The sequence below is a fragment of the Scophthalmus maximus genome, chromosome 2, assembly GCF_022379125.1.
Source record: "Scophthalmus maximus strain ysfricsl-2021 chromosome 2, ASM2237912v1, whole genome shotgun sequence".
In the NCBI taxonomy this organism is placed as follows: Eukaryota; Metazoa; Chordata; class Actinopteri; order Pleuronectiformes; family Scophthalmidae; genus Scophthalmus; species Scophthalmus maximus.
In genome coordinates, this window is record NC_061516.1 from 22,318,898 (window position 1) to 22,434,762 (window position 115,865).

The 115,865-nt window shown below is 43.2% G+C and overlaps 10 protein-coding genes and 3 non-coding genes across 21 annotated transcripts; 4 read left to right on the forward strand and 9 right to left on the reverse strand.

Annotated features, from left to right (window-relative positions):
• Window positions 1-4,528: 4,528 nt before the first annotated feature.
• abhd11 (abhydrolase domain containing 11) lies at window positions 4,529-12,188 on the forward strand. The gene is made up of 6 exons (XM_035624182.2): window positions 4,529-6,264; window positions 8,102-8,237; window positions 8,571-8,744; window positions 8,914-9,084; window positions 9,708-9,889; window positions 10,155-12,188. Exons 1-6 carry the CDS (start codon window positions 6,137-6,139, stop codon window positions 10,288-10,290), a joined length of 927 nt encoding a protein of 308 aa, XP_035480075.1. The 5' UTR covers window positions 4,529-6,136; the 3' UTR covers window positions 10,291-12,188.
• On the reverse strand, window positions 12,182-16,987 carry bicdl2l (bicaudal-D-related protein 2-like). The gene is made up of 7 exons (XM_035624181.1): window positions 16,867-16,987; window positions 16,183-16,722; window positions 15,477-15,596; window positions 15,226-15,384; window positions 14,491-14,570; window positions 14,201-14,321; window positions 12,182-13,230 (listed from the first exon to the last, which is right to left on the reverse strand). The coding sequence occupies exons 1-7, from the start codon at window positions 16,903-16,905 to the stop codon at window positions 12,853-12,855; spliced, it is 1,437 nt and encodes a 478-aa protein (XP_035480074.1). The 5' UTR covers window positions 16,906-16,987; the 3' UTR covers window positions 12,182-12,852.
• Window positions 16,988-19,094: 2,107 nt separating this feature from the next.
• sumf2 (sulfatase modifying factor 2) lies at window positions 19,095-22,098 on the reverse strand. Of its 2 annotated transcripts, none has more exons than XM_035624185.2 (9): window positions 21,881-22,098; window positions 21,620-21,767; window positions 21,416-21,530; window positions 21,164-21,208; window positions 20,925-21,075; window positions 20,567-20,622; window positions 20,118-20,202; window positions 19,901-20,042; window positions 19,095-19,804 (listed from the first exon to the last, which is right to left on the reverse strand). In XM_035624185.2, the coding sequence occupies exons 1-9, from the start codon at window positions 21,933-21,935 to the stop codon at window positions 19,708-19,710; spliced, it is 894 nt and encodes a 297-aa protein (XP_035480078.1). In that variant the 5' UTR covers window positions 21,936-22,098; the 3' UTR covers window positions 19,095-19,707. The 2 variants fall into 2 exon arrangements, with proteins under 2 accessions (XP_035480078.1, XP_035480077.1); XM_035624184.2 differs by having other exon boundaries at window positions 21,620-21,770.
• An 820-nt stretch (window positions 22,099-22,918) lies between these two features.
• cct6a (chaperonin containing TCP1, subunit 6A (zeta 1)) lies at window positions 22,919-28,943 on the reverse strand. The gene is made up of 13 exons (XM_035624179.2): window positions 28,700-28,943; window positions 28,003-28,066; window positions 27,600-27,734; window positions 27,272-27,445; window positions 26,222-26,325; window positions 25,840-26,110; window positions 25,375-25,457; window positions 24,678-24,774; window positions 24,450-24,597; window positions 23,919-24,052; window positions 23,666-23,768; window positions 23,407-23,479; window positions 22,919-23,297 (listed from the first exon to the last, which is right to left on the reverse strand). The coding sequence occupies exons 1-13, from the start codon at window positions 28,834-28,836 to the stop codon at window positions 23,225-23,227; spliced, it is 1,596 nt and encodes a 531-aa protein (XP_035480072.1). The 5' UTR covers window positions 28,837-28,943; the 3' UTR covers window positions 22,919-23,224.
• On the reverse strand, window positions 24,158-24,292 carry LOC118301662. Its single transcript, XR_004790352.1, has one exon. It is a non-coding gene; the product is annotated as a small nucleolar RNA SNORA22 (small nucleolar RNA).
• On the reverse strand, window positions 25,566-25,702 carry LOC118301659. The gene has a single exon (XR_004790349.2). It is a non-coding gene; the product is annotated as a small nucleolar RNA SNORA22 (small nucleolar RNA).
• LOC118301661 lies at window positions 26,652-26,787 on the reverse strand. Its single transcript, XR_004790351.1, has one exon. It is a non-coding gene; the product is annotated as a small nucleolar RNA SNORA22 (small nucleolar RNA).
• Window positions 28,944-30,010: 1,067 nt separating the features above from the next.
• On the reverse strand, window positions 30,011-36,822 carry LOC118300101 (protein NipSnap homolog 2). Its single transcript, XM_035624180.2, has 10 exons — window positions 36,646-36,822; window positions 35,047-35,174; window positions 34,837-34,882; window positions 34,629-34,723; window positions 33,430-33,500; window positions 32,621-32,761; window positions 32,472-32,503; window positions 31,829-31,923; window positions 31,430-31,513; window positions 30,011-31,165 (listed from the first exon to the last, which is right to left on the reverse strand). The coding sequence occupies exons 1-10, from the start codon at window positions 36,735-36,737 to the stop codon at window positions 31,101-31,103; spliced, it is 849 nt and encodes a 282-aa protein (XP_035480073.1). The 5' UTR covers window positions 36,738-36,822; the 3' UTR covers window positions 30,011-31,100.
• Window positions 36,823-37,473: 651 nt separating this feature from the next.
• Window positions 37,474-61,915, reverse strand: mrps17 (mitochondrial ribosomal protein S17). Of its 5 annotated transcripts, none has more exons than XM_047327953.1 (6): window positions 61,768-61,915; window positions 61,226-61,484; window positions 58,698-58,785; window positions 51,810-51,893; window positions 38,813-38,956; window positions 37,474-37,984 (listed from the first exon to the last, which is right to left on the reverse strand). In XM_047327953.1, the coding sequence occupies exons 5-6, from the start codon at window positions 38,933-38,935 to the stop codon at window positions 37,658-37,660; spliced, it is 450 nt and encodes a 149-aa protein (XP_047183909.1). In that variant the 5' UTR covers window positions 38,936-38,956; window positions 51,810-51,893; window positions 58,698-58,785; window positions 61,226-61,484; window positions 61,768-61,915; the 3' UTR covers window positions 37,474-37,657. The 5 variants fall into 5 exon arrangements, with proteins under 5 accessions (XP_047183909.1, XP_047183910.1, XP_047183913.1 ...); XM_047327954.1 differs by having other exon boundaries at window positions 61,226-61,456; window positions 61,768-61,913; XM_047327957.1 differs by lacking the exons at window positions 51,810-51,893; window positions 58,698-58,785; window positions 61,226-61,484; window positions 61,768-61,915 and adding an exon at window positions 41,259-41,336.
• Window positions 58,422-79,956, forward strand: elnb (elastin b). Its single transcript, XM_047337468.1, has 49 exons — window positions 58,422-58,746; window positions 61,214-61,405; window positions 61,794-62,444; window positions 62,557-62,577; window positions 62,687-62,894; window positions 63,559-63,587; window positions 64,170-64,289; window positions 64,397-64,489; window positions 64,569-65,246; window positions 65,376-65,450; window positions 65,534-65,581; window positions 65,712-65,774; window positions 65,871-65,918; window positions 66,016-66,078; window positions 66,189-66,233; window positions 66,367-66,519; window positions 66,682-66,717; window positions 66,818-67,213; window positions 67,336-67,368; window positions 67,475-68,059; window positions 68,168-68,197; window positions 68,348-68,566; window positions 68,725-68,757; window positions 69,100-69,324; window positions 69,415-69,447; window positions 69,550-69,600; window positions 70,005-70,235; window positions 70,335-70,382; window positions 70,702-70,755; window positions 71,011-71,103; window positions 71,287-71,310; window positions 71,855-71,914; window positions 72,081-72,329; window positions 72,446-72,724; window positions 72,828-72,866; window positions 72,959-73,009; window positions 73,111-73,392; window positions 73,524-73,580; window positions 73,669-73,971; window positions 74,055-74,087; window positions 74,290-74,748; window positions 74,886-74,912; window positions 75,398-75,679; window positions 76,678-76,737; window positions 77,042-77,119; window positions 77,257-77,304; window positions 77,616-77,639; window positions 77,836-77,901; window positions 78,323-79,956. Exons 1-49 carry the CDS (start codon window positions 58,671-58,673, stop codon window positions 78,364-78,366), a joined length of 7,095 nt encoding a protein of 2,364 aa, XP_047193424.1. The 5' UTR covers window positions 58,422-58,670; the 3' UTR covers window positions 78,367-79,956.
• A 1,060-nt stretch (window positions 79,957-81,016) lies between these two features.
• LOC118300558 (LIM domain kinase 1) lies at window positions 81,017-89,415 on the forward strand. The gene is made up of 15 exons (XM_035625058.2): window positions 81,017-81,306; window positions 83,766-83,904; window positions 84,679-84,788; window positions 84,927-85,100; window positions 85,234-85,339; window positions 85,460-85,731; window positions 85,812-86,001; window positions 86,091-86,177; window positions 86,475-86,606; window positions 86,687-86,746; window positions 86,842-86,907; window positions 87,067-87,253; window positions 87,524-87,579; window positions 87,804-87,961; window positions 88,245-89,415. Exons 1-15 carry the CDS (start codon window positions 81,263-81,265, stop codon window positions 88,867-88,869), a joined length of 2,406 nt encoding a protein of 801 aa, XP_035480951.2. The 5' UTR covers window positions 81,017-81,262; the 3' UTR covers window positions 88,870-89,415.
• Window positions 89,416-91,142: 1,727 nt separating this feature from the next.
• LOC118300807 (septin-5-like) lies at window positions 91,143-99,117 on the forward strand. Of its 3 annotated transcripts, none has more exons than XM_035625580.2 (12): window positions 91,143-91,257; window positions 92,682-93,101; window positions 93,659-93,755; window positions 94,053-94,139; window positions 94,279-94,402; window positions 94,584-94,718; window positions 94,842-94,959; window positions 95,769-95,870; window positions 95,965-96,061; window positions 96,148-96,310; window positions 96,974-97,076; window positions 97,157-99,117. In XM_035625580.2, the coding sequence occupies exons 1-12, from the start codon at window positions 91,147-91,149 to the stop codon at window positions 97,226-97,228; spliced, it is 1,629 nt and encodes a 542-aa protein (XP_035481473.2). In that variant the 5' UTR covers window positions 91,143-91,146; the 3' UTR covers window positions 97,229-99,117. The 3 variants fall into 3 exon arrangements, with proteins under 3 accessions (XP_035481473.2, XP_035481474.2, XP_047185196.1); XM_035625581.2 differs by having other exon boundaries at window positions 92,682-93,074; XM_047329240.1 differs by lacking the exon at window positions 91,143-91,257 and adding an exon at window positions 91,616-91,626.
• A 1,222-nt stretch (window positions 99,118-100,339) lies between these two features.
• mntb (MAX network transcriptional repressor b) lies at window positions 100,340-113,641 on the reverse strand. Of its 2 annotated transcripts, none has more exons than XM_035625578.2 (6): window positions 113,229-113,641; window positions 109,364-109,997; window positions 109,172-109,213; window positions 108,564-108,684; window positions 102,289-102,481; window positions 100,340-102,059 (listed from the first exon to the last, which is right to left on the reverse strand). In XM_035625578.2, exons 1-6 carry the CDS (start codon window positions 113,299-113,301, stop codon window positions 101,257-101,259), a joined length of 1,866 nt encoding a protein of 621 aa, XP_035481471.2. In that variant the 5' UTR covers window positions 113,302-113,641; the 3' UTR covers window positions 100,340-101,256. The 2 variants fall into 2 exon arrangements, with proteins under 2 accessions (XP_035481471.2, XP_035481472.2); XM_035625579.2 differs by having other exon boundaries at window positions 108,564-108,675; window positions 113,229-113,639.
• Between the last annotated feature and the right edge of the window lie 2,224 nt (window positions 113,642-115,865).

A 115,865-nucleotide genomic window follows, 5' to 3' on the forward strand; every position in this document is an offset into this window, starting at 1 on the left:
GGTGACATGTACGAAGAAAAACAGATGAGCCTGAGCTGACGAATCAATATTGCCCCCTCGTTGATGCAGGGTAAGGAAATGTCAGATGTCAGAACACATGAACCAATAATTCACCACCTTTTACAGCCTTATCTGTAGAAAACCGCAGCAAAGGTACTTTATCAGCCTTGAAACGCTGAGCTCTCTCTATTCACAAACACACACACACACACACACACACACACACACACACACACACACTCACGTACACACACGTACACACACGTATACCCCTGTAATCTCGAAGGACCATGATCGAGGTGGTTGTGTGAGTGGAATTTGACCAATTCGACCACTTCAATGGAAACAATTTCTGTCAAAAAATATATGATGAAGAGTGACAATGAATATTTTACACAGGACAATGTTATGCATAACTAAAACATTTTAAAACATACAACATGCCAATTTCACATGTGGAAAGCAGCCAGTATTTCACTGCAAATCACATTTTGGGTTATCTGACAGTTGAGTGACTTATCTTCACTGTGAATAATTCATCTAATTGCAGTTTAATTATGGAGTTAATCACCAAAGTTTCATCTGAGCATTGGTTGTATTTCCCGTTGCCGGTGTGATATAGAAAAAGACACCACATCTCAGCAAATTGTCATCTTTTCATCAGAAAACACTGTTTTGTGCTTCTTGTAGTAAAAGAAAACTTCACGTCAAAATATGAGCATTAATCTTTAAAAACAATTGCTGGCCACACACCTTGTGTCCTTCAATAATAACTGGTGAGTATCAGGTATTATTGGCATAACTTCCATCATGTTTTCCACAGCTTATTTGTTGATTTGTTCACCAGCTGTTAATATCAAAGAACAAACTCTTAATATTAGCATTTATTATTTTTTGCAGGTTTCTGAAAACTGTTGCGTTGAATTTGGAAGGAATCTTGACTTATTGAGAGCCTTTTTTACAACAATTTTGAATTGTTAAAGATGCCCTATGGAGTTTTTTTGTAAATGAAAAAAAAGTTTAAAGAGTTTAAAAATGTTCCAAAAAAAGATCAAGATGTGTATTATAGATTCTCAAATGTACTACCTCGTAAGATATAAAGACAACTTTGATTGTGCCTTGTTTAATTTCGCAAAATATACGGCGCCTGTGAACAATTTACTGATATGTTCAGTATCGTAATCGTAGCAAACGTAAATTAAGAACGCATCTTCATTACATTAATAGAAAACGCAATCACGGCCCAATATGATGTTTTCCAGTTTACCAGTACAGCTGATGTTGACAGTAAGTAGCAGAGCAACGTGACGGCAAATGAAAAGAAAAGGTCAAATAAATGTTGCGTCAAGGCAGTACAAAGAATCGGGGCCACTGTTCTTTCAGAGTTCACGAACGTCACCGAGCGCACATTCGAATGTCAGCTGCTTTTTCCAGCAGGAACACGTGAAGTTGACAGGTAGCAGATTTCTCTCAAAACCAGATGATGACCAAACAGCAAAGTCCAATGGGTTCCTGATAGAGACACCAGGAAGTATAATCCCGTGTTATCGCTGATTTTTTTAACCTCCTTGACAGATGGACTGTAAAGTTGTGTAAAGCTGATATAGTATCTGTTGCACACACTTGAGCAGGCATGTGTCATAAATGTGTTTTAGACATACTTTCATTATTATTATTATTATTATTATTATTATTATTCATTGAAAACCTCAACGTGGCTTTATGAGAGTTTTTTACTATTGCTACATAGACTAATTTAGGTTTTTTTTAAAACATTTTCCTTCATAATTCACTAGAAATACACTTCTAACTTCAGAAATAGTTTTCTACCTCATAATCTAATAATAATAATCTAATAAGTGACTTTTGTTTAGTTTTTTTTACAATCAAACACTTTTAAATCCACTAAACCGACAGACTGACAGTGAAAGGAACTTTGCTTTCGCCGGCATATTTCTGTCTGCATATGTTGGAACACATATAAAAAGCATTACTTAACAGTATTTGTTAGAACAAGAACAAGCATTCATTTGAATATATTCTGAACATATTGCATTAAATGTAACAGAAAAGTGGGTCATCAGGGGCTTAAATTGTTACAATTGCCCCCGATCTGGGAGCAATGATAAAATCTTGTGCAATATCTATGTTAGCATTTGTGTTAATTTTTAACCTATAGCCCTGGAGATTGATGTATAGATTTCAAAGTCATCTAACAGTAGACAAAGAATACTGCAGCGTTTCCAAACGTCTCTGGTTTTTTTGTGCCCGAAAGCGCTGGAGAAGCTCGGACGGCAGGTTTTAAATCGAAAACATAGTAATTGGGATGTGGCCCAAGTGTAATAACTCGAGCGAGTTTCTGGTTGGAAAAAGTAGCGCTGCTCATATGGCGTTTTAAAACCTCCGGAACGCAATGATGACTGAAGATCAAGCCGCTCCAAGCCGCTCCAGGCAAGAAAAACACAAACTTACATGCACAAACTTACATATGGCACCTTTAAAGGACTCAGAGGAGGCGTGATTAGAGGGCGGCACTACCACACAAAGTGCAAGATAGGAGACGAATAAATGCACAAGATGAGCAGAAAGACAAATCTAGGTTATGGTGTGTTTTTCTCTTTCCCCCTCATTTAATTATCAGGAGGTCACGATGAAAATATTGTCTGGAGTTTGAAGTGACAGGTCCTAATTCAAGAAGTTGACTGTTTCTGGTCGTGATGAGTTGGTTCAGACTGAAATTAAAAAAAAAAAAACAACAGCCAAATACACAGCAGGATTCATCATTTTACATTTTATCCTTGTGAATGCGGTTGTATAAATAAACTCAGAATTTCTTTCTTTTTTTTAACATGCAGATACAGGCCTCCCTAATAGTTTGGAAGGAGCACGTTGGCTCATGCTTAGTGAAGAGTTCCCCACACAAAACCAGATTCATCCAAACACCGTGAGCCACACACATGGACATGACCCAAAGCCTCCACAGATAACCCACATTAAAATATAACTTCTGAGGGTTATATAACGCTCACTCCTGCTGTGAGTGTTTTCATGGCGGTGCAGATGAACGAGACGTCGGCCCTGTGACCCTACAGATGTCGAGGACTGTAGTGTGAGCACAGTTTGAGGAGGTGGTTCTCCTGCGCTGACTTCTCTTGACTGATTTTCAACTCCGTTTTCTCTGAAAATGGAAAGCTTGACGTTCCTCTCGGACAATATTCTGATAATTCTGCAGCTCTTATCGAGAAGCTCTGCGCTGAGGTTTATGACTTAATGAGTCATCAGACTATTTACATCTGTAAATACAGATAAACTGGAGCTGTTGTGAAACGCATAAACCGCGAATAATTAGAGTGAAATATTTTCGAAATCACTATTTATGACATGTGAGGATAAACAATGAATATCGTCTGACTCATAGCAAATCTGAGAAAGAGGTTTCCAGGAAACTGTCTGATATACTTTTTTTTGTTTTGTTATAACTTTCTAAAGTCAAAATACAGAGAATGTGATAAACACAGTCACATTAAAAAAGAAAAAAGAAAAATTGTCTTTGACTTATAAATGTGAAAGTTTTCAATTTGTTGAAACAGGATATTAATATATTTAATATTTTGTACATGTGCAACATAAACTACAGTGGAGTCTGGGTTTTTATTGTTCGTGTCTAAATATTTATCTCCATGAATAAACATTGAGGCCTTGTCGAAACCTCTGAATCCCTCTGAATGACAAAGGTGCAGCAGTGAAGCAGAAGTTAAGGTCTCTTGTATTGTAAATCAGCGTGGGTAAACTCTGACTCATTAATTTTACAGTTATATTGACAATATACCATGTAGGAAGAGCCACAAGCAGCAAGTTGCCACCTATTTGAACCCGTCATTTTATGTTTGGCTGTAAAACAGGGCTGTCCATTTCCCAGTGAATGGAAGAATAAGCTTAATTGACCTTGACCTATAACCTCCACTAATTATCTTCTGTTTAGTGTTGTTTGTTTATTGGTATAATAAAATAGTATTTCCTATAAACTGGTTGGTCTCCTTCCTCACTTTAGTTTAGTTAACGTGGATATAATGGTGCTTTAAATAGATATATTGTATGACCTATACCATGTTATTTTTTTAATGTGAGTTATACATCTGTTGTTGTGCAACTTGGTGTCTATACAATATATTAAATAACTTAAAATGATTTGAAATGAAAAATAAAGGCACTATTTACAATAATTTCCCCACTTAAGACAGCGACAATTCAAGAATATTGTCGTCAAAGTAAAAGTAGCATCAGAAACACTGTGCTGGCAGTTCTTTAAGTTTGGTCTGAAGGGAAACTGGAGTCTTCTAAAGAATAGAAAACGCACACTCATCTGCCAGTTCCCTCTTATTCTTTCAGTCGGGCCTGTAGCCACGTGGCCCCCTGGGCCCCTGTCTCATGCCGTCACCATGGGGACAGCTCACGGCGCGCTTTATCCCAGCAGACTCGTCTCCCATAGCAATGAGTGTTTGGCGTCGCCACAAGGTAAGGCCGGGTTGTTCGAGTCATTAAACTGAGGGTTTGTTTTTATGTTCCAGTAAATGACAAGAGCAACAGACAAATACTAAAATGCAAACCAAACTGATGTTGAGAGAGCAACAGGACAACGAAGAGAGAGAGGGTGCCTCCAATTCATTCAGTTGTTACTAATATTGAGCCATTCAGTACTGTGCAAACGTTTTAGGCAAAGAACTTGAAACATGGACTATGTTTTTTGTCCCTCATCGTATTTATCTGTTTGTCCTTACTCTTGTTTTCTTAAAGTTACCTATTCCCTGAGTTCATTTAGTTTCTCCCTGTGTTACAAAAAAATCTGAATATGTAGTGGGAGCGACGTATTATACGCCTTATACATTAATTAACTTGTTGCACGGCAGACGTATCCACGTATCAGAACAATCACAGGTTCAAGAGTACTACAGACACTTGCGTCTTTTATAAGTGTCCCCACAAATTAATGAAAAACTACTTCATTCACAGAAAGTTGTTCTCACAGGCAAACGCTGTTTGCAGAGCAGTGAGGAAATAATGTCGCTGGTGGTGAGCAGGTCTAGCCAGCCCATATTGTAACGCTGTGGCACCACCAAGTGGCTCAGACTACAAATTATCTTCATCAGTATATTAATCCATCCATCCATCCATCATCTACACATATTACCTAGATTCAGTCCACATAAATAAACACACGAGAGTGGACTTTTAACCTCCAACATTTTAAGGGTTTTAACAAATAAATTCAACTCACTGTCCTGTCAACTGGAACGTACTATGAGCTGCATGCACCAAAAGAAAGGGAAATCAATTAACGAGGATCGAGGATCATATTCATACTCAATAACCAGTTGTGGAAATGACTCTACATTTACCCAAAGACTGTACTGTAGAATATATGCTACTTCAAGCTTTGACTCCACTGCAATTCAGAGAGAAAGAAACTTTTTTCCAGCCACTATATTTAATTAATGACTTAATTTATCTATTGTATCCAATGGATTGGATAGGATAGGCAAAAATGATTTTTGTTTGGTTGTTGATTGTGTGAGTTATATTGTGTGAAATGGACTGATGTATACAGTTTTTTTTTGTCGAAATCAACAATTAATTCATTCATTCATTTATCAACTAATCTGCAGATTCAGATAGTCACTATTATAGTTTAAGATCATATTTAACTTTTTCTACAAACTACCCAAAAGTGTATGAAGTCACGGGAATCAAATTTATACACATTCAAATTGCATTTGTACTTTTATGAAATCAATCTAGTTTTTATCTATAGATAAATAGATCCATTCCTGTTTTTCACGGCAGAGATAACGTTTTATTTTGTAAATCCTTTCATACGAGCTGGCGCCGCCGTGCGTGCTGCGTCATGACGCACCGCCGTGCGTGCTGCGTCATGACGCACCGCCGTCACCATCAGCTGTTGGAGCAGCGCGGAGCGGCTCTTCTCTCTCGACCTCCGGGACGCTGTGTGCACACGTTCGCCCGCCGGCTCCCCGCTGCCGCTGCTGCTGCTGGGTTGTTTTTTAATTTTAATTTCTAATAAACGGCACATGTTGTTTGTCCACCGGCCCGTCACCGGAGCATCTGCTGACCTGCTGCCATGATGAGCGCGTTGTGTCGCCTGACGCACGGAGGGCTGCTGCGCGGCCGGCCGTCGTGTCGCTCGCTGCTCGGACGGCAGCGCTTCTGCGGGGAGGCTTCCACCGTCCGGACCGCCAGCTCGTCCAGGTACTGACCCCCCCCCCCCCCCCCCCCCCCCCCTGCTGCTAGCTGCCCGGCTAACTGATGCCCTCTGTCCGCCGCCGGGGCTGCAGCGCGGGGGCGACATCCTCGGGTCCTCTGTCAATTGCGCCGGTTTGTTCGTCAGCCGTCGTGCAGGAATGTGTCCGCGCGCCTCCAACGGAGCCGTTATCTTCACGCGAGTCTTCTCACGATGACATTCAGCCGGCTGGTTCAGCACCGCGGTCAAAACCTGCTGCTGCTGCTACAAAGAGGATTTAAATAACGTCACTGGACCTCGTGTCTTGTTTTTAAACTGCACTGATGATGATGATGATGATGATGATGATGATGATGCTTCATCATCAGGCGATGAGTGTTGGTGTGGATGGATGGATGGATGGTTTAAGAATGTATGCTATGCTACATGTAATGCTAAGTTCCCAGTGTGACAGGGCCGGATTGAACTCTTCAGGGGCCCCGGGCCAAATACAATGTTGTTGGGCCCCTTCACATCCCCACCTCACGTGACCGTTCCTCTTTTCCTTCAAGCACACAGAAACAGTTGAGTATTAGAGAAAACAATTGCGAGACCTATTAGAAATGAATAATAATACTAAGCCTGGAGACTTTATTACTTGACACACGGGGAAAATAAAAACAATAATGACAAATTTAAATATTCCTCAAGCATTGTGAGATTTCTTTCTTTTTCATTGTTGTTTAACAACATCTCATTGACTATAAATGATCAAATGCGTCATGGGTTGAATCAACAAAAAATGGCGAGTAGATGCAGCTGTCAAATTAAGTCAGAGCCCTCTACAGCAGAGCTGCAACAGTAAATCGCTTAATCGATTATCAATCGATTAGTAAATTAATCGCCGACTATTTTGATAATCGATTAATTGATTGCAGTAGTTAAATGAAAAAAAAGTCAAGATTCTCCGTTTTCAGCTTCTTAAATGTGAATATATTTTCTGGTTTCTTTGCTCCTCTGTGACAGTAAACCTGAATATCTTTGGTGATTGGACAAAGTAAAACATCATGTTTGAGTTTTGGGAAACACGATCAACATTTTTTACCATTTTATGACGTTTTATGGACCAAACAACTAATCGATTAATCAAGAAAATAATCAACAGATTAATCAAGAAAATAATCGACAGATTAATCGATTACGGAAATAATCGTCAGTTGCAGCCCTACTTTACAGTTTAGAGGTGAAGCAATTAGCTCATCACTAAATTAGTTGATTGATAGAAGAAATAAGTCACTTATCAATCAAATACGCCAAATTTCTTCTATCAAACCTGGTCTGTCTTTGTAAATTGATCGTCTTTGAAATGGAATAATTGATTGAGTTGATGCTGATTCAGGAAGACCGAGACCGTGGATGTCTTGAAGCAGAAGTATTTAGATCCACAGGTTCACAGTGTACCGCGTCCCAACACAATCTGCCTGTCTCCGGTCTCTGGTGTATTTAGCTTTGTCGGAGTAATGTCTCCATCTCACCGCGACTATGACACCTCCCGAGACGGACTTCTGCTTCCCACCGACTGCTTCAGCCTGCCATAGGCTCCATAACTCAATAAAAACAATGTATATTCTGTTCATTTCAAAATTAGGAAAGCACTGTGAGCTGAACCAATTGAATCATCATTTTCACTCCTGAATTGTTTCCATTTGAACAGTTTATTTTTTTTTCACACACTAACACTTGGATGTGTCACTCTTCCAGTCTGAAGATGTCATATAATTCTCACCACAGACGCGGCCGGGCAGATTTGAATTAATCAACATGGATTTTTTTTTCTCTTCTTTTTTTTTTTTTTTTTACCCACAGCCCAGTCAACTTGACCTACGACGTCTTCGACGGGAAAGGAGAGAGCACTCCCCTGGTGTTTCTTCACGGCCTCTTTGGCAGCAAATCTAACTTCCACTCGATAGCGAAGTCCTTGGTTCAGCGTACGGGCCGAAAGGTAACGCAGAGATGAAGACACGACGCCTCTCTGTTCCTGCTGCGAAAAAACAAATCATCTCCTATGTGTTTGAGTTGGTTCTGAGCAGCCGGACACTATCCCTCTTACTAAAGAAGCAGGCATGATGGGAACAAGTTTGAGCTGCCAGTCATTTGATACAACTCCCCGCAGTTGTTGTAATAAATACCCGTAGATAATCTGCTCCTTGACACGCTCGAAGAAACTCGCCACCTCATGTGCACAATACCGCCTTTTGTTCTTTGCTTTTAGGTTCCCATTCTGTTGCCTCTTTCCCCCCTTTCCAAGTGTCCTAACTGTCCTTTGACCAGTTAGGTGCTGACCGTAGACGCCCGTAACCATGGCAACAGCCCCCACAGCCCGGCGCTGACCTATGACGCGATGGCCGGCGATCTGAAACACCTCCTCGCCCAGCTGCACATCGAGAAGTGCGTCCTCATCGGCCACAGCATGGGAGGGAAAACGGCCATGACGACCGCTCTCACGCAGGTGAGCCGTCCGGAAATGTCACCATGAATTTGTCATGACGCAGTGAGCCTTTCCCATCCTCTCTGAACTCAACAGTCCTCCCCAGTGCTTCATGCTGCACCTCACTCTCCTGACAGGTTTTCCCTTTTCCCTTTCCTATCCGTCTCCACTTATCCTCCTCTGTTTGCAGCCTGGTTTAGTGGAGAGGCTGGTGGTAGTGGACATCAGTCCGGCCCAGTCCACAGCGCGCACCAACTTCCGCTTCTACATCCAGGCCTTGCAGAAGGTGAAGATCTCCAGTGACATCCCGCGGTCCACCGCCAGGCGGATGGCTGAGGATCAGCTCCGCAGCTTGGTCAAGGTGAGCGCTGCTTTTTCATGCTGTTTGAAGCAGCTCCATCGCAGCAGTTTTTAAATAAATGAGGCCTGGGTCGTAACTTTCTTTTCCTCACAACATCACGTTGTTGTTTTTTCTGTAAGGAATGACAATGACAAGTCGTTTGCTTTGTCTGATAGTAAACCTGCAGTAGCTGATTAAATGGCCACCCGGGGGCAGCAAGGATAAGTTGTCGAGTTCACAGCCCTGACAAATTATCACAAAGTAAAAATCTGATGTGGCAAACATTCTCCAAATCCTGAGAGTCGTGTTCCCGTCTGCCTGGAGAATGTAAGTCCAATATGTGGCGTCTACCAACTCCTGAGGGAAATTTCTGCCTCTTTAGCTTCCAAATGCTGTGCAGGCCAAGTCTTTAGAGCTTATACGCTGAAGACAGCGGCCGGTTGCGGCAGAGGCTGGTGAGAATGAGCCAGAGCATTGAGTTTGCTGACCACAAAACTAAAACCAGTGACACCCAGTGCAATTCTCTTTGGGTTCATCACACCAGGCCAACTTATTCACGTACAACTAGTCATTTGAACCCTTTGAAATATAAAAACATTGATTGTAACTGTTTTTAAAAGTCAAACTCTGACTCCGTCTGTCAGGAGCGCTCAGTGCGTCAGTTCCTGCTGACTAACCTCGTGGAGCTGAACGGACACTATGCCTGGAGGGTCAACTTGGAAGCCATCTCGGAGCACCTGGACAACATCATGAGTTTCCCCCACTTTGACACAGTCTACGAGGGACCTACGCTGTTTCTGGGTGGAGCCAGTTCTGCTTACATCAGGTATGAAATGATATCTGTCTAAACAACTCATAGTTATTACAGTGAGTGGGCTAATAAATGCCTCATGGCAGTCCGGAGGACCCAAACCCTTGAGTCTTTAGTTAACCTGAAGTGTAATTAAAGTCTGGATTGATTTCTCCAGGATCTCAGCAAAAAGCAGAATCCACACACTGTTCTTTGCTCCCACCATCTTCTTTTGCCTGTACACCGCTCACGATTTACCTGATGTTCTCCTTCCTCCTCATCGTCTTCACTCCCGATCCAGCTCCGAGGATTACCCCGAAATCCAGAGGCTGTTCCCCAATGCCGACATCCAGTACATCCCCGACGCGAGCCACTGGATCCACGCGGACAAACCCTTAGATTTCATCAGCTCCATCAGCTCCTTCCTTCAGTCCTAGCCGCCTCCCGTCTACACCCCCAGAACTCTTTTATGCCGAGCGTCCAGCTCACCGAACGTGAAGGGTGAGGAGTCAGCAGCTTCAGCGAGAGTGAGTGGAGTCACTGATGATGCTGTCACGCGCAAAACACTGGACCAACCTCGCTCTCTTTTGACAGCAGTCAGTTCTTACCTTTTGACAGGGTCATATATTTTGTGTAGTGTAGTGTAGGCAACGTTTTCCCTTTTGTTAAGTCTAGCTCTGTCAGACGGGCCGCGTCACTAGTTTGGCTGGTTTCTAGATCTTTAGAATCCGTAGCTAGATGATAGTGATGAAGATGTGTCAGATTTAAACACAATGGGGCTGTTTTGGAGTTGATATACTAATCCAAAGAAACTCTCATTTGCACAGTGCTTTCTTTTATGTTGTTATATTAATGCCAGTGTAAAAGCAAAGGGGGATTAAGGCCAAGTACAATCTGGGACCACTGAAGTGCACCAGCAGTAAGATGGATTGATACGAAGGTTTAGACAACATATATATGAAATGCAGAGGGAGTTTGGCGTCGTGAGGATTGAGTTTTGCGAAGGGGATGTAAAATAGACTTGATGGATTGTTGTAGAAATATGAATAACTATGGTGATATATTCAGTATTTTGATCTGGAACTTGGTGTATCTGCTGTACGTGAGAGATGAGAACGAGCTGGTGAGTTACTCTGTCGCGAGTCGGGCTTAATTGAGAGCCCTGGCTTTTTTTTGTTTTTGTTTTACGCCAACGTAAACATCTATGGAAACCAAGCTGAAATGCTCAGAAACAGTACTGTCACAATCTGTTTCCTGAATATCTCAGGTTACAACTGGATGTGCTAGTTATTATTATACTCGTATGCTATTCTCCTCTGTCTGTCGGGCAATGAGCCGTGGTGATGTCGCTGTGTCTTTGTGTTTGTTCAGTCCTACTGTATCGGTGTTTTTATGTTATTATCCGTCTCTCACTTTGTCTTTACAACTGAGGCACAAGAGCCATATGGATATCTCACAAATATATGCTGCAACAATGTGCGTTGTTGATATAAACGTTAAAGTGATAAAGTCATTTTTGTTTCCATGGGGTTTGAACAGAACGGTCCAGTAGCGAAACTGCCATCGGTGTGAATACGCAGGGTGTTGTACATTTGTATGTGCCTCTTTTGTCAAGAGCTTGTTTTCCATTTCAGTAAAACTTGCTAAAAAAAACACAAAAAAAACATTTTATTATACAAATATTAACAAACTGACTAGATTGGCAGCTGAGTTGCCGCTTCTGTGTGAGTTTTCATCCGAGAAAGCTCAACACACGAGGGAGTATCCCTTCATGGCGCTAGATGTTTACTACGATCAGTGTTTTATGTTTGTTTTATGCGAACATGAAAGTCTAAAAGACTTTAAAATGGATCAGAATTAAGTTGAGTGAAATTCTCCTCGTTTTTGTTTTTATAGATCTCCAGTTAGAGGAGAAGCGCCGCTTCCTCCTCCTCAGCCGCAGCAGTCGGGGGTCGTGGGGTAGTTCTGACATGTGAATGCTCGTCCTGCTTCAGCTCCTGTAGCGTTACAGTGGGACAGGAATATGTAAAAAACAAAAGGGGGGGGGGGGGCGGTGGTACTGTGCGTCAGCAAAATAGAAAAACTAATGTATTCCGTAAACCTGAGAAGCAGACTGTAATCATATGTTCAGGACTGTATATTGTTTCACTGCAGCATGCCTTTTCTCTTATCATCAGGTGTGTTCAGTTTGTTCCCCATAATAGTGACTGTCATTCTAAATGATGGCATATATGAATTTTAAATGTGTGCAAGATGAATATAGGAGTGGATTATACATATTATTGAAAATGTACAAACTGATATTATACAATAAAATGGCAAAAAAAATAATCTACAAAAGTTTCATTTATTTTTTTCTTCTGAAACTTGAAAATGCAAGAAGCAAAAGTGCAGGAAATGAAGGATTAAATATTATGTGGTCGACAGTGTCTCACCGTGTAAGAGATTTGACGTATTCAAGTGTGTACAGTATTAAACAAATACACGGCGCATTCATAATCAGTTATTTTACACATAAATTACATTAGCCAAAGATCTAAAGATCATATGTTCACAGGAATATATCAGAGCTCCTCCAGACATGTAATTGTCTTATATTGCTTCTCCTCAGAAAGTTAAATGACTTGGTCAGAAGTTCTTAAAATGAAAAAATGAAAAATCCACAATCCATGAACTTGCAAACAGTGTTTGTTTCAAAGTAACTCATGCACACGAGTGCACTCTGTGTTTGTGTGTTTTGCATTGGAGCTTTAAAGTTTTCACATCTCACGCTGCCGCCAAACAACTTATCGCAAAATCTTGCTCAAACTCAGATTTAAAGTGAGCACTGACAAAAACTTTCCCCCTTCAGCAGATGAACGTGAAAACAGTCTCCTAGTAATAAACAGAAATCGTCAGTGAAGTGAAGCCAAACCAAGCACAACCCCGATAAGCAAAACACATTTTTGACTGGAGGAAAACTTCCTTGTTGAGCATCCGAACGATGAGTCATCACTGCTTCAATCAAGTGACACGACCTGGAACCCGTCCATCACGCCCCGCTCCGAATTCTGCCCCGCTGCGTCCTCGCCTTCTTGAGTGTTCTTGACCCTCCTCAACTTGTCCATCCAGTTGCGTCGAGTGCCGGTAGGAGACGGCGTACTGCTGATGCTCGCCGTTGGAGAAGAAGAGGACGAAGAAACCTTGGCCGTGGTGAGGAAGATCTGTTTGGAGTTGGTTTTGGGAGGGGTGGGTGTAGACACGGGGAACGTGGCCGGCCGCTGGATGGGTTGGCGGGTGGTCCTCCTCAGGATGCCCAGGCGGGAGGGCTTCTTCTGGGCCTGCTCCGCCTGCTGCTGACTCTGCAGGTGCTGTTGGAGGATCACCTGAACATCCTCCTGAAAAAACAAACCAACAGGATGTCAGATCACAAGAAATATGACTTTAAAGATAATCATGCAAAAGGTGAGGATGACAGGAAATATGGTATTAAAAAAAAACCTCAAGTGAGTGTGGCCTATTTACATGGCTGCTTACAGAACAATGTACGCTGAGAATAAGGGATGGTACAAATAATCAGTAAAAAAAAATCCCTTCACTTCTCTTTATAGTAGTTTAGGTGAAATCAGTTTGGATTTCGAGTTTACATCCGAAGTGGGCTCTGCTGTACTTTACGGTAAAATGACACGGTGCAACGCAGTTCGAGTTTTAGCGCCGCAGGGAGCCGGGCGCTCCCACGTCCGTGAGGGGCCTCAGGCGTGAATTTTAATTGCAGTTTGTGTTGAGTCTTTTACAGCTCAACACATTCCAATTTCTGACAGTAACGTGTATTTAACACTAGTTGGCATGTGTGTGCGTGTGTGTGTGCGTGTTTTTCGTGTGAGTGTCCTACTTTTTCTAGACATCACTGGCTGAATCCCAATATGATCAAAATTTCATCTCGAGTTTGCTTAGTAGGAAAACATTTTTTTTTTTACATAGACTTCGCTTCCGCATTTGTCTCGAGGGCACAGCTCTCTCCTTTCAGTTTGTTTCAGGAGGCCTTGTTTTGACTCCACCCTGGCAACAGCCGTGGCCGGAGGCATAACTTCGCATGAAGGCGATATCCTGGCAACAGGGAATTTTATTCAAATGTGGCACAAAAACTCACATGGACTCAAGGATGAATTGATTAGAATATGGTGGACAAAGGTCAAGGTCACTGTGACCTCACAAAACACGTTTCTTTGGCCACAACTCAAGAATTCCTAACGCTGAAAGACATGGATGTTAACTGCAACGTGACTGGTTGGTGGAGGCATACAACCCCAAGGTTGTGATTCCAGTTCATTATCTGATTTGAAGATTGAACTCAGATCTCGGATTTACCTTCCAGGCCTCGAGCTCCAGCGACAGCTCCAGACGCTTCTGTACGGCCTCCAGCAGCTGGTTGTTCAGCAACATCATCTCCGTCTTACTGCGCAGCAGCTCCGCCTCCATCCCCTTCTTCCTGCGTAGCGGAACAGAGAGAATGACACATTTACTCAAAATAGTTTGTGCGTGCCAACTTCCTCCTTATTAAAAAACGCTTGAATCCTGATTCATCTGTTCTTTAGAGAGGGTGGGTGTGACTGTGTATGTCAGTGTGTGTGTGTGTGTGTGTGTGCGTGCGTACTCACCTCTCGATGGCTTCATCTCTGTCCCGCAGCGCCTGCTGCAGAATAGCACTGTCCTCTTCTCCCTTTCCAGATTTGGACTCCTGAATGGACGAGCAAGCATCGGAGGTCAGGTGATGTGTTGTCACAACGTGTGTAATTCTGGGCCTTTAACCTCTCTCGTCTCAAATCCAGTCGCACCATTGTTCTCACACCTCGTCAACTTTTCTAAACTCCTCCTGACTAATGTACAGTAAATAGCAGAGACACTCATCAGATCACTGATACTGTCACTTGACGACTGGTCCGACCACATAACTCAGCGTTGACGTCTGGGTGGAGACATCAGTGGTCTCATCAAGGGAACAATGGGAGCTTCATCAGGAGGACACACGTCTCTGACGTGAGCATTCATAACTACATACAGTTTCCAGTGTTTAATAACCTTTCTGACCATAAACATTTCTTGCTGTCTTGACAAAAGTATGTGAATGAGTCATGAAAGTATCTTGAAATAATAACAGCTACTTGTTCCAAGTTATAAAGTCAGATTTTGGAGAGAAGCCGATAATCAAAACTTCTTGAACTTGAAAAGTTCTACATCTAAACAATTCGCAGCCTTTGTCACGTGCCCCCGTGTGCTGCTCCACGAGTTATGTTGCAAAGCAAACATTCCTCCGAGTGGCAGTCCCACCAAAATAAACTCAAACTGAGATTACGGGGGAAATGGTGAGGAGCTTGCGTGGGCGTCGCCTTCACCTGCTTGGTGTGGCCGATAGCCAGTTTCCGGGCCACACTCTGCAGCTGGGCCAGGGCGGCGTCCAGCCGGTTTTCCCCGCGTGAGGGTTCAGGCAGGCCGGACTCGGGCGCCGTCAGCGGGTGCAGCAGCCGCAGGACAGACAGGACCTCGTCTGTGACCTGGGAAAGAAAATGAACGGAAGGATGTTTTAATTAATCCTGAAGGGTTTTTACACCGCAGTGTACGGTCTCTGTGCGTTTGTGACCTTTACCGTCTCTCTGTGTTGGCTCCAGCCTTTCCCGGCCCTGTCGTCCTGCAGTTTGTCCACCTGGGCCTTGAGCCTGATGCTTCTTTTCCGAGACAGCTCCACTTCCCTGCGCACTTCGTTGAGCTGCACACAGCAAGGCACGCCGTCAGATAATTACAGGCATCCACACTCAGAAAGCACTGCACCTCGTGGCAATCTACACCGCGTAAACAGAAACTGCTAAACTAGATTCCCTGGGCGAAACTGACGGGACAAGAAAAACAGCAATATCGGCTTACGGCGCTTGCAAACACAGCGAATGTGCAGAAATGACTGTATTCATAGAAACACATTCAGTGACTGGCAAATGAGAGCTATCGACCAAAGGCACGAGGCACAAAACTGTTTCCACCAGCACGATTTCCATCTTTACACTCACGGTCACAAATCAAGTCCGGTCATCACCAGGCGATACAGTGTCCTCGTGTAAGATCATAAAAAGATGTTGGTTTGCTGCACTTGTCAGGCGATAAAATTCATTTTCACCTTTTACGTTGAACCTTGCGCTTTTTGTAAAAGTTGAGAGTATTTCTCATCGACTCTGGAGACTTTCTCACATATCACATGCTTCATCGTCTTTGGACGAGCCTCTTTGAGGCAGAAAAGAATTCACGCACCCTCTCCTTCTAATTCCAAACGCACACAAACAATAGACAGACTGTGACCATACCGTGGCTGAGACATGTCCCAGTGTCCTGCGCCTGCTGAGCGGCCTTCCACTGTTGATCAGGTCTGGTAAAGTCCCATCAACGTAGCTCGTCACCTGTGAGGAGCTCCCACCTTCACCGGCCAAGGCTGCCGACCCCGGCGAATCCCTTGTCCCGTCCGCGGGCAGTTCGCATGGACTGTCTTTCTCCTCGGACTGCGTGGAGCTGCTGTCCCCGTCCACCTCTTTCAAATTCAACTCGGCGAAGACACACGTGTTGTTCACGAGCTGCTGCAGATCATCACAATCTCCTTCGTCCGGGCCGTCGGAGACCAAATCCTCCCGCGCTGCGTCGGCCTCGGGTTCCTGTGGCTCCGTCACGGTCACAGAGACTCTCGGTTCCGCTGGCAGAACTGTCGGCCGGTGGGAGGACCGGCTCCTCTGCGAGCCCGGCTGTCTGCCGTCCAGTCGGTTCAGGGAGGAGTAGAGCTGTTCGCTGGTGGTGTATCGGGGATTCAGTCTCTCGTTGAGCTCTGAGAAGGGCCGAGAGAAGTCCATGATCCGCTTGGAGGAAGTCACAGGCAGAAATGGAATCAATCAAACCATCTGCAGTGAGTGCCAAGGTGTGTATATATATATATATATATATAAAAATAAACAAGGAAGAAACAAGGAGGAGGGAGGATGAGAAACTGAATGTCCCCAAACCTGTTTGTCCTGCTCAGCATGCGTCTTCAGAGCCGACATGACATGAGGTGATGTCAGCGGAGGCCGTGGCTTCGTGTGGTCTGTCTGGGTTGTACTTCCTCCTTTTTGAGTCACTGCACAAACACACTTGACGTGCAAACATACCAGAGGTGCAAGGCGACAAAAGGGAGGAGGGCTTTAGATCTTCTCACCCAATCAGTTTATTCAGGTTTGACGCACGATGCCTGATTTAGACTGCACATATCAAGCAGCTTAAACACACAAACAACATGATACACGTTCAGTGTCACAGGCAAATATAGAACAAATAGAACAAAGGCAAGTTGACTGTTATTAAGTCGCAGATAGTCATCAGTTTATTTTTACCTCCCGTCAAGGAGATTGTGGTTTTCGCCCCTGTCCCCTTGTTTGTCAGTTCCTTTGTTGGTCGTGAGCAGGATTACACAAAAAACTACCGAATGGGTTTTCACGAAACTTGGTGGAAGGATGGGACATGGGCCAAGAAAGAACACTCTCAGTTTGGACACGGATCCAGACAAAGGGGCAGATGCAGGAATTCTTTTTATCACTTTCTTAAACATTGTGAGATGTGCTTTGTTTTTTGTTTCGTTTTCGTTGACATTTTCAACTATTTCCCACGGAACAATTCACGGATCTCGATGAAAAATAAATCTGGCATATTTAGGGAACTGATATCTATGAGTGTGTGCAATATGAGGGGAATGTTGGGCCTTATCCATTTTTGGTGACAAACCACCTACAGTACATACATGACCAGAGATGATTTCTATTTTTTATACTGCAGCTAAACACTTGCTGATGTCTGGTTTAAAAAAAAGAGTTTTCAAATGATTTGCAGGCGCATGGGAGTTGATTTTAAAAGCTGCTGCCAAAGCAACCGAGCCACACCGCAATTATCAGTTTCTTTTTTTATTTATTTAACACGTTGTTTATTTCCTTGGTTCCAGAGGGCCACGTGATGTCCAGTAAGTGGTCAGGTCACGTTTCAAATGACTCGTGTCACGTTCTATTTTCAAAGGGCTGTGCACATGCTGTTAATCAAATGTAACTAACTTTAACTATAGACCGTGCTTTTTTTGTTTTGATGCAGCAGGTAGTGGTTTGGGTGTGTCGATATGTCGTGTAAAGTGTTTTACCTCTCATGTCAGTCTAAGAGTGTTATGTGTTTGCTCGGAATATTTCACATCGTCTCTTTTGACAGGAACTAGGTCACTGCTTAATTACCGTTCAGGCAGTTGGACTCAAGTCTTCACAGAAAACACTGCTGATTGTTCCTCTGCACCCCTTTCTTTCCTTTTCTCAGGTCAAACATAATTACAGTAAGTTCAGTAAGGCAATTATAGATCAATAATAATTACAATATAAGTTATGAACTAGATTAAAATAGACTGAAAAATATTTAAAAAATAATAAAACCTGTTGATTTATATGGAAAACAATGAGTTCTCCTGGTTGTCTCCTTCTATTGAACTTGTTTTTATCAATTAAATGCTATCTATGCCTTTTTATATATTTATTTATACTGTTTTATCCTATGTTAAGTCCTTCTGATTGCCTTGTTGTTGAGAAACTCACCTCAACTTGCTTGTTCTATGCAAACAAATGAAAATGGTGCCTTGTTAGGATAATTCATGTTTTGATTTGGTGCTGTACCAATAAAATTAGATTGAATTGAAATGTACAACAAGCTAGTTTCTGTCCCATGGCAACAAAATCCACCTGCAAGCACTTTAAGGCTCACGCGTCTCCTTTGTAAAAATGCAGACGTTTTACAGGATATCACATTATGGATTATTTTCTGGCTGCAAGCGGTGACTTCCAGGAGTCTCCAGTGGTCCTGAACCTGAATGAGAGGAAAAGCACCTCAGCCAAGCCTGATAGCAGATGTGTGTTAGTGTTTTTCCTTCTTCCCTCAACTCCAAAACCTAAAAGCAAATAACTTATGACGTATGATACAATAAATTCACATTGACACCCTGATGCAAAAGGCTATATTCCCAGAGAAACTGCACAGGCTCAGAGAAAACATCAGGACGTGCAGATGCAGTGGAAAAGGAGAGAGAGCGGTGTTCTATTATCTGCATGATTTGCAAAACTCCTATTCAATTGCATCTATTTTAAATTACAACGCTCTCCTACCATTTAGTTTAGTTGTGAAACAGCCAGTGCTGATGTCGCCATGTATAAATATTTCACAATCAAAAGAATTGTCAGTGTCATAGTTAATTTTTTTATTATTATTAACGGCTTTACAGTAACTCGATACTTGCACAAACTTTCGATAAAATGTCTTTTCTGTGGTGTTTAAACAGACTCGGTCCAAACGAGCGGTGAGTGGGCAACTTGCGATAAGAAGGTAAACAAAAAGACAAAGACGGGATTAGAGGCCGTCACTAAAGCGACGGACCGTTTTACTCTCCAGTCACATAAACATCCCAACAAACAGACGGACCCCGGGACGTGGAAGGAAGACCACCAGTGTTGACAGCAACAGTGTGACCCACTTCTTCCATTCAGTGAATAAAGAGACATTTGAAGTGTCTTCAGCCAAATTCTAATCTTAGCATTATGATTATTTTTGAGGTCTGCACTACTACTGTATGAAAAACAGTAAAAGTTCTCCACAGGAGAAATACAGTTTGTTAGTACAAAGCTCTTCTGTCACCATCATGGATCATTAACAGTCATCGTTAGTCATTAACATTTCATTGGTCCCTTTTTTTCTTTTCTTGCTCTTTGTCAACTTGAAAGTCATCCGATCCGCAATAGACCGACCCTGAATCAAATCAACATCTGGTACAAGGGAATGAAAATTTGTTGCTACAGCTCAGCTTTGTCTTTTTTCTTTCCTTGTCCGTTGTTGGCGGCACACCTGAATCCCAGGTTGTCAGAGGCAGAGTCCGGAGTGTTGCCCATCCTGCAGGACACAGAATCACAACCCTCAGTCATCGCTCTGTGGGAATCACACAAATATGGTAAAAATGCAATGTGTTTTTTTTTTTTTATAACCCACCTGGTTGTGATTCGAGCCTTGTGGTTGGCTGACCCGTCCACCGTGTCGATCCAGGACGCGCCGCGCAGCACATACATCGGATTCGCTCCTGGAAAGGGCGTGGATGTCCACTCCCACGCGTTTCCCATCATGTCGTACAGACCTGAAGGTAGAATCAACTTTGTTGTTATAGTATTAAAGTAAAGTTTTGTTGTTGCTTTAATTGAGAGACAGTTACCGTAGCTGTTCTGAGGAGGAAATGCTGTGACAGGCGAAATGCCGTGGTATCCATCCTCTGCAGTGTCTCCATCTGGAAATGATCCCTAAACCAAACAGAAAAAAAAGCACAAGTTATATATTGTTCTTGATCTCTCCCTCTTCTCCCCCCTCTGCCCCATTTCTCTCCTCTAACCCCAACCGGTCGAGGCAGATGAACGGCCCTGACTAGTCTAGTCGGGTTCTGTTAAAGGTTTCTTCATGTTCCTTTTCATTTCACATAATTTCACGTCAACACGTTTCTTCTCTCAATTGAAAGTACAAAAATATATCAACAATATCTTTCAGTATCAACATTTCGACTTGGGATGGGATTGATTCAATACTGAATCTCAGTGAATCCCCAGTCAGAGCATCCTATGAGGAATATATAATTTGCTAACGCCATATGAATGACTGTAGTAGGCTGACCTGCCACAGGTTGGTTCTGTTGGCCTGAAACTTGTTTCCCCACGGATAAGTTCGACCTGAAACACAAGATGGAGGCAGGAAAGACAAAAGGACAGAAAACAATGAAATGATTGACTGAATATTGACCTAGGTGTTCATGAAAACTCATAACTTTGTCCCATGAAGACATTCCTTGTGTGTATTGTATCTGAAACACTAACTACATGTCGTTCCCGGAAAATTCAGCAGATTGACAAGAGGCACTAATGTAAAATAAAAATAAAAATGAAAATGTATTTGCTCTTTTTAAATGGATGTCAGGCAAGAGTAGATGTGTAAAATGCTTTTAAAAACGACATAATGGTGGCACGTATAGTACCTTGCAGCCCCCCACGTGCAGCCCACTCCCACTCCTCCTCAGTGGGCAGTCTCTTGTTCTTCCACCGGCAGAAGGCCTGAGCATCATTCCAGCTCACCTGAACCACCGGGGAGTCCAGGCGCTCCTTGATGCCTGAACCTGGTCCTGCAGGCTGAGAAGGAGAGGGTCAAAGGGGTGAAAGGCAGAAAAAGTTGGAAAAATTAAAGCTCCAAGGCAGAAACACAACAACACGAACTCACCTGTCTCCAAAACACCCGCTCTATGGGCAACCACCAAGGAGCCGACTGGATGGGAAACAATGAGATGAAAAGTCACAGTTACTTACAAGGACGTGAGTAGGTTTATTGGACGTCACCATTATTCTATTTCAAATTGTTCTAAACCTGAGGCACAGAAGATGTGTAACTGTCCAAATACTCAACAGTCTGGACAATTCATTGTGCGTCTCTTCCAGCCTCGTCACTTCCTGACAACACAAACCACCACGGTACCTCGATCTTCTGTGTGACTTTGCTCTTCAGCTCCTCCGACACAAAGTCCTGAAACACAAAGCTCCAGCCAAACGTCTCCGCTTCCGTCTTGTACTTCTGCGCCCTGACAAAGTCTCTGTGGCGGACGGAGGAGAAAGTCAGAGGCTCTGGCGTATCATCCACATTCTGAGGAATCCTAATGTCAAGTTTTAAGTTTTGATTTACCTGAAATCAGCACTTGTCACAGGATATTTGTCCATTTCAAAAGGTCTCAGCTCCACCTCCCTGGTGGGGGACTCTCCATCCCTCCCATCAGCTGCACTGGTGCCCATCAACATCTTCCCTCCTGGTATGTGCAGCATCTTCTCCTCTGCTGCTGTGAGTCGGGGGGGGGGGGGGGTCATTTGGTACATGATTAATATCATATGTTGATCAAATTTACGATTTTGGTTTGTCCGGAAGTCAAGAGGAGTGAGATGTTCTCACCTGCCACTGTCAGTAAAAGCACAGCAGGTATCCACGACACCACTCTGACGTTCATTTTGACGAGCTAACGTTGATTTAACAAACTGCATTTAAAGTTGGGATGAATGATGTAAACACGAGTTTAAGAGATAACGAGCTGCAGCGGTTCTGAACTCACTCCAACTTCACGATTCCATTCTTCTCTTTTTTCTGTCGGACACATTTTACGGTGGCAACGGTGTTCGGTGCATCGATAAACAGGTTCCGTGTAAGGACAAAGGTTCCGCTTTATTTTTTTTGTCCAAGTGTTTTCTTTTCTTCTGTTTTCTCCCAACATGTTACGGTTCACACCACTTCTTGCTTTGTTGGATCTTTATGGTATGTAAAAAAAAAAAAAAGTGAAATAATTGATTACTGAAACTTCCTATTTCAAAGAAAACCAGTATAGTACGTTTTCCAGTATTAGAATATTCTGATTAATAGGAGATTTAGTCATAGTTTGTATATTCAACACGTTATTTGCAATGGCAGATTTAAAAAGTGCGCATATGTATTATCAAATGTATTGTGATTTTTATTACTGATGCATTAGTGTATAAAAAGTGTATTTTAATTTTAGCTGGTGGCATTAAAGCTGGGTATAACAACATTATCTACTTAATTCATATTGAATGTATGTTGTAATTTAATCTGTAAACCACAGCTCACGTCTCAGTTGTATCAGAAAGTTCATATTTCTGAAATGTAGTGAAGTAGCAGGAAATTTTAAACACTCAACAGTTACTAAGAAAAATGTACATGTAACTTTCACTCCACCTTGATGAATACTTTTGTTATGCTTGTCTAAAGTTTTTCTTTTTGGGTCAAATAAATTTTTATATTTAAAAAAATATGTATAGTCCATTAATGTGTTTCCACTTATTACTGGTGATGTTACTGTTTGTATAGGTGAGTGTAGATTTGATTCATAACACTGATGCATTCTTCCAAGCAGAAAATTCGGTTTTTAAAAATGTATTCTTTAACTCTTCACAGGGAAAAAAAACAACTCAACAAGTCTTTCAAGAGCCAGAAAAACTTTTAATGGGTAGAAACAAAACTGAGTGGGAGATGTCAGTGCTTTTAACAAAATCTCATAAATAAACCAATCAGAGGGAGGCGTTAACAAAATCCATGAAGTAAATCCACGACTAGCAGAACAATGGTTTCTGACGGATACTGATGGTTGCCGTGGTGTTTACAGGCAGGCGGTGCATCAGACTGGGGTGCTTCAGAGTGCCAAGAGCGGGGACATGTCGAGTCAACCGTCAGGTAAACAACTATCCCTATGAGAATGATAAACAGCGGCAGCTTCTTCACTTGACTTTAACCTTTGAGAGAAGACATTCCAGCTCGCATGATCTCATCTACCAACAAAATGTTGCTGGCAATCACCGTGCTGTAAAGGAAAAGCAGAGTCGTCTATTGATGAGCAGTTAAAATGCATAAGAAAAAAAAATCTACAATTTTTCTACTGGGTCCTGTGAAGTTTAGATGTGTGATCTCACCATGAATGGAGAAGCTGTTTCTTGACACTGTAATTGTCCCATACACCTGCTTCTCCTGCCACCATGGGCTCCCCTGAAAAACAACAGGAGGTAAGTAAACAAGGTTGTGATAGAATAGAATCATTGCAAAACAAAATAACTAAATTGCATAAAAGAAAACCAGGACTCAGACTGAAAATATAAATTAGCAGTTTTGGAGTAATACAGTAAATGATCATTAGAAACATAAGTTCTATTGACGGTGTGCAGTGGTTCTGACCTGTGCTGAGGTCCACTCCGACGAGCTGACCAGACTCTTTGTACTCTGTCTGCAGCTTCAGCAGAGTCTCCTGTGGGTCGTAGCCGGAATTCTGGGCCAAAACCTACAAAGGAAGATTCATAACTGAAATCAACAGAGGTCTAAATGGTAGGAATACATACATAACAAATCCTGTTTTGCAAATTTTTTCCTATCTAATGATGGGGGCCAGCGATGATCAGAAGTAAGACAGAAACAAAAGTTCTAGAATCACCTTGGGGATGATGAGGAGAGCATCTGCAAATGCTTGGACTCCAAGCTGAGCTCTGCCTTTCACATTGGGCTTGTGTTTTACCAGAGCGTCTGCCAGAGCCACTTCGATCGCACCTCCGCCGGACACGACACTGCCTGAAGAGAGGAAGGGGAAAAGAGGATATTCAGAATAAATCTTAATAAGGAAATAACAGTGTGGTTAAAACAAAACGAACCCGTGGTTAATATAAACTTTGGGGAGTTTGTTCTGATCATCTGAATACATGTAGGGGAGACTGAAACTCTCCTAATGCAGAGGAAAAAGACCAGAGTCGCTTTGGCACAGCATTAGACCAGAGAGAGCCATGGTAGCGTCCCTGGGTGTTCGCTGTGCATATGAGACCAACTGCATCTTACCAAAGAAAAAAAATTCACACTAATATATCACTAGCAAGTAATCACCAATCCTGAATTCATGACTTACATTACCGCAAACTCAATATTAAAAAGCAAAAGAAAACTGGACTTTGAAACCATTTTTAAATGTTTTTACCATCTTCTATGGCGTTCTTAACGGCCCGCAGACCATCTCTGACAGCATCTTTGATCTGCACCAGGGTGTGTTTGTTGGGTCCCTTTACCAGCAGGGTCACTGAGCGAGGGTTCCCACACTTCTCTACGAATGTGAACTTCTCCTCGCCCTGCAAACGAGATTCAGGACAATTAACAGCCTGGCCACGACATCTTAAAACATGTAAAGTGCACCCGGATAAATACTCACCAGTGTGTGTTCATAAACCAGCCCAGCATATCCCAAGCACTCAGGAGTGAGGTCATCGACCGAATTCATGGCAATGCCACCGCAGGCGAGGGAAAGCCTGTCGAGACAACAGTACATTACATCTACAGTTCACTTGTTCTTTGATGTAAATGGGAAAACATCGTGCTACTGGGAACGCTGCCTCGAAAACTAACGCAGCTCTGGAAAGTAACTGTTGCATGTCCAGGTCCTGACAGCGTTTGAAGCCGAGGTCTAACGAAGATGCTGCATTTCTGCCTCTTTCAAATCTGATTTTTCTCAATGTTTTTTTGTTTTTTTAACACTCTACGAGAATACATTTTTGGATTGACAAACCTACACAGTACATATGGTTTACACTTTTTTTGCACATAGAGAAAGAGTTGATACATGGGCGTAGAAATGAAGAGATGTCACATCTCATAAATTAACCATGTGAAAAACAATGTACAATTGTTTGGCAGTGAGCTTCTTTATTAGTCAGTCACGTAAAAAGCTTCCATTTCTCAGTTTGAACACAACGTGCCAACGTTATTAGCTTGAGCTAAACAGATCAGAGTAGAGGCCTTGTTTTGTTGGCCTGACAAGCTGAAGGGTGCCCCCTGGTGGCTTAATTTATCAATTAATACATTTTTATTTGACATTCCAGCTTTGTAGAGAAAATCAATTTTTTTATTACCTCTCCATGTTCCTCCTCTTTGCCCTGCGCAGAGCTACAATGCCTTCCTTGGCCAGGGCATCCAGGGAGAATGGGTCAATACCCTACATAAGACAGAGAAAAAACATCAAAGAAGAGATCAAACTTTGACTCCAAAGGATCAGTGCAAGAAACAATTCAGTGAGTGCTTGTGTCAGCATCGGTGAAGCAGAGTTTGTTCTGATCCGCTGAATACATGTAAGGGAGGACTGGGCTCTCTTAATGCAGAGGTACAGATCAGATTTACTGTAGCACAGATACAAAAGTCCAGGGAGAGCCACATTGGCATCCTTGGGTGTTCACTGTGCACTGAAGATTACATTTTTCTTGTGAGTTGGCCAACCACATTTGGGCTAAAATCAATTTTTGATTCCAATGGATTGAGGCTTTTCTAACACATTAGCCACAAGAAATTTGTGACATTTTTTGTGCATCCTTCAAGCCCACCTTCTGGTTAATGACGACGAAACCCTTCTCCTCATTGGGACAGACGCTGTTCTTAAGGGCAATGATCTTCTGCACACGGTCCTCAATGAACTTCCTCTCTGCAGCCACAAGCTTCTCCCTCTCGCCGGCGCTCTTGTAGAAGAAGCCTGAGTTGACTTCTGTCTTCTCGTACTCCAAAGAGACGTTGCAAGTCAGAACATAGGCATCCTCCACCCTCTTCTTCATGTCTGGGTGTCGGGCACCGTGGTCCAACACCAAACCTCTGATCAGTCTGAGGAAAAAGGAAAAAAAGAATGCTTAGATGTCTGGGGAGTCTGTACGACACAGCGCCATCAGTAAAGGGATATGTTGCCTCTCGCTCCGAGTCTGACTTTAAACTCACTGTGTGTCGCAGTCGGTCTTATGCTTCATCTCCATGATTTCCACCATGTACAGGTCAATGGGTTCATTGGGTTTAGCAATAGCCAGCACAGCATCGACAACAGCCTGCAGACAGAAACATTAATCAGCACCTCACCCATACATTCACAAAATGATTACAGGAAGTAGTCTTTAGCTCAACGCAGTACGTTCTAGTTACTAGTCGTTTTATGGATGTTATCAATTTCAGTAATGAATTGCTGATCATTTACCAAGGACTTAACATTCCCAGAGACTAGAGCTGTAACAGTGAATCGATTGGTAATAGACTACTAAATGAATGGCCAACTATGTTGATAATCGATTAATCGGTTCAAGTAGTTTTCAACTTAATAAGGCAATAACAGTGTGGTTAAAACAAAATGAACATGTGTTTACTTAAACTTTGGGGAGTTTGTTCTGATCATCTGAATACATGTAGGGGAGACTGAAACTCTCCTAATGCAGAGGAAAAAGACCAGAGTCGCTGTAGCACAGACATGAGACCAGGGAGAACCATGGTAGCGTCCCTGGGTGTTCGCTGTGCAAATGAGACCAACTGCATCTTTCACACTAATATTGAGCTAATGACTACTTCCTGTGATAATTTTGTGATTAATTTCTAATCGACTACTAAATTAACTATTTTGATAATCGATTAATCGGTTATGGTAGTTTTTAATTGGGAAAAAGTCTAAATTCTATGATATCAGTTTTTTAATGTGAACATTTTCTGGTTTCTTCGCTCCTCTATGACAGTAAACTAAACATTTTTTGTGTGGACAAAACAACACATCAACTTGGGGTTTAGGAAACACGATCAACAATTTTTCACCTAACAACTAATCAATTAATCAGATTACACGATTATGAAAATAATCATTAGTTGCAGCCCTTACAGAGACAATGAGCTGCTTGATATTTGAACACGGTGGCCTTATGACAAGAATAATGATCATTGTTTGATGCCGTAGGTCAAACCGCTGACACTCCGCTCTCGCATGTCCAGCGCCCCATTTCCCCCGCGTCTCACCTCCGTGAGCAGATCGGCCAGCTCAGCGTGGACTTTCGTCCTGAGAGAGGTCCGTGCGACGTTGATGAGGGTCTCTCTGTCCATTTCCCGAGTCACCTTCACTTCTTCCAGAAAGGCCAGAGCTTTCTCTTTAGCGGCCTCAAAGCCCTCGGCAACGATTCTGGGGTGAAGACCCTGCAACAGGAAATACTGAATATTCAGACGTGGATTCTGACGATATTTGCAAGTAACAAAAAAACCCCATTTATAACGTTACTAAAAAATGCCTTCTGGTAAACAATACCGCTTTCCATTCTGGGTGGATAACCAGACAGTTTGTTTTTTTTACCTCTGACACGTAGAGGTCGGCCTGCTTCAGCAGTTCCCCGATGATGAGCACATTGGACGTTGTTCCATCTCCTGTAATGTCGTCCTGTGCCGTGGCAACCTTGGCAATCAGTGATGCTGTCGGGTGCTGAATTTGCTGAAGGGAAGAGAGAAAACACGTGTCACATCAAGGCGGTCACGTAAAAACTTCCTCACCCATCACCTAGGATTGACTCGCAGTTGTTCAATATCAGTTTAAACTCTCAGTTAATCATATAACATGGGATTATTATTGATCATATTGATGTGGGACTGTCATTGTTATTTATACACACACACACACACACTAGGGGTGTGGTCGCTGATCAACAATGAAGGAGAGATCTACAACATGGACATGATTTCACAGCTCGCCACTTCCTTACCATCTCGTGTAACAAGACGTTGCCATCTTTGGTCAGCTTTATGTCTCCTGCACCAGACACCAGCCTGCGGTGGGGGACAGGGTTAGGGGTTTACCGGGCACAGCGAGGGCTGCAGCCGGCTAACAAGAGCTAACGGTTTGATCAGCAGAAGGTAACAGTTGTCAGTCAGTCGTTTCTTCATCATAAACGACAATGTACTGTGATGACTGACAGAGCAACTGACAACGTGTCTGTTAGTAGATGTAATTCAGTAACTAAACACTAACTAACATTAACTAGTAATGACGTCGACAATCAGCTCGTTAATTCACACCACTATTCAAAACCAGCCGGGTCCGAACCGATATTAATTCTCTCGATTTTAGCCTTAGCATCTTTAGCTAGCACGCTGATGCTATCATGCTAACGCTGCTCGTGACGATGACTGGGCAGGGCAGCGTGCACCGGGAAAATCCGAAAACCGCTTAGCGACTGGAGGCCTCGGCTGGCTTCCAACTTGTGGGTGAGTAGTCTGTGGCGTGGGGAGACAAAGTGGCGCGCACGGGGAGAGCGAGGGTGTTCAAATATATGTTCAAATAAATGCGGAACCGGGCGGCGACTGGACGACTACGACGCGACCGGTGAGTTGATGCTAACGTTAGCCGCTAGCGCGTTAGCACGGCACGCGTGCCGCACAAAGGGCTCCGGCGGCACTCACATTTTCATGGTTCCCTTCGGTCCCAGGTTACTCTTCAGCACGTCCTGCAGCCCGCGGGCGGCACTGATGTTAACCGCCAGGGCGGCCTGGGCCCGGGCCACCTCCGCTTTAGGGTTCAGAGCTTTCACGGCAGACATGGCGATGCAGCGCGGCCAGCGAGGTAACGGTAAAAAACTGTTCCGCCGGTCGGGAGCTTCGTACTTCTCGGGCCCGGTCGCTCTCGAAAGGGAAGTGAGCTTCCAGAAGCATCCAACATGTGTTCTCGTGCTGCCTTTACGTAACAAGTCTGGGCTCGGACATTCGGGTTATTTTTTATTTGTTGTAGTTTTTGTGAACAAAGCTAATAATCCTAATTTACACTAACACAACATTTATCGTGAATTGTCAGTCTTCTTTTTATTGGGGATAAATTTAGTCAGACTGTTATAATTTGTCCAAAATTGTTTTAAATTTACCATACGAGCAGTTTCCATCTACGAATACAGATAGACTGATAGTTACTTCATTTATCCCAAGCTGCGAAATTCCGATACAGATAATACTGTAAACTGTAGAGGTTTTCGGGGCCCGAGGTTTATACCCTAAAAAACGAATGGAAGAGCTAAATATTAGACTAAACCCCTGCTACCAGGGCACAAATCACTGGTTCACTGAGGTCAGCGACGTGTCTGCAGATTACAGTTGTCAAACCAACTTGGAGTTTCTCTTCAACCTTTTTTTAGAGAGAATATTTCAGGGACTTTCATTGGGTCCCAAATTATGATTTAATAATTGCAAATGATGGTTCAGGTTTTTTTTTTTTTCCAGATTTCCAACATACCGTGAAGGCAGCACAGGTCACACCCTACCCGACGCGGTGATTGGCCGTTACGTCACCATACCGATATGGAGATGAGCGTCTCGAATCTGCAGTCTGTTTTTAACTGTCGGTAGTCTTTACTTTTTAGCCAGAAAAAAATGTATCTGTCCTTAAGACCTGTTGTTTTACTAAATAATGATAAGTTATGTTTCATGTTATTCCATCATAATAGAACTGTAAGGCTGCTACCAACCCTAATATAATTATCAATAGATCCGTAAATAAGTGTTACACAATTTCTGAGCAGAAAACATAAAAAAAACCTAATTTTGTTTATAATTATTTTTAGTTTGAGTTTGGTTTTTTTTTGGCAACTTGGTGAGCTGTGAACTCAAAAGGCAGGACCACAGGTTCAATAAATTGAACAAGCTAAGAGATATAGTCAAAATATTCAGTATGTACTCAACTATCGTTTCACATAATACATGGATAAATGAAAAAGAGTCCTTGCATTTTGCATTTTTCATCAGAAGTTTAATTCAATATGTACAACTAATCTTTCTGAAGCACTGCATTTCATTTTTGCCACACCGAGAAATTTCGTTTGTCAAGGTAAGGTAGTTCAGATTATCCCACTTTAGTTACAGATACAGCATTGACCATATCACTGGCTTGGTTAATAAACCCACTTGCTTATCTACAATCTGAACATTAAAAGAAAAAGAAAAACTAATCTCAGCACACAATCACCCCCTTGGCGTTAATTCATTGCCTGATATAGGGATAGGCCAAACCAGTCACTGCAGTCACCAGTCATTTTCTAATCATTTTTAATTACCGTTTCCCCCTTTTCTCAGCTGAAAGTCAGGAAGCGTCATGGCGTTTAAGTAGGAGAAAATCTGTAGATATGGTCAGTTAAGCAGACGAGGCACAAACAGGGGGAAATGGACATGACAAATCCGGGGGGGGGGGGGGGGTGCTCTAGATCAAAGTCAACCTTTTGAAACAAATGACTGGTGCACGTGATCATCAGTTGTACACTACAGGCCTCCATCTCTGACAATCAGCTTCACTGTCAAATAAACAACACTGGTTTGTAAAAAGCACACTCCCCTCTGTGAAACTGACCATCCCCTGTACCTTTTAAAAAAGCTCATCCAGTCCATGATAGGTTTTCTACTTCCTGGTATTTCATAACACAAACTTTTTAGCTCATCATATTAAAAAAATAAATAATAATAAGATGAGCCTTTCAAAACTGACCCTTTATATGATGGAGGCAGTGAGACGGAGGAGTGCGTCAGATTATGTTTTGTCTACACACAGTGCAATAGTGGATAAGTAACACAGAAACCTCAGTAACAGATTCAGTTTTGGTGATTATCAATTCAAGCGCATGATCTGAAATAAGACATTCTAGGCCCACACAGAAAAGGGGAGTAAAGACAGAAAGAAAGAAAACAAAAAAGAAAACAAAAACCGAAACATGTTGATGTTAATGTTATGCCCACATCTCTGGCAGTGCACACTCCGAGGGGTTGGTTACGCTCTCGACAGATCCGTGATGTGGAGGCTGTTGAGGGGTTATCCCAGTAACTGTGGTTACTTCAAGGGCGAGCTCTTCATGGGAATCATTATCCGAGATTCCATGTGCTGAATAAGGGGGACTGTGGGATGACGAGGAAACAACACACTTAGCAGCAGACCTGTGTGTCAGGCTGTATGTTCCCATGCTCACAAAGGAGCAGGTTAGGGAGTCTTAGCAACAAAACATAACTGGAAAGTGATTAATAAGTTATACAACTGTGCTCTCTTCTCTCCCCCTTTTTTCTGCACCCCAGTGTCATAAGAATATTATATAATATTGTGTAACAATAATGTAATATGAGAAGGTACACTGAGGTAAGGAAAGGCAGCAAAGTAAAACATACCTGTGTAATAAACAACTTCATCCCAGCCTTCACGCTGCCAGGCTGCGTTTCTGGTGTCTTCTCTGGACTGAAGGTCTTTGTAAGCTACAGGAGAAAAATAATGTTTTGGGGTTTAAATGATTTTTACTCAAAATGACATATCATGCCTACGGTCCTCTCTATGAGAAAATAAGTTATTCTTTGAAAATGATATAGATCAATAACATAAAAAGTATGCACTATATAGTATTTCCTAAAAGTCACACAGATACTTGGAGAAAAAAGTACATCAAAGATGTGGTCATAAATACATTGTTTTTATTTGCAATAAATTGATGCCTTAATATTGTAAAATTTAATTTTTGTGGGCTGGTTTTCTTTATAAATATCATGAAACTTAAACATAGAGAAGAAGCTCACCCCACAAGTGATGAACCGTGTACAGACTTCCTATCTGTGAGAAAAAGCCTCCCACCGCCTCGTGGTTCTGCTGGCGAATGTCAATAGCGCGCGCCCTGCAGGGCACCGAAGAGTTGTGTTACACATTAAAAAAACAACAACTTTGTTGTGGCACTGAATTGACCAATAATATGAATTAGTAAATTTTTAAATTCAAATGACACCAACACCCACCAATAATCTCTTTATAATCAAAACATCAAATTGTGATGTTACAACCTCAGAATTATTTTAACCCTTCCGCCATGTTTGGTGTAATTGCGTCCACAGGCAAATTTCACAGTCATTATGGATTTAATCAGATACACATTCATATTAAAACCCGGGGTAAACAGGTCAGTTTTGCTTGAGATTCACAAATTACATGTGATAAATCTAACTCATGCTCAGGATTCATGCACAGATTCTGTTGTCGGAAAATACCGTTGACTCATATTCATCTGCTACAATCTGTAAAACCAATAAAATAGTGAGGATTTTTTTAAAGGTGCACATAGTAATAAGCTTTTAATCTTATGAGATTCCGAGATTAACTTTTAACATGAATCCACTCTGATACTACATGTACAAGAAAAAGACAAAGATTTTGAAAGTTATGAGTTACCAGTAATTCCCCCACTCAATCATCGTTCCAGGCTGAAAAAAGGAAATTGAAGTGATATGAAAAACAATGGGCTATTAACTACTGCGATAGAAAAGAACATGTATTAATGTGTAATGTGAGGGAGGCTGGTGAATGTGAGAGACAGTTACCCTGAGTTGATATGATCGCAGCTCGTAGATGTTGGGTCCTGAACGAGGGACAGGTTCATTCCAGAAGCTGAACTCCAGCAGTAACTGGTTCCTACGTGACAACAACATCTTCCCCCTCTCGCTCCTGTAGTCCATAAAGTCCTGCAGCAACGACAAACAACAGGAACACGTGACCTGGTAAATCTGCACACAAACTCCAAAATACAACAGTGAAAATATATCAAAACTCTGTAGATCGAGATTAAAGTCAGCATCCAGCTCCAGCACACAAAAATCTCCTCTGATTTTATCTGATGTTTTTTTAAAAAATATGTATGAATACATTTTTGCATAAGCTCTTGAAAAACCCAGTTCACTGAGTTCATTGCATTAAGTTTATGTCGGAAAGTGCACAATTTTCAGTTCCCATTTTAATGTGTAACAGCAACACATGCAAGACACGTGTACAAATATTGCACCTTTTTTAAATTGTGAATGTTCTTATTTCCCTGAAAAAAATTTGGGAAGACTTGAGACAAAAAATCCCCCAGAATGAGAATCAAAGAAAATTCTTGGTCTTTTTAAGATTAAACTTGAATATAGAATATGGGTAAGGAAGTATTGGGTCCTAAAATTGCACCTCACTTTATTTTCTGTACACAATTTCATTCATGATTGCATTTATGTAAGTGAGCTTCAAAAACAATTTCACCAAAATCACAACCAACCAGAACACAGGAAAACAGAAACTGAGAAATGGTCTTTAGGATCTAATTTGATGGGTGGGCTGCCTGCAGATCAGCAGCTGAACTAATCCGAGCACCCGTTACCTTATTCTGCCTGAGTTTGTTCATGACTTCGGTGAGAGCCGGGTATCCTCCCCGATATCTCCACAGGTGAACTAGAATAGAAGGAGCAGAAGAGCCAAACGTAATGCAGCTCTCAGATATATCTCGGCGTGTCTGTAATTCTTTTATGTTGACAGCTTTTGTTTATTTATGTCTCTCGGCGGCTGCCTGTGGGGGGGGGGGGGCTAGCACGATGAGATTCAACCATGGATTTCCTCATCATTTTACCACAACAATTTCATCTTGTTAGAATTAGATTCTCACTGAAAGATGCTGCAGGTAAAAAGGAGGACAAAAATAACTGGCTCCTGTAATGTATTCACATGAAGTAATTTAATAAAAAATTAAAATGAGATAATGGAAAAAGTTTTTCCTGTTGTGTTAGATCAGCTAAACCTGGTCAGAATTAAAACCCCTGCCACTATATAAAGTAATAATCTACTGAACCCAGTGATTGAGTTGAAAAATCAACACCTGAATGAAGAAATCGATGATGAAAAACTGTAAATTGTTACAGAAAAAAGTTGCAAGTTTCATACAGTAAGGACACTGTGTTTTTTGAAATATGGTCCTCATATGTGAACAGCAAACTCCAGATAATGTCCGCACCCATTTTTTCCAAACATTTTCCAGAGTTCATGTCTGAAAACAGACTAAGTAACATTTGAATGTCTTTGAATGAGGAAAGAAAAATAGATTTTATCACGCTGACTTTTTTCTGACTCAATACATTACGGTTTTGAAGTTTTAATACAACTTACAATTTTTTTTGCATTATCAGTTAAACCGAGTTATTTAAGAAACAAATCTATTTTTAGTTTATAAAATGTAGGAGATAATGTTAATCACAAGTTCCCTGAGCTCGAGGATGAACACAGAAAAATTGCTAATTTTGTTAAACCAACACTTCAAAGAAAAAAGTGTTATTTAAAAAAAAGTGTTATTTTAAAAAAATTATTCAGTTTTAATTATGCATAAAATGAAAATCTTAACATTTGAGAGGATTTTTTTTTTCTTGTTGTCAATTAATTTCTGTTGATTGATTAATTACCTGGTCCTGTTAGGTATCTTTTGAAAAGGAAGTCAGTGTTTCGTTTAGACTGCTCGGGATTTACCATTGCAAGTATTTAGGAGTGCGATTAATGTGACGTTCAGACATGGACCTCGCTGTGAGCTCTTACCTGCCTGATCCTGCTCTCCGTACCATGTGTTCCAGGTGCCCACGAGCTCACAGGGGTAGTCAGGGTTAGCGTGGATAGAAGGCAAGACGTCCTCACTGAGGATACACACAACAAGTGTGTAAAAGTGAAAAACATCGCCAAAGTTTACAAAGCCAGAGACCTTGACTAGACAACTGAATGATGTAAATAAGGAACAGGGACTTCTTACCAAAGTTCATTGTAATCATCAAGGCATTCAGGCTTGACATTGTGAACTGCATGGAAGCAACAAAAACTGAGTTCATAACACACCATCTAAAATACTTCATGAGATTAATTTAGGGGGGAATGTTTAACACATTTAAATCCATTTTAAAACATGAAAAACCCTGTCACAGTAATCCTGTTCAGCGCACTGACATGTCTCTACAATACATACATTGTATTTTATACAGATTGCTGTCTTCTTTCTTGGCGAGCACATGAGAGTGAGCGTCTTTTCTTGGGTCAACCTTTCTGACAAACAGGGACTTGAACCAGCTGTCCTCACGTGAACCTGCGATGCTCCTGTGGGGAACGCAAAACACAAAAGTTGGAGGCAGCCGGCAATTTCATTTTGACGCAATGAAGAAATAAGAGACGAACAACAGAAAAGTCTTTAAATTCTACTTATGCTTCCTTTTACACACAATTCTGTGGAACAAACCACCTAATGATGTCATATCTAAAGGCATATGATCAGTTACTATGTGCGAGTTTTGATCTTGTATTCCTTCTTCTTTTGTTAATGTGACATTGTTAGTTTTTCCACCCATTAATCGGCCAGGCTGATACATCAAAAAATATTTGCTCCCGGCAGATTTATCCATATTGGTTTATATATATATATATATATATATATATATATATATATATATATATATATATATATATATTAGCTTGTAAGTAACGAAGTCAGTATGTAGATTAATACCGTACTCTGTCCACTAGGGGAGCACAACAGATTCTTTTTTTTCTTTTCAAGTGATAAATGTTTTGCTTGTTCAGCTGACATGTTGGCATCAACAGCCATATTTAAGGAGTCTTGATCAAAAAATGCTCAGTTATGATATGTGTTCATGTCATAAAACAGATAGGTTTTTTTTAAACGTTCCCTAATCATATTATGTAAAAAAATGTTTTATAATAATCCAGTATATGTCATGTGACAGTTTGCACGAGATAAAATGTGTAAACTAAAATAGCCTTGTCTTGTCCTCAACAAAACTGTGATCAGTGGAAACTATACAGGGTGGCATTGTATATTAATGTCCACTCTCCAACTCATTCATTGCACAGGAAGTGCAGCTCAGACAGACTATAAGCTGAGGATCTAGAAGCTCTGTACAATGTGCATGACCTGAGGTTACACTTAAACAGCAGCGATTTGACAGTTTGCCAGCTGGCGAAAAGACTATATAAAAGACTATATAACTATCACTACACACACACACACTGCATCAGAAGCTGTCACACGTCAGCTTTGTTGTTGATCCATCGCAGCATATCTGTTGTTGACATGTTTACACGAGGACACACCTGCTGCAGCAAGACACTGTCACTCATATTCAGTTTTCTGTGACTGATCTAATCAGATACTTCCACAGCAGCGACTCGCTGCATTTTGACCTTGACGTCAAATTCAGTTTGACACTGACAGGAACTCGTGACGTGATTTTTGTATGCACGTCTCCGAGCACGTCGACTATAGGTCCAGTTGCCTTTTTAAAGAAAATGAAGTAGTACACACACCTAATTCGCGAGGGGTAATAATTAGCATTAGCTGAAAGTTAGCAAGTTCGGGGCTAAGGGGGGGCTAACGTCGTTAGCTAACCCCAGCTAACGACGTTACACGCGCATTTGGACGTAGACGACGTCCGCAGGTTAGCGTTAGCGTTAGCTTAGCCACCTAGCATGCCGGACGTCATTGGCGTCAACTCTACGGAAACTATAAACCTCATCATCGAGCACTGATCATTGACACCCGTGGAACTCTGACCTCGCGACCACCGTGACCGGTCCGTGCGCCTGGAGCCCGTTCCTCGTCTGCCTCAGGCCGCTGCCGACTCTCTGAAGGACTCGGGTCGCCATCTTTTCTTTCTTCCCCCCCCCGGACACTGTTGACAACAGCGAGTAGCGACGGGTTTGACTCGGGCTGCAGCCGCGGACCAGGCTGTTCCCGGAGGGGGTGACGTTACTTACCGGAACGCCCCCCCCCCCCCCCCCCCCCGTGTTAAGTGTACGTGCCGGAATCCGTTAACGCTGCGAGGGGGGGGGGGGTCTTTTAATGATGATGTTCACCGAGTGGTTAAAAATCAAAGGAGGTTGTTGTGCAATAACAACTGTGATTATGATTCATGTGCATCTGTCTTGATTATTTGACTTTTTCAGCCTTTGAACAATAAACCTGATTTAACATATCTGTGCTTATAACGTCTATTATATTATAGTAAATATAACTTTTTTGCTCTGGATAGTGTATTTATATTTTTATATTTTGTACATACATATTGCTTTTAAAATGTTCTATTTCTGCTATATTCTGTCCACTGTGCTGCTGTAATGACCAAATTTCCCCATTGTGGGACGAATAAAGGTTTATCTTATCTTCTCTTTTTTCAAACACTACCAACACTAATACTTTTCATACACTCACACATTTCAATGAATGTACAAACAAAAGTCCTGGCAAAGTAGTGTTGGTAACTTTCTGAATACATATCCATAATAGAATGACTGATATTGATTTTTTAAAAATCTAGAACCTATGACTGTGATGTTCACAAACTGATCTTCAGTCAGAGAGCAGAAATTGACACCATGCATATAAGTTTGTTGTAATTTTATTATAAAGTTTTCAAAAATGTGTCATGACTTCAAACTACCTGAGCAGGCAGCAAAAAAGAGAAAGAAAAATATCCAGGCTATCCATCCATACATATGTGACAAGATGACTGGTTTATAGACGTATATTTACATGAACACCTGAAACAGAAGAGCAGAGATTTCTATCATGGAGCTGAAGTTGGTGCTGGCGGAGACTCGGCTCCACTCGGAGCAGCAGCAGAGATGTTGAGCTCCTGCAGTTTCTCCGTTATTGTCGTCTCCCCCTCCGGACTGAGTGGAAGGTCGGCCAGCGGCTCCCGAAACTCAGTTCCCGCCACACTTTTCCCCGTGAGCGGGTCGACCACCCGTCCCACTTTGTACACTATCTCAGCCAGTTCGTGCTTCACGTGTTTGGACCTGGCCTCAGGCAGAGCCTTGAGAAGGACGATGTCTCCCACGGTGCACTGTCGCAAGGCATCGTGGGCAAAGTAAGTCTTCCTCTTGTTGTAGTACTGTGGGGAAGCAAAGATAAAACAAGGCTTATGTAAAATACAAAGTCACTGCACAGGGATCAATCAGAAATTGGAACTCATTGGGATTTGTTCAAATCATAATAATATAAAACTGACCAGAGCAGGAAACTTCACATTTGTGAATCAATAAACAATCAGTCTTTGCAATTACTTGATAAATGAGTTAACTAATTTAATTAACCTTAAAACTGGAATTATTTAATGTCAATTATCAAGCAGTAACATTTCATGATTAGTATTCACACTACGTACATTTTTAATACATCTTAACTTTGTCTCTCACACCATGAGACACATTAGCAGTAGTATCCAAAATACTTTTGGTCTAATAAACTGTCATGGCCGCTGTAGCTGCGATGGTTGTGGGTGTTTGGAATCCGGTCCAGCTATAAATCATCTCTCAATCAGCACTTCCTAATCTTCTCTTGCAGTCAAACATAAATTCTGTTTCATAATATTGCTTTTAATCTTGCTCATTGATTCTTTTTTGCAAAGTTCACTTCTGCTTGTGTTTCAACAAAATGATACACTGCCGCAATGAAAAGCTTATGTAGATCAGAGTTTGCTTAAGGAAAAAAATATGTTTCTGGTAAAACAAATATCTGTTTCACAAACTAGGGACCAGTATCCATCTTTAACCTCATGTGGGTGATTTTTGTGTTTTGATGTGACAGAAAAAAAGAGCAGATCAATATGACACGTATGGATACAGTTACATTTGTATCTATTTTGGTCTTTTCTTGTTTGGGAAGCATTGTGGTATAATCACTGACACCTTCTTTCCCATCTGTCCGAATGAAGATTCACCTTGAGCAGGTACGGGTCCAGCACCAGCCTTGTGACTCTCACTTTGGCAGTTTTGAACATCTTGGTCCCAATCACTCTGCCGATGATCCATTTGGCATGGACTGTCGCCTGCTGCACCGACATCCTGGAAAACACTGTTCAGCCCTTTAGTGCAGAAGACCAAGAACACATGGTGATCAGCTGAGAGCCCGGCTGCTCTTCTGTAAACCAAAAGTTATGATACAATAACTACAAATACCAGCATATAAAAGTTACAAAAACATGTACAGCATTCAAAATCCTACAAGAACCTATTAAATGTTATCAGCAAAATGTACTTACGTTGTCAAAAGTAATTTAAGAAAACTTGTTCTGCAGTGCAGATTAACCTTGATAGACATATTATTATAGTGTATGACACACAGGTTGTCAAAACCGATCAATTTACGATTATAATATTTGTTTTGTAAAGTCATGTATGAAAACCTCTTAAGATAAATGCAGTGATGTAGAATGTTATGAATAGGTTATGAATAAGAGGAGGAGGACAGGAGACGAAGCACAGCTACATTTAGCTTCACTGCGACTTTAACGTCGCATCCACTCAAACGCTGCAGTCTCGAGTGACACAGACTTCATTTGACATTGACACAGATTAACTCTGACGGCGGAATGTGTGAGAAATAAAACTAACTCACCGACGATATTACAGAGGATAAATTTCTAAAAGGTCAAAGATTCCTCAGTGACGGAGCTCCGCCATGCCGCTTCAGGTCGGCTTGTTTTGATGACGTAACTACGGCTAGTAACGAGGCTCAGGGTGGAGCGAAGATGATAACGGTTTTTTTTCTTCTTTTGAAAGGAATAAAGAAGGATTATGATAGAAGAAGCTGTAGCTTCACTTCAGTTAACTTCAGTTATTTTTACTTATGATACATAACAACGCTCTAGAAAATAAAATACTTTTGGAATTGGAGTCTTTAAATTGACTTACTAATTGAATATGAATAATGTACTCCATATACATATATATATATATACATATATATATATACACACACACACACACACACATATATATATATATATATATATATATGCATATACATATGTGTGTGTATATATACGTATATGTCTATATATACATATATATACATATACATATATATATATATATATATATATATATATACATATATTCAATGACTTTTAACTTTACTTTCACAACAATGTCATCAGATGTCATCTTTGAAGAAAATTGAATAATGTACTGGTCAATTAAATGCAATGTGTTCATTGTGGTGTTCTACTTATTTTGATCTACTGTTATTGAAATAGACTCATGGTGTCATGGGGTACTGAATATATACTATTTTCTATATTATCTTTATTTCTTTATTGAGAAAGTTGCATCATACACAGTTGATGGTTTGCATTTACGTTTTATTTTGTTGATGCCATTTGCCCAACTAAGAATTACCAACGTCTTTTTGAGAACTGAGAACATGACATTTTCCTTCTTGGCCACAAGGTGGTAGCAGAGAAAGAGAAGAGAAGAGAAGAGACTAAGAGGGTTAAAAAATATGTGTAAACAATTTTTTTAATGGTAAGCATGATGAAATATGTAATTCATATTGTAATATACCTGTGTAAATGACACTCCCTTGCAAAAATGTTCCCCTCATTCAGTTTAACTAATGCAAACATTACTGAGGGGCTGTGAAAAGATGTCATCCTAAAGAACAGAGGATGCAACCAACAACTGTTTCAGTGATTGTGCCGACATTACCCACTTCATTAGTATTCAATAATGTATGAGAGAAGCATATCCTAATCATAGAGGTACATATTTTAATCTATTAGAGCCGTCAGTTAACAGGCTTTTCAATGACAATGTGAACATGCTGATATTTAACAGGTATAATGTTTAACGTTTTCACAATATTAATTAGCCGGGTTAGCGTTCTAACCTTAGCAGAAAATAACAAAATACAGATGAGGCAGAAATGTCAAATTTGAGATGTGATGATGTCGCCAGAAAAAAAGTCAGAGGACCCCAAAAGTCATAAGGATTCATGAATTGGGATTCTGGACCAAAATTGGGTGTACCGGCCAACCATGTGCGATCCCTGGAGCCGCGAGTATCAGCAGGATAATTGAGAATTATTTCCCTGTGAGAGCTTTCTCCTTGTATGAGTAAAACTGATTTGGATCAAGCGATAAAATGATCACGTTATCTTGAGATAACAGGGTTTGTGACATGATAATTATCCTGCTCTTTTGAGAAAAAGACCTTTTGTTTTTTTAAACTGATTATTAGGAGAAAGCAAATCGTGATCTTGACATAACGGGGGAAAAAAAGAAGAAATCAAGTTTTTTGACATGCATATGGTGGAAATTTGTCATTCCTTCATTGATTACTGTCTTTTTTGACATGGATTTCTTTATGCCAGACTTAATATCTTACCCAATCATATGGCCGCAGTCAAAGCTCTCCTGATCCCCACTCAAGCAGATGTAGTTGGGAGAGATCAACACAGATGCTCTGAAATCATAGCACCACATTAATAGCATTGTCCCGGAGTAGGAATTGGCTGTGACTCAGAACCCAACCACAAGCAGAACAATCTGGTCTTAATCAGAGCCGTGTTGTAGTAAAGCAAAGGTCTGGGTCTCTGTTTCCCATTTAAGGCAGTGCAGCGTTGGCGCACCTCTGCCAGAATTACAGCATAAGACAACTTTAGTTTCCTTCAGAACACTGAGACAACTCACAGGGTAGCAACCGTTTTCATACTGTTCCCCGCTTAACGTCGAGGCTAAACTGATCATCGGATCTGATTGATGCATACACACTGCCCAAACTGTCACCGCAGTTATGGGACTTATAGACTTTTATTATGTAAAAAAGCAAAGGAACAGTTCCACAATAAGATCTACCTCTTATCAAGTCTGTGGTTACGCCCACAAGTGCAGATCAAATGGTGTCAATGGCCACATTCAAATATTTACCCAAAGATAATCACATTCATACCTAATTGCAAATGTTTTCTTATATGACAGCTGACATGGTCCGTTATCAGCTCTGAATCGTGTGAAACCGCAGCCGGCGTGACATAAGACAGAGGCCCGATAGCTCATAGACTGTGTGATTACACATGCATGTTCTCTGTGATAACACACTGACCTCTTAATCAGCAAGTTCTATATTTTCAGACTAACCACACAAACCTTGGCCCACATCTTCTGGGGTAAGTCGTATGTCCCCAGATATGATTTTTTTCTCTCAATAGATTAGACTATTTAGCTCGAGTGTTTATGTGATGACTTGGACCACGACTGTAACCGGATTAAAAGGATGGCCTTTAGGACCTGTGCATGGGGTCGCTCGAAAGCTGGGAGAAGTTAAGCGATTGTTTTATTGAAAAACACGGGGAAGATCTGGTCATGAGCGAAACGGGGTGGTTGTTGTTTTTTAGAGTTTAAAAAAGGGTCACAATATCCCACACAATGATGGTAGCAACAACAGCACCGCGCAGGATGTGCACTGCCTCCAGCAATCTCTACTAATGAAATGCTTTATAATCAGTCAGTTAGTCCGTTATTCTCCTGGGAAGAGGAAATTCAGTTTCACGGCACTATACTGTACATTCATCCCCACAAACCACGTCCCATGAAACCAACAAAAGGGCAAACAGAAAACGTCAATGGGCAGCAACAATAACAAACATTGACATGTCATGAACATTAAAACATTGACGGACAGTAAAAAGGTCAAGCTGGGTTTGGCGGCTAGTGCGGCTGTGGCTGCAGGCACCAGGCGTTTGCCTGAAACGGGCCCTGTTGCACCTTATTGACCTGCACCTGCGTCCCGATGGAGAGATGTCCTGTGTTGTTTAGGTTGCGATGCGAGCGATGGCCTTACTATTGAGCTCAGACAGGTTGGCAGCGGGTGGTTGCAGTTAAAGTTAGGGCCACGGTTGACTTTGCTTGAACAAAAACTAGTTTGTATGATGTTTTTGTCTAAAATTAAAAGTTTTTATACTCGACCGGCAAAGTCTTTAGAGTCTCAAAACTCAACGGACTGTACTTCTCTTCTATCTATTGTCATTTTCTCTAGATTAATGTACGGGTTAAAAGTTGAAGGCGAGATAGCACGGTGGTCGCAGCAAGAACCCGAGGAAGGGCGAAGCATGGCGAACAGGAAAAAGCTTGGCAGTGCGAGCGTTTGTGGTCAATGTGAAAGGGCAAGTGAGTCATATTGTCTGCCAGGCTAACGTGTTTGTTTTCACGGTGGATTGACCGGAGGGTCAACCAAAGTGTTCCCCCCCTTTTGGGCTGCAGCCAAAGTTTAAACAGAGCCGGTGATGATTAGACAGAGATGGTTATCCTGTCTGTCGCTGACTATCTGTGCTCCTTCGCTCATCTTTTGTTCTCTTTATTACAGTTAGGCCGTAAAGTGTTGCTTTAACGTCGGCCGCCGATCGTTTGACTTCGAGGTTAGCGCCTGCACGTGGAAGATTACTCATGTTATCTGAGCAGAGAGTTCACAAAGCCACACGGCTAAAGCAACACGTTTGCCATGCTTGAATAATTGTTTTGTGCTTCTGGTTTGATTACATTGTTTGGTTCCTGTAAGGCCTTTTACAGTAAAAAAAATATATATATATTTACTGTACTCAGTCATGGGCTGCACGGTGGCGTAGTGGTTCGCACTTTCGCCTCACAGCAAGAAGGTTCTGGGTTTGAATCCTGGTTCAAACCAACCAGGGGCTTTCTGTGTGGAGTTTGCATGTTCTCCCCGTGTATGCGTGGGTTCTCTCCGGGTTCTCCGGCTTCCTCCCACAGTCCAGAGACATGCAGAATGGGGTTAGGTTCATTGGAGACTCTAAATTGACCGTAGGTGTGAATGTGAGAGTGAATGGTTGTTTGTCTCTGTATGTGGCCCTGCGATAGGCTGGCGACCTGAACCCCGCCTCTCGCCCAATGTTAGCCAGCCCCCCGTGACCCTTAAATGGCCTTGTTATTTTTCTAAAATGAAGAACACTTTCAGGCAGGAGACTGAAAGACCTCCAACATGCAATTGACTAACATTTGATCCGCTATAGAGATCATGTAAATGTGAATCCACTGTTCACCGTGGTCGGCTGCACCACAACAGGCCAGTTATTTGTGGCAACAAACTTGGCTTTATGAAGAAGTTGAGATGTTTTTCACGTATGGCATTCTCAGCAGTCATGAATCTGTTTGAGCCACACAGCATCGATAAACACGTCCCAGTGAGCTCTGATAAACCTCAACGGACGTTTGGGCAATGAATGTCCCAGGTATTACTGCTGGAAATTCCGACTATTGTCAGAAGCCTGGTCATAAGCCTGAGTTTGGGACCAAACCTGGCTGTGAAGAGGAATATTATCAAACTCTTGATCTGAGTTTTGCAATATATTACAAGGACAGACTAACTCAGCGTCATCAAGTTCACATAGCCCTGCTGTTAACAAAACTAATATTTTTCATAAAAATAACATTTTCTTTCAATCTTATCGATTTTGATTGATAAGATTGAAATGAACTGGGGTTGATGATAACTCCCTCAGTTATACGCATCAAATTCAAAGTCCATTTTTTGGTCTACGGAAGTTATGGTCCATAGGTTAACATAATTTAATAAAAAAAAAGTTACAGAGTAGACTTCGATAGAAACTGACTTCTTGGAAATGAATCTCTCAGTCCACTTATACGATGACTCCAACCCAGAGGTGTGGATTTGAGCTCCACTCCTCGACAGTGCGACATTGTCACAACACAGGACAGCCTGTCTTTTCCACTTCCTTCATACGGAGCATTGCAAAGTGCAGTCATGGTGAGTTGTCACCCTCCTCTTGTCGCGGGTAATGATGATAATTAAAAGCGACCGTTTATTTACATATTTTGCATGCGAGTGGGGAAAGTGTCACTGTGCTCTGTTTGTTCTGGTGTGCACAGGCCGGCCGTCTGTTCCCCCCGACAGACGTGAGGCTATTACATCAACATCGAGCACATAAATCATCACTATTAGCAAAAATAGTATCGCGCTCTTCTGGATCACATGCTGAGAAATGAGCCGTACGTGCTTGTTTTTGCCTTTCAGAAGCAATTCTCTGAAATCTGTGAATGTTTGGATTTGAATGGAACGTATAAAGTGGACGCAGAGGGCATTTCAATGTACTTGTACTTTAGATTTGTATGTGCTCAGTTCTATTATCACAAATGTTACATTTGTGCAAAGCAGGTATGTTGTTCTACCTCCTCAAAACTAGAAATAAACTGGAAAAGAGGACACAGGTTATATTGTCCTGCTGCAGGTAACAGTGTAGTGGACAATGGTGAAAGCAAACTTGCTGGGTTTTATAACCTTAAATCACTAATTCTTATGTAAAATCTTAATCATAAGGAAACTAGCCACTGATGTTGTTCAATAAATGATAAGGAATATTCAATATTCATATTCATATCAGTAAAACAAGGATATACCTGGGTAAAGTTTATGTGGGGCGTTAAGGATGAATACCAAAATCTTTAAAATTAAAAGTAAACCTCAAGTACCTGAGGATAGTATTTGAGTACAGTTGCTGAGTACAAGATACGTGACACCGCTGTGATAAGGCAACTTTCTAAAAAAACATCTGACCCTGCACTCACTTTGCAGCTTAAGCCAAGACGACATTTCCTTTTGGTCATAAAACAAATTTCATGTCTAAGGTACAGCATACAGCACAAATTCTTAGGTTTGAGTCCAGCCGCTCTGCCAAAAAGCAAGAACATAAATTTTGCAGTAGCAGGGTATCAGCTTTGGCCTTACATTTAATCTGTCCGTGCATGGTCTGAAAAATATCGACGTCAACCTCACCTGTGGTGAAAAAATATGTATTAGGCTAACGGCATGAAATGAAAGTGAGTTTTATATGCAGTACTGTTTGTGGGCAGACGCTAAGGAGTCGTGGTTGAGTGGACAAGGTGCGACACGAGGCAGCCGAGTTATGTCGCCCTGGATGAAGCGGCATCATGTTCGGTGCCGTATGTCCTATATGACCAACACACATTAAGCATTAAAGTGGGTCATATGTGACAATGTGGAATCACTTTGGCTAATGTGCAGTAAATTAAACATCCAAGCGGGGAGGGATTCGGGGAGTTATTCCCCGGGCGGTGACATCATCTCTTCCTGTCGCCGCTGCCAGCCCCCTGACCTCGTACAGGGCCTGTTGTAAGTGAACACTCCCTCTAAGCGGAGCGTCGGACTATATTGGCCCTCAGCAGGCTGCGTGATGGGACAGATATACAGTATGTTATATCCTCATCATTACCTGTGGTAGAAATCACAATTTAATACTCACGGTCAAACAATTTGATTGGTTTTACGTGTGACACAGTGAAATGTCAGTTCAGAGTTACAATCGTGAACAAACAATCTAATCACCGTAGTATTGTTCTTGTCCATATTGAAAACATTAATTCAAACATCCACGCAGAAGATTAGAGCAAGTATGTGAAGCCCGAGGCCAGTGACATCAACGAGAGCTAACTGGAGTCAGGAGTTCACAAACCCACGGTCCAGTCCATGGGACAAGTTTGGAGGTGTGAGCGAGTTTGACAAACAACACTCAACCTGTTGGACGTGAGCTCTCAGGAGACTTGTACAATCAAGAGCTGTCGATCTGCATTAAGCTGCAGACGGTTACAAAGTCATCTCAAAGAGTTCAGATTATCGTCAGTCCACGGTGAAGCAAACTGCAGCCACTGAAGTAAAAACAAAAACATAGCCCTGAAGCTACAGCTAAGGACTAAAAGGAATAATAGAGCTGGTGAACATCTCTGCTCGTGAGTCATACTGTAAGCAAATCAGAGTGCATGTTGGCATGGGGCATTACAGGACACCACGAAGGAATCGCTGCCTGCCTGGAGCGTCCCGACGCTCCACCATCGCCGTGCAGGTCAGATCTGCGGCCACAAGAAAAGACTCTGTGAGATCAAATTGGATTCAGCCAGTTGTTAAAGCCACCGCTGTATGAATGTGTGTTGAGTGATAACACAAATTATTATATATAGGTTGGAACACATCAGGAGAAGCGTGTGGTGAAAAGATGCGTCTTAAGGTTTCTTTTTGAGAACGTCAATAGATGTATAGGGCCAAGCAGAGGCAGCAGAAGCGAGTTGTGAACACAACGCCGACCTACGCTATCTTCACCTTTTCACACATTCAGCAGCTACAGGGCAATAATCAGCATCATTATCATTCGAAGTCAGGTTTGTGTCACCATGCGAATCCAATCCAAGTCCAATATTCACTCTTGTTGCTGTTCTTTTGTTTCGACTGACCCCTGAGGGAAACATCCGACTCGTCAGCTGCTAACTGTTTCACTGTGTTAACCTGGTATAATGCCCAACGCTGTGCGTCTGCCGTTTGGCAGAGTGCAGTGTGTTTTTTCCTCTCCTCTGAAAACAGCTCCAGCTGGAAACAGCACTGTGAGGACGGAGAGAGGGAATGAAACAGCGGCGTTGCGGGACGGAGAGCTGAGAGCTGAAACTCGACGCGGAGCCTCTTGAAGCCGAGAGGAGCTACAGAGTCAGGTGATGGTTTTCTTTAGGTCCGTCACTATGAGCGACTCTTTTCACACCGTCACACTGTTTTCACACTTTCAACGCAACTGATCACACTATTCAGTTTTGTGTTTGTGTGCATCGAACGCGTATTATGTCGCAGAAGTTAGTTTCTATGGATATATCAATGCAAGGAATCTGCCTCGGGATCTGTTGAAACAGAACGTCATCCCTCGCCCAAACCTTTCAGAGCAACGTTTCAAAGTTTACAGGGGCAAAGTGTTCGATACTCCGGAGGTCGTTTTCCTTTAAGAGTCACTGGGAATCCCGGGCCGCCATCATCATGTGAATCCCTATTATTAAACCGGCAGGGGGAAAAAAAAAACGATGATTGAATTAAACAGCGAGGGAGGCAGAATACCACGGACGTTTCCCACAGCGCAGTGAGGTCATGGTGTTGGCTCGACGTCTGCTGGGACCTCCACAGATAATGGAGCTCTATCTCTGAACACGCGGTGAAAAGACAACTTCAAGTCTCCGCTGATTTGTCTGCTCTACAAATACCAGTCAAAAAAAAAATTACATTTTATGGAGCCAGCGCATTAGATCCCGATTAGTTTGTATCAAGTTGCGACAGCTGGGACGTATCGAGCTGTATAGATATTTCTTGTGATTTAGGCCTTATGACACTCTGCAAGGAACAGTTTATGTGTTCCAAAGTGAAATCTGACTCCTGCTGCAGAAACTGCAGAATTTGTGTGCAGAATATAATATTTTTGAAATTCAATTTTTTTTTTCATCAGGATGATTCAAACTCATTTTCAAATGTTGTTCTTGTAAATCAAAATGTAAAGTTTGAGGTCGATTATAAAAGTGCCTCCGAATGTTACGGAAATCATCCTGCTGTCGTGAATGCGTCGGACTCAGACAATCTCCTGTCTCGTTTGTCGCAGTTTTCCTGACATTTTCAAAGTTAATGATAATGAAAACTGTTGAAGTTTTATGAAGGTACGACGCGCCGGTTGCAACGAGACGTAACCAACAAACTGCAACAACACGCTCAAAACAGAATTGGTATGAAGCATGTTGCTGGGACACAGCTCGCGTCTTGGTTCAGTGTGTCTGACTCATGGTGGTTTCTGTTTGTAAACGATAAAAACAATGATAGCAGAGCGTCTCCACGGCGGCCGTCGTCCATCAGAATCGCCCCCCAACTCAACTTCCCTCTGAAAGTCCAAACCCAAAGCCTCCACCCAAAACGAGGGGCATTCTGTCAACGACTGTGATTAATGGCGCAGCCAACCAGAGCGCTCCGATAGTCTATAAAAAAAAAAAAAGATTACAGTAACTCCATTCGTTTTATTTTCTCTCTTGCTCCTTAGAAACCGCCGTCAGAGCTGCTCATAGTTTCAGCGTTTAGGTCACAGGTTTCGGCTGCCAAAATGTCTCAACGCAATATTGTTGTATCGCGGCCGCCTGATTGTGTCTGATTCTATGTATGGTCAAGGCGGAGAGGACATGTTGCAGGTATGCGCCACAAGCAGAGCTCATAAATCCTGCTGCCAAAGGCTTGAGTGGCAGCCCAGTCCAAACGGCCCATGTCTTTCTCTCCCCTCTCTCTCTCTCTCTCTCTCGCTCTGCAGAGGGATTCAATTCTCCTGTTGCCTTTTGGACGCGGTTCAAAGATCAGACACTTCACAGTCATGGCTGTGGCATGCGCTGGCAACACACACAGTTCAGCACCGCGCGGACGTCCATGTGCAGACAAGTGAGTTTTGTGTTTATGCTCTCGGTCTCGGGGGCTCAGACAATCAGACTGGAGAGAGATAATTGTAATTGCTGCATTAAGTCATCTGACAAGGCCACGAGTCTATTCTGGTACGAACAGTTTGAATCGAGTCATTAGTTGACAGCCTTTATAATAATTTTTTTTAAAAAGGCTATGGACAAATAAGTCAAATTTCCTTTGTCTGTTTGTGGCTACAGGGGATATTTGTTGCTTATCAACTTTCACGTTTACATATTTCATTGTTGATCTGTGCATTCTGTCTGACCTCTGGTTGGATTTTTGGCTTTTGGTTTAATTGTGGAGGATAATTTAAAACATGAACTGATTGGGTAAGACTTTTCCACATTCAAACATAGTTCTGATAAGAGTTTATGTGGTATGTAAGGTTACAGCGTCTTCGCGATCAAGATTAGAAGATTTCCCTTTATTCATCCACTCATATAAAATCAGTTTCTCTTTGCGTTTACTTCCTTGTTGTTGACAGATCTTCTGGGAAAACCCAACCTTGTGGAGACAACGTGTCCCTCTCTGCTCTGCACAGTCACAGACTGTAGTTGCTGTGTTTACAGAGGTGCCGTCATTGCTCACACACAGTCTGGCACCGAACACACAGATGTTGATGTCCTGAGGTCTGTAAGAGTAGCACCTCAATGTGATTCAGTCCTTTAAGTAAAGGAGAACTTACATTTATTTCACTCACTTATCCGAGTCTACCACTGTAGCCTGTACTGCGCATTGCAAACGTAAACACCTCACTGTATATGTCCAGTGGGGACATTTTTAAAAGACATGATAACACATGTAGAACATGGAGAAACGGTAACAACAACAAAAAGAGCAACAAAAAATTTGCTCATTCTCCTTTGACTGCAGCTGCTGAGGGGCATTCTAAAACGCTTAACGTGAAAAGGCGTTAACGTCACTGAATGTGCCAAAGCAGCGATCGATGATCACCAAATTTGTCTTGCCAAAAACACATAGACCCAAATCTTATGATCCTGAACGTTATCTTACTTTAAGCGTTTTCCCCATTGGCCGCATTACAAGGGAGTTTAGTTTAGTTAAGTGTTTATGACAAATTTGGTGATCGTTGGCGGCTGCTTTGGCACATTAAGTGACGCTAAGTGATTTTTTCTGGTTAAGCGTGACAGAACGTCCCGCCGCCGACTCTGTGGTCTCATGCACCGACCGAGTGGCCCGCAAGGTTCCAGCTTCTTATCACCCCGGACTGACGTCATCTAAACGCCATCGCTACGTGGAAAGGTGGAAACGGCCCACGGGTCCGTCGGACGTGACGATGCACAGTCACACGCTGTCTCTCACCCTATCGCTGTCAAGACTGAACACATTACTCACACACACACACACACACACACATTACTTGGGCCGACACATTTTATTTGGCACCGGGGAGCTGTTTTCATTTCTGTTGTATTGTTGCCTTAACTACTATGAGAAGACTTAACTTCTGATATGAACATAATACAGAAAAAGAAAAAAAAAAACTTGATAAACTCTTGATACTGAATACATGTCACGTAGCTAAGATACAGAGCAGGACCACCACCGCTCCGGTCCTGCCTCTGGTCTTGGCAGATGGAATGTGTTCACGCAAAGGGAATGGCTGCGTCACTTACTTCGAAAAAAATTCCTGTGGTAATATGTGTGCCACCGTCCAGGCTTTGGTTTTAGGTCTGTACCTATGATAATGTATAGCTGCAGGGATGCACTGAAGTCCAGACATGTTCAGAGGAGGAAAATTTAAGGAAAATTCCCAGCGAGTGAGTGGGCGTGTTGATGACTGTAAACAAAAACAGACGCCACAGGGTATTCCGATATGTTCAAAATTGTTCCTGCTGTTCGGAACTCGGACAATCCCCCGCTGCAATCGTCATACTCCGGAAAAAATGTCCGCACTCAATTTTGCGGCCATTCTCCGGAATTCATGTCTGAAAACAGTTCATGTAACGCCAGTACAGGGATGTGAATGTGTCTGACGCGCACAATCTCCTGCTGTGCTCATCATGTAAGAACTGCAAATTCCATAAAAAAGGCCGGAGCCTTTTTTCCACACTTCTAGTCTGAAAGTCTCTCGAACACTGTCTCTTTGCAGAATAACAGGTTTAAACCAGTTACACACAACATCCTGGGTATTTCTAGTCAATCAATTCCAGTGATTTCTCCTCTGATGGTGTGTTAGCTACATGCTGTTTTCAATCACGGTGTGTATTAGCTCTTCATGGGGTCAACCCCTTCGGTCATCATGCGACTGTGTTGTTACACAAGCCATTAGGCACCTGCATGTACTACATTATGTACCATGGCAGGCTAATGAGTGATGACCTACAGATGAGGCCTAATTTATGGATCTGATGATTCTTATAATCTTGGCGCTGGGACGTTTTTTGACCTTGTGTGTGTGTGTGTAATGAAACTGTGCTTGCTGAAACAGGCCTGTTGACACAGACATCTGGTGCTATCATATCACCTGAATGCTGGACTCCCCCCCCCAGGATCCAGCTAAAGATTCAAGAGTATTATTTAAAATGAGTTAAGTACTTTCTACTCTGTCATCCCCTTAAAGGAAAATGTATATAGCCCTCACGGTCCAATTACGAGCAAAACAGGGATTGAAAACAAAAGCGGCCTCACATGTTGCTCACATCCCGGACAGCATGTTGGTAACCCGTCATCGGCTTCATCTCCGTGATATCAACCTCCCTCGGCGTTCGTACCCTGTAAGAACATTTGGGCGGAAAACAGATTAAAACGAAACATCATGAATCATTTTTACACTCGACTCTCTCCCCGTACGAGTAAATTGTCAGCTATCAGATGTCAGAAGTCTGCCTCCTTGTGCCCGTAAAACGGTGCGTTTGAGTGCAATTTCCTGTAGCTCGCACAATTATGTTCTCACTCCTCGTGAACTCTACCTCGGTCCTCTTGGAAAACGGACCGAGATCTGTGTGTTCAGGTGGTGTGGCTACAGATTGACTGAATTTCTGGCAACAGACAAAAATGAGGAGAGTCGAGGGAGAGACTAATATAAACCACTCCAAACATGCTCTGTGCGAAAATGTACGCTAATGCACTACTCGCACACACACACACAGTTGCTGACTGAATGTTGTCATTACGGACATTAACGAAGCCGTGGAATTGCACTCATCCTCATCATCATCTCTCGGACTGTGACCAATCACAGACGAACAACACGAAGCCCCAGACGACAACAGTGGGGGGCAACAGGTTTTCAGCGTGGACATTCATAAAGTGTATAACGTTATCTAATCAGGCGAGAAGATAGATGAGCTCGCTGTCTAATTGACCGCCCTCAGATGATGTCAGCAGAAGAATGAGATGATTTCCGCGTCATAATTTCCTCCAGCTGGTTGCCTCTGTCCTGATGCTGCGGTGATGACAGCGAGGGACTCGTCATCAGGGTCCTCGGGTTGCGTGATCCTCCACTGAACGGGGACGGTGAAAGACCTCATGTTGCATGAATGGGGTTTCCTATTGCTGGGATTTAGAATAAAATTTCAGTCATGTCTGCTACGGGCCTGACCCACGCTCGACCCTGGATGGATTACAGTCCTGGCACTGGCAGCATCTCTGATATACAAATGTCTGCAACTGTCTGTGGTGAAACAGGGCACTCATCAAGATGTAAATCAGTAAATCAAGATGTGACAGGATGTTTGTGTTGAGTGTATGAGGAGGGTTACTCCAAAGATTGCTTTAGATGGTTTTTGCATTGTCTGATTGCACATATTAATGCTGTATCAACATCAACGACAAAATATTTTCAGGGAGGAGTTTATCAAAGGTCTCTACACTAACTTGTTTTTGTCCTTTTAGTCACAGTGCATGACATCTAGGTCCAGTTTTTCAATTTTCCAATTTTGTGTTGAATAATAAATATGTCATTGAATAAGCCCACTACATCAATGATGATTGAACAATTCTCAATGAGATTTTGAAGTTTGGAAACATCGTAGAATTTCTTTTTTGTTTTTTCAAAATGACCACAAATAGTGGCACACACTTCAACAGTCAGGTGATGTAAGAGCACCCCTGGCATAAAGTGAAGCACTGACCTCATCACTCCCCTAAAGTCTGCCTGAAGGAAGTTCAATGCAAAACATCTGAAGGTGAGTGACACACACACACACACACACACACACACACACACACACACACACACACAGACACACTCTGAATCTCGCTCCGGTGATCTCAAGTATTCACAGTTGACACAAGACACTGCTGCTGATCCCTTACACACAAAGTGATCTGACCCCTCACTCTTTTCTGTGTGACCCTCTAACCCAGCTGTTTCCAGTATCACTCGTCTTTCAGGTCCTTTTTTGTCCCCCCTCGCTGCGTTCTGATGGATGGGCCCTCCGTGTGTTACAGCACTGCAGTGTTTACATAAGGCACTGCTCGTGCCTTTGCTATTTGGTGTTGCTTCAACCCTCGTGGGAGGAGAAGCCTCTCCCCTCCGTGCCGAGGGTCGTCATGAGTCATGGGAAGGGGCCCGCGAGTAACAGGCGACATCGTATCTGTATTGCTGTGAAAATGTTCCTTTGTCTACACAATATGACTACGTTCCTTTGTGTGTATCTGTGTACGAGCAGAGAGGAGAAAACACTTTTGGAGATCGCACGTGTTTTATTTTATCGTGATATAATTCTGCCTTAATGACTTAATCGAGCCACTTCAGCAAATGTCTTCTGTTTAAATGTTCTGCCCCATGTGGGACCATTAATGACTGAGTCATGCCTCCAATATCCCCCCGTTGTCTCCCAAATTCTGTCTTTGTCAGTCACCAGTAAACCCAGCTCTGTAATGACTGTACATGACACCACTGAGAAGGTTTCATGCCTTTTTGGAACTTTATCTCGACAGAGAAATCCTGTGGACACACAAACAAACGAATCACCTTGAAACACACACACACACACACACACACACACACACACACACACACACACACACACACACACACACACACACACACACACACACATACACACACACACACACACACACACATACACACACACACACACACACACACACACACACACACACACACACACACACACACACTCCGTTATCAGTTTGACATCTTCAGTAGTTACTTTAGTGACTCCACGCTGTCCCGCATTACACTCCCAATCATGCCTCGTGACTTCCAACACAAATTGCTGCTGAAGAGAGGCATCAGCACTGCCAGGTACAGCAAACCAAATCAGTTCATAGATCAGAATGATCGTTTGTCAGGGAAAACATTCAAATCCTCACTGAAGGAAAGTGGACATCCATCCAAACCAAAGAGCTGTGTTGCATCACTTTTAGAAGCAGTCATGTCGTCCATCTTTATATACAGTCTAGGGTTGGCTCCGACTAAATACTCTAACTAAATGCCACAGTGCAGTGGAAGATGGATTGCCATGGTTACGGATTTTTTAAAGGGCGTGTAAATATGGGTGGGTCGGAGGCCGGTGGTCCTGCCATTAGATCTAGAGATGTAAATCTCTGGCACGGGTAAGCAGGGAAAGTTGATCCTACCCAGACCTCGAGCCTGACGTTCACCAGCGCAGGCCCATTTATCAAGTCAAACAAGTGCAAGTCTGTCTGTTGTTCTGTCTGTCTGGGTCACGCCTGTTCTGTTCTGCGCGAACCCCCCCCCCCCCCCCACCTTCCCCTTCTCTTGCCTTTTTTCCTTCCTATCGCCAGATTTCTCTCAATCCCCGTCACCCAGAGGGGTAAATTACCAGTCTGGAGGGGGGCAAGCAGTCCTGCAGTTCACACACGCCCATATATAGGCAGCAGACGTTAGGTAAACGCTAGGTAGACGTTAGGTAAACTCAAAACAGCCACTTCTCACTTGACTACTTTGTGTGTAACACTGATACGCTTCCCTGAGCAGGCAGAGGCAAAGGGGATGCAGCCCTGCAGGTCGTGTGGACGCACGTGGGAAGTGGCCAGCAGGTGGATGAGAGCGAGAGAGACTGTGAGTGTGTTTGAAGTGATGACTGTCAAAGTGCATATTAATCACACCATCAATCATTTGCACACATTACCACACCGAAGGCCGTCGTCATTTTTAGAATAACACCTTCACTTTGTATGAAATATGTTGGCGGTGAACCGGCATTTCTGTGCCCATTTTTGAAGTTTTCTTTTTTATTCCCGTGGACGAGCGGCCAAATGCAGACAACATGATGTCATGCCTGCATGTTTTACGATAACAGTAACGGTATAGTACAACAGAATTTGGTAGCAAATATGATAATACTCTTTTTAAAGTTAAACCAGAAGAGACAGAAATCTTTGTAGAAGAAGCAGGGGTCAATACTTCCACATTAGGGGTTTGAGTTTATTCTCTTTAACTCTTTTGCTGTCTAACTCTTACTATGCTGTCACTGACGATGTGTCCGACATGTAAAAGCCATAAATAAATGGAGAATCAAAGTCCAGAATCAAAAGGACAGAAAGGTTTGGGTTTTTGTTTTAAAAGCTGAAATGTTTTTGGTTTGTCAGTTTCTTACATTGTGCTGTAAATTATTATTATTATTTTTTTTTTTTTTTCAAACTCTCTCCCATCCTACTCGGACAACTATAACTCAGACTTACATTAACGTGCATGAAGATAGACGCCTTGTCCATCACAGGACTCATAAGGTCACATTGACAGTTCCACAGTCTCCGTCGCACCAGACTTGCGTAGCGGCGTTTGGATATTTTTTGGGCAGGAACCCACACAAATATTGGCGCCTCATACATACTCCACACGGGAAAAACAAAAACTGCTCTTATTGACCGAGCTGACTTCATGCTTCTTTTTGTGTTTGCTTGTGCGCAGGTGTCAGCGTACTTGTGGCACCGTAAGGGACGTAACTGTAACTGTGCTGGAAACTTGTGCTCAGAATATGTATAAACAGGTCGGATTTTTTTTCTCATTGTACAAACTAACTCTGCATCATACAGATTCCTCTGACTGCTCTCACTGTCGGGATCATTTTACAGCCAGTCTCGAGTATCAGACTTGAAGGAATGATTTCAGATTTTATGTTCCTCACAAGGAAATCGGTCCATCTATTAAAAGTTGAAAGGCAAAGAAAAAAAAGAATTGATTTGGGTAACTACATTCTGAATGCAGGGGGTTTCAGGTGAATCGTGTAAAACACAAATGTCTGCAAACGTGACATATGGCCAATCCAAACCTTCGAGCATGGAATATAAATTGTGATCAATCTTAATTTTGAATAATCTAGAGTTAGGTGTCTCGAGTATCTGAAAAATTAAGTCTGTTCTCTTTTGTTTATTCTAAGTCTGGACTGAACAAACGTATCAATGACCACAATGCATACACTATGTCTCTTAGCATTTATAGTTTTCATTTTACCCTTCCATTTTTCAGTCTCATTACCCCCAACTATTATTTCACTGCATAACTATGTAGTTCCATCAAATCTGAACGCAGAGCATACCCGATCTGAAAACACAGCAATAAAAGTACACTTTAGGACCAATTATGGTTGCTCAGGTAGTGCTGCCTCGCTCCTTCTTTCTCTCCGACGCACAAACGTAAATATACAACTGGGGCAGCGAAGGCAAACACAAATATACGTATGATGCACTTGTTTACTAATTGAGCCAGATTGGACAGAACTGCGAGCCAAAAGGTTTCTACGTCATCACATCTCGGAAACATGAGCCATAATCCAGACTGGTCTAAGTCTCGTTAGCCTCTGGTGCTGCTTCTTTTGTGATGAACTATCGTTTCATGTTGGACTCTCATGGCGAAGGACGAGGCTGATAGCTGCAGGGAACGTCGGATGTACCTCGAGTTCTGCTTGGCTTCCTCAGGCGGCCACGAGCTGTGGGTCATACGTCTACACGGCAACAAGATTTTATCTAAATAGCTGACACACAAGTCAAGTGGTTCAATGTCCACTGACCAACTGTGAAGCTACTTTTTATTTTTGCCCAATGTTTTCTCCAACCCCTCAGCCTCCCTCCTACATCCTCACCGAGTGTTTTGGTGCCATTTGCTTATTTAGTTCATCTGTTTCCAGGCCCATTTCCACCAAACAAAAGCGAATGTTTCACAATGTTGCCAGACTCAGTCATTGGCCCTCAGGAGCTGGGACAGGACCAGCCAAGCCCAAACATGGAGAAGAACAAATCCCAGCGATACCACTGGTGGAAACAAAAACAACAACAACACAGACAAAAAAAACCCCAACAATGATGGTTTCCAGGTACATGCTGACCGTTGTGTGTCTCTATGACCGCTGGGAATAAAGGTGGTCAGGAAAAAACCACAGCGCTATGATGATGAAAGTCCTCTTGCCCAGAGGTGAGTCACTGGTCTATTGACATCTCTGATCGCAGTGTGACTTTTTTCTTATCAAGAGAAAAACACCACATGGCTGATCCAACACATCTTTGCTTTTTTTCCTATTCTGTACTTTTCCTGCCCTCCTCTCTTTCCTATACTTTGTTGTAACTCTTCAGTGTTTTCTCTTCTCCGAAATATTTCTCTCACTCTTGCAGAAGATGCAATGATCTCACTTCAAGGTCGAGGAATATTCATTTGTATGAGGTATTCTTTTATTTGACCAATTTGTGACGAGCATGAAGGGAGTCTGACATAACTTTTTTTCTTGAAACAAGATCTAATGTTTCAAACTACCTCTGCCCTCCTTTGTGTGTGCGCACACACACACACACACACACACACACACACACACACACACACACACACACACACACACACACACACACACACACACACACACACACACACACACACACACACAAAAATGTGTCTCCATCCATCATCTGTATTTATAGGTTACACATGAGCCCCACAATACTTAAGTTTATGATTTCATTTTTAGGCACATACTCATCTCTTTAAAGCTGCATTTCTTAAAAAGCTGCCAGAGACTCATGAACCGGGTCCTATTGAGTCACTACGTCTCGTGTTTTCCTTCAACTCAAACGCCACACTGTTTGGAAATCCATACGGAACTTGTTGGCTCAGTTCCCTCTTTTACTTTTTGAGGTGTCTGGAGAAGGAGAAAAGCAGGGAACCCCATATATATATATATATATATATATATATATTTTACAACTCATAGACTCCCCCGTCTCTCATACATGCCCCCCTCGCTCTGCCCCCTAGCCCACCCTTCCAACTCCCTCCTTTTGGCAGTACAGAACCAAATAAATGCAGCCTTAGAGTCACTGGGGGGTTGGAACAACCTATTTGGCTTAATGAGGTGATCCATTGTGCTTTCTCAGCCTCTCTCCTTGTCTATCTTTCTCTGCATGTCTCTTAGCCAATTACACAGTGTCCTGTCTTGCATCCTGTCCCCTTTTTTTCTGCCCTCACTCCTTTTCCCTCCTTCTTTCTAAAGGCCCCGTTGAGCCCCGATCGGCTTGCAGGGGATAAAACCTGGAGCTTGGGAGCGGAGAGGGACATTTGGGAGCAAGATGGCGAGAGGGACGGTGGCCACGTACCTACACGGAGTCCTTCTCCTGGCTCTGTGGAAACCGTCACTGCAAGGAGGTGGGTCCTCTTCACTGCATGTGTGCAGCCGCTCAGCACCTGTGGACCAGGTGTCACATTAAGTGTATGCGGCAGTTTTCTTAGAAGAGGGATGCATAGACTCAGGTTTTCTTTACTGCTAGTGCAGCACATGTTCAATTTCTATCTGAGAGTATGATAAGGATGAAAATGATCATGATAATGAGGTTGTCTAAGATTAGAAGCAAATTCCTACTGCAGAATTTTTCCTTCTAGTGTGCACACTGCCAAGAAATTTGCAAAAATCTGCCAAAGAGGTTTAATTATTTCAGTGTGTTTCAGGGAATGATATTTTTTTTTGCAGTATTACAAGTAGTCAATCGACGACATCATCATTAACATTTCTTTCTGTAAGCTCTAAATCAAATGATTGTCTCTCATTGATACATTAATAATTTAACATTGGAGGAGAATGGACTCGGTTTCTGTTGGACAGGCTTTATCTCCTCTTCATCAATGGGCACTGCCAACTGCTCTCAGATCAGATTTTTTTACTTTTTTGTTCGTATTTCTGTTGAATTGTCCTTAGATTGTTGTTGCTGTAACTTTCCATGTTTTTTTCACATATTCAACCACCAGATTTGTGTTTGCATGACTTGTAAAAGTATTTTAATGTGTTAACATATTTAAGTTCTCTGTGACTTTACAAAGCCCAGGTGTATTTTTTTATCACAGATTTTCATCCACGTGAAGTATGAGGTCTAGGCCATAAGGTTATGGTCGAAGCTTTTAATAAGGCACCATATTAAAAGGTTTTAACTATGACCATGCTCTCCAGACCTCATCCACACAGATTCTGTCCGATTGTCTCTTCTGTTTGAGCTTATAGTCGGCTGTAAGATACGTCCTCACATCGGCACAGGTGGTTTAAAAGAGGCTTTTGTGTCATTTAAATTCAGACTGGTCAGACTGGATGAGAGCATATTATGTACAAAGTATGGAGATGTGTCACTGGCTGTTTGGTTTCTGTCATTTGGTTTTACTTAAGCGCACTGGATGAGTATTTGTAGTCGAGTATCTAGAGTTTTGAATAGTCAGCATGAATCACAATATCACAGAATGATAATATGATAACAGCTGAGGGGAACAAGGATAGGGAGGAGACAGTAAAGAGCTGACAGGAGATGAGAGGAAAGAGAGCAGTATGGTATGAACAAAGGTTTCTGGCTGGACTAAAAAGAAGATTTGTTGTGATTACCAGGATGTATGTTGTGACTTTTTCTGAGTCTTCATAACATATGCATGTATGCAATACTTGCTCGTTTTAAGTTAATTTTGAAATCAACATTCACAGAGAAATCAACAGAGAAAAAAACAGGGTCTACAACCAAGCTAGTTGAGGCTGTAATGCTTAATTAAATGAAAACCAAACTGTCAGACGGATGAAACAGAATAATGGACAAATCATGAATGTCAACATCAAATTGCATCATCCAACAGTTGTTGAGACATTTAGGTCTTATAAATCGTAGTAATAAATCGTAATAAAATGGGTTCTATCTTTACTAATTCAGTAATGAGTATCAACTTTATGTGAATTCACTGCCACTGAGTATAACCCAACTCCGATGTGTATGAGTGTTCAGTTTTACCTGTGCAATGGTTCATATCAATAAAAATTCCTCCCAAAACAACAAAAGCTTGTTCTCTCCTGCAGAATCCAGCGAGTAGAGCGGAATGACTGAGCAGTTACGTTACTTACTCTGCACCGTTAATGTGCTGTACATGGCATTACTGTGAGATCAGCAACTCACTCACATTCTTTAGGTTTCCCTGCAGACCTCTACTTTTCACATCTGGCCCTGTGGGATCTTAAAAAACCTTTCCTTTTATAGTTGTTTGCTCTCCGTGTTTCTATTCTTGGCTTTTGTGTTTGGTGAAACAGAATATAGGTGTGGAAAAGTGTGAGAATTATGACCAAAGAAGCATGCCTCTTGGATGAGGCGCTGTTTCTTATCATCTGCAGAGAGCACACAGGGGTTGATAATCGCTACCTACAAGCGCGCGCGCACACACACACACACGCACGCACGCATCCACGCACGCACACACACACACGCACACACACACACTCAAGTCTCTGCTTGTGTGGCAACTGATCCTACTTGTTAAACGTACTGCAATCCTTGTTTATTTAGACAAATTGAATGTGTTTTATTGAGTGCGGGCAAAGAGGAGAAAATTATGCCTCATTAGTCTTGACTGATGACTCATAAATTCCACACATCCTGTCATCTTTTAGGTCCACAACGATGAAAACACTGTTCATGTGTCAATGGACTGTTTACTGCTGACGTAAAGGTCTTTCTCTTTTAAAATGAACAGTGGATTAATCATAATAACATGATTATCATAGTAAAGCTTTTAATTAGAACAGTGCTGCACTAAAGATTTGTAATTACTTGAAACAATGAATAAAACATCTGGTTTTCAACATTATGTGTATCAGGTGTGTACATACCTGCTGGTGGAGGAGCTGGAGCTGGCGTAGGAGCCGGTGCAGGACCTGGAACTGGATTTGGACCAGGTGGGACCGGAGCAGGATATGGAGGAGCCGGGACTGGATTTCAGCCTGGTGGAGGAATTGGACCAGGAGGAGCTGGTGCTGGTCTTGGGGGTTTTGGACCAGGAACTGGTGGAGGTGTGCACCATTTGTGTTTTCCGTTCCATTTCACGACAGTTTGAAGTTTTACTGTAAACATGAGGAGTGACCTGTTTAACTGTTGGAGAGAAGACACTGAATCATTTCACTACAAGTTGCATCCATATTTGTTATAAAAAATATACTTTTAACATTTCAAAATGTTTTGTTTAAACGGAATCAGATACTGGTGGAGTTCCGGGTTATTACCGAGGCAGAAAGAAGTTGTGTTTCTTACGTCTAACAGATAATTGATACAAATTGCAGCCACAGGAAACAGATCTGGCTAAATGTGTTGTTTGGTTTGACTTCAGGTTTGTCTTCATCTACATGCGTGTTGTTTGTGCACATTTTCAACTCACATTGTCCTGGTGACTTTATTCTTCAGGTGGATATGGTGGTCAAGGACAAGGAGGAGTTGGACCAGGAGGAGTCGGACAAGGAGGATATGTTCAGGGAGGAGTTGGACCAGGAGGAGTCGGACCAGGGGGATATGGTCAGGGAGGAGTTGGGCCAGGAGGAGTCGGACCAGGGGGATATGGTCAGGGAGGAGTTGGGCCAGGAGGAGTCGGACCAGGAGGAGTCGGACCAGGGGGATATGGTCAGGGAGGAGTTGGGCCAGGAGGAGTCGGACCAGGGGGATATGGTCAGGGAGGAGTTGGGCCAGGAGGAGTCGGACCAGGGGGATATGGTCAGGGAGGAGTTGGGCCAGGAGGAGTCGGACCAGGGGGATATGGTCAGGGAGGAGTTGGGCCAGGAGGAGTCGGACCAGGAGGAGTCGGACCAGGGGGATATGGTCAGGGAGGAGTTGGACCAGGAGGAGTCGGACCAGGAGGATATAGTCAGGGAGGAGTTGGGCCAGGAGGAGGCGGACCAGGAGGAGTCGGACCAGGGGGATATGGTCAGGGAGGAGTTGGACCAGGAGGAGTCGGACCAGGGGGATATGGTCAGGGAGGGGTCGGACCAGGAGGTTTGAGGCCCAGCACCTTTGGTCCAGGCAGTGGTGGACTAGGAGTCGTCCCTGGAGGTGTTGGGGCTGGTAAGAAAAATGGTTGACTTCTAGATTGTTGATTCGACCATTTGAAGATCAATGTTTTCTATTATACTCTTGTTGATTCAATGGTCATGATTACTGTACTTTCTTCTTACAGGTGGAAAGCCTCCAAAAACAGGTAAGACTTTCAGTCCTGTGTGTTGTTAGAGCACCAATTTAAGATTGTGTTTTATAGAAACCTCTATACGTCTGATTTCTTTTTTTGTCATCTTATTTGTCTATTGTAGGTGGCTACGGTGGCCATGGAGGAACAACCGGAGGGCTGGGAGCAGGACAGGGAGCTGGAGGTGTAGGAGGAGGACTCGGGCAGGGCGGAGTCGGGCCAGGTGGTTTTGGACCGGGTGGTGTCGGGCCTGGAGGCTACGGAACTGGGCTTGGGGGAGTTGGCACAGGCATGTTTTTGCTCCGAAACATATTTGATGATAAATATCTCCCGTTTCTTTGAAGGATTGAATAATTAAGTTTGAATTGTAAGTAGTATTAGTTTTAGTCTTTCTTGTTCCCAGAAGCTTGTGAAGCATATGTCTAATATTGTTGACATTGTCGGACAGGCTTCTGCAATCCCAATCTTATCAGTGTCATTAGGGAAAAATGTTTTGCCATAACTTTGTTGTGTTTGCACATAAATGAATAATATTCATGTTGAATCCAGTCTGTCATAAACTCCTTCATGCCCTCATGGATAAGCGGTTAGCCCCTGTACTGTAAATATTGTTCCTCTGGTAAATTCAGTGCAGCAGGATAAGGACTGCATACTGTACATGAACCGCTGTTTTATTTCCTCATTACCTCAAAGCCACCCACCCTCATGCGCACGCACGCACGCACACACACACACACACACACACACACGCTCACATGCAGTGATAACGACTAATGGATTAGGCATGGCAGGTCCCAGATAAAGGACGGAAGTCATCACGTCAGTCAGAAAGACTGATTTGCTTTGGAATTTCAGGCCTCTCTGTTTTTCATCCCCCATACATGCGAGTTGCCTGCGCAGGGTGAGGAATGTTGGTGATAATATCCAAGCGCTTCTTAAAGAGGTTAAGCCTCGAACCTTTTGAATTCCTCCTATTATGTCGGTTCATATGAACAGGGGTCAGTGTGAGCGCAGAGAAAAAACTCGTACTGTATGTCACGCTTTCCAGTTTACAAAAAGTCTGGCCAACTCGGCACACACACACCTTAGCTGCACAATAATGCCCACAAAGTGTGTTTGTGTTGTCCTGCTCCGCCCTGCAACAAAAACACACAAACATCCTGGTTCATTCAAACAAGCAATGAGAGGTAAGAAATCATAAACACGGTTCTGTAAGTTCAAGAACCAATTCAAGACAAAACTGTGCAAACTATTCCATGAATACAGTGACGTCAATCTGCTTAAAACTACATTGGAAGTGACTGTCCCAGTTTAAGATCTTATATTTCAATATGAAGTATCATGTGTACCAGCTTTTTTAAAAATGGAATGACATAAATTTTCCAGTCCCCCCCCAGCCATCTCCCCACAAAGGCTTCAGTTTTAAGCCTCCGAGAGATTTAAGAGGTTTAAAAGTCAAACGTGAACATCTGAGGTTTCTCTTGGGCAGCCATCATACATGGATCGCGTTACAAAAGGGTGGAGTCACACAGGGACACGCTGAATTCATTAATGCATGATGTGGTCTATTGTTGATTTTACTTTTTTCTCTCTGATCTGCTCATTAGGACACGGAGGCCTCGGGGCAGGAGGTGTGGGCGGGGGAGCATTTGGAGCAGGAGGTCTCGGGACTGGCAGAGGTCAGGGAGCCGGAGGACAGGGTCCTGGAACAGGCTACGGACCTGGAGGTCAGTGGTGTTCATTTGAAACTATAAGCGGCCACTTACTTTACATTTGATATAGTTCTTACCTTGGAGAATATATGTGTTGCTAGCAAAGCTCTTTCATGACCCAGGTGGCTTTGGAGGCTACGGGGGTGGTTATGGTCCAGGTGGTGTTGGTCAATACACAGGAACTGATGGAACTGGTCCCAAACCTCCTAAAACAAGTAACTATGAACTACTGTTTATTATTAATATTACGTTTTACTGGCGAAAATATGATGCAATTTTATTTGCTCACCTTAGGTGGGGCTGGAACATCACTCGGAGGAACAGGTTATGGGCCTGGTGGAGCCGGAGTTGGGCCTGGTGGAGCCGGAGTGGGACCTGGTGGTGCAGGGTTTGGACCTGGTAGTGCCGGTGTTGGACCTGGTGGAACAGGATTTGGACCTGGTGGAGCAGGATTTGGGCCTGGTGGAGCAGGATTCGGGCCTGGTGGTGCCGGTGTTGGACCTGGTGGAGCAGGATTTGGACCTGGTGGTGCAGGGTTCGGGCCTGGTGGAGCAGGATTCGGGCCTGGTGGTGCCGGTGTTGGACCTGGTGGAGCAGGATTCGGGCCTGGTGGTGCCGGTGTTGGACCTGGTGGAGCAGGATTCGGGCCTGGTGGTGCCGGTGTTGGACCTGGTGGAGCAGGATTCGGGCCTGGTGGTACCGGTGTTGGACCTGGTGGAGCAGGATTCGGGCCTGGTGGTGCCGGTGTTGGACCTGGTGGAGCCGGATTCGGGCCTGGTGGTGCTGGCGTTGGACCTGGTGGAGCCGGATTCGGGCCCGGTGGTGCCGGCGTTGGGCCCGGTGGTGCCGGAGTTGGGCCCAGTGGTGCTGGAGTTGTGCCCGGTGGTGCCGGAGTTGTGCCCGGTGGTGCCGGCGTGGGACCCGGTGGTGCCGGAGTTGGACCTGGTAGAACAGGATTTGGGCCGGGTGGAGGTAGATAATATGGTTTAAATTATACTAACATTCTACTGTATACAACACATACATATACAGTATTAATTCTATAGTAAAAGTTTCATAAGAAAAGTTTCAGTGATTTTTCTTTCTTCATTCCTGCTTTAGTTCCATTGCTTCCACAGACTGGCACCACAGGAGGAGGACCTGGAGGGAAGAGTAAAGCATCAAAACAAGTTCCAGGTAAACTCCATAAGTTCATAATTTATGATCAACCAGAAACACATTTTAGACAATGTCCTAAATGTGCATATGCTGTCACACAGGAATAGGAGTGCCTGGGCTCTATCAAGGTGGATTTGTGCCAGGCCAAGGTGTGTGGCAACACACAAAACAAGGACATGTATTTGACAACAGATGAATAAATGGCACATTGTGAGGAATTCAGTGTGTTTACAGAAAAAGTTGAAATATGTTTTCTGTCTTCTCATTGCCTCTTACTAGGTTTTGGAGGCCGTGGTGTTCTCCCTGGAGTGGCCACAGGATCTGGACTTGGGCCTCAGACTGGTGTGTTGATGTATTCAATGGTAGTAATTTTGGAGTAAAACATCTTGGCATGGGCCACATGACTAAAAATAAAAATTACTGCTTTATTCCTCGCAGGGGCAGGAGTACTCGGCCAAGGTGGAGCTGGACCAGGAGGAGCAGGAAGTCAGTGTCACAAAGCCTTAAACAAACAGTCACATTACAGATTTGTGATGAATTATTTACATTGTTGATATTAAAATGTGTGTATTTCTCACCTTAGATGGCCGTGGACAGCAATTGCCAGGGGTTTTCCGTGGTTACCCTCTCATATCACCAAAATCAGGTACACGGGAACTCGCAATGTGGTAACCTCCACAGCGGTCTGTAAAGTTACATGAAGTCAACGATATATATATACACAATTTATTAAATTTTCTATTCTCTCAATTACAGGGAGTGGCAAAACAAAGAATCCAGCCAAAGCTGCAGCTAAATATGGTAAAGACTCATTAGTTTAAACAACACCCTTACTCTCAACAGATGTTACATTTAAATATGTGTTGTTAGAGGCATTAGCATCATCTAATAACTAAATTTATTAATCAACTTTTTGTTTATTTCCTTCCAACAGGTGGAGCTGGAGCTGGAGGAGGAACGCTTGGTCAAGGAAGCGCTTTGGGGGGTGGGGCTGGAAGACTCCCTGGAGGAGGGGCAGGAATCACACCTGGATTAGGAGGCGGAGTTGGAACAGGAGGTGGACCTGGAGGAGCCATACCTGGTTTAGGTAAATGTACTGCACCCTTTTCTAGGTCTTTTGAGGGAAACCAGAGTGCAGGATGCACCTATGAAACAGTTTTTCTAATGTATTCCTGGAAAACAATAAATATATCAACAGTGGATATACTTTTATGTATTAAACATTAATATTAAGTGTTTTATGCCACAGGTTATGGTCCTGGCTCAGCCAAAGCACGTAAATATGGTGAGACATACTTGTACAAACTACCAAAAATAACATGATGAATATGTTTTTTTAACAACCATTTAGTGCCTGAGACACACATGAACTTTAATCTCTCCAGGTCAGACAGGCCTTGGAGGAGGAGGACCAGGTGGAGGACTGGGGCCTGGCTCAGGCATTGGGACAGGTGTAGCAGGGGGCGGCTATGGTTATGGTCCAGGCAGTGCAGGCACAGGCTCAGCTGGAGGCCTTGGAGGCGGAGGACCAGGAGGAGGAGTTGGCCTCGGCACAGGTGTGGCACCTGGCTCTGGGGTCGGTTTTGGTCCAGGCGGTGCCGGCACTGGGTCAGGTGGCCTTGGTCCTGGTGGTGCTGGTACTGGGTCAGGTGGCCTTGGTCCTGGTGGTGCTGGTGGTGCTGGTACTGGCCCTGGAGGAGCTGGTTACGGGCCTGGTAGAACTGGGTATGGACCAGGTGGCACTGGAGCTGGATTGGGAGGAGCCGGAACAGGACCTGGAGGTAAACTATAAATCAGTAGATTTTGTGTTTTGGAAAATGTAGGAATAGATCCAACACACAATATTAAGAGTAAAAAATTGTATTGCAAATCCAAATGTATTATAACTATATTTGTATTTCAGGGTATGACGCGAGTGCCAAAGCTCGTAAATATGGTAAGAACAGATAAATAATTGAAAAACTGTATGTAACTGTATTGTTAATCTATAACTGTATATAACAAAGAATATCAATAAAATAGGATTATTCTCGTCCTTATAGGCATGCTAAGTGGAGCACTTGGAGGTTTAGGCACTGGTGGAGTCAGGCCTGGAGGTACTGGCACTGGTTATGGACCAGGTGGTGCTGGTACAGGCTATGGACAAGGTGGTGTCGGACCTGGTGGTGCTGGTACAGGCTATGGACAAGGCGGAGTTGGACCTGGTGGTACTGGCACTGGTTATGGACCAGGTGGTACTGGTACAGGCTATGGACAAGGTGGTGTCGGACCTGGTGGAGCTGGTACAGGCTATGGACCCGGCGGTGCTGGAACAGGCTATGGACAAGGTGGTGTCGGACCTGGAGGTGCTGCTACAGGCTATGGACAAGGTGGTGTCGGACCTGGTGGTGCTGGTGCAGGTAATGGACAAGGAGGTGTCAGACCTGGTGGTGCTGGAACAGGCTATGGACAAGGTGGTGTCGGACCTGGCGGTGCTGGTACCGGTTATGGACCAGGTGGTGCTAGTACTGGTTATGGACCAGGTGGTGCTGGAACAGGTTATGGACAAGGTGGAGTTGGACCTGTTGGTGCTGGATATGGACCTGGTGGAGGAGTTGGACCTGGTGGTGCTGGCTATGGACCTGGAGGTGGGAGACAAATTTAGGATGAAAGATAAGAAAATAAACAAATATTCAAATTGATCCACTGGCTAGTGAAGTCATCGCAACAGACCTTGATGCGTCTTCTTTTCGCAGGTTATGCTGGTGCCAAAGCTCGTAAATATGGTAAGAAACGATATTTGCTAAAATCATAGATTCATCTGTTTGACATCAACCGGTCATATTGGTCTTTATAGAAAATTAGCAAATGGTTAAAGTCTGTTGTTTTTGTTATCAGGCTATTTCTAAGATTAGTTTTCTGATTAAAACCTGCAGGTCTGCCTGGAGGAGTTGGAGGAGCCCTGGGTGCAGGAGGACTTGGTGGTGGAGTCGGGCCTGGTTCTGGGCTCGGAGTAGGAGGAGGGGTCCCGGGAAGAGGTGTTGGACTAACAACTGGTGGTGGACCTGGAGCAGGACTGGGGACCGGTGCGATACCTGGGTCAGGTGTTGGAACGGGTGGTGGACCTGGTGGCTTTGGACTAGGTAGTGCTGGAGGTACGAACAGAAGAACAACCTCCACAGTAACAAAAATAATCACTAATAGTAACTGGTTAGTTACTAGCTAATGAGTAGTACCTGATGTGTGCACATCAAGGTCTTACTGAAGCCAGACTGTGTGCATGTCTTTTAACTCTCTAGTGTTTGTCTTATAGGATATCCGGGGGGAGCCAAGTCTCTCAAATACGGTGGGGATAAAACATCATATGATTAATGTTCATAAGTAAACATGCAGTTTGCAGTGGTCATTGCCAGCTGAAGAGTTTTAAAAAAATGTATATCAATTCGATAGATTAGGTTAAAAGGATAATTTGATGATTACTTATCTTTATAATAAAACATTTAGTTAAAACATGAACATCTGACATGGGAGGTGATTCCATTTATTAAATTGTATATCTTTTCAATACTGAAAATATAATACTGTGATGCAAGACAAGTATTTTTTGAGCAACAAACATTTTAAAACTATAAGAAATATTTCAAGTCTTTGTTCAAGCTACGCCCCTCGCCTCTTTGCTCCGCCGCAGGGCTTCCTGGTGGTGGTGGAGCCCCAGGATCTGGTCTGAACGTAATATTTGGTGGCCCAGCAGCAGGAGGAGGATATGGCCCTGGGACCGGAGGAGCACTCGGAACTGGAAGAGCAGGATATGGACCTGGTGGATATGGACCTGGCGGATATGGGCCTGTGCCTGGTGCTGGTTACGGACCAGGGGGAGGCTATGGTGCAGTACCAGGAGCTGGATATGGAACAGGTAAATGTTAATTTTGTCTGAGATTTTTTTTTCTTTGCCAAAAACAAACTATTATAGATTCTTTAATTAAATAATCTCTCTTATTTACAGGCTATGGAGCTGGATCAAAAGCTGCTAAATATGGTATCAGAAATGCTTCTTTTTTTGTCTTTTAAAACATGATAATGTAGCTCTTATCCATTTTCCAATAAAACCTAAAATATTTTTCAAATTAACCTGGTGTAGGTCAAGCTGGAACCACTGGTGGGGTACTTGGAGGTGGAGTGGGACGAGAGGGTGAGTTGTTTGTGTGTTTAGATTAATTACTGTGAGATGAGAACAATGATGCAGATCACTTCTTTTTTGTTAGAGCTGGTTCTTTTTTGTTTTCTGGTATTAATTTCAACGATAAACTTCCTGAACCCCATTTGATGGAGTTTCTTATTCTCCAGGTGTAATTTTATAGGAACTAGCACTGGAGCTTCTGGTTGGGTTTCAGAAGAGAGTCTGTGTCATAACGGGGAGTTTTGTGTTTAGATGTGAATCCTATTCACATCTCAGTGTGAACTATTCTTTCATTGACCTCTGTTGGTGGTTAGTATGTATTACACATAGCCTCTAATTAAACAAATAATTAGGAGACAAACATTAGAACAGAATTGAAATTTTAAAAAGAAACAAAACTCTTTTTTAATCTGTAGGCCAACCTGGTGGTGTTGCACCTGGGGCAGGAGCCGGGACAGGCACAGGAGGAGCAGGGGCAGGATCAGGGACCGGCACTGGAGGTGCAGGTGCAGGGACCAGCACTGGAGGAGCAGGTGCAGGGACCGGGACAGGTACTGGAGGAGCAGGTGCAGGGACCGGCACTGGTGTTGGTACAGTGAATGGAACCAGCACTGGCAGGGGTGCAGTGACGACAGCTGGACCCACTGGTACGCTTCTGTTTGAGAGACTTAAAAATACATATTTTGGTTACTGCAAATTATTGAACACTAATTAGATAATGTGTGATTATCTGCTGTTGGGATCAGGGGGAGGACTTGGCAGCGCAGGAGGCACACCAGCTCCAGCATCAGAAGGTATCTGTTTAGTGTTAGCACAAAGCAGCTAGTGACAAAAAATAAATATTAGTCACATATTAACACAGCAATACATTTGCTCGAATGGTTTTCATTAGTTTTAATGTGAAATATGTTCAACAGGGATGGAAAAAAAAATATTTTTCAGGATGTCTTTGTCACACCTATTCATTTATACTTATACTGATACAATTGTCTTCTGTTTACATTTTGAGCTTCCAATGTGATCATTATCGCATCAGATTATCAATATGACATTAAAAAAAATCACAAACTGCACTATTTTCAAATCTCAACCATTTTATTACCCTTATTCCAGGTGATGGTGGAGCTGGCAGCGTGATAGAAGGTTCTGGAAGTTCTGGAGGAGAAGGTGCATTTACATTTTCTGGGAACTTGAGAACCTTTTTTTCCCCCCCTTACTTTGAAATCATGCACAGATTTTGTGCATAGATGACAATTAAAATTCACATCCAGTTCAGGCAAACTTCACAACAAAACATCAAAATGGTATTGCTAGAAAAATATAAAATATTTTTCATTTTTTTATTCTTTTCAATGTTGCAATGTATATTCTGCTAAAAATGAATGTACACGTGTAAAGGCTGTAACATCAACATTGAAACAGGAGGTGCAGGTGTAGCCGGCAGACCAGTGGGAGCAGGTGCTGATGGAGACGGCCTGAGTGGAACAGGGATCCCCATCATTGCAGCAAAACCAGGTATTTTTTAGCAATCATGCCGTGATTCAAAAAATAAATAATACAATATACACATTAATGTAACGTAAATGTCTTAATTTATTTGGCTACTAATTAATTTAGGAGTGTTTTGGAAGTAGTATTATGGATTTTTGCCGTCTTGAATCTAATTAGTCTGATTTTTAAATTGTCTTTAAAAAACAGGAGTCAATGGGACCGAAGTTCCAGGTCAGTGTTTATTTCATTGCCAGAGCTTTTTTATCTGTTTGTCTGCACTACACTGTGTGTTCATCCATTTCTGTTAGAGTAATATCTGTGGCCGTATCACTGTTAAAATGTAGATTATGTTTTAGTTCTGTGTATCTCTCTTGTCGCTTCCCTTTTAGTCAATTAAAGATTGAAAAACTGATTTTAAATGCCCCCCACGTGGCCATTTACACAATACTTTACATCATAACTTATTACTTAAAAAATAAGTGAAATAAGGAATTCGTTTTTCAGCTTTTCTCAATGTTCATTCAATCATCATTCTGATGTTGGATGCGAACATTGACTGAAGCTCCTGACCTGTATCTCCATAATTTTAGTCATTGCAGCACAGCCACACAATTGTTATGGGTAGATACATTCATACATTGCTGATAAATGTCTTTGTTGAGTTTACAGTGCAGGGCTAAATTGTTGCCTCAGTTTCTATATCCTCTTTGCACAGATTTGGAGCTGAAGCTATTTCCCAACTTTTCTAAAATGTCACTCTACTTTTTCTTTTCAGGTTCTAGTGAAGATGTCTCAGGTGGTTCACTGCCTGGAGCTAAACCTCTCAAACCCCCAGGTGAATAAAATAAATCCAGACCAAATTTAAACAATTTCAGGATGACTTACTTGTAGTGCTTTCCAAACAGCAGGTTATCAATGGGAAAACTTGAGTATATAACTTAAGTTTTGATCCAATAGGCTGAAATACAGGTCTCTTGTTCTCGTCTGTGACCTGTCTGCAGGTGTCCCCAGAGGTGACACACCCGGTGAAGGAGATGGAGAGGAAGGCCCCGATGGCGAGAGAGACGGTACAACAGGCACTGGCGGAGAACCGGGAGGAGTAGGAGGGGGTCAAACCATGGCAGGAGGAGCGAGTGGAGTTTCAGGTGGTGCAACAGGTGGGGGGAGAGGAGACAGTCCTGCAACTGGAACTGGAGTTGGAGCACAGAGTGCAACTGGTGGAGTAGGAGGAACACCAAAACCATCCATAGGTGCCAACACACACATCTATCACCATTCAGTATAGACAACTGTGTATCAAGCATGATACATACAAAAAAGCTACAATATAACCAAAAATGTATATATGTTTAATCCTTACATGTAGGTGGAGTCGGTGGGGTAGCAGGAGGAGTTGGAGGTGGTCCTGGGGGCGTTGGAGCCGGTACTGGTGGAGTTGGAGGTGGTCCTGGGGGCGTTGGAACTAGTCCTGGAGGAGTTGGAGGTGGTCCTGGGGGCGTTGGAACTGGTCATGGAGGAGTTGGAGGTGGTCCTGGGGGTGCTGGTGGTCTTGGAGGAGTTGGAGGAGGTCCTGGAGGAGCAGGCTTGGCACCTGGGGCTGGTGGGCCTGGTGGATTAGGAACAGGAGCACTTAAACCTGGAAAAAGTGAGCTGTTATGTTTTGGTTTCTAAAATGTTTGTGTATTCACCCAACATTCATACCCTATATTACAATGAAAATATTCATAAATACATTTCACGCATCATAGGCTATGGTGCTGGTGGAGCTGGAGTTTTACCAGGTGGAGGTATGACAAGTTATATTATCTTTGCCATCTAAACTAGAGCAAACAAATAACTGGACAACCTAAAATTCACTGTATCTTTTTTTCTATCTCAGGTATACGTTATCCAACTGGAGCTGGAGTAGGACAAGGAAAACCAGGCAAAGGTTCGATAAACTTTCAATAATAGAGTCATATTGTTAATAAGGACTTAATTTTGCTTCAGCAATCAATGAAGACACATTGAATGGCTTTTTCTTTCCATCAGTGTATGGAACTCTGGGAGCACAAGGCCAGGGTGGAGTTGGACCTGGCAGTTATGGAGTTGGTCCTGGTGGCTATGGTACTGGCCCAGGAGGTTACGGGGCCGGCCCAGGTGGCTATGGCGCTGGGCATGGTGGATATGGAGCCGGACCTGGAGGCTATGGAGGCAGAGGCGTTGGTGGTGGTCCTGGGGGTGCTGGAACACTTGGGACTGGAGGTGTAGGAGTGGGCCCCGGTGGAGTCGGTGGTGGAATGGGGGGATATGGCGGTGGTGTGGGTCCAGGTGGTGAGTTCACCTCTATGAAATTAATATAATTAATTTTAAATAATTAAGTTTAGTTTTGATGTAAAAAGAACATCTAATTCAAAAGGCATGTGATTGAAATATTGATTAACTATTAATATGTTATTATGCAGGTTCAAGATATGGCACAGGTCCAGGTCTGGGTACTGGCACCGGGAAATCACCAAAAAGTATGTTGAGAATTGAGTTTCAGAGTAAACATACAGATACAAGAATCTATCTAAAAAAAATCAAACTGGACCAATATTTTTTTTGGAGCAGGAGCTGGTGGTACTCGAGTTGGGCCTGGTGGCTATGGGACTGGACCAGGTGGAATTGGTTCTGCTCAAGGAGGATTTGGACCTGGAGGTTTGGTGCCTGGCGGTTCTGGAAGTTATGGACCTGGTGGCTCTGGACCAGGTGGATATGGGGATGGCTCTGCCGGGACAGGACTGGGTGGTGTAGGAACCAGGCCAGGTGGTTATGGAGCAGGTGGTGTTGGCACAGGACCAGGCAGCTATGGACCAGGTGTTTACACTCCGGGAGGTCAAGGACTGGGGGCAAGAAAGCCGCCCAAATCAGGTAAAAACTATCATGTGTTTTAACATTAACATGATTTAATAATGTTATGTTTGAAGATAAATTCAGTCAACTCATTCTGACAGGCTATGGATCATCCTCACTGGGTGGAGCTCAGGGTAAGAAACTCCTTTATTCTAACACTTCAACACAAATACTTTACACAGATTGTTTTGTATATTTCTCGTTGTCTTTTATACGTGATAACCTTCTGTATCATAACTCATAAACATGTCTTTTATGCCGGCACTTTGAAGCAGCTCAGATGTTTGACAGTGTATAACCAAGTTAGGGTTTTCTAAAACCTATTCCCATGTGCAGGGGCTTTACCTGGAGGAGCAGGTACAGGACCAGGCAGATATGGGCCTGGTGGTGCTGGTACAGGAACAGGAGGCTTCGGACCGGGTGGTGCTGGCACAGGAAGCTATGGACCAGGTGGGGCTGGAACAGGAAGCTATGGACCAGGTGGCGCTGGCACAGGAAGCTATGGACCAGGTGGCGCTGGTACAGGAACAGGAGGCTATGGACCAGGTGGTGCTGGCACGGGAACAGGAAGCTATGGACCAGGTGGCGCTGGCACAGGAACAGGAAGCTATGGACCAGGTGGCGCTGGTACAGGAACAGGAAGCTATGGACCAGGTGGCGCTGGCACGGGAACAGGTGGTTTTGGACCTGGTGGTGCTGGCAGAGGAACAGGAGGCTTCGGACCGGGTGGTGCTGGTGCAGGCAGCTTTGGAACAGGGGGGCAAGGATTAGGAAAAAGAAAACCATCTAAATCTGGTAAGTAAAGATCATACAAATGAAGCAATAAGGCAAAATCAATTGTACTGATGGAAACATCTATTTGATTTTGTTTTATAACAAGAGTCAGTAGTAGAATATTATTTGATTTACCCTTTCTCATACTTTTTTTTCAGGTTACGGAGGAGCAGGGTATGGATCAGGTGAGATTTGAGTTTGGATTAGAGATGGCAAATATCCTTTTTTTTTTACCTTTGTGACATTTATTTTATTTTCAGTTTCATTTGTATTATGACTGATATATACTGTATGTGGTTACACTCAGTTGATAGTTTATTAGGTACACAGAGGAAAAACTAATGCAATCAAACACAACATACACTCAATAAGTCCACCATGAAAGTTATAACGCTGAGTTTTTGGTTGAAACCGTTTCAGAGAGGTGTTGATTTAACTTTTGGAGAAATTTGGAGACATTCAGAAGTTCTGTTGAACTGGGCTGCATGATACTAACAGGTGTATTATTTTGTCCACCATATTTGTATCAATGAGGGTAGGCTAAATAACAGAAACACCTCTCTGTAATATGCAATACAGTTCAACAGCAACTATAGTTTTAACAAAAGCTGTGAGTGTAGTTCTGCTTTTATAGTCATATACTGTATCAATATGCTGTGCTGTTTCCCAGCAGGAGGATTAGGAGGAGGAGCTGGTCCTGGTGGAGTTGGAGCTGGACCTGGAGGCTATGGCCCCGGAGGATACGGCCCAGCTGGAACTGGATCAGGCCCTTTTGGTTTTGGGCCTGGTGGTGCTGGAACTGGTGGCTATGGCCAAGGAGCTGGTACTGGGCCAGGGGGTTTTGGACCTGGTGGGGCTGGTGGATATGGGCCTGGTGGACAAGGACTTGGGACAAGGAAGCCTTCTAAATCAGGTTATGGCTCATCGTTGGGTGGAACTGGTTATGGACCAGGTAATCTCCTCTTCTGATGCATATAAATATTTCATCAAAGGATTCTGATCATTTCTTACACCAGCAGAACAAATTTATTTTGTTGCTGGATATTGCACCCGCCACCGCAAAGGAACCACTTCTTCCATAACAGGCCACAAAATTCCTGTGGGTTATTCAAGTGTTGAAATAATAAATGTAATTTGTTTGTAATTAGACTTCAAATATCTTGATAGTTTTCAGGTGGGCAACACTGAATGTCTGAGTAACTCAGAACCATATGACATTACGTCACTCATGGGAGTATGCAGTGCTTCAAAGCAAAAGGGAAATGAGTCACAAGGTCTGGTCATGTTATTTACGGCCATGTAGTCTACATGGAACCGAGAGCTTTGGTGATACCGCAAAGCAAATACTGCATTAATAAAGCAGCCTCATTTATACACTGAAATTGATCCATATTATGAAAAGAACAAAATTGTGACTAGTTACCAAGAATTAAATGTCTTGGAGAAAATAATGCTGACTTCATATTTCCAGACAGAGGATGCTATTAAAGACACAGTGAGAGTGACGTTAAAGTGCCATAGTCCATTCTGCCTATTTAGAGCTATGGAAGGAATTGTCATAGATATTGATTGGCTTTAAAAAATACTATAATATTGTTTTGTCAACATATATTTGGCATTTAACAAGACTTTTATTAGACTGCATGGAGCCAACCAACAGAGGGCAAGTAAATATATACTGTATATACTGTACGTGTATTGGCTTCAAAAGCAAGGCCAGTGTTGGCTTCATTAGGTATAATAAAACTGTTTATATTACCAACAATATTGGTATTTCTATATTACACAAGTTAATGAGACAAAATACAAGACATTTTAATCCTGGACCTCATGATAAGTCTCCTCCTTTGTTTTCCTGCACTAAGTAATTTGCTTCCTTGGAAACAAATCTCTTATGTTACTTGTCATTGGTCTGATCTATTATACCTCAACCACACGTATGTTCACCAGGTGGTGGGGCAGGAGGGCTTCCTGGTGCTGGAACAGGAGGCATCCCTGGAGGAAGCACAGGTGAGTTTCTAGTTTATAAAGGAAAAATATAACTAATAAAAGGAATACAAACAACAGATTACAACAATTTAATTATGCAAATTAAAATTGTGAAGCCTTTTTTTGTATTTTACTAGACTGCAACAGAGCTAACACCACAATATTTAGAAGACTTACCTCAGAGAAAATAGTGTCTGGTGCTGTTTACATAAAAAGTCTGTCAAAAATAGAAAATAAACTAGTGAAGCCTCTGTTATGATTATCTTCTAGGGTTTTTAAGCACTTGACTTGATTTTTAAATGTTTATACTCACTTGCATGTTCAGGCAGTGTAGCAGAAAGAACAGGGGCAGGAGGTGCTGCAGGAACAGGCCAGGGAGCTGGAGGATTGGGCGTCTTACCAGGTCAGTTTAAATGAGGCACATGGACAGTAATCTCACAGTATAATCAACATTATATTTTTGAATTTGATAACCGCACCTGCCTGCAAGTGAGTTGTAGTGTGAGTATTGCAGGCTGTAATATGTCCACTGTTCCTCAGGCGGTGTTGGCCCTGGCTATGGTGGGACAACAGGTGGAAGCTATCCAGGTAAAACACTTTATCACTCTGTCTTTCAGGACACTCAGCAAAGTCCCTTGAAATGCCTCTGCACTCAGCACTTTCTTTGAAACGATAAACCATACATTTAAAGTATTGATAAACTTTGAAATGGATCAAGAAACATGGTGATAAGCAAAGCAGGTATGAAATAGAACACGTTTTTACCCTGAGTGTCGGGCCTTGCATGGTGAAAATTTTTCTGAGCAAATTTTCCATTCGAGTCATCGATAAAATAACCAACAGAGTAAAGATGATCAATTGTTCACTATGCATTTGTCCTTTCTGTTATTGTTCTCTAGGATATGCGGGCGCCGGGCAAAAATGTAAGAAAACTGTGACAAAGTTCTAATTATCTTCATTGTTCATACTATTACTGAGCACTTAACTCTCATAGCTCTCATAACAGACATGACATGGATTCCAGAAAATATTAAGAGGATGGGTTAAAGCAGTCTCAAAGCCTGTATAATGTAGATCTGCATGAATAACTTTTTCTTTTCACTTTCTTGTCCTATATAGCCAAGGCACAGAAAGCAGCCAAATATGCTGCCCTGCAGGCTTTACTGGGAGCTGGAGGCTACAGAGGTAAACAACAACACACACTGTTGCTTTACACTAAGCTGCATCAATACACTGTCAAAGAAATGGACTGGAAACGCTGAAATCCAGTCAATTGAAAGTGTTTAGTTATCATTCAGACTCATGATTAACAGAATGATTTCTGCACTTTAGAAGGCGTTTAAAAACATCAACGTTTTACTTACTTAAAATGCTGTTTGCAAAATAAGCTGATTGGACTTTATGTCTTAAGTGTACTGCCTTTTTTATGAATTTATTATTTTAGATTACAGCTTCAAATAAGTTCTTCAGTTAAGTCAAATTTACTGAAACTTGTTTTTTTAATGTTGAACTAGCTAACTATGTTTTATAGTGTGACTTCTACCCAAACAACATGTATGTTGTTGAGTGTCAAGAAGGGACCAACATTCTCTGTTCCGCTTTTTAGGTGCTGGCTGTCAGGGCAAATACTGTGGCCGAAGGAGGAAGTGAGAGACCAACGAACAGGAAGTGACCTCATTAACACAACAGTGGTGCTACTGCGTGATCCCAGATTGTACATGTCGAACCTGCCATTGAAGCTAAAGCTTAAACACATTACACATGTTGTCTTTTTTTTTTTTATTTGCTAAGATTGATCTCTTTCAAAAAGAGCAATGGTTCTCCACCTGTTAGGGTCGTGATTCCTTCAGGCCTAATGCATCATTGTCATGATGTTGTTTTTTATAATTCAGCAATGGTCAAAGAATCAGTAATATTCACGATTTCACAATGTTAAAGTGAGTCTGCATGGGGAAACACTTATTATAATAGTATTTTTGTTCCCCACGTATATCATCTTGTGACTCTGAGGATCCTGACTCCCAGGCTGAGAACCACTGAAATAAAGGATTTTCTTTTTAATTGTACGACCAAGCTGTGCTCTAATACAGTTTTGTCTTGTTTTTTGCTGTTGTTTTGTTAAACATAATTTGTGTTCCTGTGTTTCTCTGGGTGAAGTCCAAGGACTCCCTCAGGGCAGCTCCTTCAGACTTGTCTGCAAACTTCTCCAAGGCCACATTTTTATCCAGTGAGACTGGTGGTTTTCCCTTTGTTGTGCAGAATGTAATGTTTGTTTCACTTATTCACTGTTGTTGTTTTTTGAAGTCTCAAGATTTAAAGTGCAAACTCTCCGATAGTCTGTCCAGCAGACAGAAACAGACGGCTGCTATTTTGGGGCACTGTTAACAAAAGGGACTCCGGGTGGAATGTTTCATGGTGCGGTGTTTTGTCCAGCCACGATCTGTTTCCTGAAAAGCGGCCTGTGTTCATTCGAACTGTGCTCAGGCCTCAGCAGCGTCTGAAGGTCCTCAGCTGTCGACAACAGAAATTCTTCGGCTCCATTCACGACACTCAACGGTTTTATAGCTGCATAAACTTAATTATTATTAATGTAAAATGACTCACAGTAACATGCATTTTTTTTTTTTTTTACATTGTTATGACTTGTTATGACATTCTGACGTGCCTGAGATCTGACTTTTTTCATGTTCTGTTGTGGAAAGCGTTAGATTTAAATGTGAGGTAATATGATTTGAAGCCATGATGCATTTAACTTCATCATGGCTGAGCAACGTTGATACCTGTGTATATTTACCTTCTTTAACACTGTTGGAAAATTATTCACGTTTACTAGTCGTTTTAAATTATGCTGAGAAAAAGCAGAAAACCTTCTGTAGTTATTTAGCCTCATTTTACAAATTCAAATGAGTTAAAACAGTATAAAATATTTTAGTTATTGTGCGTGTGAGTTTTAACAGATTTAGTGTAGTCTCATGATATATAAGTATACGTGCTTCGTTTTCTACATTGACCTTGAATATGTGCTGAATCACACTGTAGTCTGTAATATCATTGGGATAAAACAGTGTAAATGATTCTCATCTTGGATTTGAGCTTAAGTTTGTGTCTCTATCATGTAGATCAACTGGTGTGTTTTGTTTTTTAAATATCTGCGTTTTATATGTGGCCTATGAAGAAAATTGTGCACTTTTGTACACTTTCTGACAACGCTCTCTGAAATAAAGAAACGACCAACAACAACTGTTATTAGTTATTTTAGCATAGCGACAACTGTTCACTATTCTGCACATGCATAAAGTGCAAAACAGTAAGGGGGGGTAAAGACACAAGTCAACTGGTTTTCAATGTGTTACTCTGTTATGCACAAAAGGAAAACAACACACCTCAGCTTCAGCAGACAAGAAAAAAAAGGGAGAGCAGCGATCAAACATTGTCTTGCTCTTGAAAGTAGCAAAGTACTGAACGGTGAAAGTACGGTACTAACTACAGCCTACTATACTGCCTACCACAGTATCAGATACACAAAATGGAACTGAGCCTCACTGCAACAAAACAGATATTATATTGCTCTGGATACTACATGATTTTAAGAGCAAAGAAATGTCTTAATTTTATTATTTTGCCAGTCCGATGATACAAACACCTGTTTCTGTAAATTTGTTTGAAGAACCTGCACCGTGCATTACATCCATTTATTTGCTGACATGGGCTAAATTCAGCGGCTGGACTTATTATAGAAAATGCAATTTGAAATAAAAAAAATTGACTTGGTCATAACTCTGGTGTCTTCAAGCAACATACACAACAGCAGAGCAACACTCTCACGTATAATCTAAACTCCATACCTCACAGTATCACTGCTTTATTTCTTCTGTTTAAGACCCTTTTCCCCTTTCCTCTGCTCCCTGACTGACCTCTCCCTCTCTGTGTGCTGTGTGTGATGAATGCACTGCCTCACTGTTGGATCAGGACAGTGCAGTAATTGGGGCATTCATAAAGAGATTATGCCTGTGCTGACGGGAACAGAGCTCAGTTCGAAACACACAAACTGTCTCACACCACTTCTGAGAAGAAGAAAAAACCCACAGACTTATATTAACTCACATTAACACTCACGCAGGCTATATATATATATATAAGAGCCTGTAAGCTGAGTCCTGCCTGACTCTGCGGACTCTGTAAACTCAGCAGAAGAGTGTAACTGTACCTCACGGAGGTCCGCACACTGGAAGGAGCAGTGAGGGGAGGGTGGAGCAGACCTTCTTTACTGGGATAGGTCTGTTTCTCTGCAGCCGGCAGAGGGAGACTGGCCAGCTGGTGTCAGTGGGTCAGAGGGGTTGTTTTTTTTCACACGGCTACTCTTCACATCACAGAGGAAACTCATAAACACAGGAAGCCTCTGAGCGCATGGAGAGAGAAAGAGAGAGAGAGACGCAGAGAAACAGCGGACGACACCTGCTACCGCTCGCAGTACGATCCGAGGCCTTTTTCTTTGAACTGACTGGACGGAGTTATATTTTGTCTGTCGGTGATCTGACAGGGGAGGATGTCACGGCGGGACCAGAGGTTTCGGAGAGGAATGAAAGGACGGTAAGAGCCGCTGTTGTTGATTGGTGAGATGTGTATGTGTGCAAGCGAGAGACGAGCGTGAATGAGCCAGTGAAAGTAAGTCATTGAAAGAGAACGTAAAAAAAAAACTGTAGCTCAACACTATTGATACTTCCTCAAACACAAATCTGACGTGACGAAGAGATACAGGAACAAGCATCCTCAATAGTCTGTCTACTTTCACATCAACATGAGTGTATGTGAGTAGTTTGTAGAACCATAACAATAATAGGAAATGTTACTTCCTTGTCAGGTATTTAAGCAGCCAATAGTAAAATCCACAATTCTTTGTTTGTTTACCCCAACCAGTCCTTATGACTAACATGCATATAGAATAAACTCCAAACGCCAACAGCCATTCCACAAACTGTATGTGACACCACAGCTACGACATTGCCATTAAAAACAACATGCTTCCTCCTCAAAGCTACTGTGTCTGAAAGGAAGTTCAGCGGAGTGACAGACACGACACGGAGGAAACCGTGGCAGGAGAATACGTCATTAGATTCTTAACATTTGACCCGAGACCATGTACCGATGTTGTGACATGTTTATGTACACCAGGTGATACAGAGTGCAGCTCCACTTTTAGTACCACAGGGACACATCTTACAACTGAGATGAGGTTTATGAATGAGGGGAGCAGTTTTCAGATGGAGAATGAGAACAGTAGGAAACAGAGAGAGGCAAAGTTCTCTGGGTATGTGCATGTGCTGATCCCTGGAGTTTTCTCATGGCCAGATGTTTAAGCGGAATCGCAGATGTGAAAGCTGAAAGGTTCCACAGCCATCGCCCGCGGCGCAACGACAAAGACGGGAGGACGAAAATAACTCCGCAGCTGCCTGGTGGTTTTATTACTTAATTATTTCCTCAGTAACGAATGAGAGGCAGCTCCAACAGTACTGTACTTCCCATACAGCGCACAACATCTGCAGCATCTGTTACGTGATTCCTGTAAAGCTCAATATTATTTAAAAAAAACCTAAAGCTCATTCTTAGGGCTAAAACTAATGACTATATTCATTATCGATTTAACCGATTAGCCGTTTGGTCCATAAAATGTTGATAAATTTATCAACATTGATAAAAAAAAAAACAAGATTTGTTTTGTCCACACACCAAAGATATTCAGTTTACTGTCAAAGCGGAGCAAAGAAACCAAAAAAAATTCACATTAAGAAGCTGAAATCAGAGAATTTTGACTTTCTTCCCCATAATACCTTGGACCGAGTAAACTTTATCAAAATAGTAGGCGATGAATTTAATAATCTATTACTAATCGATTAAATGTTGCAGCTCTACTCATTATCAATCAGGAATATTAATAATAAATATAATGATATTGCTACTCATCCAACATATAAAAAGTGATCCTGTTCACAGTTCATGAAATAAACGAATTTTCTTCCATTTTAAATTAAGAGAAGACCTACTGGTTTAGGGATTGCAGTCTTTGTCGAGCACAATACACAACCAAATGAAAATTTGGTACCATCATTTTTCAAGAAACGCTTGATTGATCAAGGTTGATTGATCACGGAGAAGTCCTGGCATAAAGTAAGTCTCTCTTGCATTGGAGGATTCAAATTGGAGTTTCTCCCTCCCTGTCTCCACCCTCTATTGTACGGCAACCTTTTCATTCCCTATTGTACGAGCAGCAAGGCATTTACAGTAGAGGCTGGGAGAGAGGAAACACGGAGCTGCACTCTGTCCGGGAAGTCACCTCCCACTCTGTCCATAGTGTCGGAGAGATTAGAAGCCATTTAGGGTTTTTTTGTGCATCCAGTTTAAGCCACTTAAAAGTTTCTCTTTTGCACATTTTCAAAGGACTGAATGTGAAACATGCTGCACGAGATTTAAGGAACATGTTGGTGTTCGGTGGTAACTTTTGTAATGTCTGCACTTTGTTCAGTTCTCTCTTGTAATCCGTGAGTGGGTGTGGCCACGGGAAAATAACATTAGCATTGTTTCTGTGAAAATATGTGACTGACCCTAGCGACCCTACATGAGTAATTCTCTTGTAAGAAGCAATAAGAGTGTGCCACCAAGTTCAATGTGTCACAGCATCATCAGCAATTTCAGATGTATTTCCTCCAGGCGTGTGCTGGGAAACACTTCAGAGGCTCAAAAGCAATCACACTGTCACACAAGTAGGGCCAGTCAGGTCACAAAGAGGAGAGGAACCGGGTATCGGTGACATAGCACAACACTGTGTTTAAAAATAGACTAAACTGGAAAAAATTATTCATGATCCAGCAGCTGACCTGGAAGTGTTCAACCTGATCCTGTGTGAGACGATCTAACAGGTCGACTTTCCTCAAGTCTCACGTGTTCCATCACGGACGAGGCTCACATTACTTTGCTCGAACACGCGACTGGAGTATCTGTTGCCATTTAAACCATCCTGCTCACCGTCTTCCCCGCTTCCCTCCCTTCTGCAGGTGCTGTGAATGTGGCTGTATCCTGTCTCACTGGTACTATGAGAGGGAGGGGCAGCTCCTCTGTAAGAAGCACTACTGGGCCCGGTATGGGGAGCACTGCCACGGCTGCAAGGAGACCATCTCAACGGGACTCATTATGGTGACATGATAATCACATTTTACCACAAGGATTCCAGGAACAAGTGAAAACAAAAAAACAGCTCCTTACCAAAAGTCTTTTGACTTTTCAGGCTACAAACGTTTCTGTACACGTACTACACGGCTACGCATAAGATTAAACCCTCAAATCCTGCCTAGAATTTCCCCTTTGGTCTTATTTTTCGTGATTTGGAATAACCTTCCGTTATAATTAGACAAAACATGACAAGTAAAGACCCAACAACCAGAGATAATCCTTCCTATTTTTCCTGCTTACTCAATACAAAAACATTCTGAACTCAATCAGAAGCAAATTGATTAATAGCTGGTGGGCTACGTTAAAAATAGCTGCGTTATTGATCATTTTGAACCACCAGCTGATCAAACTAACATGTGCCCGCACAACTAGCAAATGTGTACATTATGTAATTGTTCATAGATTGAAGTACTGTATGGCTATAATCAAATATTACATTGAATCCCAAACCTCGGCATGACATAGTTACAATGACTATTCATGCATTCAAAGGCTTCCTGCCTCTTGGTTCCCTCCTGATATGAAAATAAATGTTGGGGGTTTTCTTTTCTGCCTTTCAACCCTCACACCAGAGGATATCCTCTGAAAACATCCTGACACTAAGAAGCATTGATGCAGGAATGTACAGACACTGAACTCTTAAAATTCAGGGCAACATTTTCCCCCCCTCAAGTTTGACTCCACCAAAATCATATTGTAAAAAACAGTGTTATTGCCTTGGCCTCCCTGTGTAAACAGGTTGCTGGGGAGCAGAAGTTCCACCCAGAATGCTTCACTTGCATGAGCTGTGATATGTTCATCGGAGATGGAGACACTTACACACTTGTCGAATACACCAAACTCTACTGGTACGTTTGACGCAGAAAAAGGAACATTTGCTTCATGTTGAATTTTAATCAACAGATATAGCAACGATTTAATTCCTGGTCATACAGATTTCTGATTCTGATGTGTGCCCCTTGTTTTTTTTTCTTCCTATTCTGCAGTGGCCACTGTTTCTGTCAGGGTGTGGTATCAGCTGTAAGGACAGCTTCTCCACTCACCAAGAGTACCCACATGGTGGCGCTGGTGTCCCTCCCACCCCATGCGGGTGGCCGACGAGGCCTGACCGTGGCCACTGACCTCAGCCAAGACAAAAGTCCTCTGGTCTTTGTGACAGAGTGAGTCTCCGCATCTGCAACATGAGCTAGAGTGAATTTGTAATCCAAACCCAAAAACTGATCCAAGACAACTACCCCTTCCTTTTTTGTCTCACCCCACCTTTCCTCCACCCATTCACTCATTGTCACTCAGGTTAGACTCAGCTGTCCTCAGCCCGGATCTGCTGCCTTCCATCCACACCGGTGATCGAGTTCTGGAGGTCAACGGCATTCCTGTTCGCAATATTTCCCCAGACGAGGTAAGCCCCACATAGCAGCAATATCATAAGTCTAACGTGGTTGCACATCCTTGCGTCCACTAGAACATTATTTAAGAAGTAATACTGATGTCACCGAAGGCTAAATATTCTTTCTTCTAGATACACCGTGTGATCCAGGACACGAGCAGACCACTGCAGCTGACCATCGAACACATCCCACAGCCTCCCGATGACCTCCTTCGCGCAAACGATCCCCAGGACGACATCAGCTGTCCTGAATCCTGTGTCCGCAACAAACTTGCCTCAACCCACAAACTTCCGAGTCTGGAAGAGGAGCCGAGTCCAGGGGAGGAGACAAATGAACAAGCCAGGATGAGGCTCTCACCGCCTCAGCAGCAAGGAACCATGGGAATGCGATCCAGACACATCCTGTAAGTGCCGATCACTGGCCTGCTGTGAATCATTATTCCACTCTCTCCTCTCAGTCTAAGTATTTTCTGTCCTTTCCCAGGCGCAGCTGTAGTATAGATAAATGTCCCCTGTCCCCTGGAGCACTGTCGCTTTTATCTCAAAGGAGAGACATGCTTCGCTCCGAGTCCCTTCGCGCAGACCCTGGAGATCGGACTCACCGCATCTTCAGACCTTCGGACCTCATCCACGGAGAAGTGCTGGGCAAGGGCTGCTTTGGACAGGCTGTCAAGGTGAAACAGTGACCGTTTTTCGCCATCACATAGTCCGTTATATTTTTTTTATGGGCGACTTTAAAACCAGCCAACTTCTTTCTGTCAAGGTGACGCATCACGAGACGGGGGAGGTGATGGTGATGAAAGAGTTGATAAATTTTGATGAGGAGACACAGAAGACTTTCTTAAAGGAGGTAAGTTGTCGTCATAACAGGAAAGGCCACAGGGCAAGGAAACGTACATCCAATACATCTAAGAATCAAAAATGTAAAACAAGTTCACCACACAGCTACAAAAAAAATCTAAGGGCTTCAAAGTAAGGAAGGTGACTGTACTTCACTACTAAAATCCACTTTGTCAGCTGGTAAGAAAGCTGAATTTTATCAAGATTATTCCCTAGCACAGTTTTAAACCAACCTACACCACCGAGAGGGCTAGCTGACCATCTTACCTAATCTATTTTCATGTTGTCGCATCACCTTCACGTACAGGTGAAGGTGATGCGAGGTCTGGATCATCCCAATGTTCTCAAGTTCATTGGACTGTTTTACAAGGACAAACGAATAAACTTCATCTCAGAATACATCCAGGGAGGATGTCTCCGAGAGATCATCATAAAAATGGTAGGTAAAGATGAAAGTTTCTTCATGAGTATATTTCAGAGTGCATGGACACTACGTTGCTCACAATCATGTTGTTGTAGGACAAGGACTTTTCCTGGAGTATAAGAGTGGGTTATGCCAAAGACATTGCAGCTGGAATGGTGAGACTCTCTGGTCAACAAGAGTTTAAAATCCAAACGGTTTCCTTAATCGGATACAAACTTGATCTAATGTATGTAACATCTCTCCTCCTAAGGCCTATCTACACTCCATGAATGTTATCCATCGAGATCTAAACTCATACAACTGCCTGGTCAGAGAGGTAAACAAGTGGTGATCTGTAAAATTAATGCTACACGACACAACAAAAACGTCCACTGTAACCTCAGTACGTTTGCTATTTTATCAAAAAACAACAGAGCAAAACCCCTTCATTAAATGTTCTTAACATTTCTCTCTTTCTCTCTGCTTTTTTTTTAAGAACCAGTCTGTGGTGGTGGCAGATTTTGGACTGGCCCGGCTGGTGATGGAGGAGAGGAATCAGAGGAAAACATCCTCTATGGAGCGGCCGGCGAAGGGAACACTGTCCGAGCTCCGCAGGGCTGACCGGAGGAAGCGGTATACTGTGGTAGGAAACCCCTACTGGATGGCCCCCGAGATGATCCACGGTGAGTGCACAAGATTTCAGGCTATCGATTACAGCAGCAGTCTCTAAAATCAAGGACCACCATGACATCAAAAAAATATAACTTTAGTTCAGTTGCCCCGAAATCCAAAGGGGAACATCTGTATTAGCCAAGATGAGGATAAAATCTATTGTAAGCCTCATTTCCTTTTGTGGAATGTTTGTCTGGCAGTGAAAGAAGAAAAATATGGAACAGTACAGGAAGGTAAAGATGTAAATTAAATTTTGTCAAACTTTCCTCTGAACCTTTCAGGAAAAACCTATGACGAACGGGTGGACGTCTTTTCCTTTGGTATCATGATATGTGAGGTAAGATCATGTAGGAGGAGTAAAGCATTATTTAAAATATTATGCGTGCGATTTCTAAGAATTCAAAATGATGTGGGTATGGCTGAGTTAAAAGGTTGAGTAAATGTCAAGGAGAGAAAAAAGCTATATTAACCATAGTTTGTCCATATTTTTCTATTAATCAAGCATCTTCAATTCAGTTTTGAAACCAAGCATGTACGGTACTTTTCTTTGTCTCTCGTTAGATAATAGGTAGAGTGAGTGCCGACCCCGACTTCCTCCCCCGCACCAATGACTTTGGGCTGAATGTAGGCAGTTTCCTGCAGCAGTACCACCCCCCACAGTGCCCCTCCACCTTCCTGCCGCTGGCTGCCCTCTGCTGTGACATGGACGCTGATAAACGGTATGATTGCACAACGCCAGACCCAAATTTCTATTAAAGCTATTTGTGAGCAGCATGTTAAATATTGCACCGTTAGTATTCTGTTGCAAGTCAGTCTATTGTGACTCACCGCTTGATGATTGGAATGTGCAGAGGCAGCGTAATGTTGGAAATTAAACTGCTGAATAAAATCTGTTACCTTTACCACTTCAGGCAGAGAGTCATAAGGTCATTTTCTGGTCAGCTGGTGAAACAAGTTGAAGGTTTATTCTTGTACTAAACTCTCAACTCTCAACGCTTTCAGTCCTTCCTTTTCAAAGCTGGAGGAGTGGCTGGAAAACCTGCTCATGCACCTGGACATCGGTCTGCCTTTGCTCTCCGAGGTAGAGCAGCTCCGTAGAGCCTTCTGGCAGAATCACAGCCACCAAAACAATTCTCACAACCAGCAGGACAACAGCCTGAAATGTCACGAACTAACACACTGCTCACAGACACAAAGACAGAGCCCTGTCCCTAAGCGACGTCCGGACGGTGCAAATAACCACATAGAGGCTAATCAGCGCCCTCAGAGCCACGACCGAAACGGCAAACCTGATGGTCATTTGGACGGACAGCAACACAGACGAGGCGGTCGCGTCGTGAGGACCGAGCACGACCTGTCCTGTTTGAACAGAGACTGTAACAGCCATTCACAAGACAAGAGGCAGTGGTGCAGGTCTTCGAGCACAGACTCCGGCAAGAACACATCTGCAACCTGTGAACACGATAATCCCTCAGGACAACCAGAAGTCCAGCACCAGCCGTCACCGCCGCCGCTGCTGCCACCACCACCGCAGGTCAACAGCTCGCTGTTAAGCCAGTCCAACGGGCACAGGAAGACATGCAGAGTGCTGTGGGACAGATCTACGGAGGACAGCTCTTTTCTGTGATCGGTTAGTTCGATGGACACATCTACAAAGCCCAGTTCTGAGGCATTAAAACGTTTTGTTAACACACTGGTGCCTTCTAAAACAATTGGGAGAGAACGGACAGAACTGCAAAGCCACAGCAATGGTTGGAAAACCTGCAGATATTAAATATTGATTCAAACTAGATGTTTTAGATGAGAAATAATAAAGATTTGTACGCAGCTTGATAACAACGACCTAGCGCACCATATTTGCCTCAGTATTTACAACTTACTTTCACTTATTGCCCACAATATACAGTATGATGACGTTAGTATGTCTTTGATAAGCTTAAAAAACAGTTGGCCAATTTATTGTTTGTGCTCAAGTATCAACTTTATCCAGAAGCTGTGAAACACATTGCACTTTATGCTCTAAGCTGCATTGCATGATGGTTCCCTTATTTATCAGAATGCCTTATGTATATTTCCTTTTAAAAAAAAATGTTCAGACGACATCCAACACACTAAGCTGAGAACACACAAAATTACAACTGTCGTTAACTTAATAAAGAAGATTATAAAGTCATATGGCTGCATTTAAATCACTATTCAGCATTAAAGGACTCCCTATTTAATGTATATTCAAATTATTATTATTATTTTTATTATTATTAAATGTAATACTTCTTGGTTTTCAAATACAGTCTTAATCTATGGCAGTTTTTTATTATTTGACATGGAAGATGGCCAGAAGTGACGACACTATTTTGGTATTTAGACTTGAAAAATTAATTATGAAAATATATTTTTAAAAGTTTGTGCCTCCCATATATTAGCAATACATTTTAAGCATGATTTTTTTGGTCAGCTCCTTGCCCAAAGTGGTGAGACAAAAAAAATGTTTAATGGTTTAATGTGTTTTTAAAAGTCGTTTTTCATTATCTTGCTTTTTTTATACACATGCAAAAAAATGTTAGGTGGACTATCCCTTTACTTCTTAAAGGGATAGTTCAGCGATTTTGAAGCTAGCTTGTTGTCAAACGCTAATTTAGGTCGTACGGATGAAAGTTAGGCAGTGGCTCGTTGTGCACCTTACTCTGATTAAAAGAAAGGACTTGTTTGAGTTTTAACAAAGTGTCGTTTATCAGTTATTGATCGGTGGAAATCTGAAACTATGAACATCTTTCCAACTTTACCGCAGTTACATAACCGTTTTCTAACATCTAGCTAGCATCAAACAAATCCTCCTCATTACCAGGAGCTAGCAACACAAGCTCCTCACGTTTATGTCATGATATTAGATCGATATCAACCGATGTAATTTGGTCCACTGACGATGTTTTTAAATCCTGTGACGTTGGAAAATTTGAAACTTTAAAATAAACCAACTCACCGTTTAAAGAAGCGTCAACAACTCACCAACACTAATGCAGGTGGAAGTTGACGGGTTGCCAGATAATGGTATAGTATCCACCCATATCCCTGTGTTTCACTCGTTGTGATAATAAACCACATTTTGGAAGAAAACGGTCAAACCTGGCAACTCGTAATTGCTGCATAGATCGAGGATCATATTCTGGCAACACAGGGGGGGGGGGGGGTAAAATTATAATAATAATAATAATAATATTATTATTATTATTAGTAGCAGTAGTAGTAGTAATAATAATAATAATAATTTAATTGATATCGCACCTTTCAGAAGCAGCTTCACAAAGTGCTTTCACAAAAACATACAAATCACAGACAATTAAAATCAGCATTCCAACAACAACACGGTTTTCAGGTCACATATCTGTATAAAAGACGATATAAAAAGACAACACCGCATAAAAGAGAGGTCTATGGAAATGTGTTTTTAAAAGTGACTAAAAAGAAGGCACAGACTCTGCCAGCCTTCCAGACTCCTCATGATTATAATTATTATAATAATATTACCTTTATTTAAACAATGATTTTCAGAACACGTTACATCAATTTTGAATAGAGAAGCAAAAAAGTTAAAAGCACAGTAAAATATATAATATAATATAATATATATATATATATATATATATATATATATTAAAAGCAGTGGAATAAATAATAAATAAGTTAATAAAACAAACAAAACAAATATATTTGTAAGTGGCTTGAAAGAAGTTTGGCATATAAATAATCATGATGACAGTGATGATATGATTATGATTATTATTAGTATTAGTAGTATTTGTTGTTGTTGTTGTTGTTGTTGTAACTATCAACAATGAGTGGGCTGCACCCGGAGCTCAGTCTAATCACACACACACACGCGCGCGCGCGCACACGCACGCACCATATGGCTCATCACATTTCATCAGTTCGCCTGTTACTCGTCCGGGGATCGTCTGTGAAACAGGCAACATGGAGCACATGTCCTCTCCGGTCCGGTTCCGCCACAGTAGCAAAGGTACGTGGACAACATGTGTACACCTGCTGCTCGACACTCCTTTGTGTCGCTGGTTCACGGAATCACCGACAGTTTCCATAAAACAAAGTGCTCAGTATAGTTAGTTAAAAAGAAGAAGAAAAAAGAACTAACCACAGCAGCCTGTGGTTAGTTCTTTGACTCATATCAGGAGGGTACAACCTACTTATTTTAATTTATTCTTTAATTCATTTTACTGCCATGATTTCCTGTTCTCAATTTTCATCTTTTACAACAAGTCCTTCTGCATTTGTTTGTATTTATTTATTTTATGAACTATTCATTTTTTTCTTCAAATTTACTTATGCAGTCCTCTCAAAAAAAAAAGCTGCAACTTACTCAGAAAAAGAGGTAAGACAACTTTGTGGAATAGTCTTTAGTGATAGTGTTAGTGTTATAGTGTTAGTGTATAGCGTGTGTGTGTGTGTTTGTGTGTGTTTGTGTGTGCGCGTGTGTTTTTAAGAGTTAAATCTCCAACACCCCCCACCCCGTCAGAGCATTATAAACTGGGTTAAGCCTGCTGCAAGGCTTTGTGGGTAATGAGAGCTGACAGGTACAGGGATGCCAAACCCCGACCTGATCAGGCCGGCAGCAGCGAGGACTGTTTCTGTTGTCTTTAGACCGAGAGGACGTGAGGACAGGTGTTCAGGTTGTGATGGTCGCGAGTGGAGTTGCTCTGTGGGGAAATAACCTGTGAGGTGACCAAAGCAGAAAGAAAAAAATAATAGCACAAATACAAACTGAGTTTTCCTTCACGGAGCCCCACAGTAAAATCAGCTCCTTCAAGAAAAGAAAAAGCAGCACTTTGTTCCTCCAGCTCAAGTCTGCCTGTGGTCTGTATCTCCTCCTCTCCCGGACAGATGGATGAGGGCCTCTGTAATGGTTTAAAGGGATCACAGGTCACTGATCGCAGGCTAATCACTGAAGAAAGGTTGTAGGCAGCCACAACATGGACATGTTTGACCTGGTACCTGCATCCGAAGGCCTTTGTCTGAATTGCAACATGAATAATATGTATTCCTAACACTTTCATGGACAAGAGTTGAGGGGGAAAGATCTGTTAACTGTTCTGTCTGGGATAATAATCCATCCGGAAATGTTTGTGTCCTGGTCAAACTTAACAAGTGAATTTAAAGTTGTCGTGCTCTTACCTCTGTGCTTCAGTTTGGACATGCAAAAACAATAAGACGTTATTTATGTCTATGTCTTGTGGTCAGAGCCCCGTGGCAGCAGCTTGGTTTTTGCAGTAAATCAAGTGTGGCCATAGCAACACTTCTTCACATTTCTTCTGCTCTGAAGTCCAATGCTTTGTTTCATTTTGATTAAAAAAGTGAGTTGTCTCCGCGAGACCTTTGATTGTCCGTATAAAAGGATGTGTACAGTAACTGTGCTGCCTCCTCTCCCAGTTGTCGAGTCTGTCCATTGACGACCAGGAGGTCACTCAGTTCCCCTTCGCCATGAGAGACCTGCCTCGCGTCTCTCCGCCCGGCGACCAGCACCAGGAGCCGGGTCGCCAGGTGCCAGTTGACCGTGAGGCACAGGGAACTGGGATGGCAACCAACGGGAGACTACTCCCCAGCCTTCCCGGGACTCCCCCTCTGCACCGGCACGTCCCCTGCCACCCCGCTGAATCTCCGACACCCCCTCAGAGACCAAACCGTGCAGGAGTGGACGCAGGGTTTCAGCCCCTGTCGCTGAGGAAGCGGCTCGTCTCGCAGGCGTCTCTGGACTCGCCGCTCAGCCCGGCCTCCCGTCCGCAAAGTCCGTGGGGTCGCTTTGACCCCTATGACTCTCCAGAGGTGTGTTTCTGTGAGCTTGTGTTACCTGTGAGTGCATATCTTCTTCTTCTTTAGTGTCTGTGTGTGGGTCATTATCTGCCAGCGCCTGCTTGCTCAGTGGTTTGTTTTTTTGATGTAGATGTTTTTTCGGTGTTTGACGATTGAAAAGATGCTGATTAGTCTGAAAACAATATTTGTGTCGAGTCGTTATATTATCAGAAATTCTGTTAAACATATAAATTCACAAAAACAAAACAGAATCTAAATACACTTTAAGAAAGCCAAACAATAAAAAAACACCTATGAGCTAAAATGAATACAAATCTAATTCTAATCTTTAGGAAAAACATTTTTAAAAATTACAATACTATATATACACTTGGAATTAAATTAATCAAATTCTCACAATGTAAAAGACTGAGCAAACACGAGTAAAGGAAAATCACACAAAATGTATAAATGTATACAGAGAAAGATAAACTTTTTGCGTGATACGCATACGTATGCCAAAGGCTCATATCAGCAGATTTAAATCAGCCAATCGACGCATCAGTCACACTCCGATGTACATTCACCCATTTTATGTTTGTGTCTTCTATCTGCAGGATCAGGACAAGGAGTACGTGGGTTTTGCCACATTGCCCAACCAGGTCCACAGAAAGACGGTGAAGAAAGGTTTCACGTTCACGCTCATGGTGGCAGGTGAGTCCCCTTGAAAAACACACACATCACATACGAACATCAAGAAAGTTGATTACGTCAGAGCAGACGCCAGGAGACTGATGTGATGCTTAGAAAGACCTTCGTCAGTGTGGATCAGAGACACTGATCACCGATCTGACTCTTGTCATCCATGATTCAAAACATCAACGACTGATACGTCAGATGTTGAGTCATGTCGAAGAACTTTCTCCTTTTGGTTCAGGTTTTGCAGCTGCATGTGTTAAAGTTAATGACAAACAATGTACAGTTTAGAGTCTCCCCTCTTCCCCTCTGCAGGAGAGTCTGGCCTCGGTAAATCCACGCTGATCAACAGTCTGTTCCTCACCGACCTCTACAAAGACAGGAAGGTCCCCAATGCGGAAGGTGAGATGACTTCCGTCGCCGAGTGGCGAAAAACGGCTGGAAAACGGACAGTGTCTTGTAGATGTATCGTCGTCCGCGTGTAGAAAAGGTTTTCATATTGTTAGCTGTCATTCCCCCCCCCCCCCGTACGCGTCTGCAGAGCGGATCAGTCAAACGGTCGACATCGTCAAACACGGCGTGAGCATCGAGGAGAAGGGAATCAAACTGAGGCTCACCATCATCGACACGCCGGGGCTCGGAGACGCCGTCGACAACGCGGGAAGGTGAGGTCAGCATCGTTCTCCGGCTCACAACCCGACATGACCCAGACCGCTGCCTCACTTGACAGGCTCCGGGGGTCATTCACGTCGACTTTCTCTGGATTAGCTCTGAATGCTTTCATTGTTTCTGAAAACAGCTCTGGTTGTAGTTTCACTGACCCAGGTCTGATTTTGTCTGCATCAGCTGGAGGCAGATAGAAGACTACATCGACCAGCAGTTCGAACAGTACTTCCGGGACGAGAGCGGCTTGAACAGAAGAAACATCCAGGACAACAGGGTTCACTGCTGCCTCTACTTCATCTCTCCGTTTGGCCACGGGTACGCGGGGACGTTCGGGAGATTTTTACATGAGGCTTATAGCAGCGCGACAGGGCCACATCGGCTGTATCCAAAGTTTCTGTCAGCCCTCACAAACGCGCGTGTTTTTCCCCCCTCCGTCAGCCTTCGACCTCTGGACGTGGAGTGTATGAAGGCGGTGCATGAAAAGGTCAACTTGGTTCCCGTGTTGGCCAAAGCCGACGGTCTGACACAGGCGGAGGTCTGCAGGAAGAAGATGAAGGTATGAGATCTTACACATGTTCCTTCACAGCATGTGTTTCCTCTTACCCTGAAGTAGTGAGGACTTGGCCAAGAGGTAATCACAAGCAATAAACACATCTGTTGGACATGGTCATTAGTTTAGCATGGATTTAATCACAAACCAAATATTTGACCAAACTGGAATTCTGCATGAAAGGCTGAGGGATCTCAGAAGTTGTTCCAGCTCATCCTGAATGAGTGAGTGAACCAAATCATGGCAATCTGAGCCGTTAGTTCATAAACTGCAAAACTACAAATTTGAACCTTGTGGCATAGTCGAGGGGGGGGGGGGGGGGGGGGGGGGGGGGGGGGGGTCCCAGGGGTGAAATGGGAACGTCTCTGTTCCAGTTCTTCAGATATTGCTGTCTGGTCCAAAGTGGTGGACCAACTACGGCCACGCAACAGAAAACAGAAAGGACAAAATGAAACACAGGTCAGGCCAGGATATCCTGACTTCAGTTCCTGGATAGTGTGTTTCATTGGACCCTCCCCCTCCGGCGAACGCCCACATCTGTTAAACCTCAGGCTTTAAAACTGTCTGTCTGTCCGTCCCGACAAAGATCGATCATTAAATGTGATTTAGAAAACATTTCAAAGCTCCAAAAACAAGACTTTAATACCTAATAACACAACTGCTGGTCGCAATAGCAATTTATTAATTTCGGTGTTAATGTCACTCGTCTCTCTATGGATTCTTCAGGAAGCATTCGGGTACTGAGGCGGTCTAATCTCTGTTTTTATTCATTTTGCTCTTTGTCTGTTTCATCTAAACATGTTCACGGACTCAAGATCAGAGAGGAGATCAAGCGCTTTGGGATCAACATCTACCAGTTTCCCGAGTGCGATTCAGACGAGGACGAAGACTTCAAGACGCACGACCAGATGCTCAAGGTTCTTCTTCGTTCAGTTTTCCTCCTGATAGAGATTTGCCGCCGGATCCACCTCAAGGCCGACGGCCCATTTGTTTTTCGTCTCCTCTCTGCAGGACAGCATCCCGTTCGCAGTAATCGGGAGTAATGTTCAAGTGGAGAGTAACGGCCGCAAGTTCAGAGGTCGCGCCTATCCCTGGGGCGTGGTCGAAGGTACAACACACACATTTTATTTCCCCCCACAGTTTATGAAACAGAGATCAGGCAGTTTGATAACACGTTGTCCGCTGCGTGGTCAGTGGAGAACCCGGCTCACTCCGACTTCCTGCTGCTGAGGAACATGCTGGTGAGGACGCACATGCAGGATTTGAAGGACGTGACGCGGGAGACGCACTACGAAAACTTCCGAGCGCACTGCATCCAGAACATGACGCGCATGGTGGTGCAGGAGAGGAAGCGCAGGTGGGTTGGAGGCGGGACGCACGCGGCCGCGGCTTTGAGTCGTGAAAAATTTGGTTTCAGAATATATATCGCTTCCTTTTTTTAAACTTTATTTTTCTGTTCAAGCAGAAAGAAGGATTGTATTTCTGTACATATGTATCAAAAAATGTTATGTATCCATTGGGAACTTTGTATGTGTAAAAGCATCAGCGCTTATTAACAACAACCAGAGTTCATCAGTGATGAGGGCAGCTTATTACTGTACAAGTAATAAGTAAACTATAAATAGTGTAAAAAAAAAATATATATAAATAAAATAATAATGAATAGATTGATGATTGATATTAATGAGTCAGGTGGATGTGAGATGGATGTATCTCCATGTATTTTACACATTGTTCATATCCAGAAATATTGCAGTCCAGTTTTCCCCTTGGTAGTCTCCTATTTTGAGTAAATTTCTATTTTGGAGTCACTAAATGTTCAGACGGAGAGTTGGTAGTTGTATAGATATATCACATATCAATCATCCCTGCACATCTCCAGGGCCACTCTTCGTTATTTCGTTGGTTTCTGTTATATACTATTCAAAATACAATATAGGCTCTTAAAAAAATGAAACATACAATCGATGTCTATGCATCTCTAATGGTGTTCTTCTTTACACGTTTGTGGGTGTTTTAGTTTGCGTGAGAGGTATCGCGACGGGAACGAGGCCGATCTTCCTCTGCCGCTCGCCGTCGTTGACACTGAGAAGGAGAGACTCATCTTTGAGAAAGACGAAGAGGTAGAGGATTTCTTTTTACTCACTCACTCACTCACAAAGGTGACCACCACTCATGTGTTCATTGTATTTCCTCCCTGTAGCTGAGGAGGATGCAGGATGTGCTGGAGAGGATTCAGGGGCAGATGCAGCACAGCCACAGCGGCGGCTGCTGATTTCCCCATCATTCCCTTCGGAGGGAGACAGAAGGAGACCCACAAGCTGCGTCCGGGACGTCCAGCTGACGTTTAAAAAAGTTGGAGCCGTGCTGCATTCGGACCTTTTGTCTGACGACTGTTCCCCAGGACAATACTGGCAACATGAATGATGAGGGTTTTCCCGCCAGTGGACGTTCATGAGATTTGATCATAATCCTGCGATGAAAATTAAACTCAACAGTCTTTAAAAGCAGCTTCCAGTTCTCAGCAAAGTGACTTCTGCAGTTATTATTTCCGTATCTCTTAGTGTTCAAATGACAGTTTCCCATTTTAACATCACATTTAGTTAAATAGCTCCAATTGTCTTTTGATTGTCAAAATTTACTAATTGAGTTTGTGTCTTTTTGCTTCGCAGTATCTCAAGATTTGAAATGGTTCTTTTTTTACACGCACAAAGTTTCATCTTGTTTTTTTATTTCATTCATCACACATATTGTCATAATTACAGCGACAGATCGTGTAGATTTCTGGATGCGGCATGTTCTAATTCACCAACTCTTTCATTATATCTCTTGGAAAGCACGATATTTGTAATCTGAAAATGGGTTCCTGTATCAAATTCAACATCTTGGTCATGATCCCTAATTGATTTGATAATGGTGTAACACTGTCATCTAGTGGTCATTGTCGTGATTTTGAGTTTTTAAGATGTAAAGTGCATTTTTAATGTTTTGTTACTTGTGAATATGTTTTGTATTTCTAATCTTTCATTTTTCTGGGCTGTCAACAAGCTGTAGTTTGTGTCCGTCTACATTTTCTACACAAGACCATTAAACACAGAAGCACAACATGTTGTAAATGTAATAAGATTTATTAAGAATCTTTATTATTTCATCAGCATAATTCTTCATTAATAATATGTTTTTATCCATTTATCGTCATTATCTTAAACAGTGGACAGTTAGATCTAAAAGGCAGCCCAAAGTGTACAGGCGATATATAACTTAAAACTTTCTCCATAGGGAAAACATGATTTTATATTCATATATAATATCAATGTAGCATGAGGTCCAAGATCCTGCCCACGTTATACAGTATTGTACATGGTCCCGAAAATAAACATAAAAACAAAATCTTTTTGAACAAAAGAACCTAAACGGCAATCTACATGCAAAACAAAAAACTGAGAAACAAGCATTTAAAAATTTTAAGATACATACACTCATATGCCAAAACGTGCACACAATCACAAATTTACAAAACTTTCATACATACATACAAATATTACAAAAACTCAAATTGAATATTAGACATGTTATCAAGAAAAGAGCAACAACTTTTTTTTGTTATTTTCTTTTTTCACTCTGCGTCTCAGTCCGACTCACAAAATGGAAAAAACTTAAAAACAAACGAAAAAAACTCATTAGACAGTAAATCTTTGTCTCTTCCATTCGATCATTGTGTACGTGTTTTGCCAGAGTTGTCACAGTGTTCAGGAAAAACTGAGTATTAGGCACACGCCATAGCACCCAAACGGGCTCATACCATAAATCACCTCTGTGTAAAAAAAAAACTTGCCTGCCACACACACATACACGCAGGGCAAACTGTATAACCCCCCCTCCCCCCTCCAAAAAAAACAGCCATGCTACAGGTACAATAGGATTAACTATAGTACAGAATATAAAACATTGAATACAGTCACATGTACAGACAGAACAGAGACACAGCAGAAGAGGAAAAAGGAGCAGATCTGCACATACGCTGACTAACATTCACAAAGACCGATGGGAGATTTGATGGTGCGATGTATAGGCTGGTAAGACGGCTGTGACGCCATGAGCACACACACACGCACACACACACACACGCGCACACACACACATACACACACACACACACACACACACACACACAGAAAAGTGTGTTTTCGACACATTTTCCAATTTTTGAAATTGCAAAAAAATGTAGAAACATTGTTTTACTCAAACTGATTATCCTGGACCGGAGCAGAGGATTTGACTTTGTCGGTGTGTGGATAAGGCTTGTGTCACTGCCAAATTATTCTTCACAAAACTTTCTTATCAAATGCAAAACGGATCTTAGACATAAACAATAGTTTTTGTTTGTTTTCCAGAATATTTCTTGTGCTGTAACCATACTATTCAAGAGCTTTGAGTGAGGGGAAATAAACAAGAACTCAAGGTCAACTTACTAGGTTTTTTTCCGTCTCCTGGACTTCATCGTGTGACAAACGTGAGTGTAATGTTTTTTCTCCTCCGATTGTTTTTTCCCCCCCTTCGGATTTGAAACGCCCTGTGCAGGGAGTTTGTGTTGTGCCTGAAGTGTTGTGTGAGTAACATCATTTTTGGGACGAGGCTGCAGAGGGAGCTGTTGCATCAGGGTGATTAGAGGAGGGAAAACGTTGCCCTACAGATTGTTTTAAGAGATTATCGCCGGAGAGTTATTGACAGGAGGAAAACTGTCACTGAACGTTCGGAAGAGCAGTTTTAATCACTGGTTGAATTGAAATCTGTCGAAATCAAATTGACCAAACAAACTTTCAGGCACTTTCCAATGTCGACTTCTAATCTGTGTAATTGGAATAATCCGACAGGCGGTCGGTCGGTTTGATTCAGCGATAATCACATCAATCGGACAGTAACAAATATCTTCAAGAGCCTTTGACGTTACCATTCTTTCAAAAGCCCTTAGAAAATAGCTGACGATTTAATTCTCAACAAGCTCTTCACTGTGGGAGAGTTAGTGCATCATTTTACATTTCACTGGCTGCATTCATTTACTTCTTTTCAAACTGTTAAGAAAATATGGGGAGAGAAAAAGTCCCCTTTTGCCGATTTTTACAATCCTGACTTTCTAATCCTGATCTGATGACTCTGTAGTTCGGTTGTTTTCCCTACAAGGAAAGATGCGAAGGTCAAGTTGTCTGCCGACGTGACTCCTCGTCCGCACGATGTGACCAACGACAGATGCTTCCGTGTGTTTTCAGCGTCGAGAGGTCGCGGATAAAAAAACACCTCCGCTCACATCGTCACCAGAGGTCGACAGCAGGAGAGAAATCACACGCAAAGATGATGTTGAGGTTGTCCTGTCTTTTTCTTTCTTCTCTTACTGAAAATTCCCAAATTTCAGAATACATGACCACCACTTGTTCTTGGGTTTTTTCTTTTCGTCTCGTAAACTATTTTTCAGGGTGTTTGGTGAAATGTCGAGGAACTTTGATGCCGAGGAAGATGGGAGACGACCAAACCTCACGATGCGAGTTCCGTACTAAGATCGAAGGGACGAGGAGAAAACTGGAATCAATGTAAATGAGAAACTTTCATTAGATAAGAACTCACAATGAGTAGCTGGGTCATCAAGTGTCGACGCATACAAAACGGTCACATCACCATGACAACAGCCTAACGACAAATCTCTCTCTCTCTCTCTCTCTCTCTCTCTCTCTCTCTCTCTCTCTCTCTCTCTCTCTCTCTCTCTCTCTCTCTCTCTCTCTCTCTCTCTCTCTCTCTCTCTCTCTCTCTCTCTCTCTCTCTCTCTCTCTCTCTCTCTCTCTCTCTCTCTCTCTCTCTCTCTCTCCCCTCGACAGGTGAGTGAATAGTTTTAAGGTAAATCCTTGATGCCTGAGTGTGAACTGAGCTTATTATGTTAGTGCTTCTGGTTGTAGAGGAAGGAAGGAGAGAAGAGGACAAGGAAGGAAGGTAAAACAGATTTCCTGTCTTTGCAGCGGAGACAAAATGTCACAGTCTTATTTTCATAAACAATGGCCGGACCCACGGACTCTGCTTCAATGTTATTGTTCATAAACTAACAGAGCTGCGACCAAAATATCCATGGAGATATTTGTCACAAGTGTGTCCAGAAAAAACAGCTGATGTTTTTTTTCGGTTTTTCACCCCTGTAAATTTTCATGTGTCTGTCAGAGATTCTCTGCTATTGATTATTGATCGGAGTGCGAAACCCCCTCCAGAAGTTCAGAATCTTTCTCTCCTTCAGTCTGCCCATCCTTTTTTCCCCCCACTCTTTCAGGCCAGTTTGAGTGTGCTGACGGGGAAGGTTGGGACTGTAACCATGGTGACAGGGTTGAGGACGGCAGCCTGTCCAACCAGCTGGGGGTGGGGGGCAAGCACCGCTGTGGGTTTCCCTAGCGACGAGCTCCCCTGGCCCATCACGCCTGCGCTGTTCACCTGGGCTCCGTTAGTGTTAGCTTGAGGATTCGCCTGGACGTGCGGCAAGGTGTGATGGGCGAAGGTGTGAGTGATGTGGCCCACCATGGTGGGCTGCGAGACGGACATGCCCTGGGAGTAAAGAGTCGGGAGGTGGGATTGCAGCGGGCCTCCCAGGTGAGCCACCGGGTGGACGGTGATGTGTCCGATGGGCTGTGCGGCTATCTGCTGGTGAGTGGCGGCGCCGGCTTGAGCGGCGGTTATCGGCTGAGGGGTGGAGGAATTGGGGCCGGGTGACGGGGCGATGTGTGTCAAGTGCTTGTGATTGGCCGGCAGCGCGTGATTGACGGCTTGGATGACCGAAGGGTGGGAGACGGCAGCGTGCGCTATGACAGTGGGCTGGACCTGCATAGCCGAGGGCTGGATGGGATGAACTGGTGGCGGACCCGGGGCCGGAGCGATGGCTTGAGGGGGAGGGGGACCAGGGTGGGCCGGCGAGGTCAGGACTCCCGAGAGAGGCAGGGCGGCGTGCTGGATTGACAGGTGAGGGGCGAGGAGTGTCTGGGCCTGTAAGATGGGAGGTGCCGGTTTGGTTATGGATGTGGGAGCAGGAGGAGCGGGAACATTGTCGTCCATGTCCTGCTCAAAGTTGTCTTCTCCTTCTGCAGATCAGAGAGGAAAAAAAAACTGTCAGTCATCATGACATGATGCAATAAACAAAGTTCCCTGTGCAGGCATGAATCTTTATGTCAATATAAAAATCCACTGAGAGACAGACACTAGAGTTAACGGTAATTCAAATAACGTTTTTAGACGACTGCTCACTCTCCTGTGCAAATAAAATGTTAAATATATCATATGCCTGCGACACCATGCGTCCCATCACCGTACCGGAGGCGGTGGACGTGGAGGCCTGGTCGTCCTCGGGCTGGATGGTCAGTCGCAGGACTCGGTCGATCTCCACGGCGTCCATGCGCTGGCCCAGGTCGTTCTTTAGTTCGGCCAGCCGCTGCTGCGTGGCGATCTTCTCCCTGGCCAGACGCTCCATCTCGTGCTCGTACTCCTTTTCCTTGCGCTTCAGGTTCTTCCAGGTGAGACACAGACAGCAGAATAGATGAGGATCGCTAGTGCGTGTGAAGAGTACACTGTGAAACACTTCTCACAACTGGGGAAAAAGTGAGTGATACGCAGTTGACACATAGACTGTAAATTCTCAAAAAATATCTATTACGCCGGTTCACATTATAAAGCAAATTCATCATCATGTTGGTCGCTGCATTATTGTCATTGTTACAAAACGGTCGTTCCATAGTCAACCTCGTTTGATCTGAGATTCTCTTATTATGATAAAATACTGTCCTCGTTCACTTCATTCATTCTGAAGGATGTCCTCTTTACCCTCTGTGATAAAAAAGCTCAACACATCTGGGAAACTATAGATATGAAACAGATGGAGGAAGTGTTGAGTTTGTATTAACAGCTGCAGCCGACAGAGCAAATGGGAGCAGATCACAAAACAGGGAAACAACAGGGAAATAAAATACACTTAAAACAGAAATAAGGGCCTTGTAGTGGGTCTTGTAAACAAAGACGCAGGCCACTGTCGGAGAATAAAACCTTATGCACAAACTGCGAAGCTCGGGTTAGTTTTAATTATCTGCAATTCAAGCAACTGGCAGTGAAAAAGGAAAAAGGAATTAAGAGCAATTTTCTTCCTCTGTGGAGTCTTGGCCGTGCTCCTGCGTTGCTCCCTCCCTTGCACAATCCAGAAACACAATGTTCTCGACGCCAGCCCAGATTCATACACGAGCAGGAAGGCATGCGCGCAAATTCAAGCATGTTCACGCTGCGTCATGCACAGCTCCTCCTCCCACTTCCTGGATACTGCTAGTTCCTTTTTTTCTCCTCGAGGGGAACAGGGTCAGAGTGGGAGTGGACGTCCTGCTGCCTTCTGTTTCCAACAGTCACACTAATTCATCATCATCCCAACAAATCTAATGTCACGGGATTTGCAGTCAGACAGGACTGAATCAAAGTATTAATTCCTAGCGTAGGTCGTCTGCAGAGGCACAGAGAGACACCCGTGTTTGCAGGTTTACTAAAGGAGGAAGAGAAACACAGCAGGAGACTCAGAAGGAAAGAAAAACTTAAAGGAGTTATTTAGACCGGAGAGAGAGAGAGAGAGCACTGCTCTTCCAGCCTCACCCCGCCAACTCTGTGACCCAGTTCCTGTGGGTCAGCTGACACATGAACACCAACAGTGCTACAGACTAAGAACATTAACACAGATTACTGGGGAGTTATGAGGGAGATGGTGGGGGGTCAGAGGATGGAGAGGTGGGAAAGGAAGGGGCTAAAGGATTATAATGGTGGTAAACAGAGACCAGAAACCAAAAGGGTTTTTTTGCTGTTAGCAGATGGTTCATTTAATTTCACTTAAACTAAAAGAACAAAAAATCCAGATGACTTTCTGATATTCTGCAAAAAAAGAGACAAAGACCAGGCAGAAAAAAAAGTGTTTCTTGGCCTACTCGTGCAAAACCGTGAGAGAAAATAAAGATGGAAATGTAACAAAGAGGACGGGAAGTGAGCGTATATGTGGACGGACACATGATCCGACTACACGCCGCCGCTGCCGCTCAGTCCACTGAACAAAGCCGTTTACTCCACAGACACGTGACGGCCTCACACGCAGGCCCAGTTTCCTCGGTGCTCCCGTTTCCAAATTCAGAGCTTTGCAACAAACAACAATCCGGATCCTTTCAAACTCTTCCATAACAGCTCAATGACCCTGACCCTCTCACCCGACACCCTTTTCTAGTAATTGTAGGGACCGTTTTTCTAGGTCTCAAGTGAAGAAGGGGAAGATTTTGGAAACAACAGCAGATTATGAAAAAGTAAGGGCGGGCAAGCTGTACATTTTGTAAATATTACACATTGACACTTATTGTAATGTCTTCCAATTGCAGGGACCTGTGGAAACAGTTTGGCTTTTAAAAAATGGGAGGTAATAATCGAATCAAGGATTTGGAGAATCACTTCACCCTGAGGGCGCTTCCACACCCACCTAGCTTGGTCCGGAGCTTCTGACTGTTCAGTTCAGTTTGTAGCAAAATAGCAGGTGTGAAAGGTTTCGTCGGACCACGGTCCGGACCAACGGACCAAAATTGAGTGGTCTCGTTCCAGATCAAACCAAACCTCGGTTCGGTTCCTTTAAAGTGTGACAGCTCTTTTTTTAATAGCACAGACTCTCAGACGGTAAAAGAAGAAAAATAAGTGGGAGAGAAAAATGAGCCGCAGTGCCACATGGGGGGGAGGGGGGAGACGAAATATTGAATTGCAATTCTCGCAGGGTTGACACTTCGTCTCGGATGTTCTTGTTCTTTTGGCGAACTACGCCTGAAGTCGGTGAACCGGTTCATTCATTTTCTCTTTTCAAACGGAAAGACTGCTCCCCGCCCAATTGACAACACGCCGACATCAGAGACGCGCCCGTCTACAAACCAATAAATGTCACGCACAGGCAGACGCAGCCCACAAAGGTGATGGCAACAGGACAGCATTGTTCAGAGGGCTGCCTCAATTGCAACGTTAAGCCAAAGCTAACCGAATAAAACATGTAAAATGAACCTTGGTCTCGGACTTCCAGGTGTGAACACATGCTCCAGTGTTAAATAAACATTTCTGTCATTCATGTCTGTTACTTCATGACTTATTATATTTCCTGCTCCATATTCATTTATCGGAGCGTGACACTACTGACACACATCCAGTCAGACAGTCGACGTGTTGCCGGCCACAGGGGAACTGGAGCTGTGTCTCTGTATGTCGCGCGTGCGTATCATCCACGAACATCATTTCAAGGTCTTCCCATGAGAACCCAGACACCATTAGTCCCGCAGCACATCACCAAGGAAACAGCTGCCGCCCATAGCCGTTCCCTTGGCAACCTCATCTGTGCGGGTTAATAAAATAATTCATAAAATAAAAAATGAATAAATACATAATGGGCGAAGGAAGAATTGGGGTGATTATATTTTAGGGGTGATGTTACTGGACATTTGCCAGAAGGGTGCTTCCGACCACTCAAAACCCCTCCTCCTCTTCCCCCTCCTCCTCTTCCTCTCCTCCTACACCCCCATCCATCTCTCCTTGGACACCCTTCCCCCGCTTTCACCCTTCCTCCTCCACCTCATCTATGTCTCCTTTATCCTTCCTCTCACATCACGTACTTCCTGATGAAAAGGGTGAAAAGTGACTCTTGAGCGTTGATCACATATGCACCCGAGTACCCAACTGATCTGCAACCGGAGTGAAGACGACATTTCACAGCTGCACACCACCGTACACGACCACGGAAAAATGTATCACCCAGATTACCAGGATTTGATTGGCTTCCTCTTTACATCACACACGCACTCTCCTGTGCAGACAAACGCCAAGGAACAGACCGACTACGGCGTTCTGGCCAACCTGCCGCCTGTTGCTATGGTTACCGAGTGTTCTGAAGGCGTGAAGCAACCAGGCGACACAGGACAGAGGGTGTACCGAGGTGAAGAGAAGAGGAAGGGCGAGACAGGCAGAGGTGGAACCGCCCCCCCCCCCTCATAACCACGGACGTGGTTCCGTCCTGCTCCGTCTGTCGCTGCCCCTCTCTCCCTCTCCCTCTCCCTCTCCCTGCAGTCTACAGATGCAGAGCCAATCAGAGCGGTTGAGCTGCGGTGACGTCATCAGGCTTGCACTAGCCATGTGCTCAGACCTCACATGGCCCAGGGAGAGGGACTGAGGTTTACATGAGGAGAGGGAGCAGAAGAGAAGGAAGGGAGGGGAGGTGGCGGCGGCGAGTCTCTCGTCTATCATAAAACCTTTTGATTGTCGTACTGCCCCCAAAAAATTAAAACAGTATTTTTTTACTAAAAATATATTTAAGAACTCGATAAAGCATGCGCTCACAGCATGAGGTATTCTTTTTGAAGGGACAGTTACATTACCAGTGTTTAGGGATGGGGTTCAATTGCGTTTAAATAATCCAATATCAAATCTATCACGTTTTAATTTGCTTACATCTTTCTTTCTGTCTAGTCTCTCTATGAACTGTAAATAATAATCCCAAAACTGACATTAATATCATAAAAAAATAAACTAAACAAAAGCTGAGATGACATATTTTGGTGATAGGTACTGCAGGAGCTCATCCATTTTTTTAGGGATCGTGTGGGTTCTGATCTATGGGAATTCATTTTTTATTTTCTTGAAATACATAAAACAAGTGCACTCCAGAGAGCGCAGACCTCCGCCAAGGCTGAGCAACCCACCACCTATATCCAATATCCAAAATTTGCATTTTCATCTCTCCATCTGACCTACGCATATATTTTTGTTTTAAATGTTAAGTATTCGTTAAGATGTGACTCAAAATGTCAAGCTCTGCCCTCATCTCACAATGGTGAAGAATCCTTCAAAATAAAATCCTTCCAGAATGAAATCCAAGAGCCAAGACCAAAGTTTGACAAAACGCTTTTTGAGTAATCCTGCAAACAAAAAGACAGAACCAATCAGTAGTTAAATCATTACGACCTTTCTGTCTGTAAGAGGCAGAAAAGCATATTTTTTCAACTTCATTGCTTCTGAAGTTATTGATATCTGTCTGTGTAGAGCAGTGTTATTATGGGCTGTCCCAATGTTGCCAGGCTGGTGAGAGTCATAATTGTCCATTTAAAGTGGAGCTCTGCGGAAATTAATTCATAACGCGGGACAAGTCGATTTGGTCTCTGTGTATTTTTACAGCACAGAGTGTGGACTGAATCCAGATTTACCACTGTCGCAGACGATGACGAGCTCGGATCCCTTCCAAAAATGTGTGAGTGTATGACTGAGAGATGAGCTACGCTGATGTGGGATTCAAATTATGCATGAATTGCGTCAATTCATCTTGCACTTTTATGAGGGCGAAGGTTTCAAGAACGATGATCAGCACAACGTCAAGGAGTTCCCTTCTACTCCACAAAAAATATGAAACAAAAACACAGCATCTACCTCCAGGCTGCAATTCATTTCTGCCACAGTGCAGAACTCTTCCCTCATCTACTTTTGTAGCCTGGGAACTCTTCCGCAACTCTACGTTTTCATCAAAAACAATAAAAAAATAAATAAAGCGATCTCTGTCCAGACAAGTGTTTTAGCTCCTTATTCAGAATTAAGTCTTTACTAACACACATGAAAACTTGACCGGTCACGTACACTGGGCAAATGCGTGCCTGTGTAAACAGCATGCAGGTTGTCCACTCTGCAGCCGGTTGCTTGGTTACAGAAAATATTAATAATGGAAAGACAGCAATGGAGAATTGCAAGAGCAGTGATTTCTTTTCTTGGGCCGACGGCGAGGTGGAACTGTTACTCACAGTAAGTGTGAGCAACGCTTAGCATCCGAGTTGAGCCGTGACGGATAAGAACCAACCAGGAAGTGAATCTCCAAGCGTCTAAGTCTTTGCGTACTACTAGTCCTTCATACTACAACGTAGCCCCGGATATTTCATACTATATCAGGGCCGGCAGTGTTTCAATACTCCTCTGTTTTAGCTGCTCAACAACTCCTGAGTCGTGCCGACGGCAGGTGCAAACGTAGCAGCAGTGATGTGGTTTCCAAACAAAAACGTAGCCGCGTCACCCTCAGCTCCATTTCCCCCCATATACAATGTTAGCTGTCTACACAATGTGCCTTTCCACAAAGTCTTTCCCCCCACAAACCTGTTACGCCTCTGTCTTTTAGTTCTCCGGAGAAGCACTTTCTTCTTGTGTGGCAGCACATGACTCAGGATGGAGTTACACATCAGTTCTGCTGGATACAAATCTCACTGGGATACCAAAAACACAAACTAATGTTCTCGACAAAAGTCTACACCGTGTATTATTTAAAAAAAACAAAACATATTGTGTCGACTATTCACCACCATCCTATGGGCTGATTCACGGTCGCCATGGTCGCAAGAGACTAAACAACGCAAAAATGAAAAAAGAAAAAGAACATCTTTTACATCGATGCCTGTGCTGTTCGCAGAGCTGGAGAAGCGAGTGGAATCCAGATGACTTGTGTTGGACCACATACATGAAGGCTGTAAAAGTTAACTGGAAAGGCTGTGAGGAACGTATTGAAACCACCTCCTTACCTGTATGTAACGCAAAGCGCTGCGGAGCACACTGAGGTTGGAGGTTTTCTTCTCGTCGACGTTTGGAACGTTCTTCTTCAGCGTCTCGAAACACTCTTTGAGGTGTGCTCGTCTGCAGGGCCAAGAATCAGAAACGAAAAAGGAATCACACTTTTGATTTGGTGGCCATTTCGCGTAAGTGCCTCGGACAATGTTCACCATGTATTAGTAAGTCGATCATTTGCTTGAGAGGTTAATAGGTGTTTGTGTGTGCGTGTGCGTGTGTAAAGTTTTCTCTGTGAAGTGATAGAAATATGAGCAGAAAGAGAGTTAATGTCGACGCTGCTCTCCGCCTCTGGAGACAGCTGTTGGCAAGAAAAGGAATGAAGTTTGATCCTGAACTCGACGTTTCAAGTACACACTTGTTAATGCAAACATCGGATATGTAGCAAAGGCAGAAACTTACCTAGTTAACATCATTTAAAAAATAACTTAAAACTCAGATTTTGCAACCAAGACAGGGATTTCATGTTGCACTATAGATAAAGGAAATGCCATGAGCTTTGAGCTTATGAAACCCCCTTTTTTAACAAACCAAGTGCAACAAAGTTGAGATTATTATGACTCACCTGTTCTTCTCCAGTTTATTATGAACCTCTCTGGTTCCCGCTCTGGAAACACAAGAACAAACGATCAAATACAACCGTGAACTCTCACACACACACACACACACACACACACACACACACACACACACACACACACACACTCACACACACTCACACACACTCACACACACTCACACACACTCACACACTCACCCTCCTGGTCTCCTCTTCCCATCCATCCCCCTCATGTCTTCCATTGTCACTCCATTCGGCCGCGGCTGCGATGTGGGTGGAGCTTGATGGGGAACCAGTGTATGTTGCGAGCCGGGACCATTAGTGCAGATGGAGGTTGGGTACTGGATCTGAACCTGAGGCTGTGATTGGATGGGCTTTGCACTTATCAGATGCTGACCCATCTCCACTTTAATCTGGGGGGCGCATAACAGGCGACGAGAGGCCGCCTGCTGCTGCTGCTGCTGCTGCTGCTGCTGCTGCTGCTGCTGCTGCTGCTGCTGCTGCTGCTGCGGCGGGGAGGAGGCACTCTTGACTGTCGGCGAGCTGTTGAGTGACATCGCCGCGGCGGCAATTGGCGTTGTAAGTGGAAGGGCCGGTACCGACGGTGACGCGGTGACAACTGGGACCATTGGGATGACAGCAAAGGGGACTTGAGGCGGTGGGAGAGAAGGGGGCGGAGGGGCGGGAGGGTGGTGCGGCTGTTGACGGTGAGCGTCATCGCACCAGGCGACGTGGTTGGCTCTGACTGGCTGAGACGACACGGTCACGAGTTCCACGCGCCTCAACTCCGCCTCCCTGTTGACGAGCTCCTTCTCTTTGCGCTGTTCCTCCTCTGTAAGAAAAAAGAGACACGGTTGAACGAAGGGAAAATAATGGATGACACCAGAGCAGGTCAGAGGATAAGCGGTGAATGTACGAGAAGAGCAACAGGAGACTCGGCTGATTGTACAACGTGACCCAAAAACAAACTCACAAATTAAATTATTCGATTTTGCAATTTGCACCAATGCACTGCTGCATGGCTTTTAAATGGTTTTAGTGTAATTGATTTTTTTTTCTCAAAATTACTTTTATTGTAACATTATTCAAGTGGGTTTTTATTTTCAATCCTTGGTCATGTATTCTATGTATTCTTTTTGCATCTTTATTTGTATTGCTATTAAGTTTTATTTACCATATTTTATTAAAATATTTATGGCACACTATCCCTGTTTTTCTTGTTCCTCTCCACTTCCATGTGACGCACTAGGTGCATATAATTTCTATATCATGAAGCACACACAGCTGCATTTCTCATGCAAGGTGTAACACGAACAAAGTAGATTTATATTACTATTTTTCCTAATAATTTAAAATTTCCAGTGGCTAAAGCTTCTTTTCAAGCTCTAACGTACAATATATGATGACACACGCCACTTTACTGAAAGTAGAGAATGATTTGATGAGTTTTAAAATCATCCATTGTTGTAAAAATCCATGACAACCAATCGCCGTAGGGAATCTCGTCCGTTTCATTGTTGAGATTTGACTTTGTCGACGTGGATGCGATTGTATTTGTATCGTGAAGATCGCCACACAGGCACACACAAAAGCATGATGTCATCGGAGGGATCAGACAGTGGGTAAGGGGGAACAGAAATTGAGTCTGCATCTGTTTCTTGACTGGAGAGGACCCCCCCCTTCCATCCCCCCCTCGTCTGCCCTGTGATTGGACCAGTCCAGCAGTGAGCGCGCTCCTACCCGTGGGTTATGTCAGGGCCATCTGACCAACAGCAGTGGACCGTTGTCTAAGAGCCACTCCGCTGGGTCGACCAGAGTCAGCACTGTGCCAGCATATAAATGAAGAGCTGTTGCATTTCAAAGCAAGCCAAAAAACCCGAATATGGACAGGAATGTTCCCACGCCGTGCCCACGTTGAGAATGCAGAAAAAGACACTTGACGATATGAGTGAGTAGTTACTGCACACCGCGCAAGGCGGACTCAACGGCAAATGTGGAAAGCCCTGGGTTACCATGGAAACAGCAACATCAGACACAGACGATCCCAGGGATTCCTCCAACCTGCACGACGCCAACATCACAGCCCCGCCATCACAGCACACCACACAACAAAACAGACGCCGCACATGCCAGCGTGCTTGGCTGCACGTCGAGTCACACTCCTTCTTCTTTACATGACAATACAAACCCCCGTGATGACGCAAAGGCCATGGAACACGACAAAGCTATTTCTCTGCACGTTATTTTTCATTTTGTGGGATCCGACGACAGATAATTTAGACTCCGTTCATAACGCTACCACAGAGTTAGTGTTATTCCTCAGTCATTCACGCGTCTCTCCTCCTGAGCAGTGGAACACAGACCCACGTCTCCCTCGTTTTAAGAAGTCGTAAATGATTAGTATGAATATTAGTATGAAAGCCAACTGGATGTTTAGGGTCGGTTTAGGAGTCACCTTGGCGCCTGATAGACAGTGGACATATTTCACCAACTTTTGTCATTTTACAGAAGATCAAAAAATGTATCATTAGTTTCAGCAATGAAAGGTACACAGTCCAGAAGTGTATTTTATCCATTATATATTTCATTATAGATCAATCAATTGTAATTGATTGCTCTGCCATTTTTTGAAGTGACAGTAAATAGGGTAAAAAACGAAGTGCTATAATTCCCTACAGATCCCGGTAGTTTCAGGAAGGCACCGGGGTCATTTAGGAACATCTATGAGCAAAAATGCAGTCGGCACAATGGACACACTTTTAATTTTTGTCACCCGTTTGCTAATATCAGACACACACACACACACACACTAACACAGTCAAATGAACGCAGACGTAAATTACATAACTTCTGCATTGTGAGAGGCTGGGCCTGGGTGGGGGTGAGGGAGTGAGCAGGGAAGTTTGCCCTACTTCCCCCCCCCCCCCTCCCTCCCTGACCCGCCACTGTCAGACTGAATGGGAAGGGCGAGGACGAGGAGTTCGTGTGTATGTGTCTGTGTGCGCGTAGGTGTGTATCTAAGAGAGGGGGGGGGGGGGGCGGCTGCAGTGTGCACGTGGTCACTGTGGGCGTATCCTAGCACGCGGTAGGGTAAGTATGCGGGGGGAGGGGGGAGGCTGTTCATTTGTCTGACACGTCATCAGAGGGGAGAAACACAAAAAGCAGCCCCCCCCCCCCTTTCACCTATTCACCGGTAATTATGTCTCATTGACAGTCCGTCGCTTTCAAACAGGAAAGTCACAAACAATCAATGAGAAATATTGTTATTATATTCTCTCGCGCGCGCGCACTCACACACACACACACACACACATACATACAAGTGGGGACGGGGGGGACGAGCGCGTGAGTGCCCGCCCCAGTGTGTGTGTGTGTGTGTCATAAGATATCTGAGCGATGTCACGGTATTATGTAAAGAGCAAGGCTCTGTGCTCGGCACCGCCCTGGCGCTGCTCGACGGACAGAGAGAAGAGCGAAAAGGAAAGAAAAAGGAAAACTGGGGCGAATCGATCGAGAGGAGGAGGAGGAGGCTTATTGAGTCTTTTCTATAACAGACTCTATACGGAAAAGAAAAATAATATATAAAAACACAAAAAATACGCTCCGGTGAAAATGCAGTTTGCAAAATAGAAGTCACTTCACGACCAAGATACAACACACGTACACACCACGGGTTACTGACACAAACACACGCACACGCACACACACACACACACAGAGCGCGCAAAGTACTTCGGAAAAACGACTCTGGCCGTTTCCGCCTTCAGAAGACGAGTGTGTGCAACGATACACTCGGGAGTTGCCGTTCGTGTTGCACTCGTGACCCGAGTCCCGCTTCTCTCTGGACCCACGGAGCAACAACAAAAAAAGCTACAAACGCTTCCGTTCCTCGTACGCGGGTCGCTTGAGAAAACGCCAGCCGATGGTAGTAACGGGATACGGTCGCTCAGAAGGCAGTTACGGATTTCGAGCGCGCGCACACACACACACACACACACACGTTGGTGTATCGGTGTCATGTCCGGTCCCGCCGCCGATGCACCAGTCTCCCGTTCAAACTTACCACGTGCGATCTGTTGTTGCTGGGCTTGCCATTCCAGGTATCTGGCCGCCTCCAAAAGTGTTTCGATGCTCATTGCGCGTAACCCCCCTCACGACAGGGCGACCCGGCGGCCCGGGACAGAGGGAGAGGAAAGAAGACCGAGAGGAGGGGTGGGAAAGTGTCGTGTGTGCACGGTTCACACCCGCGGGCCCGAGCTGGTCGTCCCCCCCCCGCCCCCCCCTCCGCTTGTGTTCCTGCGGAGAGCAACACGGGCGATTTTCTAATCCGGCCGAACGGAAAAGTAGATCCTCGCATACGTAAAAAAAAAAATAAAAAAAATAGGATTGCAACAAGATGGCGATGCGAGCACGGGAATACACACACACACACACACACACGCACACACACACCCCCACACACACACAAAACAAGGCGAGTCGTGTTCTCGTTAAGATCCGCCCCTCCCGGATTCCCGCCCCGCCCTGTTACTACGGCCTCCGGCAAAACCCGGCGACCGCACCACCGCTCCTCCGCGCCGTTAGGCTCGGCAGCCGTTAGCTCTCCCGTGTCACGACATCACAACCGACTTTAACATTAAAGCGACCGAAATGTTTGTCCCCATACAGCCTACGGTTTGTCCACAAGCTCCCGGGATAAACCTCGCTCGCGTTGTAGCCGCGTTTCACCGTGCGACCCGGGAAAAGGGGAAGTCCTCTCGATGACGACCCACCCTCCGTGTTTTCCTTCCCGCCACTGGCCCGCAGCGCATGAAGACCGATCAGAGGCCAACGGACCAATCAGAGCTCAGAACAACAAGGCATGGTGCTGGTCCACATGGGCACCCGCCCGGCTCGAGCGCGGCTCATTTGCATGGCGCGAGCGTGACTGGCCACCCTGCTGTCTCGAGATCAGAGGTGTCAATCAAGCGGCGAGGGGCGGAGCTTACTAGTAGCGTACGTGGGTGGTTACTATTGACAGAGTATATATATATATATATATATATATATATATATATATATATATATATATATATATACACACACAAAAGGTGAGTAAGGCTGACCAAAATATAGATTTCTTGTATTATGAATATTCTGAAGTTTCATGTTTCTCACAGTTTGTGTATTTTTTTTATAAGATAAGATATCCTTTTATTCGTCCCACAATGGGGAAATTTGGTCTTTACAGCAGCACAGTGTACAGAATTGAGCAGAAATAGCAGAATATACAGAATACAGAAAGACATTTTTAAAAAGAAGTATGTACGTACAAAAAAATAACAAAATCCTAAAAATATGAATACTATGTACAGAGCTGTAGCAATAGTTGCACATGGAGAATAAATATAAATATTGCAGAGTTGGTTATACGTCATCATCCCATGCATTATTTAAATTGTAGTGAAGCAGTTGTACCTATGATGCAGAATAGATCCTCGTTAGTATTTGACTGTGAAGAACTGCTCAAAATACTAAATTCCACAGTGTTCACAATATAATTCTAATGTGGATCAATTCTGCATCGTAGGTACAACTGCTTTATTAAAATTCAAATGACGTACAGAGAAATGACAAGAAAGTTATTTTTATTGAATTGTGTATAAAAAGTTCTGTGTAACCTTTATATAAGATCTATGTAATTTAATAACAGAAGTAGGATTTTTTTTTCTATATCACCGAACAACTACAACTATAAGCAACTAAATGCACTGTCACATTTTTCTGCATATGCTGAAAAAAAACAGGTAGATCAGGTGAATTACACAGTAAGATGCAGTATTATCCATGAAAACAGTATAGTTTTATTCACTTAAAAAACTGAAATTTTGTGTATTTTGCTGATTTGCTCATTATGTGTTGTAACTGTAGTTAGATTATCTACAAAATGTAAAGTGTGCTCTATAAGTGAGCTTATTTGTTATTTCTACCATTATTTATCATTTACATCGTATTTTATTTCAGTTTCCACATAGTATTGTGCATCAAGTACCTGTGTGCTTCACTTGTTGGATATTGTGTATAGTACGCTGTGACTAATGATGGATGTGTATTATGTGACGATAATATAATATGTGATTTAACAACAGCGACGGTTCACGCAACGTCTCCCTCAGCGGGAAAAATCAATCTTGTTCACATACTGTGATTTGTGTTACAATAGTGTGTTTGCCTGTGTACTGTATACAGATGCTGCATGTATGTAGTGCATGCGTGGCTGCATGGTAACAGCGTTTGATTGGACGCCGCCAGTCGTATACATCCTCCACCACATCATAGGGTCTGATGGTCTAGACCAATCAAAAACAGGAGCTCGGAGGTACATTTATATATGAGCCGCCTGCACACACAAACCTACTGACACCGTTAATGTCTAGACTGTCATGCATCAAGTGAGTTTGTCAGGCTTGTCAGAGGAAACTTGACGCTCAAGACAATGAGAGACAAATGCGCATGTGTGTGTGTGCGCGTGTGTGCGTGTGTGTGTGTGTGTGTGTCTTGCAACAGGCTGGGATATCAAGACAGCATGCATGAGAGAAAATGAATGAGGCATAACAGAGGGGGAGGGAGAGAGTGATCAGGGAAGACTGAGCTGCAGCACATGGAAAGCACATGAGCTGCATAAAAAAAATTGGAGGAGGAGGAGGAGGAGGCTCGGAGA

Coding starts and splice junctions, on each gene's coding strand:
- abhd11 (XM_035624182.2), top strand. CDS start 6,137: ATGATGAGCGCGTTGTGTCGCCTGACGCACGGAGGGCTGCTGCGCGGC. Junction 8,238..8,570: donor TTCAGCGTACGGGCCGAAAG/GTAACGCAGAGA, acceptor TTGACCAGTTAG/GTGCTGACCGTAGACGCCCG. Junction 9,890..10,154: donor GCCAGTTCTGCTTACATCAG/GTATGAAATGAT, acceptor CTCCCGATCCAG/CTCCGAGGATTACCCCGAAA.
- bicdl2l (XM_035624181.1), bottom strand. CDS start 16,905: ATGTCGGCTCTGAAGACGCATGCTGAGCAGGACAAACAG. Junction 15,597..16,182: donor TGGGACATGTCTCAGCCACG/GTATGGTCACAG, acceptor TGCTGTGTGCAG/CTCAACGAAGTGCGCAGGGA. Junction 14,322..14,490: donor AGAGATGAAGCCATCGAGAG/GTGAGTACGCAC, acceptor TCCGCTACGCAG/GAAGAAGGGGATGGAGGCGG.
- sumf2 (XM_035624184.2), bottom strand. CDS start 21,935: ATGAACGTCAGAGTGGTGTCGTGGATACCTGCTGTGCTTTTACTGACA. Junction 21,531..21,619: donor GTGACAAGTGCTGATTTCAG/GTAAATCAAAAC, acceptor CGTCCGCCACAG/AGACTTTGTCAGGGCGCAGA. Junction 20,043..20,117: donor TCCTCCTCAGAACAGCTACG/GTAACTGTCTCT, acceptor TTCTACCTTCAG/GTCTGTACGACATGATGGGA.
- cct6a (XM_035624179.2), bottom strand. CDS start 28,836: ATGTCTGCCGTGAAAGCTCTGAACCCTAAAGCGGAGGTGGCCCGGGCC. Junction 25,458..25,839: donor TCGTCGTCATTAACCAGAAG/GTGGGCTTGAAG, acceptor TGTCTTATGTAG/GGTATTGACCCATTCTCCCT. Junction 24,053..24,449: donor TAAGAACGCCATAGAAGATG/GTAAAAACATTT, acceptor TCCTCTCTTCAG/GCAGTGTCGTGTCCGGCGGA.
- LOC118300101 (XM_035624180.2), bottom strand. CDS start 36,737: ATGGCGACCCGAGTCCTTCAGAGAGTCGGCAGCGGCCTGAGGCAGACG. Junction 33,501..34,628: donor CGGAGAGCAGGATCAGGCAG/GTAAGAGCTCAC, acceptor CTTCTATTCTAG/TTCACCTGTGGAGATATCGG. Junction 31,166..31,429: donor TGAAGTTGTTTATTACACAG/GTATGTTTTACT, acceptor GTCATCCCACAG/TCCCCCTTATTCAGCACATG.
- mrps17 (XM_047327953.1), bottom strand. CDS start 38,935: ATGTCGGTGCAGCAGGCGACAGTCCATGCCAAATGGATCATCGGCAGA. Junction 37,985..38,812: donor TGGACCCGTACCTGCTCAAG/GTGAATCTTCAT, acceptor GCTTCCCCACAG/TACTACAACAAGAGGAAGAC.
- elnb (XM_047337468.1), top strand. CDS start 58,671: ATGGCGAGAGGGACGGTGGCCACGTACCTACACGGAGTCCTTCTCCTG. Junction 70,236..70,334: donor GACGACAGCTGGACCCACTG/GTACGCTTCTGT, acceptor TGTTGGGATCAG/GGGGAGGACTTGGCAGCGCA. Junction 70,383..70,701: donor ACCAGCTCCAGCATCAGAAG/GTATCTGTTTAG, acceptor CCCTTATTCCAG/GTGATGGTGGAGCTGGCAGC.
- LOC118300558 (XM_035625058.2), top strand. CDS start 81,263: ATGTCACGGCGGGACCAGAGGTTTCGGAGAGGAATGAAAGGACG. Junction 85,340..85,459: donor GCAATATTTCCCCAGACGAG/GTAAGCCCCACA, acceptor TCTTTCTTCTAG/ATACACCGTGTGATCCAGGA. Junction 86,002..86,090: donor GCTTTGGACAGGCTGTCAAG/GTGAAACAGTGA, acceptor CTTTCTGTCAAG/GTGACGCATCACGAGACGGG.
- LOC118300807 (XM_035625580.2), top strand. CDS start 91,147: ATGGCTCATCACATTTCATCAGTTCGCCTGTTACTCGTCCGGGGATCG. Junction 95,871..95,964: donor CGCACGACCAGATGCTCAAG/GTTCTTCTTCGT, acceptor TCCTCTCTGCAG/GACAGCATCCCGTTCGCAGT. Junction 97,077..97,156: donor TCTTTGAGAAAGACGAAGAG/GTAGAGGATTTC, acceptor TCCTCCCTGTAG/CTGAGGAGGATGCAGGATGT.
- mntb (XM_035625578.2), bottom strand. CDS start 113,301: ATGAGCATCGAAACACTTTTGGAGGCGGCCAGATACCTGGAATGGCAA. Junction 109,214..109,363: donor GGGAAGAGGAGACCAGGAGG/GTGAGTGTGTGA, acceptor TTGTGTTTCCAG/AGCGGGAACCAGAGAGGTTC. Junction 108,685..109,171: donor AATAAACTGGAGAAGAACAG/GTGAGTCATAAT, acceptor TTCTGATTCTTG/GCCCTGCAGACGAGCACACC.